This window comes from Esox lucius, chromosome 10 (assembly GCF_011004845.1).
Source record: "Esox lucius isolate fEsoLuc1 chromosome 10, fEsoLuc1.pri, whole genome shotgun sequence".
In the NCBI taxonomy this organism is placed as follows: Eukaryota; Metazoa; Chordata; class Actinopteri; order Esociformes; family Esocidae; genus Esox; species Esox lucius.
In genome coordinates this window covers 12,531,047-12,674,325 of record NC_047578.1, presented here as the reverse complement: position 1 = coordinate 12,674,325, position 143,279 = coordinate 12,531,047, and the positions used below count along the sequence as shown (strand labels likewise).

Genomic DNA, 143,279 nt, shown 5'->3' with positions numbered 1-143,279 from the left:
TATAACAGTTAATCACTTTGTCCAGGCATTCTGCAGTGCCTTGTGCCTAATATCAGCTCTTAGCACTGGTATATTGGTATATTGACCATATACCGCACAGTAAAACTAAAGGAACTTAAAGTAGGTATTCCGAGTAGATGAGGTAACGTTTTGTTCTGAATTAATAGTTGTCATTCTATGTTTGACTTGGGTTGATGAGCGTCAAATTACACACTTTCGGAGGCTTAAAGCTATTTAAATGGGATTAGTCTGTTTATTAGATGAGTGTTTTTCTCTGCAAGAGATGCAGAACTGCAAAAAACAAGCTGCTGATTGTGTCTTTCAGCCTGCAGTTCTTAATATTTAACTACTGTGTCGATACTGTCAAAGTTCTCAAATAAAACATTACTGGATTTTGCCTCCCTTGAATGCAGTTCTTTAATGTTCAACCGAGATGTCTAATTGTAAAGAAGTGTGCATAAATCCCGGTCCTCAAGGCCAGCATACCCTCTCAGCCCAAATAACAAGAAGAAAGAAGATTTTTGTAAATGGTGAGAAACCTTAGTTGGGCAATATCATTGTTTCACCACGAGGGAGGGACATTTTGTAATAAGTTCACCTTAAGTCAACCTGGGTATGTTTAATGCAATAATGTGCATCGAAGTGGAGAGCATTTGTCCAGGCCTGGAAAAGCATGGAAAAAGTTTTTACATTGCAGACAGTCATCAGGTACTTTCTAAAGCCTTTTTCTTATGGTGGCAGCAATACTGAGAACCTACTGCTATTGAGTAACCAGAAAGCAAGAGAGTACATGTTAATCATCCTAAAAAAAAGATCCTTCTAAACAAAGAATGAGTTGCTAAACATTTTACATTTGGATAGAAATTTCACAGTTGTCCTTACAGGTGTAAATAAAAACATGTTTTGTGTCTAGAGAAGGGTTTTAACTTTCGGGCACCTTTCATGTTGAGGAAGGAAAGAAACATTTGGTGAACGTGTGTGCTCATGATCCTCAACGTGTGAATGTTAGAACGAACCAGTGTCATGTCTGGTAGGGAACACCGGAAAGAAATTGTATTATGTCTTTTTTGTCAGCACCTTTCTGGTTCACTCACCTTTTATCTTCCCTTTCTTCTTAAGACAGTGTACCTGAAGAATGTGTAGTATTCTGGACAGAGCCACCTTGCGGGGACACGCCTGAGTAGGAATCAGGAGTAGCCCTGGGTAGAGGTACAGATGCAAAGGTTAGGCAGGGGTCATCGCAGAAGCACAAATTAATCACATTTTCTTGGAGGTGATTCCAAATGTGAGGTGCAACAATAGTAAGAGCTGATTCACCTAAACTGGTGGAGATTGGAGGGATCCCTGGTGTGGTGGTAGTTTAGTTCAAAAATAAAGCACCCAATGCATTCTTCTTGGAGACTTCAAATACGACCGGCCTACTCACTGATACAGAGTGCAGTCAAGTGTGCTGAAACGTAATGCAATGTAATGTGCTATAAAAAACTGTGTCCAGTGAAGCCACCCTTCACAAACATGGATGTGATTAAATTAAATTAAAGGTAAATCACCGCTAGACACTACTTGGGATGTTTTTAGAGTGTGAGTGATTGGAGGTGTTTCAGACATAATGTTGCTCCACAGCAGAAATTTTGCGCCTGGTGAGTTCAGTGACATCATTGGTTGATTTAGTCTGCTGTCTGATCAGACTCATGAGTCATGTGTGGTAGCAATTATTGTGAACTTTGAGTTTCACTGATTGCTCAATCACACTACTGTTGGATAGATATGGTTGTTCTTGTTCAGTAGAGTCATTGCACTTGTCTCAACAATTTTCCTATTTGCCATCACATTAGAGGGTAGTTAAGTTTACTAACTTAGCTTACAACCAGGAAACGTCAATGCTTTTTTCTGCCAGTGAAATTCAGAAATGTACATATTTGCATCCTGTGTGGAAATGTAACATTTTGATGGAACATATGTTAATAAAATATGAATGGACAGTACTGGATAATCTTAATTGATAGTGTACACGGGTAAAAAGAGTACCAGTGAAACATCCCTTTAAGAATAATCTTCAGTTCAGTATTTATTACAGATTTAAAATGCCTACTAGACAAGACAGTTTTGAAGTGTAATCATCTAAGTGAAGCAGGAGTATATGGGCTGCCTTTTTGTCCCTGGGCATGGTGCCATAAACAAACTGAACGTAAAAAATGTGTTAAAGTTTTCACAACCCTTGTAAAACAATATCCTCTAGGATTCCAATTCCAGTTTTCTATCATGTTTGGGAACTATCTATGTGATGCTGTGTGTAGGTAGACCCAAGAGCAGAACTAAGGCAGAGTCCCTTCTCAAATTAAGAAACTATTTTCTAGAAGACAAACAAAATGACATACAAGGGGCATGAAAGCTCAAGACTGAGCACAGATCTGCCATCTTTAACCAACTTAAATAGTAAGGCACCCAATGAGGAACAGATGAAATCAATAACCTAAATAAGCAATGAGACACAGGTGAATGCAAAAACCGAATTAAAAACAACCACAGAGGGAAAGTTAATGGTTGTGCTAACATTCAGTTAGTGACCTCCACTAATGGTGGTAATGGAAATCCTCCTTTAAATTCTTGTGGATATTCTTTTGACTTTTCTCATTGGGCTTTTCTAATAGTTTATTTTTTTTATAGAATTTTTATGGAAACCTCTGCTTTAAAACTCTGTCGTCATTGTTAAGCTTTGTATAGATCACTGTCCTGACTTGTCTGGAGTCCATCCCAAATATCAGAAAGGCACAATCTGCAGTTAAACATACTATTCACAGTACATTAGTATTTGCGAGCAATCAAAACACTACTGGTAGCTTCTTTTCTGATTCAATCTACTGGCACAATGAAATCATCATTAAGCAATGTTGCATTCATTCATTTTGTGAAAGCTGATCTGAAAAAACACAATTCTGAAATAATTATTAAGAGCTGGCATATTTGTGAAATGTTTCCCTTATCCAGGAATTGTTAAGACTCCGTGTTTTATCTGTAAACGGAATGCAGATTACTGTTCAATACACCAAACACACTTCTGCTGACCAATCCAACAGTAATGAGTGAATATTGTAACTCCAACATGTGCACTTGGTATGAACAATACAAAGGCTTTTCCAGGCATCATGTCTTATTTTGTTTTATGCTGAGTTTTACACTCAAAAAAGTACCTTCTAGGCATAGTAGCATAATATATTGATGGTTGCTCAGCGAAGGAGGAAAACTGTCATGTTGTAGTCTCTCTCTTAATAAGGTAACCTTCATTTAACTTTGCTTGCTGACTAGGTTTTGTAGCTGACATTAGCTAACCAGCAAAAGTGGATTTTCTTCCCAACAACCATCGCTGCTTTTACCAAGTAAGATGTTGAATGTTTTGAAGTTGCATTACGATATTTGTGGCCACTGGTTGTCAAAGTGGTGCCGTTGAGCCAGAATGGGGCCCATAAGAACTGTATACTGTGTCACATGCTATTATGTGGCCCACGTCATCCAAACCACGCGCTTTTAAACTTGGATTTTGCTGGCTAACTTAGATATATTAGTAATTCTACTTCTAGATTATTAACCTAGTTTACAAACAACCGATCCATCCATCCAGCCTAAAATGTAAGACATGTTGAAACTAGTTTGTCATCCGCAGAAGTCCCAGGCTACATCTTTAAGGTCTGCCAGACAGAAGGAGAGGGGTCGGCCGGGGACACAGATACACACAGATGACTAGTGGAGCGGTTCGACATCTACAGTGACAGTGGCGCCTGTCATGTGACTGATCTATAACTACGTAGCATTATTTGAGTTTCAGTCATGAAAGATATAACCATCATACAGCACTGGTTTGATCCTATATTCTCAAAACATAGCCAAATGCTAATGCAATTTTTTCCCCCGTTAAAACAGAACAACATTTTTTTTTACACAAATATATTTTAGTTATTTAGTTAAAAGATTTTAGTTATAATTTTTTTAAGTTTAATTTCATGAAATATTTAAGGAGGAACTCTTTTCAGCTACCACTGCTGCTCAAGGAATTTAGGATGTGCAACGACTTAAGAGTTAGATTAATTAATCCCTCAACCCAACGTTTTCAAATGCCAAACGTCTTGAAATGTATCCATAGGAAGAATAACGAGTGCTGTCACTGAATTTTGATGAAGCAGGGATCAATGATATTGACAGGGACAGCCTTTTAAGGATTCGTCATGGGTGGAAATCAGTCACGGTCCCCCTGACTCCACTGGGTTAGTCTTTATGCATCAGTAGTTACGTATTCCAGACACTGGTGTCCACTGCAGCAAAATTTGTGGGAGGGGGAGCACTGTGTGGGCGTTGGACAATAGTTCAGTCAGGGTGGAAAGTGAGGCTTTTGACCTTTAGCTGACCTTTGACCTTTCCAAATAGGTCTTCCCATGGCAGGTAGATTTCTTGGGTCCTTGGTGGCAAATATGTAATATTAGCTCATCGCTATAATGTGTAGAATACTTTGTATTGTACCTAATACTACAACAGGATAGTTAAATTATAGTAGGAAAGTAATCATATTCCACACTATGAGTTTCCTGCAGAATACTACAGAACTGTGTAGTAACCATAGCTAACAGCCAGTGCTGTATGGAATATTAATCATCCCCTTAATGCCTTTTCTTTGTATTGTGGTTTTTTTTTAGGCAACAATTAAAATAACTAACATCAACTTTTTCTCAGTGACTAATCAAAGCCCTGTGGTACATCTCAATTAAACACGCCTCCAGGAAGCTTCTATTTGTCCTTGCTAGTCTCTATGGAGATCTGATATGGAACATGAAGCTGGATGTTCCACAGGCATCCAAATATGTTCAGCTCCAGCCTGCCAGCTTTCCACACAGCGACAATTCTGCTACTATGACACCGCTGGCCAGAAAACAAGGAATGTAGTGTACCGAACATAACAACTCCAGCTGCTCCATGTTGGGGGGAGAATACACTCCCTAGACTGACCAGGCCTAGGGAGTGTATATACAATACATTTCTATTAATCGATGTATATGTATTGTATGTACACATGGGTATATGTATGTATGTATGTATGTGTTGTGTGCCTATATGCATTTTGGGGAGAAATATCCTGTAGGGCAGAGATCCTCTACTTGCCTCAGCTGACCAGGAACACAACTCTACAGAATAGTGTGTTGGTGGGTCAACAACATATTGGGAGAGAGAGAAACAAAGGAAAAAACGAGAACGGCAGACAGAGTCGGAGTTTAGTGGTTCCAGATGGAGTTTAGTGATTCCAGTTGGAGTTTAGTGGTTCCAGTTGGAGTTTAGTGGTTCCAGTTGGATTTTAGTGGTTCCAGTTGGAGTTTAGTGGTTCCAGTTGGAGTTTAGCGGTTCCAGTTGGAGTTTAGTGGTTCCAGTTGGAGTTTAGTGGTTCCAGTTGGAGTTTAATGGTTCCAGTTGGAGTTTAGTGGTTCCAGTTGGAGTTTAGTGGTTCCAGTTGGAGTTTAGCTGTTCCAGTCAGACTTTACAACAGACCAGCCTCTGAGATGCTGCTGTTTCTGATGCCCCCCTTTGTTTCACCACTTGCCCCTCTTAACGTCTTAATAGAGCAAAAGACTGTATCCCAAATGGCACTATCTGCCTCCAGGGAGGATAGAGGGGAGGATGGGTGGATGAGTAGATGAAAGGTATTGAACCAGGGTGTGACAGACTGCCAGGAATGGGTCAGTGCCCATGGGGATGGAGAAGGGAGTGGTGAGGGAGGGATGGCCAGGCTGGTGTGAGCCACTCGAGATCACCTCTCTCAACATTCATACAAAGACGAAAGGATGACATCATCAGTGCCCATTATGGATGAGGCTTGTGTGTGTGTGTGTGTTTGTATTTGTGTGTGTGTGTGTGGGTGGGGTGGGGGCATGACTGTCTCCTGCTCTGTAGACACACTGAATCACCAACTTCCTAAGCATCTAGTCTTTCCTGTTTGGTCATCATAAGAGCTTATTCTCCTGCTTTATAAAAACATAATTTCTATCCCCAAAGGGGACCAGCTATATGTGATTATCTGAATTTATGCAGTGCTTTTCAAAACTACTCTATACATTACTATGGTCATACCACACAGTATCAATACTCATTGAGGTTGTTGTGACTGATTCTGGTTCTGATGTAATTTCAACATGACTAAAGCCCAGGCAGTATGAAGTGCAATCCTCAAACAGCATCAATCCAACATTAAAACACATGCTCTCCCACACGCCTTCGTACACCCACGTGAGAAACTAGCAGAATTTGAGAGCTGCGATCAAGTGTAAAGGAAATCCCAACAAAGCAGCACGTCTCAACAAGTCCGGTTTCCCTGGGCCGATGACGCTGTTGTGCGGCCCTAACAAAAATATAGGGGTAAAAACACAGGTAACACAAAGACTGGAAATCAACGGCACCTATTTGTTAACTAAAATTAGTGGACTGTAGTATTCGTAGTGTAAAGACAAAAATCTTCTACGGTTCTTTGGTCATATTCTACCTTTGACAGTTGTTTGAGGCCCAACCTTCCCGACACTGTCACCCTGGTTGAAGCCTTTTTCGCTTCTCAGAATGTTGATAGTGTAGACCAAAAATAGAGCTTTTTGGTCTAAACTCCACTCGCCTTGTTTGGAGGAAGAAGATTAGTACAACCCCAAGAACACTATCCCAACTGTGAAGCATGGAGGTGGAAACATCATTCTTTGGGGATGCTTTTCTGCAAAGGGGACAGGACGACTGCACCGTATTGAGGGGAGGATGGATGGGGCCAAGTATCGCGAGATCTTGGCCAACAACCTCCTTCCCTCAGTAAGAGCATTGAAGATGGGTCGTAGCTGGGTCTTCCAGCATGACAACGACCCGAAACACACAGCCAGGGCAACTAAGGAGTGGCCCCGTAAAGAAGCATCTTAAAGTCCTGGAGGGGCCTAGCCAGTCTCCAGACCTGAACCCAACAGAAAATCTTTGGAGGGAGCTGAAAGTCCGTATTGCCCAGCGACAGCCCCGAAACCTGAAGGATCTGGAGAAGGTCTGTATGGAAGAGTGGGCCAAAATCCCTGCTGCAGTGTGTGCAAACCTGGTCAAGAACTACAGAAAACGTATGATCTCTGTAATTGCAAACAAAGGTTTCTGTACCAAATATTAAGTTCTGCTTTTCTGACATATGAAATACTTATGTCATGCAATAAAATGCTAATTAATTACTTAAAAATCAAACAAAAAAATTGTTGGAGATTCCGTCACTCACAGTTGAAGAGTACCTATGATAGAAATGACAGACTTCTACATGCTTTGTAAGTGGTCAAACCTGCAAAATCGGCCGTGTATCAAATACTTGTTCTCCCCACTGTCTGTTCACTGAGGCGTGAGTTACTCCCTGCAGAACAAACACGCTGGAGGGAGGTGACAGAGGGAGTTGTTGGTGGAGCACAGCCGGTGGCAATCCCCAGTCTATGCGTGTGTGTGCATGTATGTATTTTTATGTGTTTGTGTGTGCGTGTGTGAGTTTGTGTATACGTGCTTCTGTGTGTCTGTGTGTATGTACAGTATCTCACATATTACACCCCCTCACATATTTGTAAATATTTGAGTATATCTTTTCATGTGACAACACTGAAGAAATGACACTTTGCTACAATGTAAAGTGGTGAGTGTACAGCTTGTAACAGTGTGAATTTTCTGTCCCCTCAAAATAACACAACAGCCATTAGTGTCTAAACCGCTGGCCACAAAAGTGAGTACACCAAGTGAAAATGTCCAAATTTGCCCCAAAGTGTCAATATTTTGTGTGGCCACCATCATTTTCCAGAACTGCCTTAACCCTCTTGGGCATGGAGTTAACCAGAGCTTCACAGGTTGCCACTGGAGTCCTCTTCCACTCCTCCATGATGACATCACAAAGGATGTTAGAGACCTTGCGCTCCTCCACCTTCCATTTGAGGATACCCCACAGACGCTGAATAGGATTTAGTTCTAGAGACATGCTTGGCCAGCCCATCACCTTTACCCTCAACTTCTTCAACGCTCTGTCTTTGTACTCCTCACCTGGTTGCAGCCATTCACGCTTGACACCATCAGAACCAAATAAGTTTATCTTGGTCTAATCAGACCACAGGACATGGTTCCAGTAATCCTTTAGTAATGTCTTTAGTTTGTTTGTCTTCAGCAAACTGTTTACAGGCTTTCTTGTGCATCATCTTTAGGAGAGACTTCCTTCTGGGACGACAGCCATGCAGACCAATTTGATGCAGTGTGCAGCGTATGGTCTGAGCACTGACAGGCAGACCCCCTCATCCCTTCAACCTCTGCAGCAATGCTGGCAGCACTCATACATCCATTTCCCAAAGACAACCTCTAGATATGAAGCTGAGCATGTGCACTCAACTTCTTTAGTCGACCATGGCAAGGCCAGTTCTGAGTGGAACCTGTCCTGTTAAACCACTGTATGGTCTTGGCCACTGTACTGCAGCTCAGTTTCAGGGTCTTGGCAATTTTCTTATAGCCTAGGCCATATGTAGAGCAACAATCTCATTCACAGTTCATCTGAAGGTCCATGAAACATTTGTCCGGACACTGTTACTTTGAATCATGTGCTGTAGATATAAAGAAACCACTGCAGAATATTTCACTTCAGCAATGCGATGGATATATAATATAATATATGGATATAAGGCCCTCCCCCGTCCGGCAAATCAGACCGCGCGTCGACACTGCTGCTCCCTGCTTACAGGCAGAGGCTAAAACAAGAGAAGCCAGTGACGAGGTCCATTCAACGATGGACGGACGAATCGGATGCTGATTTATGTGACTTTTTCCTCACCACAGACTGAGAAATGTTCTGGAGGCGATATCAGTGAATACACAGAGTTAGTGACCGGTTTTATTAGAAAATGTATTGACTATGTTGTACCAAATACAACTACAAAATAATTTCCTAATCAAAAACGTGTGTCAACAGTGGTATCCGTGCCATGCTGAAGAAATCCTGGTATGATCTCAGGAAGGCAGTAAAAACTGCTAAAAGTCAATACAGAGTCAAAGTAGAATCTCTCTACCAGGGCTCCAATACCAGGAACATGTCTGAGAACCATCACCGACTATAAAGGCAATACAGGTAGTGTGGGGAAAGTGTCTGCTTCTCTCCAAGAGGAACTGAACTCTTTCTATGCTCGCTTTGAGAACATCATCCCTGGCATGGATACTCAAATGGACCAGGATGGCTGCCCTTTCCAAATGACCAGGCCAGACATCTGTAAAGCCCTAAACAGGCTGTGTTCTCAAGGTCTGTGCTGACCAACTGGCTGATGTCTTTACTGATATCTTCAACCTATCGCTACGTCTGTCAGTGGTCCCCACTCGCTTCAAAAAGTCCATAATTGTTCCTGGGCCAAAAAAACAAAAATCCTCTGCATGAATGACTACCGCCCTGTAGCACTCACACCAATCATCATGAAGTGCTTTGAGCGGATAGTTAAAACACACATCACAGACTCCATGCCTGCAACACTTGACCCGCTAAAGTTTGCCTACAGACAAAACAAATCCACAGAGGACGCCATCGCTCTGACCATCCACTCTGCACTCTCTCATCTGGACAAAAGGAACACATATGAGAATGCTGATCATTGACTATAGCTCAGCCTTCAACACCATTGTGCCCCACAAGCTGGCATTTAAGCTCAGGGATCTGGGTCTCGACCCCACTATGTGCAGATGGATCATGACCCCAGGTGGTGCGGATGGGCAATGCCACCTCCTCCTCACTGACTCTCAGTACTGGTTCCCCCTAGGGAAGTGTGTTGAGCCTGCTCTTCTATCCTCTCTTCACCCATGACTACCTGGCAACTCACGTCTCCAACACCATTGTTAGGTTTCTTGACGACACCACCATCATAGGCCTGATCTCTGACAACGACGAGTCAGCCTACAGAGACGAAGTAAGGTCACTGACTTCGTGGTGTCAGGATAACAACCTCCAGCTCAATATCAGCAAAACGAAGGAGATGATTGTTGATCACAGGAAGCAGCGATGGGGAGACCACACCCCCATACACATCAATGGGTCTGCAGTAGAGAGAGTTCACAACATCCGGTTCCTCTTGGTCAACATCAGTGATGACTTGACCTGGTCTCATCACTCTAACGTTGTGGTGAAGGAGGCCAGGAAACGACGATTAAGGAGATTTGGCATGGATTCCAGGATACTCACCAACTTCTACAGATGCAGTATCGAGAGTATCCTGACAGGCTGTGTCACTGCCTGGTATGGCAGCTGCACCGCCCTCAACTGCAAAGCATTTCAGAGGGTGATTAAAACAGCAGAGAGCATCACAAGGTCTGACCTGCCATCCCTGCAAGATCTCTACACAAGTAGGTGTAGGAGGAGGAGCAAACAGATTATTACAGATCCCAGCCACCCATGCCATGAACTGTTTACCAAGCTGTTGTCAGGCAGAAGGTACAGGAGTATTCAGTCCAAAACAAACAGGCTACGGGACAGCTTCTTTCCACAGGCTGTAAGGCTGCTCAACTCGAGAACCTATCTTCCCTTCCATCATAGCCCATGCACACCTGTCACTTCATATCATACAATCTGCCACTTTTATCAAGCACTTTTACATTGCACTACGGTTGTATAGTTGTATAGTTATTATTATTGATGTGTGTTTTTGTATAGTGTTATTACTGATCGATTGTGTTATCTTGTTTTAAATTATAATTACTGTTACCTTTAACTTTTAACTGCACTGCCAGGAGTAGGAAAACCAGGCATTTCATTGCCATAACTTGTTTTTGCAAATGACAAATAAACCTTTTGAAATTTTTACTTGAAGGGATGATTCACAGTCACCCTCTTCTGCCACCCTTCTCTGTGGTTCTTGGATCAAAGTGAATAATGTGCCAGACATATGAGAAGTGAAATAGGCCAAGGTGACAGACAGACTCCTCAGAGGATGGTTTAACAAGTGCTCTTTTGTTTCCTGGATATTTTGTGATCTCTTTAGACAATACTTCCACCTCAAATCGGACCAAAAATAGGATTTCCTGATTTCAGAAGGGTAGTGGGAGTGTATGTTTGAGTAATAGGGCAATTTGTGCAACCCCTTAAGTTAAATTAAGTTGAAGTTAGTTTAGTTTCATATGATGCAGGATATCTTAATAAACATTACAAATGAAAGGTGGGAGAGGTCTCCAGTCACCTCCTGCAACGTGAAATATTTAAATTGCCCCATCAAGAGAGGAAAAGTCATGGAAAATAACTCTCTTCTGATAATATATTATCACACATGTTAGAAATTGGCAGTTTCGTATAGTGGTCAAATAATGTAGAACTCGTATCAAATCAAGGGAGAAGTTCACTCAAGTTTATTGGAAAATTGCAGCACAGATGTAATTTGGTGAACGTTCCATTATCTTCTCACTGTAATGTTGGTTACCAGCTAGCCTATACATTAAGGGCTTTTCTACATAGCAAAGATCAGGTTTCCCCCATGCCAAATGGTCAATGTGAACATTCCTGTGGTCATTAGAGCACAACCTACAGAGAGATAATAAAAACAGAGATGTTTCTGTTGTTCTCATTATCTAGGCACATTCACTTCCAATGAAACATTCATATTGTAATTGGTACTGCTCAGATTCCACACACAGAACTGAAGAATGAACCCCCACTAGACTTTTCAGGTTTAGAAAGATAGGTTAGGCATGTTACTTAGCTAAGAAGAGTGGTACGGAAAATAAGTACATAAAGAAGGATGCAAAAATATCTAGGCTAATGGTGAAAGCCAAACGGGGAAACTGTTTCAGGCTTCTATGGTTCTCAGTAATTGAGAAAGAAACTCTTATTATGCCTCGTTTCCACTGGTACCAAACACTGTGTTTTACCCTAAAGTCCAGACTTTTTTTGTTTCTATTGACACGGGCCAGGGCCAATAGGCCACGGCGGAGTAGCCCAGCTCTCACTTGGTGCCAAGCCTCGGACTTTAGGACTTAGGCCAGGGTTTGCGGAATGACGCATTAGGTATGTTGAAAACGCGGCATGTTGTTCTATTCGAATAGCTTCGTGTATCGTTTGTTTAGGCTTCTTGCAGTGGTTTTCGTCCAATCTTACAAACAGATCCCCGATAAAATTAAGAAAAAGAGAAGCAACAGCACAGGGAAGCAAAGTCTCGGAAAGAGTTGGAACCACCGAAGGTGAAAACAGAGCGCCCAGACTGAAACGTAGCCTGCAGAACCTATAACAACACAAAATTACCTCAGAATTCTCCCAAATCCTTCTATTAAATGTAGATAGTTTTGACAAAATACTTATTAAACTGATTTAGTTGCAGTGTCACTAGTGTATTTGGAAAAGGAGCCGGTTGCAGGAGTTTGAGGAAGACATTTGTTTTATTATGTTCAAACGCCATAAACGAACTGAGCATGGGGTTATTGTTTGTTTTACTACCAGAAATACATCGCCTTTCATTTTTCGCAACCGGAAAACCAAATCGCATTGATAATTTACTCATGCCTCCCCACGTGAGCCCCTCCTTAAGTCCTTGGTACCAAATGTGTAGTGGAAACAACTATTGACTGGAACCAGCATTAGCATAAATCACCGGTGTAGCCCTGGTACCAGTGGAAACGCGGCAGAGCAGTTGATCTGCAAGCCTCTGTCACTCCTATGAAACCAATGCTAGTAAGTCAAAGTAGTAACATTCAAGGTAACGCTGATAGAAAATAATTCCTTGTGGTAACTTTTTAGAAAACTGCTAGCGAATACTTTGATATAAAATCCCCCGAATAACCGAAGCTTGTAAAGGAAGTATTGTATTTTGTTTCAGACACTGTCAACAACATTGCATTGTTTTTGTGTCATTTGTTTTCCTCTCCAAGGTAAGGTGTTCCTAAATGCAAAACTATCCTTGTTTCTTGTCTAGCTGCCAATACAGAACACAAACAGCCTTAAACAAAAACCCATTGGATTTCTCATCATCATTAATGTGGGGGAGATTTTCTTCTGGAAACACACCTGCTAATTCCCCTGAACATTTTCACAGAAACATCTCGAAATGCATCCCATTGCTATCTGTGCGCTCGGTTTTGGCCCACTTCCTGTTGTTTACCATCTACTGTCCTCCATGTTCCTGGCATTAGGTACTTGTGTCTACTCACTGCCTTGGGATGGGAGCAGAACATGCCTGGAAACTGACGCACAAGATTCTCTTGCTGTGTTTTTTATGTCAGCGTTGAGTTCTGGTGTGATTACTGTGGTTGACCCTCACTACGAACTGGCAGAAAAAGAAAGATGATGACTGTTCCTTCTTCAGGAGTGTGTGCGTTGTGTTGTTTTCAGACACACAAGAGCACGCCGACTCACGTTGACCTAGATCTCCCAGCTCGATCCAAATGACGCTATCCGATTAACAATGGATCACTGTCTCTCTGTGCATCTGTCCTGCTTCCACAATACTACAAGAGTTGTGACTGGGAAACCAGAATAGCCTCGTTCAGCCGGCCCGCAATCGAAAGTGATAAACGTTGTTACCCTCACTGGATTCAAACCCGGGTCTCCCACCTGAGTGGTTGTGTCTTTCACCGCCACACCACAGTTCTATACATTTATACAGTGTCGGTGTAGCATCTTGACATTAGATCATTTTGTCACGTGTTAACATCACGTCAAGTTTGAATATTTCATTTCTTATTAGGTTTACCCCCACCACAAATAGCATTTATGAAATGTATGGCCGTTGCCACTGGCCGTTTTAACAGTTTATTAGCCAGTAATAGGCTTACTAGTATCTGACATACTACTTGAACTTAATACAGCCAAAGCTTTTTCAAGCGCAAAAGCGTTAGTTTTTCTTTAATTCGTGAATTACATTGATGAAGTAACTATCAGTATAGGTGACGATAACTTACTTTTTCGTCAAGTGAAAAGACGAGAGAATCGTGGAAGCCCATGCTCTTTTACTGCCCAAGGGCTTTTGATCTAGCTTATATTAGGCTACCCCAAATAGAATGCACGGATGTGTACTTCGAAAATCCACCAGAAATTGTCGCAACATAACCGCAAACATTCGTATTTAAGGCTTACTATAACGTAGCTACTGACGGTTGTAGCAAGCAAAGTTTTTGTCTATCCTGACCCAAACCGCATGCACGGATGACTACTTCGAAAATCCTCCAGAAATAGTTGCAACAGAACCACAAACAGTCTTATTTAAGGCTTACTTTAACAGAGATACTGAAGGTTGTAGCCAAGTTTTTATCTATACCGAACAAATCATAATGCATAACTTGCTTTGACTGTGAGGGGAGGCCAACACAGGACCTGTTGTTCATATCTCTAACCACTATGCTAATTAACAAGGGTCCACCGGTCAGGTTTCTTGGCTGGTCTCACTGATGCAGTTTGTCAAAAAGTAATGGGGACATTTCACTGGTGTGCATTGGGAAAGCATCTATTTCGGTAATAGTAGTTAGGTTTACGGTCAATTTTACAATTGGTTTTAGGGATTAAGTATGGTGTTAAGGTTAGGGTTAAATTGAGGGAAAATAATGTTTTCTTGTTTTTTGCTGCCCTCACATGAGTGAGGATGTGCGTGTGTGCATGTGCGTGTATGTGAGTGTATATGTATGTATGTATGTGAGAGCTGTGTGTGCATGTGCCAAGTGTGTATGTGTAGACCCTATTGTTTGCATGTGCATTGCCCCTCCTTTCCCCCCAAAGTTAAAGCCTATTTTCAGGAACTGACCTCACAAGTAGAGGCCATGGCTCATCTGTGTATTTTTCCCGTTAATGAGGAGAATGGACAGTGTAATGTTCAGCATCTGGATGGTCTTGCTCAGTCTTGAATGAAACATGCCCGGTCCAGCCTTCCTCCCACACACACACACACACAAACCAACCCCTTTGTATTTCTATTCATGAGGGGACCAGAAATAATAGTTCCGTAGTATCCCTATAACTCCTAAACCTTAGCCCAAAGCTAGAAATGTACTTTTTCCTTATTACGACGGGCTAAAGAACCTAGTGGGGTCCTTAGTCAGGTTTCATTTTCCTTATGGGGACTCCTGGTCCCTACATGTACTGTATAGCAGTGGCGTTGTTAGGCCTGGTCGTCTGGCCTGGATCTTTTATGAATAGCCCCGGATCTCAAATTGACCAAAAAATGAATGAATAAAAAAATAGCATTTATAACTCAGATTGCGCATTATGACAATGTTTGCATATAGGCTGCTAGCATGCACTTTAAAATTTTCGGGGGAGGGGGCAGCTGAACCCCGATTGTATTGTGATCCTAGCAACGCCTCTGCTACACACAGACATTCAGAGACCCACACAATCACACAAAGGAAAGTCTTGTGAAACATATAGCTTCCTCTTGCATCACTGTTCTTATACTCATTTGATGATTCATATATGGTGCCTCCGGTGATTCATATGTCATGAATAACACAGATGATCAGCCTCTGGTTCAGGCTAAGGAGGTTATCGGAAATACCACCTGCGGCACACCCGACAATCTCTCTTTCTCTTTCATACGGTGTGTGAAAGAGAAAGTTTAAATAATTTTAAGTTTAAATCATTTTATTGGGGACTTCAAGGTTAACCATCCTTAAAATAAATCAGACTTTCGCTAATCCTAATTAACATTAAACTTTAACCTGACTAACCTAACCCCACCCAACCCTAACCTTAACCTCAGCTACCTAACATTCATGCCTAAACTTTATCCACCCTTAATGCCTAAACCTAACCAATAATTGTAACCTCAATTCCAAACCTCTGTTTAATGTCAGATCTCCCACTTTCCTTTTAACAAAAGGTTCAGAAAATAAATCTCTAGACCCTCCATGTGCCTGTGCAACCAGGTCACCATTCGGGGTTCAGACTGTAGATCTCTTACCTTACCCTAAACCTAACCCTGAACCTAACCCTGAACCTAACCCTAAACCTAACCCTGAACCTAACCCTGAACCTAAACCTAACCCTGAACCTAACCCTAAACCTAACCCTGAACCTAACCCTGAACCTAAACCTAACCCTGAACCTAACCCTAAACCTAACCCTGAACCTAACCCTGAACCTAACCCTGAACCTAACCTTGAACCTAACCCTGAACCTAACCCTGAACCTAAACCTAACCCTGAACCTAACCCTGAACCTAACCCTAAACCTAACCCTAAACCTAACCCTGAACCTAACCCTGAAGCTAAACCTAACCAGTAACGCCTGACCCCGGTTAAAGTGATGAAGCCCCTACTGTTCCATCCTTCAGTGATGACCAGTGGTGTCATTTATGAATAGCCCCGGATCTCAAATGGACCAAAAATAATAATAATAAAAAAATAGCCCCTGCTCTATTCATCTGTAATTCCGATCGAGCATTATGACAATGTAGACGTGTAAGCCGCTAGCGTGTACATCGAAATGTTACGCAGGTACATTCAAAACCCTGCACTTTCTGTCCCGGGTAGGGTGGGAGTGTGGGCTGAGCCCCGAATGTGATCCTAGCGACACCTCTGGTGATGACTAACTGTGCCCCAGATGATAGTAACATATATGATTAACATATGAATGGGTCTGAATCAGAGATCACCGGGAACTAGACAACTAATGATACAGGAATCGTTCACAAGACCCCTGATAATGACAGACCCCTGAGGATGACTAACCCCTGAGGATGACAGACCCCTGAGGATGACTAACCCCTGATAATGACAGACCCCTGAGGATGACTAACCCATTGAACAGAAGAAAAATGTGACATTTGATTGAACAATGGACTTCCAAGAAAACAGATTTGTCATTTATTAACATGAAGTGTGTGTGGTGTGTGTCAAATGTATGGAACATGTACAGCATGTGTTGTGTTTGTAATAATGTAATTTAGTATTGTTTTGTTTATTTAGATGAGTGAGTTTGGAAGTGTTTCAACACAAAAGATTAATCTCTCATAAGTTCACCTTCCTGCATGTAATTTTCACTGCACTTCACTCAAGGGCTCTTTGAGTGATTTCAGGGATAATCATCTACCCCTGCTTTTTGTTTCTCCCCCTGCTCCTTTCCCTCCCATTCCTGTCTCCCCCCTAGCACCTCCTCCCTCCCCCTGCACCTGTTTCTCCTCTGTCTCCCGGCTGTGTTTGGTATTGATTGGTCACAGTAGGGGACCATTAAGGCACATCTGTGAATCAGGAAAAGATGTCCCTCTCTCACTCTTTGGCTGACCCTCTGACATCTTCAAAACATTGTTTTCACTGACAGAACACTGATGACACATTTAGGCGGAGTGACGTTTTCTGAGGACATTGCAGTCCACTACTATAGAAACCAAAACTTGTTGGACAGACACTTACTCTAACTTGTTACTGAATGTTTTCCTCAGTGTTGATCAATGAATAATGCCATAGTAAAAATGTGTTTACTGTAGGGGCCATCTCTATTGAGATTGATTTTTCATCTGTGAAAACAGCCCTAGTAGGAGTCCGAAGTGCAATTCGTGTAGTTATTCTAGTGACCACTAGAGGGAAGCAAGGAGGTCACTCTAGAATGAAACAAGTGCAAGGCCTTGTGATGATATCACAAGCTAACAAATCAAATTCACTGAGGCAGAATTAAAAGAAAAGGCTCTGGGGAAGTTGCATTTTAAATAACAGTTTTATTTTAAAAGATTAACTGGTTTAGATTTAGTCAATCCTGTGGTATATCCGGTAAAGCGACGGTGTCAAAGAACTTCAACATCCCCAGATCTGAGAGGAGAAACAGGCACTTAAGGCAGGTAGAAGTATAAACCTAAAGCAGACACATGTAAGAAAGAAATAAAAACAGTGTGTGGGAGAGAGAAAATGGGAGAGAGTTCATTATTAGGGGACGGGAACAGGCAGAGTGAGAGAGTGAAAGAGAGCGAGAGAGGGAGAGAGTGTAAATGGGGTGGGGAGGAGGGGTTTGTCCTTATGCTGTATATAGAGAACCCAATGACTTAGACCCACAGTGCCTGAGTGAAAGAGAAGAGAAAGAGAGTGAAGGAGAAAGAGGGACAGACTTTCTCTACCTGTGTGAATCAGTAACTGGGAGCTATAGCAAAGAACTACAACATATCAGCTTTCACTGGACTGTGTTTTTCCATTGGATTACAAACAACAGGTTATTTCACTGAACACTCAACTAGGTAAGAAAACCTTGCATTGTACATTTCTCCCTAATCCCTGTTACGCACCTCTTTCCTAACCCACTTTGATCCTCTTTCTAGCAACACAGGTGCAGGTTTCAGGTCATAATCTATTGTGCTGTTTGGGCAGATTTGCGAAAGACATGTATGAAAGTCATTTCAAAAGTTGACAACTGAATGGATGTATGTTGTAGTATGTAGTTCCGTGGCTATGCTAGCTAGTGTGTCCGTAAAACCATGTTCAGTTAAGTACAGGTTTCCTAAATAGATTAGAAAGTTTGTTTTCTGGGTGGCAATTGGTCAGACATACATAAAAACTATGTATTTTTCTTATGAAACAAACCACTGAGACTTGATAAGTGCCATAACAGTTTCTGTAGGTGTAGTGTGTGCCTTGTGAACTTTGTTTCTGGACAGTTTCCTGTGTTATACCAGGGAAGGTTTGCGTTACACCTGTGAAATTAATGGTTGTTTTATTTAGTGTAGTAATGATTTGTGAATAAAGGTCAACAGAACTCAAGGACTCCATGAGAGATTCTTTAAAGTAGAAGAACCTTCTAGAAGAAAAAAGTTTAGACTGAAACTGACAGTGAGCGCTTTAATGATCTTGTGAAGCTGTGTTTCAAAGTTCAGCGTGCTCATTCTTTATGTTCAGAGTACTGTCAGAGGGAAAAAGACAGGTGTGTGGGTGTGTGTCAGAGGGCCAGGGTAGTGTATATGTTTGTCTGGCTGTCTCAGGTGAAAGATGAGATCAAACCAGGGTGTGTTGGGTTTGTTCCATGTTCTGCCCTCATGACTCAGGTAATTCTGAGGCAGCCAGCACCTGGACTCTTCAGGTTGTTGCACAGCTGCAGGGCTCTGACTCTGTGCCTCTTTTTCATTTTTAAAAAGACCTGTAGTCATTATGGGTTATAGTAACTGTTTATAAGGTGTGTGGTGTGTGGGCGTGTGTCTGTGTGTGTGAGCATGCATGCTTGGACCAGCAGAAAGGCTCCAGCTATCTAACATATTGCAGAGCTAGACCAACCACACTGGGCCAATCAGATTGGTCCAATGAGGTTGGTCCAGTCTGCTGGACCCTATCAGATAGGGCCCAGCCAACTAGACCAACCACATTGGACCAATCAGATAGGGCCCAGCCGACTAGACCAACCACTCTGGACCAATCAGATAGGGTCCAGCAGACTGGACCAACCACATTGGACCAATCAGATAGGGCCCAGCAGACTGGACCAACCACATTGGACCAATCAGATAGGGCCCAGCAGACTGGACCAAACATATTGGACCAATCAGATAGGGCCCAGCAGACTGGACCAACCACATTGGACCAATCAGATAGGGCACAGCAGACTGGACCAACCACACGGGACCAATCAGATAGGGCCCAGCAGACTGGACCAACCACATGGGACCAATCAGATAGGGCCCAGCAGACTGGACCCACCAAAGGGGACCAATCAGATTGGGCCCAGCAGACTGGACCAACCACACTGGACCAATCAGATAGGGTCCAGCCGACTGGACCAACCACAGTTGACCAATCAGATAGGGTTCAGCAGGCTGGACCAACCACACTGGACCAAGCAGACTGGGATAAGATGCACAGGAAAAATGTTGACATCAAATAAATGTTTTATTTAACATGTAACAACATTAAGAAATTGTCCTATTTACAAGGTCATTTCTGCAACTTGTGTTAATTAGTGTGGATTTTAGTTTTGAATAGCCTAATCTGCTCAATTATCATTTAATATGTTTGAATTTTTATTTCTATTTTTTTATAGGCCTCTTGCTCCAGGCCAGAAAGTAAGCCACAAAAAACACCAGAGAGCATAAAAGAAACCTGCCAAACTATTGTGTGTGTGTGTGTGTGTGTGTGTGTGCACGCATGTGTGCTTGTGACATATACACCAGTGTGTGTGTGAACCAGCTAAAGGCACAGTCATGCAGAAAACTGAATGGCAAAGGCCTTTTCCGGAGGTTGTCTTAATTTGCAGAAAGCCCATTGTATTCCGCGGGCTGATTGGATAATTAATCAGGCTATTTATAAAACCTTTGGCCAGCCCCTCTCTTTTCCAGCCCCTCTCTTTGACCAGCCACTCCTAGGCTCACTCCTTCAGTAACCTTAGACCGTAAGATGCTGTAAAAATCATACAAACACACTCACTCATTACCCACCCACACACACACACCCGTGTGACGGTTGGCCCTCCTGAGAGTTAGAGGTGAGAGTTCTCACAGCACTGGACTTCTGCCAGAGAATAGGGGCTACTCAGGGATAAAAACATACATCCTCACTTTAACTACTACAACAACTCTGAGTAATTAAAGAGTGGTAAAGATTAAATCTGTGTTCTCCTCACCATGTGGTCCAGGATCCACTTATGGTTTGAAGAGCCAGACTCGCTATCTGGAGTGTGTGTGTGTGTGTCTCTCTATCTCTACTGTGTATTTTGATGCACGTTATCTTCCATAGTCATACATTCGTACATGTAGTCTCTGCAATGTTCATTTCTGACAAACTACAGGGCTACGCACCTTAACGTGTCTGCGCCTGAACACACTTCGCAATCCCCTCTTCATGACCAGTAATGTAATCACGGCTCTGCCCTCCCTGAGGACGGCTGGCCAACGCACCAACATAGTGCAAGGCCAGCGGAGTGTCATACCTCATTCCCTCCTTCAGGATCAGTCATTACAGTCGTAACTGTTCAGGAGCTTTCAGTACGAAATTCGGTACGAACCGCGATCAAGGCTCATGCTGGCCTAACAGACACTGAACGGGGCAGTCCAGAGCCATCTACCCAAGGGAAACTAAGGCCCACAGTCCTCTGGGGTGATGCTGAATATTCATGCTACCTATTCACAGCAGACCTTTCTATTTATCAAACTTGGTGTAAGAATGCATTTGTGTTTTTTCAAGCTGCGCTATGAGATCCTTGAAGAATAATGTCATTTTGAATGGCTTTGTGAAGAGAATTTCTATTTTTGGCACATTCAAGGCGATGTTTCAAACATTTTGTTTAATGAAATATGTGGGGGGGTTTTACTGTGTAAATGGTTACAAATGTAAGATTATGTAAAAAAGTTCTCAGTATTGTTATTAATAAATAAAACCCACCCACCTTTTTTCACAATAAAAAAAAAATGTTTAACACGAGCCAGCCCATTGTCTTGAGACCTCACTTGAACTTTTTAAACAATAAAAGAAGTTAAAAGAAATCCAGTTCATAATCAAGTGTTATCACAGTAAGTTAATGCTTTTGATGCTCTTTCTGGTGCTGTTAAATGTTGTGAGGAGATTGTTTATTAAAGGAACCAGATGAATGTGTGTTATCATGTGGTTGATATTTTAGTCTTACTGCCAGATTGTTTCTAAGAGTTTAATGTGACCAGTTGAAGGCAAACGTAGCCTAGTGGGTGTACAGCTCATGCCTGCTTTGTCTTGCTCCACATCCTATTGCTCCCCTTTGTCCTTCTCCATCTCATCATGCTTCTCTCAATCCTGCTCCACCTACTCCTCTATAATATACAGAGAGAACTGGGGGATGCAGCATTTTCTATCATCAGATAGAAGTTTTTTTTTACTTTATATTTGGACGAAATGAGGAGAGAACACGAGTTTCAAGTTTTTAGCAGCCGCCCCAAATACTAGGTGTCCATCAAGAAATCATTTCTACAAGGGTTTACTTGGCAGTCAAGGATAAGGATGCCCTGTTGAGAAAAAATAAAACAAATGTGGTTTGCACTTTAGACTGAATGTAGGTAATATGGGTATTGAATGAGAGTGAACCATCAAGCCAAATACCAAGATAAAGTATTTGTAAGTGCTGACATATTCAATCTCAGCCCAATTCATGGGGCAATTATGCTCAGTGGACAGGCAGGTTGAGCTCCATTTATAGAGCATACATTTAGTTTTTTGGAGTAGATGGAGGTCAAATAATTGTATTCAAGCTAAGGAGGACAGCATAGTTTTCAATAAGGGCCCAATTGTACTTAGGATCATGTCTTTGAGGTTGATAAGGGATTTACCTGTTGCAAGTGCAACATCCTGAATATACACAGAAAATAGGGTTGGTCAAAAGATCAAACGTTGAGAAACAACTATAAACATTGCCAAATGTGGCCCTCGGACAAAATATACGTTTGTTGATGAGCATGTTTGTCCAAAACAAATCAATGTCTAAAGCAAATACTATAATATTTTGAGATACACCCATGGCCCTGTGGAACCTCTACAGTGTTCTAGGACATTTTAGGTTCAGAGCCACTAGTGGCAGATTGATGTTTGTAAAAACCTGCCTTCGCTTTCTTGATTACCTGTGCACATTAACAAAGTTGATTCTGGGCTAGTGAACATCTGCCAGTTCATGTTCAAAGGCCTTCTCATTAAAGTGCTTGAACTAATGTTTGAAAAATGTAAATGGCACCATTGTTCAAAGATGCCATAGCAAAAAACAATAAAAAGGCACACTCCAAAGGAAGGCATTTATCAGAGTGCCATAATGGACACAAGATATGCTTTAGTGATTGCTAATGTCTTGACAGAAGACATCTGTAACTTGGTAGGCATATTAGTGATAATGATATCTAAGAGATAAATGACTCACTGGGGGTGAATTCTGGGGTAACCCAACATAACCAAACTACTCAGGCTTACAGATCTACTTGGTTAAACCCACAGATCTACTATACTGGGTTTGGTCTACAGTCCCATTTTCAGATCTATAGGACTAATGGCCTTTGATTAGGTTTAACACCGTATCAGTGTCTACAGAACAACCTCTGACCTCTTCACAGCATCCTAACAGATGTTCTTCTTTGTCCCTTCTCTCAGGGCAAAAATGAAGCTTCTATTGGCCATAGCAGTGGTGCTCCTCCTTGTGGTGATGGAAGGTATGGCAGCCAGAGGCACTTCTAGGAGGACCAAGAGGGAGCTGATGAGCCCACTGCACATGGGGGGCATCAGAGACCCGTTTGGGTCCTACTGCGAGCGGCGGGGGGGCTGCTGTCCGGGCCGGGACGACCAGTGTACCGTGCCTTATCTGGACACCATCTGTTACTGCGACCTGTTCTGTAACCGGACCGTCTCTGACTGTTGCCCCGATTTCTGGGGTCACTGTCTGGGCATCTCACCCCCTTTCATTGGTAAGTGGATGAGTGTGTAGAGAGGAGGGTGTGCGCGTGTGTGTGTGCCTGTCACATAGGAATAACACAGAATGACCCAGTACAGGGGCAGACAGGTACAGTAGCCGAAGGCATAACGTCCTACAGACAGACCCACACTGACTGAACTACTGACAGACCCACACTGACTGAACTACTGACAGACCCACACTGACTGAACTACTGACAGCCCCACACTGACAGGGACTACTGACATACCCACATTGACAGGGACTACTGATAGACCCACACTAACAGGGACTACTCACAGACCCACACTGACAGGGACTACTGACAGACCCACACTAACAGGGACTACTGACAGACCCACATTGACAGGGACTACTGACAGACCCACACTAACAGGGACTACTGACAGACCCACACTGACAGGGACTACTGACAGAACCACACTGACAGGGACTACTGACAGACCCACACTAACAGGGACTACTGACAGACCCACACTGACAGGGACTACTGACAGACCCACACTGACAGGGACTAATGAAAGACCCACACTAACAGGGACTACTGATAGACCCACACTAACAGGGACTACTGACAGACCCACACTGACAGGGACTACTGACAGACCCACACTGACAGGGACTACTGACAGACACACACTGGCAGGGACTAATGAAAGACCCACACTAACAGGGACTACTGACAGACCCACACTAACAGGGACTACTGACAGACCCACACTAACAGGGACTACTGACAGACCCACACTAACAGGGACTACTGACAGACCCACACTAACAGGGACTACTGACAGACCCACACTAACAGGGACTACTGAAAGGCAACTACCAACTACTGCTCATTTTCCACACACATAGCAAGGCAAAGATATCCTTTTAGTCTCCACAGTAGAGCTACAATTGGATAACTCTCTAAGTGGGACGTCACAGTAGACTGTGAAATCATTAATACCAGTTCCTTTTCTGCTTTCACAGTGTAACTCTGTCCCATTATGCTCCACATTCAGTCCATCTCCTCTAGTCATTGTGGAGGTGCGAACCGGGCCGGTGGCGGCTGGGCCCTACCTGACATTAGACCCAGGGAACAGTGGTCTTCTTATTAGTACGAGACAGGGAGAGGAGGGGGCCGGGGTGGGGTGGTGTGGGGAGGGTGAGAGGGAGGGATGGATGAATGGAGGTCAGAAGAAAGAATGCATGCTATGCAGAGGGAGCGGAAGACAGGCTACAGGAACGGAGATAGGAGGCAGGGAGACTTTGAGGCAGGTTTGTGCATGCACACAGACACACGTAAGCTTTTGGGAGGAGGAGGAGTGACACCTTTTCCCATTGGCTCTCTCAGCTCGGACATACTGTCCAAAACCAATTCAATTCAAATGAAGACACGTCACGATTTCGAAATTGTAAATTCACCAATTACTCCAAACGGTTGCGGCCATGCCAGACCACACAGAGGTTCGTGGTCAGGTTCCTCCTCCTGGTCCCCACTACACGTAACGGAGAAGTGATTGAGATACTCTTCAGAAAGATGAAGAGAAGGTGAGCTGCTGTGGTGTTGCTGGGATACTACCATAAATCACTCCACAGTCTCTTGCTGTAGCCTGACGACTCTCAATTGTTGAGATTAATACTGGAGGTACTCAGATCTAGACTCATTACAGAGAACAACTTAGAATTAGATTGAGAAAGTCTGTGGGTGTGGCCCAGTGTTAGGGTGGAGCAAGGAGTTTGGGTAACCAGGCAACTCCTTCAGTGCACAGCACAGTGGAACCTTCTTATCCTCTTATTCCTCCTTCTCTTCCTCCTTTAATGAAGTCACCACAGATGATGTGAATGATGACGTTGGATGTTTGTCCCTGTCAGTCCAGGACCTGGAGCGTGAAAGTCTTTGAAAATAACAATAAAAACACTGTAAAAGTGCGTAGAATACACAGTTAAAACTAAGATTCATTTGAAGCAAATGTGATTAAGAGCTCCATGGAATGACCAAACCTGTCCTGATGAGGTGTATGTGGAATTCCACCTCTGAAGGACACATGGGTGACTGTAGTTCTGTCTCTGCCCTGTAAGGGGTTTGTAATTAAGTCTGTGTGGGTGTAATTAAGCCTGTTAAGGCATGATAAGGCCTCAGTAGCCCTGGGAAATGAGAACATTCCACCACCGGATTACTTCAGCTCTGGGTTCCCCAGACCTCACACACTACTTATCATGTTTATAGCCAGGGTAGAGCTGTTAACTCTCTCCCTACTGTGTGTGTGTGTGTGTGTAAACAGCTTTCACTAAATAAATGTCCCAAACTGCATTTTAACCAGGACAATTTGATTATTGGGGACGTTGCTGTTGATTTTAACCAGGACTGTTTGATTATTGGGGACGTTGCTGTTGATTTATCTGAAATGCATGTAGTTATTTTAATGTTGCCGGGTCTTTCAGGAAGGTGAACTCTGTGTTAAAAACGTTATGTGTTTCTCCACTCTGAGGGTTAAGCCACAGACACCTGGGAAACCCAAGATTTTTTTAAATAAATATCAGTTGCTCGTCATTCCGTTATCAGTGACCCTTCTGAGGAAGAGGAAGAGATGGGCTGTGGTTGAGTATCTCAGATAGAACAAACATCTATTTTAGGACCTGGCAACGCTGACACACATTGATATTAACGCCATGCACACCAAACTCCTTGTCTAGTTTGTGTAAGGGTTAAGCATTCATGGTTAGATTTAGGGGTTCCAGGTGTTTTTTACGGTCATGGTTAAGGTTAGGTTAGAGCAATTTTAGGTTTAGCATTAAGATTAGGTTTCTGGGGCTTCAGTTATGGTTAAGATTAGAGTTATCTTAAGGTTAAGGATGTCCCCAATGATAAAGATAAGTTAGGTGTGTGTGTGTGTGTGTGTGTGTGTGTATTGTGGTGTGAGAAGATCTGTGTGAATGATTCTCTTCCATCACACCAGGATCAAAGCACCCATCGAAATGATCGTATCGTTTACCACAACTTTCCCGCTTTGTTTTCTTCCAGGGACGTGTGAAAGAAATGGCCACAAATTCCTCTCTGGACAAACATACAAAGACAACTGTAACTTATGGTACGTGTCTCACCTCTCTCTCTCTTTTCTTTCCATCTGCTCTCCCTGTGTTCTACTTCACACTCTTTGCTCTGATGATGTGACCCCTTGGGGATTGTTTTTGGGGCTCCTCTCATGATGTTTATAACTCTTTTCCAACGCTGGTCAACAGCGGGCCCTTTGGGGCTCCAGATGGGGGATGAATGGCCACCCCTACCATGGCCGGAGGAGAACACATTCTTTTAATCCCCCGTGTCCAACAGATCTCCTCTCCTCCTCTCCTCCCTTCCTCCATCTGTTCCTCCTCTCTTCACAACTCTGTGTTACAGTATTGGGGGGACGGCAGGGCAAAGACCAGGAGCCACAGGGCCCAAGTTAATACATCCCACTGCCCATGCAAGTTATGAAACAGTTAATCTGTACAATTCCCAATTGTACCTACGAACATCAACTCCCAAAGGGTTAAGGAGAGTTTGAGATCCAAGCCATTCTGCACGTCCAAAGCAGGCCCACTGGACTGGCAACCTCAATAACCTTCACAAGAGCCCCCGGCCCAGCCTGAGGGAATCACTAAAGCTAGACATGACAAGTAAATCCCTGCTAGCAATGCCACCACTCGTCCCGGTCAATGTTTGGTCAACATTCTTCGAGGTCCCAGCAGAGCTGGTTATGAGATAATGTACAGGGTTTTCTGTTTCCAGAAAACATTAGCCAGAGCAGAAGAGGTCTAGTTTAACTGGACTCAGTATTACTTTGTTATAGGAGTTTTTATAATGATGCCTGCGCGTGTATGTGTATGTTTGTGTCTAGGTCTCTTTATGTGTGTCTGGGTGTGTGTGTGTGTGTCTGTTAGTGTTCACTTCACTCCAACAGTGTCTTCATACCTCTTACTGAGTAATACACTGAAATTAAACATAATTGGCCAGACATTCCTGTAACTGTCCAAGTATGCAGGAACCTTGATGAACTGAACAATGTCCAGTACACAAACACACCTGGAAAACCGCTGATACACAAACATAATGATAGCTCTGATAGCTCACAAACATTAATTTGACTTAATATAATTGAGATCTTCTCACATGCATTTCAGCATTTTAACTGAACTCAATTGCAGCGAGTAGCTCTAATCTAGGATGGACTATTTTTGGCCAAATCACTTTAACATGAGTGTTGAGGAGGGTTTTCCTGTCACGAACACTAGGGCAGGGGTGAAGACAGTTTCCACGACGATGGTAGGTAGAATTCTGAACCTTTAAAAGGGTTTCTCACATCCCCGCACCCCTTTCACAGGGTGTGTGCGTGCGTTAGTTCAGTGTGTATGCGCGTGTGTCGGCATGCTGAATCCAAACATGAAGTAAGATTGTGTGTCCGTGCGTGTATGTGTTTTGTTTTTGCAAGCGCTTGTCACTGCTGCAGTGGTGAAGGCAAGTGTCTGCTAGACATCGACTCCCATTCACGTATCTATATAATACTCGTTTTCATACTAATGTAATGTTTCACCGGACCAGTCCAACACCCGCCATCTTAATACTGACATCTCTGATCTCCTGACTCTCACCAGGCTACATAGTAGACCAATCAATGAATTAATCACATTTATTTATTAAAGCCCTTTTTGCATCAGCAGTTGTCATAAAGTGCTTTTACAAAACACCCGGCCTGAAACCCCAAGGAGCAAACAACAGAGAGTGGCAGCTGAAATCGTCTGGTATCGTCTTGATCTGCAACACAACCAGGAGGACTTTGGACAGGGACAACAACGGGTCTTTCAAGCCTGGTACTCCGGAGGTGTGGGCCAAGACCTCATGTCCTCCTTAGTTCAAAACGGGAGACTGGGAAAATTCTGAAAATGTATTCCTTAGATCTACAAGGATTTCTAGTGGAGAAGGAGAACTGACCCTACTCCTGGGTTTAAATACTATTCAAATCATTTCAGATGCTGTAGTTTAGGTGTAGTGTTCAGTCCAGCCAGAGGGCCAAATGCAGTCTATCATTTTGAGACCTTTCCTTGGGTCTTCTGAACCAGGCTGCCATAACCACGCTCAGAGTACATATCTGAAATGATGTTAAATAATTCTTGAGCAGCCGTGTGGCTTCATTAGCAGTATTCATGTCCAAATGGCAATGCTCTCTTGTCAGAAAAGGAGTCTTTTAGTGGAGACCTAGGGGTCAGAGATATTAAACGGCAGCCTATCAAACATCCTAACCTAGATAAATGGACCCAGTGTGTTTCACTTTTCTCTGCTCTGAAGAACGTGAGTGGAGGTTAAACAAACAGGGCCTCCCTGGTAAAAATAGAACTTGTTCCAGTACAGCATTTAGCTCTTCATTGTTAAATTCAAACTAATAAACCCATGCAAGAAACACTCCTAAGCACTTATAATTTCACAGTCAAACAAACACACACACACACACACACAGAGTGAAACATACCCCTTCCTTTATTTCCCATGCATTTGTCCCAACATTCCTACTCCCTCACAGGCCATTCCATCTTTCAGCACTCAAGGTTTTGTGTTTTACTGCCATTCCTAAATGACAAAGCAACCTCCCGGTTTTTCTCCCTTAGTTGGCTCTTCTCTCCCCCTTGGCTCGGGTCAGCCCCCCAGTCTTTTACTGGCCATTATAATCTCTTTACAACAGGTGTCTAACATACTACAGCTGTTTCAGAATTTCTGAGGCTTTGTCCATGAATGTGCTACAGAGGCTTTGAGTCATGGAGCTGCAGTCCAGGATATTTCTTTGATGTCACTTTAATTTGGACAGTGCCGACCCTAGCCTTTTGGGGGCCCTAACCACCCTAGTGGTCCAGGGCTCACTAGCCGTCCGGGCCACCTGGCGTTCGGCCGGCCCTGACACCAGGCATACAATACAATGCTTAAGGAAGGGGTAACTGGAGCAGATCTCCCAGTATACGATATGGGCAGCGACATGTGTGAGGTGCAAACTCACTCACACTCGCAGCTCCACGCTGATGTCCCCTTTTGCTCTCGTTCTCTTCGCTTTTTGCTTTGAGTGAACGAGAGCAAGACATCACAAAGTGTACTGTGTGCGTCCTTACTGAACAACAATGCAGTGATGACAGATTTAAGAGTGAGACAAATATTCCCCTTTACTCTTCAATTGTAGTCTTTTTGCCTAAAGTCTGACGAAAAGAGTATTCAGTTGGATTTAAATCTGTAGACTGACTTGGCCTGTCAAGACCTTTCTACTTTTGTCCAACGGGTTATGGAGCATTTACTTGTACTTTAGCAGACAAAATTATATTTTTTAACAAACAATAACCTGATTAACTTTGAGGCTAACTCGCTGTTTGATCCTTGCAGTGTCACCTCGGTAGAGGAGGAGGATCTGATGGTTCACAGTGTTGTATATGCAGGGGAAAGATGTAGGAGGAGGAGAACAGAGGAGAGTCCACTTGTACAAGTTGAAGAGCCTCTGTGACACAGAGGAGAGTGAACTCAGCTGAGGGGCCTGTCTTGAAGCCTGATCAGTTAAGACTGAGGAAATCACTCTTAAAAAGATAACAGGAGAGTTGCTCAGAGGCAACTATGCCTGTCCCCCTAGTCCCCCCTAATCCCCCTAGTCTCCCCTATCCCTCTAGTCTCTCCTTGTCTCTCTCCTATCCCTCTAGTCTCTCCTAGTCTCCCCTATCCCCCTATTCTCTCCTTGTCTCACCTATCCCTCTAGTCTCTCATAGTCTCCCCTATCCCTCTAGTCTCTCCTTGTCTCTCCCCTATCCCTCTAGTCTCTCCTTGTCTCTCCCCTATCCCTCTAGTCTCTCATAGTCTCCCCTATCCCCCTAGTCTCTCCTTGTCTCATCTATCCCTCTAGTCTCTCATAGTCTCACCTATTCCTCTAGTCTCTCCTAGTCTCCCATATCCCCCTAGTCTCTCCTTGTCTCCCCTAGCCCCCTAGTCTCTCCTTGTCTCCCCTAGCTCCCTAGTCTCTCCTAGTCTCCCCTATCCCCCTAGTCTCTCCTTGTCTCACCTATCCCTCTAGTCTCTCATAGTCTCACCTATCCCTCTAGTCTCTCATAGTCTCCCCTATCCCCCTAGTCTCTCCTTGTCTCATCTATCCCTCTAGTCTCTCATAGTCTCCCCTATCCCCCTAGTCTCTCCTTGTCTCCCCTAGCCCCCTAGTCTTTCCTTGTCTCCCCTAGCTCCCTAGTCTTTCCTTGTCTCCCCTATCCCTCTAGTCTCTCCTAGTCTCCCCTATCACCCTAGTCTTGGTTCTAATGTGGAATCTGAACTATGGCCTCCCATTTCTTTACCCTCAGTCTACCCTCAGACCTGTGTGGCGAGTGTTTCCCCACATTAAGAGTGAGCATTTGTCTGCTTCGGCCCACTGGGTCAGGGCTCTTCGTGCGTGTGCATATGTGTGTGTGCCATTGTACAAGTGTCTTTGGGTGTGTGTGAGTGTGGATGTGAGCTTGACTGAACATTAAGCTCTTGCATGGCTAAAGGAGAATCGGTCCGTCTGATCATGTGAATGTTCTGTTCATTCTGACTAGGTCACGTGACAGGAAGTCCATAAAACATAATCGCAGCTGGAGTAGCTTTATATTGTGTGTGCATTATCTCGTAAGTAGAGCTGTGAGGGAGGGACCAGTGATGTCATAGGTACAGCTGTGAGGGAGGGACCAGTGATGTCAGAGGTAGAGCTGTGAGGGAGGGACCAGTGATGTCATAGGTACAGTTGTAAGACAGAGGGATCAGTGATGTTATATATTATATTAACCACCTGTGTGCATAAATGTTCACATCAGGTCTTGTATTGGACTGTGGATGTCAGGCCCCAAACATATTCTAGCCTGCTGGACGAGACTTTACCATGGCAATTTACTGTGTCTACGTCACACATTCTTCCTCAGATCATGTTGCTCAGGAGACCTGTCAAGCTGTGCTTGTGTCCAAAATGGCACCCACTACACCCTGATGAAAAGTAGAGCACTGACTAGGATTAATGGTGCCTTTTAAGGCTAAGCCTACTGTATTACAGTCCTGCAATTCATCTTAGTGTCTCTGGAGACTAGTTCCTTCCGGGACCCAGGCACATAGATCTTCAGTGACTCATCCTAGTGTAGACATCAGGAATGCTAGATCCTGATGTCAACATTGTTTTAATATGACTTGTTGCCTCCATCACAAGAGTTGGTATTCTCACTGCCGGTTCTTCAGGTCTAAAAATGGATATTTTTGCTGTGCTCTGAAGCCTTAAAAGGTCCCTTGTTCCTCCCCATCATTCACTGGTCTCTCTCCATTCACTGTCTTTTTGCCCCTGTTCAGCCTCTGTCCAAAAATGTTTGTTTCTATTTACTTTTGACCTCCTGGTTTCTTCCGCTAATTCAGCTTTATTACTTGAGAGTCAGTAACTTGACAGTCAGTTATGTAAAAAAAAACACACCATACAGTAAAACTATTTAAATTACTGTAAGTTAACCCTTAAAATGCCATTTTAACCAGTGTGCTGAGTGCTGACTGCCCAGTCTAACTTACCCAACATGTATCTCCCCTTCTGTCTTCTATTTCTGCCCCTCTTTCTGTCAATACCTTTCTGTGCTCTCTACCTGTCTGATCTCTCCCCCTTTCCTCTCCCTCCCCTCACTCCCCTCATCTCTCTCCTCACATTTTTCCATCTCACCCCTCTCTCTCGTCTTTGTCCGTCTTAGTACATGTGGAACAACCGGCCGTTGGGAATGTGAGCAACAGGCGTGTCTGATAGAGAGGGACCTGATACAGGGTGTCAACAGAGGAAACTATGGGTATGGCAACATAAACACACATTCCCTGACCACTTTTCCACAAACACTCTTCTTCCACACTCACTGACCGGACTATATTCTCTTCTGCCTGGTACTAGCTGGCGTGCAGCCAACTACAGTCAGTTCTATGGCATGTCTCTGGACGAGGGCCTGAGGTACCGCCTGGGGACACAGAGGCCATCCAGGACCATCATGAACATGAACGAGATGCAGGTGAGAGGACATGTTTGCTGGGACCTGTTAGGAGACCTGTCACCTGGTTGTGTTTAAGTTTTAATTTTTTTGCTTGCTTTTGTGTTTTAGGCTGGGTCTCCGAAAACTGGGCTTTGTAAAATGCATTGTATTGATTGATTTGATGTATAGTACACTGCTTTGGACCAGGGAAGCCTCCGCTCGACTCGGGGCTGTCTTTAGCTTTGTTCACATTCAAACCAGGCAGGTTATGTGAGGCACAATCAAATCGTCAGACTGGGGTTTGGGCATGCAGTGGTGAAAGAGACATGGGATCTCGCCTTCAGACAACACAACCGAGATGGCCCTCCTCTTTCCGTTCTACCCTTCCCAACCCCACCCCTCCCCTTTCTTCACCCGCACACCTAACCCCCCCATCCCGCGCCACTTCAACTCCACTATATCCACTCACCCCTCATCCCTTCCCCCCGCCCAGCTGTCCCCCTCTTTGCAACATGCCCCTACCTGTTATAGGAGTTAGATCTAAGCAGGAGCTTATTCGTAAATCTGTCTGTCTGCTTGTCTCCCAGCTCAGTCCCCACACGTCTGACAGTTCTAATAATGACTTCATGGGGATTCTCTCCCATTACTCACTTCCCTTCTCCATAAACTGTCAGTCCCTCTCACCTTCAAGCTTGGTCAAGCGTCGCTCCGGGGCACGAACTATCACCCGTGCGTGCACACATTCCTGTGTTTCACGTCAGGTGATTTTCAGAGAGAGTAGTTGATTATTAACGTTGTGGAATGTGAGGAGGCCATACCGGCAGCTGTGCTCTGTCTGAAGAGAACTGACACGTGAACCTGATGCGTAATGCCATATAACTGGTGAATCACGCTCCACCTCCAGACCTAGCACGCATGACAACTTGCACCCCAGTTCCCCATAACGCTCTAGTGAAGACAAATGTATGGATTAGAGTGCCATTTAGGATGCCATCCTATATTGGTTAGACTCATTTCTGATAATACACTGCATAGTGGAGAAAACTATTATTTTAATATTCATCTTTTCCCAGCTAATTTGAATGAGAACACATTCTCATTTGCATCAATGACCTGGGAGAAATTAGGGTTTACCTTCCTGCTCAGGGACAGAACGACAGATTTTTCTCTTTCCCGGCTCAGGGATTTGATCCAGCCACCATTTAGTCAGATGCTCCGACCACTAGTCACTTGGCCAGATCATTGATAAGCACTATGATAAGCATGCTTTCACAGGTATTAATCTTAATTCACAAATCATTGTGATTTGCTTGTAGAGCTGGGTGGAGTGTTCTCCAGTGAGTTCATGTTAGATGTTTAAAGCTGTATCATTTTTAAAATCTAAAAATCTGTTTAGATTGATGGGAAAGATATATTTTTCCTTCCCATCATTTTGTGCCAGGTTATCTCAGTGTGTAGCCTTTCTAGTTCAGTTTAGACAGTTCTATCTTCTGGAGACGGATCAGAGGTTCCATTTTCAAGAGTGACATTAGGCCAAATGCTCCTAATTGTCTTTTAATAAGTCCTCTCTTCTGGAATAGACTGAAGTCTTTTACCAGTGATCTGAATGTGTTACATAAGGTCAGCCAGTCCACACACAATCTACTATAACATTCAGGGAAGTTATTTTGTAAATAAATAATCCCAATGCGCTGAGTGGACATTACCAGGAGGTTGTTGTTGGTTCATCATTCTCTCGTTTGCTGTCTGGCTTTAGAAACACTTTGCCCCTGGAGGTCTTTTACAGTAATAATTCACTGCAATATTTCTTCACTGTCAAATAAATGACTAAAGGCTAGAACCGCACTGTTCAGGGTTAGAACCGCACAGTAGCTCATTTCTTTGTTACAGTCTTGCCTCTCTCCTTCCACCTGTTTAGATGAATATGGATTCTCAGAACGACCATATACCTCAGTACTTCAATGCAGCAGAGAAGTGGCCCGGAAAGATCCACGAACCCCTCGACCAAGGCAACTGTGCAGCCTCCTGGGCATTCTCTACTGCAGGTGAGACCCAACACAGAACATTCTGGCATGACAGCTGTATTCTGGTAAAACACCAAATGTGGGTTACCTTTACCAGCATATACTCGTATAAAATATTTTAGGACATCTTTGGACAGTTCCCAGAACATTCTTTCTCTCCATCTCTCAGCGGTGGCGTCAGATCGAATCTCTATCCAATCTATGGGTCACATGACCCCACAGCTGTCGCCCCAGAATCTAATTTCCTGTGACACACGCAACCAAGGGGGCTGTGCAGGAGGACGTATCGATGGAGCCTGGTGGTATCTGAGACGTAGAGGGTAAGACACTGAGACAACAGGAAACATTTAAAACATGTTTTTAAACCAGAATAGAATCATTTGACGTGAAATCAGTTTTGTTTACTCTATATTTGTCTCTCTCAATTTTTGTCTATCTATCTCATATCTATCTCTATCCATTTCTGTCTATCCCTGTCTCCATCTCTGTCCATCTTTATCTCTCTCTGTCTATCTCTGTATCTCTGTCTATCTGTCCGTCTCTCTCAGTGTTGTGACAGAGGAGTGCTACCCATTCTCTGCCCCCCAGCAGACGCCAGCAGAGGTTGGCCGCTGTATGATGCAGAGTCGCTCTGTGGGACGAGGGAAGAGACAGGCTACAGCACGCTGCCCAAGCACACATACGTACCACAACGACATCTACCAATCAACACCTCCTTACAGGCTATCATCAAATGTAAATACGCACACGCACAACATTTGCACCATCATACCTATGACATCCACTTAACGCCAGCTTGCAAAACATACTTTGTGATCTTCCACAGACATGCCGCAGTGTGTTACATGAGCTCTCAAAAACAGTGTGTCGGAATTCCTCAGCTCTAAAAAAACATGTGTTGGAGTTCCTCAGCTCTGAAAGAAAGAGTGTGTCGGAATTCCTCAGTTCTGAAAGACAGAGTGTGTCGGAATTCCTCAGTTCTGAAAGACAGAGTGTGTCGGAATTCCTCAGCTACGAAAAATGTTTTGTCAGGAAAGTTTACCGACTCACATGTATTCCGTGCAGAGATCAGGGATGCAGTCTGTTGAATTCCCAAGAAAACAGATGGATTGAGAGTAGTGAAGTAGAAATTACTCTGGGCCCCAGAAATAGTAATAAGTTGGATTACTTCTGGGCACCATGTCGCTTATCAAAATCAGTCACCTGTCTGTCCCTGTTTCCAGTTGAACATCCATGTTGCTTAATTGAGTTAATTGAGGATCTCAGAGGATGTTCCAGTAGGAGTATGCAACAGTATATCATCCATAAAGTAGCCTTAACGTTAATCTCTCTGCACCCCTTTTCTTACAAAGCACACCAAGTACACTTCATTGTACACAAAATAATCTTGACTTTACACAAATTCATTGTACCCTTTATTGTATAAAAAGTACACTTTGTTTGCGCTGAGCCCTAGTATCAATCCCTAAAGGCCCTGGTTGAAAGTGCACAATGTGAATAATTGGATGCCCTTTGGGAGGCAGACCAAACTGTTTCCAGAGGTCAGGGACCATCAGATATCCCTCATGCCCCCTCTTGTTAGTTAATGATAATGAAATGAGCCCCACTGACCTGCAGCCTGTCATCTGTCAGGGATTACTTCTTACCGTCAATCATTCTAAATGATGCCTGACGATGGAACTCTCTACAATGTGTTTCAGGCCAGTAAGCATTTAAAGGTATGGTGCTGTATAACAGGCTATGGTGGACGGAGGTGTTATCCCTGTTAAGCACTCAGTCCCATTCATTTCATCTAACCACGTTTCTGTCCCTCTCCTGTTTCATCCAAGGAGAAGGAGATCATGAAGGAGATTATGAATAACGGCCCAGTGCAAGGTAGGATGATTTATATATGACTTTGTGTGTGGGTCTGAAAGTGTGTGTGTGTGTGTTTGTGTGTGTGTGTGGGTGGGTGTGGCTTTGCAGTAGTATTCAGAGCAATCTCCTGGTTTGTTTTTTGGGTGGAGAAGGGCAACACATCCTTGGCTCCTAAAGGAGGAGTGGATCTAATCTTATTAATTTATGGAGCTCATGGATAAAATATCAAAACACACATAAACATTATAGATGCAGTGCTGCAAGTGAATTTATTCAATATTAATGACTTACAGTACATGACCTGGTATAAGGTATACAATAACATGTGGAGTCTGTCAATTGGTGATTCCAACCTCAGCGTCAATGATACACCTTCATAAGTACATTTATTACCTTTGACCATATTATTTTAGTAATAATGTTGACAATGTCCCAACGTTGGAATGTTCCAACATTAGAATGTCCCAATGTTACAATGTCCCAACGTGACATTTGTATGCAGATACTAGTTGTAGCCTCTCCCTTTGCAAAATGAAGCAAATCTGAATTAGTTCCCCTTTTGCATACTGCAAAGAAATTCTTTACATGTCTCATAAGGGTGGAAATTTTGCAAAGGTGATAAGGTGAGGCTTCAGGTTGAGTATTTGACCTTTTGACAGACGTTTGATGTTGACCAATGTCTGTCACTTGGGGTCTCAGCGTGTTGTCCAGGCAGGAGGAAACAATGTACCTGGAGTTACTCATAATGTTTTCTTGTCACTGGAAAATTCCTCCGAAAATAGAACAGAAATAGTAGAGGACAATGTAATCGAAACTGGGACAGAAATAAAGTCACAGTGGAGAGTACAGCTATTGGTTTGATTGGCTGTGAAAAGTCTTTCTGTGTATCCAATCCATCTATAGTGTGTTTTTCTTCCTATTGTTCTGCAGCCATTCTGGAGGTTCATGAGGACTTCTTCGTCTACAAGAGTGGGATCTACAAGCACACAGACGTCAGCTCCACCAAACCACCACACCACCGCAAACACAACACACACTCCGTCAGGATCATAGGGTAAGGCTGCCAACACATCTCCCATCATTTATTGCTTAATGTTTTCCTCTCTCAATTGTGTGGTTTGTAATGTTAGCTTTTTTAGGTAAACATCATCAAAGTCTAGTATGTGTTTGCCTTTACTAAATGATCCAATTAAGGAAGGGCATGTCACCTCAGGTGTGTTTGGCTCAGTCACGAAAAGCGTTTCCTTTCCTCCCGTCTGTCTGTCTGAGGCAAACCTTGGCTCCAGACCTCTCTTCACACTGTGTCCCAGAAATGCCCCTAGTTACCACAGAGACCACAAAAATGCAGTCAGACAGTACACACCTGGATCACCCCCCGTCCCGTCCCCCGTCCTGCCCTGTTGCCTCATCCCCGCCCCCAACCCCTAGAGGTTTCCTGGACACTGAACTACGGTCTGTTGAGATGTTGACAGGTCAGTGGATGAGGTTGGGGGATTAAAAACTGATCTCGGATCTGTACCTCACCAGCACCCCCCCCCCCCCAACTCTGTTTATTGTTATGGCCAGGTATTATTTCAGCATTGTCTGCCTAGGTGGTGTATTCTGGGTAGGATGACCATTATGACTGGGATGAGGGGAGATAATGCACAAAGGACGTGCTGGGTTTTAAGTGCCAGGGGTGCAGATACGGTCTAACCCACATGCTCCCCTTTGCTTTTTATAGAAGATGATTACCTTCTGACTCTATGTGAATGCTTGTGTATGTGTTTGTGTGGGACGGTATGTGGGTGGGTGTGTGTATGGGTATGTGGATGGGTGTGTGTGTGTGTTTGTGTGGGTGGGTAAGTGGGTGGGTGTGTGGATGGGTATGTGGATGGGTGTGTGTGTGTATGTGTTTGAGTGGGTGGGTGTGTTCCTGGGTTGCGCTACACTAAAAGCACTGAATAAAAACTTCACTGCTTGAACAATGCTGCCCGTTGAGTAGAACAAACTCAATGCAGGGCCACTGCATGTTATCTGATTGGCCATTGAACAAGAGAAACAGAGCATGAGGGATTCATTTCCTGCCCTGTCCCGATGAAACATTTTGAGTTCAACGCCATATTGTGTCATTTGACTATTTATTTATTTTAATATTTAATTAATGTCTTAATATATATTAATTACTTATTTGTATTAATTATGTCAGAGGCAACAAAACATGTCAGATTAGGTTTATTGAGGTAGCTAAATTCACATCATAGGCTTGTACATTATTAGTACATGCATATCTCAAATTACCATTATAAAATTATGAAAGTCTATTCCTTAACAGCTGATCCTTGCAAAGCTTATCATTGAATTGAATATCTTATGCCTAATCTTAATCTCAGGAATGCGGTTGTCTATATTTTAAATAAATCTATATATTACGGTTAAGCAATACATTTTTACGATTAGTTTACATACACAGAGAACAGCAGCGGTGCCTTTTACACACATTACATTTCCTTTTCAAACAAACCAACACAGGCAATACTATCAGCTGCCCCACTGGGTCACATTTCCATGATGTCATCTTGGCCAAACGATTAGTCGAAAATACAGGACAACACACACATTCATGACTGCATCAACCTAATATCAGGAGGAAACATTTGGTCACATAAACTTGTAGATCGGTCTTGCCAGCCGGGCCAACCTTTCTCAGTGTTCCTTTAAGGGTCCAGAACCCGTAGAGAACATTGAAGCACAGTGGAATACCCATCCTTTTATGGGAAACAGAGACAGTACGGTAACCACGGTTTGCCACACTACCCCTTAACGCCATTACATTCCAGTTTAATCAGACTTCACAACACTAAGGACGCCAAGTGGACATTCTTTTCATCTGGAGGTTGTCCCGGCCAGGTGTGTCCTGACCCTGGGGAAGTAAATGTTCCTGAATCGTGATAAACATCACATAGGGGGACTGTCTACCACCAGAAAAGTCTTCATCTCTCTACAGCTGTACAACTGTATCTAACAGGGCTGACTGTATTCCAGATCAGCGAATGGTCTCTCAGGCTATCCAAGCCAATTAGGATGTTTCCCAAGTGTCACCCTATTCCCATTGTGGTGGCTCATATACTGTGGCGAACGGAGTGAAAGGAGCCTTTGGGGAGTCACCCAGAATGCAGTGTGTCTGCGGTTGTCCGAACCATGCAGCACGCTCCACCGATGATGATGACCACCCCCACCACGCTGACATTGCGGTTCTTTCACCAGTTTGGGCCTAACGCGGAGCGCTCCGAGGGTATGGATTTGCCGAATGGGGCGGCGGTGGAGGGGGGGGGGGGGGGGGGGGGGGGTGCGTGGAGTCTAGCCATCACAGGCATCAATGTTTTTACAGCCCAAATCCTGCCACGGTACATTCTATTAAGCCAAGGCCCTGGGAAAGTTTGTGTTGGATGCATTGAGGTCCACTGTGATGAAAAGGCCATTGTCTGGCGCATTGATCCCAACTGTACTGGACAGAGAGGGGATCAGGTCCGCAGAGAAGGTCAGGGAGGGGTGACGGGGTCTGGTATGTCCACCATTGTCGAGGACGTAGCAACGCCAACCGGGGGAGATAACTTTTCCGTAGTGGTCTGATTCTGTCTGGCCATGCCAGTACACACACACAAACACGCATGGATGGAGGGAATGCCTCGTGGATGGATGGCTTTGGTCTCCCAAACAAACGTCTTTGCCCCTCCAACCTCCTAGGCCATTTCAGATTTGACTGTTATGTTTGGACAGGTGTTTATGTTCGCCTGTTCTGAGCAAGAAGACCCCCAAAACTCTACTCTCTACGAATCAGTCTTCTTAGGAAGAAACATGAGGACTGAATGTTGTTGTTACATGTCAACGTTTTGGTGGTTAATCAGATGGCATCAACCTGGAGACTCATAGACCCACTGGGGCCTGATGCTAACTTACTGGATGAGAATGGAATTGGAATGAGGGAGGGGTGTAACTTCTTAAAAGGACCGAAAGCTAAAGGATGATGAGAATTCATGGGCATTGGCCAGGATGTCCTGAAACCTAAATGTGCTGTTTAGGAAGGACAGGAATTCAGAGAGATGTTTCCTGTGCTGTGAGAATACATGGTGGAGAGGGAAATCCCAGTTTATAGAAACCTTTTTTTCTTATATTATTTAAGTTTTCCGTTTTTTTAAATGTTCCTGCTTTGGGCTAAAATGAAAATTGAACGGGGCAACCAATGTAACGTTGCCTGTTCAAAATATATGATACATTCGATTTTCCAAATGGGAAAGCCATGGTGTATTGATGTATGTCTCCGTATGTTCTCCTGAAAGAAATTTGCCAAAACGAGCATATTAAATAAATTGTTTAGTTCTATGTGAAACCAAACAATTTTAGTAAAGGATGCACTACCTGACAACATCTGTAAACTTCCGCAGTTGAGCTAACAGTGCTGTTCGTGGGAGTGGCACTGTTTCAAAAACAGCTCATCTACATTGCTGACCTCACGTTGAAGTTCACTAGCTAACAACAAGCACAATTTAGGGACGTTTATCACAATGGTTCAAGAATGTGCATTTAATATAATGAAATCTAGCAAACTGTCTAAAAGACAGGCTGTCATTCCGGAATGTACTGTACATATAGTGAGGTAAAATAACTGACATGGCCGTTCCAAACAGGACAAAAACGTGCAAATGCTTGGTCTTTGTAATAATTGCATTACCTCCCCATGTTATTGCCACATGACAGGGTTTATGAGAGTATTATCAAAATGGCTATTACATGCCTACTTGAGAGTTTTCTGTTAGGTCCCTCCGGCCTCGTGGATGGATGGCTTTGTTCTCCCAAACATACATCTTTGCCCCTCCAACCTCTTAGTCCATTTCAGATTTGACTGTCATGTTTGGACAGGTGTTTATGTTTGCCTGTTCTGAGCAAGAAGACCCCCAAAACTCTACTCTCTATGAATCAGAGTCTTCTTAGGAAGAAACATGAGGACTGAATGTTGTTGTTACATGTCAACGTTTTGGTGGTTAATCAGATGGCATCAACCTGGAGACTCATAGACCCACTGGGGCCTGATGCTAACTTACTGGATGAGAATGGAATTGGAATGAGGGAGGGGTGTAACTTCTTAAAAGGACCGAAAGCTAAAGGATGATGAGAATTCATGGGCATTGGCCAGGATGTCCTGAAATCTAATTGTGCTGTTTAGGAAGGACAGGAATTCAGAGAGATGTTTCCTGTGCTGTGAGAATACATGGTGGAGAGGGAAATTCCAAGTTCATCTGAGAAATCTGAATGATTCAGATGCAGGGGAGAGTGCGTTGGTGTGTATGTATTTGTGTGTGAGAGAGAGCATGTGTAGATAGTATAATTGCTCTCATTTTTCTTAGCCATGGGCATAAAAAATGCCTTGTTTTCAGGATGCTGTTCAGGAAATGAAAGATGTTTTGATGTTTTGTGAGCTTGACATCATGACAGGATCTTTACTTCTACTTTTAGCATTTCCTCTGGTGTGGGAAACACTTTAGATGCTATTTAGTAAAACATCATGCCGAACCTCAAACATTATATTCTTGTCCTTTTGTGTGTGTTCTCACATCTTCATGGTGCAATTAGTCTTCCAGTGAAGAACTGAAGAAACCTCTGAAGTTCATTGCTATGTGTATGAATCCTCAGATGTTCAAAACACTGTTCAGGTGAACAGCCCCTTAGTTGAAGAAGTCATTAATCACTTTTTGTGTCTTCTGTTTCAGATGGGGAGAGGAGAGGAACTATGATGGGACAATGAAGAAGTACTGGGTAAAGCTTCCTGTCACATCTTTCTCTCACTGTTTCTTATTTGTGTAAATATCAGAGTATGTAACTACTGTATGCGACTCTTGTCACAATTTTTCCAGATTGCTGCCAACTCATGGGGGAAGAACTGGGGAGAGAACGGCTACTTCCGAATTGCCCGCGGGGAGAATGAGTGTGAGATTGAGGCGTTTGTGATCGGCGTGTGGGGCCGGGTCACTATGGAAGACATGCAGAACCATCACCACCATAACCGACGCAAGTAGAGACAGACTCTAAGAACCCAGCATCCATGGAGACCCCGCCCTCTTACCCTCCCTAGCCTGGGAGAATGACACAACCATCCCCAAAACACCCACCCTCTTACCCTCCCTAGCCTGGGAGAACGACACAACCATCCCCAAAACACCCACCCTCTTACCCTCCCTAGCCTGGGAGAAGGACACAACCATCCCCAAAACACCCACCCTCTTACCCTCCCTAGCCTGGGAGAAGGACACAACCATCCCAAAAACACCCACCCTCTTACACTCCCTAGCCTGGGAGAATGACACAACCATCCCCAACACACCCACCCTCTTACACTCCCTAGCCTAGGAGAACGACACAAATATTCTCAAAACCTCTTACCCCTGAATTAAACTTTGGGGTTGCAATACAACTAGATCCCTGAGTCCCCACTCTGATGCTTAGGGAAATCAGCAGCAACTAAACCAAGAACTCCTTCTCTTGTGCCCTAACAACCCTTACACCTGTATTGACTCACCTGCCCCGAGGGGGGTCGCAAACCTCACAGTCCCCTGACCAAACCTAAAGGTTATGGCACCAAAAAAAAGCTCCAGACCTATAGACTGAAAGGGTCTCCTCCTTTAGCCTCGCATGGCTTCAAGACAGAGCAATAAACACCTCAGGACTCACAAGACCACACTTCCCAGACTCCTCAGCTTCGGCGTGGCGTGTATTGACTACTTCCTGCTTCTGTTCGGAGGTCTGCACTTCCGCTGCTGTCATGATGAATGGACTGGCTTGATATTAATTTCTACTCGCTCTTCGCTCTCGTGGTATAGCTCTTTGTTTAGCTGCCATGACAAATGTATGCCTGTTTTTTTTTAATAGTGGGTAGTTCAGTTAATCATTGCAATTATCTCTGGTTAACCTTGGTTCCTTAGCTCTCTCTCTGTTTCTCTGTAATGGTCTTTTAGAAGCCAACCCCTCAGGACAGATTGGGAAAGAGAGAGGTGTTATTTCCCACTGAATGGGGCAATTCCCACTGAAAGAGACATGACAGGGAAACTAACAATCCACTTGTGTAACAGTGTGGTTCAGTGTTATCATTGAGGACCTAACTTAATTAAACTAGCAACCTATCTGTTTAGTTTATTCCTATTCCTGTCTGCAGATCTAGTGCTGGGGCAGTTGCCACACATATTTCCACACATTCCACAAAGGCAGAATTATACACTGAAAATAGGGTGGGTAAGGCTTGAAAGTAGTTGGGGCTGAAAGTTTGCTGTATTGTCCCATTGACCAAAAGTTGATTTCCCTTTTTTTTTAAGAATTGAAAGTGGAGATGAAGCATCGAAAATATGTGCAGATGTTATTTTATCAAGTGAGGAGCTTAAAGTTAGCTATTTTGGAAATTAGGCCTATTTACAGGTTAGCTAGCATGATCCCAGTTTATAGAAACCTTTTTTTTTCTTATATTATTTAAGTTTTACGTTTTTTTTAAATGTTCCTGCTTTGGGCTAAAATGAAAATTGAACGGGGCAACCAATGTAACGTTGCCCATTCAAAATATATGATACATTCGATTTTCCAAATGGGAAAGCCATGGTGTATTGATGTATGTCTCCGTATGTTCTCCTGAAAGAAATTTGCCAAAACGAGCATATTAAATAAATTGTTTAGTTCTATGTGAAACCAAACAATTTTTGTAAAGGATGCACTACCTGATAACATCTGTAAACTTCCGCAGTTGAGCTAACAGTGCTGTTAGCTCAACTGTTTCAAAAACAGCTCATCTACATTGCTGACCTCACGTTGAAGTTCACTAGCTAACAACAAGCATACTTTAGGGACGTTTATCACAATGGTTCAAGAATGAGCAGTTAATATAATGAAATCTAGCAAACTGTCTAAAAGACAGGCTGTCATTCCGGAATGTACTGTACATATAGTGAAGTAAAACTGACATGGCCGTTCCAAACAGGACAAAAACTTGCAAATGCTTGGTCTTTGTAATAATTGCATTACCTCCCCATGTTATTGCCACATGACAGGGTTTATGAGAGTATTATCAAATGGCTATTACATGCCTACTTGAGAGTTTTCTGTATGGTCCCTCCGGCCTCTTCTTCCAAGTTTATTTTCGGGATGTGAAAGGTTTCCAAAACTGCCAAATTTAAAAGAGCCAGAAAGTCACTGCCATCTGTTGCGCATGCAGGAGCCAATTCAGACTCATCCACATCTAGGTTCTCGATGGTATTAGGTAGCAATAAATCCCACTCCATACAGTACAAGCTCTCCTCCTCGCAGGGCATTTGCTTGCACCTCTGGTAAGAACACCAAAACTCACCCGAACTAAGTTCTTGGCCTGGTCTCGGCCGCGACGATGGCTTGCACGTATCTTCTCTAGCTCCCCTCTCATTCATTACTTGTAATTCCTTGTCTGTATACTCTGGCTAAAACCTGTAGGCAATGCCGTCAAAATAATTGCCATCTTCTGGCATGCAATCTTCATAGTGTTTCATCGATCCTCAAACCAAAATGCAGACAAGTTGTACTAGCTGCTGGTTGACAGATGCAAATAGACTATAGCTAACGTGAGCTACAGTTTTGTAAACAGAGCCAGTTATCTGATAAAGCCTCCTTGCAGACTGATTCATCTGTGCGGCCGTAGCTAATACATTTGCCAGAAAGAATAAACAGTGATAACTACTGATACAATGCTCATTTTGGCACATTTTTTTTCAGGAGAACGTACAGAAACCTATATCAATACACCGTGGCCTGCCTGTTATGGAAAACCGAATGTATCATACATCTTCGAACGCTTGGTTGCAGCATTCACTTCCATTTTAGCCCAGAGAGAGACTGCAGGAAAAATCGAAAAAAACTAAAATAATTTACAAAAATAATTCTCTATAAACTAGTATCATGCTAGATAATCTGTAAACAGGCCCCAGGTAAAAAAAAATAGCGATCCTTTAAATTACTGCCTTTGAAAAACATTCATTTTATCTAATCAGCTGATTGATAAATACACACACACACACACACACACACACACACACACACATATTTATATATATATATATATATATATATATATATATATATATATATATATATATATATATATATATATATAAAGGAGTGGTTGATGGAAACAATTACAATATACTGTAATTTCTCTAAAGCTGATAAAATGTTCGCCACCATCTCATTTTTAAGATTATGCTTCAATATCACAACCTTCAAACGCATAAATCTTACAAGTTTTAGTGTCTCCGGTAGAAAGGATGTAAAATGTTTCTGTATTATTGTCTTAAATCTATTTCATTGTGTTTACACTGTGTTACAGTTTTTGTGAAAATATTCTTACTGTTGTTGATGCTGTTGTTTAACTCTTAGGGCATGATTTCATCCGTGGTGTGGAAGATGTGAGTTATGGCCAGGAAACTTGAAGTGTACAGGACATTTCTGATTGAGACAAAAATATGCAGTGTTAATGGTCAATCCAATTTTGCATAGAGTTAAACAGCCGATCCTCTGCGCTGCTGATTGAACAGAATCTTAATTTTCCCCCTTGGGTTGAAAATGGTAGTTTCACTCCCAAATGCTCCCTCTCTCCTGACACGTGCCTTTGAAGGGTGCTTGGGAGGTGCAAATACTTCCTCTGTAAATACAATCAAATTCAACAGTCCCTGTACTATGGAGAGGAGGTGGTTGGACTCGGGCACCAAAGTCTGTTCAGTGCTGTTTCACTCTCCTATTTCTGTCTGATGATCTAAGCCTTGTACACCACAGATGCACCATGCCACTAACATTCCAGTAGTGTAGAAATAGGCACATGCAAGTCTACAGCAGTGAGGTTCATTGTGCCATTTTAAAGTTTGTACCTCTAGAAAGACCGAACAGCAGGGAGCTCAAGCTTCAGCTCAAGCCAATGATCGCACAGGTATTAAAATATCCTGGTATTCTGTTCTAACAATATAACTGTCTCATGTCATGTTGCCCTAGGGGCTTCATACTCTCCCTATATTTTGACATTTAGTTCCAATTTAAGGCATGTTTATTTTCTGATTATGTATCCTTCTCCAAGAGTCACAACTGTCCTTTCAGACGGTGGTCACTCTGCAGTCGAATCTCACAATGGAAACAATAGTATTTTCAGTTGGGACAACGTTCCACTATGGCCTCCAGTTGTCACTGTTACTCAGCAAGGCTTCGAAGTGTAATTTCATACTTTTGTAGGTCAAAATGTTACACTTCACTTCACCATCACTGCATGAGAGGAATACTCAAAGAGATAGTCATGTCCAAATGGACAAGAAATTATTATGTGTAGGATTGGTATGCTATAGGGGACTGGACATAGCCCTGTGTTAGCCAAAGGTGTACAAACTCTTCGCATTCATTTCAAAAACAGTAAGAAAGGATTAGTACAATTTAAGAAAGGAGGATGTGGTCAGGGTCAGAGTGAGGTGCATCATGGGTTCTCAGGGCATGACAGTGCTGAAAGAAACTACAACCAAAGGGCGTTGGAGATGGGGTTTTGGGTGAGGATCTGGATCTGGTGAGGAACAGAGCTTTTTGGGGGTTTTTTACTGAAGGAGAAAGCTGAAACAATGACATTATGTTGTTGTTATTTCATTGTTGGGGATGTAGGAAGAGTATGCACCAAAACAAACACTGTTTAGTTGTGTTCTCCACTGGGCCTCCATAGGTTCCATTGTCACATAATGAGCACATGCTTGCCAGACATTAGCCACAGTTATCAAAAAGAAAACTCATCCGCATCTTACTTTAGTATTAGTAGATACTTCATCATAGTGTCAGCGGATTAATATATTTATTGTATTTTTCATATTTTGGCGTTATGGAAACAATCAGTAATGTTAGAATTGTACCAAGAAATATGCTAATGCTTTGCTAGGAAATGAAGACTACAGGCCATTGTGTCATTATTTTTCTTTAGATTTCTACACACTTTACGAAATATTAACAAGTTGAGTTGGGAGGCGTCCTTTATTATTAATTTATTCTAGATTTCACATTACCGTTATAAGCTATGCTAAGCTATATGACTATAATTTTATAAATACCAAGTTTATTAGTGAAGGCCAAATCTGTTTTATCGTTAAAAACTATGCAATACTATACCATTTATCTGATTAAATTAAGCTATTTTACAGTTGAACACAGGGTCCAATCGATATAGTCAAGATGTAGCCCCTAGCAAACCACTAGGGCTCCACATGCCTAGCCAGTTTGTAGTACACTACTTCTGAGTCGAGGCCTGGGCCTTGGTCGTAGGTAAGGCATCAGGCTTGCCCTATAACAGCTAACATGGCGTCATGTGGGGAAGTAGCAGAGGCCCGGTGAAGGAGGTTGTTGTCTCTTGGCTAACCAGACAGAGCAGGTTTCCCAGGCAGTCATCCAGACGTTTGTATCCTTATAGGGACAAACTGGTGATAGGCAGATAAGACCGTCTGGATCAATGGGACGAGAGGAGATACGATTGGATCCAAGTCATGCAAGAGAAAGGGGTGGAATTTGGCCGATGCTTACTCCAAGTCGGACCGTTTGAGTGAATCCTCATTGCGACCCACTGGGTTCAGTGTTTAGTCTGCCCCTTCAAGATGCCAGGATCCGTAGTCTAGGATCCTAACGGGCTGGTAATGCACCTGAAGATGTTTGAAGATAAGGGCCACAACCTTCTCCATAGACAAACAATAAGATAATGAGAAATTCAGCACAAGATCTTTGTCTGTCGGCCATGAAAAAACATTCAGGATTACGCTCAGATGGTTAGCTCAGACTTACTCAAAAAAGCACCTAATGATTTATAACATACAGCAGTGACTTAAAACTCAAACTATTCGCTGAACCTTAGTTATATTATGAATTCAAAGAACCAACACATATTCAGTGACTTATTTATGAGAAGTTGTGTAAATGATATTCTATTTTTCTTTCCTTCTCGGTACAATGTTTATTATTATCATTATCATCATAGTTTCTTTGTATCTTGTATTGTGTGCACTGTATGAAAAACCACCATAGTTTTCACCTGTGTGACACAATAAACTCTTCTAAAACAGTCAGGCTTGTATGACTTATTTCCAATGGAAAACAACGCCCAACCCATTACAAAGGTAACCAGCAAATGAGAAAAAAAAAATCTAGTTTTATTAACATTTGTATTTTAAAGGGCATTTAGTGTTGGGAGCTATTGGCTAGGCTCTGTTGGGCCTGACTGGGTTGTAGTGTGGGAACAAACGGAGGCCCATGGGATGAGCCAGGGGTGAGTATGGAATGAGAACAGTTTGTATAGGTCAGTGCTATGTCAGCTTTCTACACTACCACTGAGTCAAAACTCTCAGACTTACATAACATAGATTTGTATATAAATATACAAACAGGCAAGGTTATGGAAGAGGATTTTGATCAGTAGACTAGGAAACATTGTGTATACCATAATCTCAGACAAGAATGCAATCACACTGACAATTCAATATGAAATACTGGTTGTAGGTACTGTCTAAAACCCTACAACTATTACCAGACCTGTCTTGGGTACTGTAAAAAACCCACAACTACTTCCAGACTGGTCTAAAATCTACAACTAGAAGCAGACTGGTCCTAGATACTGTGTAAAATATCTACTGGGATGAACCCCCTCACAGGGATCCTGTCACCAGTTGTGGGTGCAGGATATATATATTGTAATAAAGAAGCTAAGTGAACATTATTATGGCAGGCTTGAATGAATCTCAGACCAAGTAGTGTAAGAATACCAAAGGCACCAAGTAAGGACATTTGGACAGAGGCGCTTGGCCATCATGTATTTACATTTCTGTCATCGTTTCTGGTTCAGTAATAGGCCAAGCACCCATTACCTCAATACCTATTGTTTCTTTACTTTCCAGCTGATGATCATTTCCAAATATTTCAGTATAAGAGGAAGCTGTGATTGTGGACAAATATATTGGCACTCCACCCTGGTTATCCAGGAATTATCCCTCACGTTCTGTTCTTCCTCAAATTCTGTCCTGTTCTTCTCTTATTGTCTGTGGAGTGTTCTAGACTCCACCCTGTTTTCCAAAAGGATTCAGAAAGATGTCAACAAAATACTTAAAACAACATTGGTTGTTTCCACAGGACAATTGCTTGGCATCGGCAAAGCCCAAACAAACAATTTTGCTGTTGCAATAAAGGTAACCTTGTGTGTGAGAGATTTTTATCTGTCGCTGTTGACACCAGGCCAGTTCATTTAGCTTCAGGGATACCCTGATGAACCGATTAGCTTTGCTTTGACACACAATGTTCTGCTAGGTTGCGCAACATATTTGTTAGAGTATACACAGAACACAATGTAAAACATATTCCATGTTTCAGCCCGCTCATTAGCTCTGCACCTCTGGGACAGTAAATATGTTATTGTTAGAGAGAAAACAGGGACAATTCCCACAGTACCAGTTCACCGAAAAGTGTGAGGAGATTGTGTGATGAATCTTTACCTGTTGCAGGGCGTGGCCCTCCTCCACCATCATGGTTATGTAGCTTTCCCTAATGGAATTCCCAGTAACCGTCTCCTTTAGTGACGTTTGCCAAGCCCAGCTTAGTGGTTTGCTGTTGCCATCTCCTGGTGAAACATATGACTGAAACCACTTTTCATAAAGGGATGTTGGTCTTTCACCAATAAACAAATAAGCAAAAAAAAATATATATATATGATAAGCTGGACATTGGTGCAAGGATTAACATAGAGGCAATAACACTTTTAGAGAAGAACTTTATTGGAAAATATGAAAACTTGTCAAGTCAGCACGGCTCCACCTGCCTGTTTTTCCTAATGAAAACTATATTTGCATGTACAAAATGCATGTTGTTATAACACATGCATGCTTTTGAAAAGGGCTCTGAGGAGATTTCATAACCATTGTAGTAAGACATTTTAAACATATTTTCCTGTCCTATACATAGATAATAAAGTTAGTGTAAATTAAGTTTTATACATTTTCCTTTTCATGTAAATGGCAAAACAAAAACTATTGTTTGTATTAATGCAATCAAACCGTTGTTTATCCAGGAAATCCATTGGAAGCACCAGGGGGATGAATACTCATTTGGTCACAGGGGTTTAGTTTCACGTTAGCCTCTCTGGATAAACATGGTCTTGAATTCAGTGTAAAATTGTCCTTTTTGTAAAACCAGTTTGCATAGCTTTCTGTGTCTTACTCTCTAGCGACCAGGGCCTCCACCTCGCCTGCATTCATGCATTCTATAGGCACACATGTAAAATATCCCTGGAACACACAGGATGCATACAGATTAATAACAGACCATAGACATAAACATCCATGTTTAACTAACTCCTCAAGTCTCCCTTCAGACAAGACTCTTTGTTCAGTTCTGCTGAAGGATCCAGATGCTGTATATTTCAAAAGGAGGCACGGTGCTGAGTCACATTACATTAACCTTCCATTTAGCAGACGCCATCATAAGAAAAGTATGTCAATTAGTGCATACATTTCCACACTTCTTTTCACTTTCCACATATTGATGGATGTCTCTGCCATGACGGATTAGAAGGCTAGAGAAATCCCTTCCCATATCCCTTTAACCAGTCGGGCCCCTTCAGATTGCCAAACACTGGGAGACAGGCTTGTTCAGTGTATTGTGATTAGTTGAGTTCTTACCTGCAAAAAAGGTCATGAGCAGTGCCACCCATCCCAGTATGTAGGACCAGGAGAACCGCCAATCACCGAAGCGCTTGCCAAGGAAGTTGACCGTCACACCGGTGTAGATGGCCATCGCCAGCAGAACGAATAACGCTGGGAGAAGGAAACGGACATAAGAGGCCTATAAACTGTTCATAATCTGTGTGTGTGTGTGTGTGTTTGTGTCTGCGCGTGTGGTTTAGTGATACTGTTTGTGCTCGTTGTGTGTTGTTGTGTGCATGTGTTTATTTGTGTATGTGTGTGTGTGTGTGAGAGAGAGAGAGAGAGAGAGTGAGAAAGACTCACTGGAGATGAAAAACATGATCCCTGCAGCAAAGGAGCGGTTGAACTTCTCAAAGGCAGAAAAGTGGGCAAAGGAAAGAATGCCCGCGATGATGCCTGCGAAGCACGACATCCCAGACAGGATCATAAAGGCCCGTGTGGCATTCCAATATGCTAGAGGGACAGTTCAACAGATTACAAATCAAACAGAGGCCTTGGTGAACTGCATCCCTTACAGCCAAGGATGAAAATGAAGTCTTGTAGTGCAGTGCTCAAACAGTAGGTGGCTCCCTTTTACAGCTCATTTATTAAAAAGCCAACTTTTTCAGCAACAGGTCTCTTAAGAGGTAATTTAACCATGTATAAATGTTTTGGCCATTGGATGCATGCACTTTGCGACTGTTAATATGATTTGCTATAATATCCAGTGTTGGTTTCTGTCCCTCAATGTATATTCTGTCAACCCTCCGGCCTCCTGCAGGGCATGCTCTCACCGATGCTGTCTGTCTGCATGTAGCACTTCCCGGACATGCAGTATCTCCACAGACCCTGATGGGCAAAGCTGCCCGACAGGCGGTACTGCATCCAGTAGTCTGTAGCGGTGGAGACCACCAGGAGGATGTTCCCCACGATGGCACAGAACAGGCCCCCTCCCATGAAGCTATACATCCTCAGAGATGTTGCCGTGGTTACCGTGTACCTGATACTGCACAGGAAGTGGGAGTAGGATGAGCATGCATCACGTGTGGCATTAAATGACCCTTAAAATGCGTCATCAATCCTGATACCAGGGAGGGGTTGATGATGCATTCGGGACACCCACACATCTGTCTGCTAAGTTTGACACACACACAGGCAGTCTTTGCTATATAGTTTTGAGAGTCACTTTTGATAGTTACTTCTCAATGTGCAGGCAGCAATTAAAACAGGAACACATTCAGGACGATCCTTGGCAATTTGAATAAGGCTTATGCAGTGACAGTGAACAAGAATTTGACAAATACAAAGTACAAAGTTGTCAAAGTTGTCCATTCACAGTTTACAGTTTGGGATCAAAACGGATTAAGAAATTACACAATACATGTGGAGCAACAAAAGCCTGTTTGAATCATGTACAGTATTTACTTTTTGACTCATGCTCAAGGAATATCACTTCCTCTGAACAAAATTAGTAAACGCATCCATTAAATCACACCAGTTAACATATATGAACATTCACTCCATACTAATACATTATGCCATTTTCACATTGTGACATAATACATATACAACTGGTAACAAGCAAGTTCTGCAAAGCCCTTAATTGAGTATCACCAATATATGTTCAACCACAAGCTGAACTATTGTGTTTGGCACTACACACCTTTCATCAGGGTAACACCGTGTAGATGTATTCAGGATGCCCCCTTACCTTGTATCTTCAGTAAATTCACCCTTGTAACCCTTCTGGATAGAAAGGAACAGAGGGATGGAGGGAAAGAGAGAGAGAAAAAAAAGACGTTGCTAGCCTAGGAGGACAGATAGGAGAGTGAACCAGAATTCCACTGGGCTGAATTCCAAAAAGTTATCCCCTCTGTTTTTTCTGTTGACGGAAGCAGAATCCGAAAACAATTTGTCCCTATGTAATGGATGCACTTGAACGACCCGTTGCGGGTGGCACGGCGTCACGTGGGGTCGGGAGGAGAGGAGGGCTTCGTATCCTTTTTGTTTATTTGTATTTGGTATGTTCTAGAATTGTGGATGTGCGTAGGTATGCAGTACTGCAGGAGTCAATGCAACATGCTGAAGCCAACACTTTTCTTTCAAGGGATGTTGGGCCATGAAGAGACGTTCATGCGGGCAGGGATGTCCACCTGGGTGGGAATGTGTACCCACCTCACGCAGCTCACCAGCATCTTCAAATTACTGGTTTTAAAATATACTCCGATTTATGATCGTAGTTCCTAGATCATAGTGAAACGCGCACGTGTGCATTTACTGCCATGCACGCACTCAAGTGCACGCACACATACACACACACACACACACACACACACACACACACACATAAGTACACGTAGGCAAACATACACACACATACTGCCATTCTCAGGACAGCCACATGGATAGGTCATCTTGCACTGATAGAAATGTCATACCCTTCATCAAAAGCCACAACCGCGGTGTAATTTAACATAATCATTGGATCAAAAGAAGCAATTATTGTTAGCATTTACAGTAATAATGCCAGGTCCCCAAAGGATGCTGACGCCACAGAAACTGATGAGGATCTGTCTTACGGAGATAAAAGTGATGGATAGATAATTTCAGGACGTTTGAGGATTTGAAACTGCGGCTTTGCATTTACGCTGAAGCTATCAAATTAGGTGGTATTTGTCACATGCATCACTTACAACATGTGAAACCATGAGTGCTGATGAACAGGCCCTAACAAAATGCAAATAGAAGTAAATTCAACATTTTAAAACAGTAACACAAGGAGTAGAATACAATAATTGCTAGACTCACGTCACACTACCAGAGCAAATTGTTGTCTTAAATATAGAGATGTGGGAAAAGAAAAATTATCAACTTAATTGGCTCGATTATGTTTTTGGAAACTAAAAATATTTTCATACATTACAAAGAAAAAGTCCCCCCCACCCCAAATGTTCTACAGGGAAGTCTACAGGTAAGATGGGTACAGCCACCTTGTGGAGTAGGATGGCTATTGCATTTGTGCCTTTTCATCTGGCAGGATTTGTTTCAGGTTTTGACAGACAGACATCAATGAATTATTCCACGGTATGGAGAATTATTATAAGTTGCTCTGGATATGACCCTCTACTAAAATAACCAAAATGTTAATAGCAAATTCTGTTGTACTGACATTGCTTGTCAATGTTACTGCAGAACGTGGCTGCTGATTATCAGGAAGGGAGCAGGCTGTTGCTGAGTGAGCTTTGTTGAGGGAAAGGGTGGCCAGAGGAGTGTTTGTGTGTATCTGTCTCTGTTGAGAGGCCCCATTGAAAGAATCAATGTACTCGTCACAAGGTGGAAAATGCAACCAGTTATTAGGTCTGGGTTGAGTAGTCAGAGTGAAGTATTGACCATGACACAAAAGACCAGTACAGCATTTTAATAGGTAAGGGCACAGTTTTTCCACAGTCTTGCAAACATTAATGTAATGTAAAGTATTTTAAATAGTTCAATCCATCATATTCAATCTGTTATTTAAATATATGCATAAAAACTTAAAAATCCTTACACTAAACACACTAACAAACCAAAAGGGGCACAGGAAATAACTGAGCCCAGGAGGCAGGCATCAAACAGCCTTCACATGTGTCACATGTGACAGATTTAACACCCATTTGTTAGTAAATGTTTTTGCATGGGATACATTTTTGTTAAGGGACTACTTGGACATTTTTAAATAAAAAATTACTGGAATTAATAAACGCAACTGCGAATAGACATTTTTAGTTGGGCCTTCAGTTGGAAAGGGCAGGACTAAAGAATGACAATCTGTGTAAAACCACCGAAGGCCCAGTGAGTTTTACTTTTTAATGTTGCTTATACTGTGTCTGTCTGTAGTAGACTCCATACTGGACACAAAATGTTCTTCATTCCACATCTGCCTGGGACCCGTAGTGCAACTTGTGTCAATATAAATGTTAGGCATTTTAGGCAGGTCTTAAGTGTTCATCTGGATGGTTCAATTGCCAGCCGTGTTTAATCTTTAACGTTTATATTTCACTAACCTACAATACACTGGAATGACTAAAACAACAGCTTGATTTTAGCTGTGTAGATCAACTGTAGATGTCTCTTCATGAAACATCGTGCCTACTTGAAAGTAGGAGTGTTTGTAATCAATTGACATCTTCTCTACCAGGGAATAAAGGAATAAAGGAAGGAATGACCTATGACCCCGGAAGTAGACGCCAAATCCGAGTGATTCCATCGGAGGAGTAAAGATGGCGGACAACGGCGGCGCAGATCCTGTTAATAACAACAATATTACAACTGTCGCTTCGGAAGGAAACATTATAAAGGTCACAGTCAAAACTCCGAAAGATAAGGAGGAAATCGCCATTTCAGAAGATGCCTCTGTCACTCAGGTTCGTTCATTCTGTCAATCCGTAGTGTTAGCTGGCTATCGAGCGGCAACTACTATGCTACATCATCATGCCCCTGCCCAGTTGCCTTGGTTAGCCTGTGTGTGTGTAAGCATGTTGCGGGCTAGCTAGCATACGTTAGCTGGTGAGTTAGCAAACTGACACTTCAAAATTGGCTGACTGTGTTATAGCTGTATTCTTAGCTATAGTATACTTTAGACATTCGCTAATGGTTATTTACCTTGGCTCACAACTACTACTAGTCCTCCATATTTGGATGGAAATCTGTTTATGTTGCTATCTAACCGGCTTGCTAACTAAATAAATGAGTCAGTTGTAACTGGTTCCATGATTACACAGGGCAGTGTGTTGCATAACTTTAGTATGTTAGTCACGAGAACACATTTTGTCATCGTTGTGTAGATAATTGCTGGTTTCTAAATGTTTTAGTTAATACTGTTTAACTAAATGTGTTAGCAAAGAGTGCTAGCTAGTTTCTTAGCAATTCTCCAGAACATTCTTTGTGCTAGCCTAGCTAGTCTAGAACGGTCTCATCTTCAGAATGTAACTGCTTCTCGTTGTTCTTGGGTAACAGTTACTGGACAGACTAATTGTTGTTCATGTGAATTTCTTATCCCAGTGGATGGTAGACAGGCTCCATGTTAAACTTTGTTGATGAATGAATCTGTCAGTCAACTAATGCCTTTTTTCTTCCCTTCCTGTTTACCATGCATAGTAAAAGGGCCTAAATGTGATTTATGTTGAATGTGGATCTTTTGCATGGTATTCTTAGTCTGACTTTGTCTGCTTTTACACAGGCAGCCCAATTCAGATTATTCTCTCTCAATAGCATTTTTTTTAATTCTGTCTCCATAACTATCAACATCAGATCGGTTTCAGAGCGGATCTGATTGGTCGAGAGACTGAAGCCAGGGGTTGAATCATAGTCTTGTCATGTATTTAGAAGAACGCAACCAAGCCTTTTTTATTTGGAACCAGAAATATTTTGATAAAAACTTCATACATTGTGTAACACACAACATCAAGAGGGATACTGTCTTTTTAATCTAGTGGTATGATTCCTATAAAAGGGTAAACAATGAGGATTTACTTAGGAACAGGGCTTTACATTTAGCTTATTGAGTGCATATTAGTTAATTTTTGTTTCATTCCTGAATTCCTACCTTTCTTCAGCCACTACAGAGCTTGCAATTTACTTTACTTGTTTGAACAGATGTTTCTGTTGTAGTACCAAAAAGCTGGCAGAACTGACATACCCTTTGACCTCTTATTGTGTTTTTGTTAGGTTGAGGTCAGTGGGGAGTTTTCCTGTTGCTTGATCAGATTTAGACACTTGTAGTTTTTTTATTGAGTAACTTTAGCTGTCTCCCACTCCAACTGAATTTGTTTAGCAAATTTTCCTTGCCTGACACTTTTATTATTTTTATATTTTTTTTAAAATCAAGGACACGTGTTAATATTGAGGACTTCCCTCTCTCTTGCTCCTCTACCCTCTTTGTTTCCCTCTTGCTGTCCATTTTACTACTGTTTGCCATGCTCTCTTGCTTTTCTTAGTTCAAGGAGGAGATATCGCGGAGGTTCAAAGCTAAGCAGGATCAGTTGGTTCTGATCTTTGCAGGAAAGATACTGAAGGACGGCGACTCGCTCAACCAGCACGGCATCCGAGACGGCCTGACAGTTCACCTGGTCATAAAGACCGCGCACAAGTAAGAAGCAACTTCTGAGCAGATCGGTCATGAGGTTTTTCAGTTGGAGAGGTCTGGCCGAACAGTAAAATGGTCTTGATCCTATTCTAAAGAGGAGCTAAGGTTATATTCAATGGTGTTGGATTGACTTCTGCCATACAGGATTTCTGACTCCACAGCTTTGAATGTCTCCACTTGCACCACTGAGTTGTCACCTTCAGTATGTTTTCAAGCATGTTTGTGAAGCTGCAAATCACTGCTTGGAGCTCTGACACAAAAGGGCACTGTAAAAGGGTTTTATTCATTGTTGTTTTGTTTCAAAGTGATTAAATCACTAAAGTCAATAAAGAATGCCCTAATTTTCCATGACTACTGTAACATTAGCTGACTCCATGTGTGTTTGTGTGAACCAATGTTGATCCAACTTAAATTTGATTATGTTAACATAACTTTCATAGTACCATTATAACCCGCACCTGGTTTAAATCAGGCCATTCATTTCATAGCTTTGTGTGTACACAAACCAGAGTACAAACGGCACCCATAAAGAACCCAGAGATTTTTTTTATTTTTTTTGAAAGTTCAGTAATAAATATATTTGTCCCTCCAGGGCAGCAGATGGCGCTGGTTCCTCCACCTCTTCCTCCTCCACCTCGGGCCCCACCCAGGAGGGCAGCGGTAATGGCAGTTCCTCAGGCTCCAGTTCTGCAACCAACCCCCCCACAGTAGGGTCCGCTGGCGGCCCGGCCTCTGCACCCCCACAGACCCCCAACATCCTGTGTGAGTTTACCAGGCTAAATGCCCCCATACACACACACCCACCCACACACCTAACAGCTTTATAAGAGAACCAGACAACCTAAGATGATGAGTGCCCCCCCCCCCCTCCAGCTGGGTTTGGAGACCTGGCCAGCCTGGGGAACATGGGCATGGGCTCGGCTAACTTCATGGAGCTGCAGCAGCAGATGCAGAGGCAGCTGATGTCCAACCCAGAAATGCTGTCCCAGATCATGGAGAACCCGCTGGTGCAGAACATGATGTCCAACCCAGACCTGATGAGGCAGATGATCGTGGCCAACCCCCAGATGCAGCAGCTGATGGAGCGCAACCCAGAGATCTCCCACATGCTGAACAACCCAGAGCTAATGAGACAGGTCAGTGGCTTTAGGGGGGTTGGCTAGGTAGTTTGTGCACTGGTTGGGATTGGCTAGGTGGCTAATAATAGTTTGGGTTGGTTAACATCTAGAGGGATGTAGCAGGTGCTGTTTTGGATACTATTTTTCAAATTATATAAGGAAGTAAATTCTTAGTGCTAAAAACTAAGCTCAAAGTAGAATTCTCATTAAAAATCCTTTTTAGTATCGGATTAGTTTTTATGTAGTTTGTCGTAAATAATGTCTGAACTACAGTCTAACAGATTGTCCTGTTTCCGATTACCAATACTTAACCCCTTCCTGATCTGTTTTCTTCAGACCATGGAGCTGGCCAGAAACCCTGCCATGATGCAGGAAATGATGCGTAACCAGGACAGAGCGCTTAGTAACCTGGAGAGCATCCCGGGAGGCTACAACGCCCTGCGCAGGATGTACACCGACATCCAGGAACCCATGTTCAGTGCTGCACGAGAACAGGTCCCTACTGATGACAGAGATATTTAATTCGCGTCTGATCTTTTTTGAATTTTCCAGAGCTGATCTGATTTGTCAGAAGACCAGTTATTAACAAATAAACATAACGCTGTCTTTCTAGTGTTTTTATGTCGGTGGACATTATCAGGAGTCGTTTCTAACTTCATTTAAATTTGAACCTTAGTTTCATGCAAGGTGCTGGGATGTTGATCTTGTATTAGACGGGTTGATAACCCCTTATTTCTTCTATCCCAGTTTGGAAACAACCCTTTCTCAGCCCTTGGGGGCAATTCTGACGGGGGGGTGCAGCCGTCGAGGACGGAGAACCGGGAGCCCCTGCCCAACCCCTGGGGTCCCGCCAGCGCCACCAACCCCGCCGAGGGTGGAGGCGGCACGAGCACCACGGGCTCCTCCACCGGCGGCACCACCCCCAGTGTGTCGAACCCCCTGGGCATCAATGCTGCCGGCCTGGGCAATGGTAGGGAACGTGTAGTCTGACCTGTTTATGTAACCGCATTCAGGAGGTGTGTGAGAGCCTCACGCGCTGGAAGTAACGTCCTAAATGTCTTTGTGTGTCCCAGGCATGTTCAGTAGCCCGGGCATGCAGAGTTTGATGCAGCAGATCTCCGAGAACCCCCAGCTGATGCAGAACATGCTGTCCGCTCCCTACATGCGCAGTATGATGCAGTCCCTGGCCCAGAACCCAGACGTGGCCTCCCAGGTCTGTAGCCCGGGTCGTCGTCACCCTTTATAACCTGATGAGTCTCGTGACGACCCGTTCATGGCCTGTTCAAAGTGCACAGCACTAAGTTAAATGATCAATGTGACAGCCTTGGGATGTTCTTAAATGTATGGTTTCAATGATTCCTCACATAATTAAGATATTGCTTTTTCAACATTGCTAAAATGTGACGTGAACATATTATAGACATCATGTTGCTTGCACTTGGCTGCACAGCCTTTTTATGATAAAAAAAAAAAACTGCTGAGAAATATTCCTAAGCCTTCTACTGGCATACTGGCCCACTTCTCAGCACCAAGCTGCTTTGTCCTCAGTGACTAATACCATGTTAGTGTCAGTGTATCGATACATTATGATGAAATAGATTTTTAATACTATACTTTATCTATTTATTTCCAAACCCTTAAAAAAGGAGCTTTTATCATTCTCATGCTAAGTAGTACTCCACTCAGGTAAAAATGAGGTAAAACCAAGTGTATTTAATAGAAGGGGGGGAAAAGGGCATAGTGCAATTATTTTGGACTATAGATAACATGAAATAGGGAGGTCTGTAGTCCTTCTCTGAGACACTTCATGAATGGGCTCCAATCCAAGATGGACTCTGGCAGTTTCCAGATCCAGCTGGCAGTGGTTCCCCTCTCTGTATCTCTAAATAGATAGGCAGATGTCTGTGAGAGTGAACAGCCTCTCCCCTGGAAACTGGACCGATCCACAGGCTCCATCTGGTGGAGGACAACCCTGACCGTCCCCTTTCTCCCCCACGGTCTTCCTCATTCATTCGTCTCTTCATGGCTGCTCTGTGTTCTGCCCCCCCCCCCCCCCCCATCAGGTGTTGATGAACAACCCCCTGTTTGCCGGAAACCCTCAGCTACAGGAACAGTTTAGGAGCCAGCTACCTGTATTCCTGCAGCAGGTACGCCCCCTCAGTCACATTATGGTCCAAACAGGGAGAGGACCTGTCGCATGGTTCCTGCTCGGGGCGATCTGGTTTCGGTGATGGTTTGCCCGGGGCTCATCGGTTCGTCATCAGTTTGACTTTGCCACTCTTGTCGACATTTAGATGCAGAACCCAGAGGCTCTGTCGGTGATGACTAACCCCCGGGCCATGCAGGCTCTGCTCCAGATACAACAGGGACTGCAGACCCTGCAGACGGAGGCACCGGGACTCATGCCCAGGTACTTACGCTGACACTGCTGTGGAGTGCCTCCTCCTCGCTGCCCAGGGGCCCCTAACCCCCTACCTCTCTTCCAGTTTGGCACCAGGCGGGCTACCCGGACTTCCCGGAGGTCTACCAGGCGGGCTAGCGGCCGGACTACCGGGCGCGATACCCACGACTCCCCTGTCCACGGGAGGGGGTGTGGCTCCAGAGAATCCCGCCTCTTCACAGAGCCCTGGGGTAAACCCTGCCCAGCAGCAGATGATGCAGCAGATGCTCCAGATGTTGGCTGGAGGGAACGTGTCGGTAAGTAACGCCCAACATGGGGAATAGATCCATGTTCTCTTCTGTCTTTTGACAGACACATTGGACTTGTTCTCCTCAGGCTGATATGATGTACTTCTTTGACTCATTGGCAGCATGCTGACCAGGCTCTGAGGCAGCAAAACTGCCAAAACCTAATTCCCCACGTGGCCATACTTTACAGCTGAAAGGCAGTGTTTTGTTTTTGCCAAACATTACTTCTGGCATTGCAGAAAGCGATAACTCCGACTTCAACTCATCCGTCTCACGTACATTGTTCCAGAAGTCTCGTCGTTAACCCAGGTGTCGTCTGACAAGCTTCAGGCTTTGTCCTTCCTGACATCCAGCTTAGGCCAAGTTTCTGTGAACTCTGTTGACCCGCACTCACGTTACACTACAAAACATTTGCTGAAAGGAAATCGCGTAAATAGCCGCTTTGGTGGATTGTCTTGACTAACTGCCAGGTCTCCCCTCACAGAGCCAGAGCCCAGAAGTACAGTTCCAACAGCAGCTGGAACAGCTGAGCGCCATGGGCTTCATCAACCGTGAGGCCAACCTGCAGGCCCTCATCGCCACAGGGGGCGATGTCAACGCTGCCATCGAGAGACTGCTGGGCTCTCAGCCCTCATAGACACTCATCCGCTCCTTCATCCGTACATAAGCGCGCAGACACACACACATACATACACACACTCACCAGGCAGCAACGGGAAACCACACACATTTACGCATATATACGTTGTCTACAGATAACCATGAATGAAATGACATGAACCATCCCGAACCGACGTAGACGAGACCCAGGTGGGACACCTACAACGCTAAACATCCGCCGCAGCCTCCTTGTCAGACCGTGTTCCTAACCACAGCCATCGCCCGTTTGTAGCGTTATCCACAGGGCTCTGCCCAGCTGACCCAGACCGACCTGGCCAGACCATCTCCTCGGACAGGGGGGGCGGCGGTGCTGTCGTGTGCTCCCACTGATCCAAACAGAAATGCTTCACCACATTCACTCGTCCATATTCCTCTTTAGTAAAGCTGAGGGGCTTATTCAGCGCGGTGGAGCGCTCGGATTGAGCAGATAGAAATGTATCGCATAGAGCTATTGTGACTAAGCACACGCCAGGGATTCATATATATATATATATATATATATATATATATATATATATATATATATATATATATATATATATATATATATATATATATATATAATTTTTGGTCAGTGTTTCATTTCTGTCTGCAGTGGTGTTTGCGAACGCTCCACCCTTTGGTCCGAGACGCTGATCTACAAGGGTAAGAGGTATGAAGAAGGGGGAAGAACCTCGCTGAAGAGCTTGTTCAGTCCCCCAGGACAACAGGTCCCGAGACCTTTTTTCTTTCTCCTGCGTTTAGTTGAGCCTGTCCCAAACCCATCCTATTTATTGCTAAACAGAAAACATCCCCCACACTTCCCTAAAATTGCAAAATATTCATTCCAAATACAATATCTCTATCTCGGTCATGATCCTAGTGCTCATGAGTTGTTCCCTCAAGGCATGATTGCGGTGCCTTTTCGTCTACAACAGCCCCTTTAACACCAACCGCTCACCAAATGGAAAGGTTTAATGAAAAACCTGGCTTGTCAAGTGATAGGTCTGCCGTTGGTGGTCAAGCGTGGATTGACCTGACACCCGGACGTGTTACAAAAACAAGACCATTGATAACATTGAGAAATTTCATGATAATCGTGAATAAAGATGTGTGGTTTTGAGGAAGACAGACGGAATTCCTTTTCATTTTAATCTGATTCATATGTATTTTAATTTGAGGTGCAAGTAGTACCTAGATATAATCTGTTTTGTCTCCTTATAAAAAAAAATCTTCATGAAACATTATGAATAAAATACAATGAAAAAAGGCTTTACATTTTTGGTATGGTGTCATGCCATATGTCGTTGTACATTAAGTTCTAGCTTTCTGCTTTTTTTTTTTTTTGTTGATCTCAGCATTGTAGTTGTGGTAACCTTGGCAATGGCTTCCATAGCTGTGCTTTGTCTGTTGACCTCAGCTGAAAATCCATCACCCAATTCAACATGAACTAACTTTTAACAGTACTGTACTAAAAAAATAAAACAATATGGTGAATAAGAACCCTCTAATTGTGTCCGTTCTCCTGCAAGTTCCATTCAGCAGCCCACCCAATGTTTTGTCTGCGTTGCAGCAGAGTTTGTTGTCATAATGTAATTGTGTCAATGCCGTAGAATCAAGACTGCGATCGTCGTTCGGTTCCATTTGAATATGTGGCTACTTTGTTGGTCACTCAAGCCGGGAAGTGGTGGTTCCCATTTAACACATCTACCTGGTATCCTCCATGTACTGACATTACCTGTAGTTCTACCCTTTGTAAATGTGCTGCAGACCAGCAAAATATTTTAAGGGAGGATTTGCATCAGCAACAAACCTAAAACGGACTATTCACTGTATCGCACATACTGTATGCCCCAGAATGAGTTGGGGAGTATTATGAAAAGTATTAACATCCTATCTGTGGCATGTATACAAATGCTGAGCAGACCTAGTTGAGCTTGATTTTGGATCAAGATGTCAAGAGGCGCGGATGTCATTAGTGGCTTTGAAAGAGGATTCGTTATTGGGTCTCTTCCAGTATGACAATAGCCCCATCCACAGGGATATATCCTATTAACTGTAACACCGCTACAGACTGAAGATATCTCAATTCCCTGTGTCATCGCCACATACTGAAGATATCTCTATTCCCTGTAGCACAGTCACATGCTGAAGATATCTCTATTTCCTGTAGTATCGCCACATACTGAAGATATCTCTATTCACTGTGGTACTTCCCACATACTGAAGATATCTCTATTCACTGGCACTGCCCACATACTGAAAATATCTCTATTCACTGTGGTACTTCCCACATGCTGAAGATATCTCTATTCACCGTAGCACCCCCACATACTGAAGATATCTATTCATTGTAGCATCGCCACATACTGAAGATATCTCTTCTTTCCTCTAGCATCGCCACATACTGAATATATCTCTATTCACTGTGGCACTGCCCACATACTGAAGATATCTCTATTCATTGTAGCATCGCCACATGCTGAAGATATCTATTCACTGTAGCATCCCCACATACTGAAGATATCTCTATTCACTGTGGAACTGCCCACATACTGAAGATATCTCTATTCACTGTGGAACTGCCCACATACTGAAGATATCTCTATTCACTGTAGCACCGCCACATGCTGAAGATTTCTCTATTCACTGTAGCACCAACCCATGCTAAAGATTTATCTATTCACTGTAGCACCACCACATGCTAAAGATTTCTCTATTCACTATAGCACCGCCACATACTGAAGATTTCTCTATTCACTGTAGCACCACCACATGCACCTGTCAGACCAGTAGACAGATTGGATGAAAAGAGGGCGGGACAAGTCTCTTCTCCTGGGATGACTGTAGTGGTTCTACCTGTTACACCTGCTCTGACCTCACCCGTCTTCCCTCCCCCTCTGCCTCACCCATGCGTCAGCTGAGCCGCGGAGGGAACGGCACTAGCAGGGATCATCTGTCTGCCTGCCCCAATCCACAGATAAACCAAGTGTTAGTGTTAGCCTATCCCTGACCTGTCTTCTCTTTCATCTTGACTGTAGTGACACATTCTCACTGTCTCTCCACCCCTTGGGAGCGGGGAGACAAGACTGTCTTTGCTTGTTCTGCTGTTGTGTACGTCCCCCGGGATCTAATGCAGTGACAGCACTTAGACGGCAGAGCGGAACCTGTCACGGCTCCACACAGCCACAGCATGAGTGACGAAAGCTACAACTTTGTTTTCAAAGGTGAGTCGTTTGTTTGACAAAGCTGATATAAGAAAACACCCCCCTCCCCCGTCTCAGGTTTGGGCTTAGCTTAGGGGTGCAAAGGTTTTGTCGTCGGGGCTGTTTATCTCTATTGAAAGATGGCAGGAAAAGCAGGAAGTAGCTTACTGTGCATGGCAAAAAAATAGTATTGCCGTTGACTTAATTGGCTTGCAGGCAAGGGGATAGGAGTTTGACATTTGGTGGGACACACTTAACATTTTTCATAATGTGAACTTATTTTTGGAGGGAACCTACTTACCTGCTTCTAATATTGTGGGGGACTTGTCCCCTGTGCCCCACCCCTCTGCTCCTACACCCTTGTTTGCAGGGACTCCTGTAGTCACTTTGCCAACAGAGAGCATACTGGTTTCACCAGGCTAACTTCATCTGAGGTCATTACTGTGTTTGATCACTGATTTCATGGAAGTGTCAGCTATGGGCTAGACAAATCAGATAAGGACAGAATGATGCAAAACAGGGGGAAGGGAGCTGAGATCACACAGAGTTCCTTGTTCTACCATGTGAGGCAGAAAACCATGACAGCTCTGTGTAGTATGAAACCGTAAATCAAACGTTGCTCTCTCGTCACGGAGCTTATCAACTTTTGAGAAAAGCAATGATAATATATTACACTAGATGTCTCTGTCGTCCTTTAGTGGTTCTAATTGGTGAGTCCGGTGTTGGGAAGAGCAACCTACTGTCTCGATATACCAAGAATGAGTTTACCCACGACAGTCGCACCACCATCGGGGTGGAGTTCAGCACACGTACCGTACAGCTGGACGCTATCACCATCAAGGCTCAGATCTGGGACACGGCTGGATTGGAAAGATACAGAGCCATCACCTCCGCGTGAGTACACACACACACACACACCAGGACCAGACTACTAGGAATGAATGTTACCCAGTCCTAAACTTAATCCCCACATTACCCTTACCTCAATAACCTAACCTTTATGCCTAATCACATCCTATCCCCAACCGATAATGCCTGAACCTAACCCCGGCTGTAAGTTTCACCCTAAACCTAAACCCCTAAACTGGAAATAACCCTTTTCCTAGTAGGGACTGATTTGTCAGGTTTTGTTATCTTTATGATTACTTTGGGTCCCAACAGATATTTTTGAAGGTGGATATCACACACACACACACACACACACACACAACCACTGGAAAACACTAATCGGTGCACGTATGGAAACAAACGCGTTAAATGAACGAAGGCTGCAGGGCTGACTTGGCTGTGTCTGTCCAGGTACTACAGAGGGGCGGTAGGAGCTCTCCTGGTGTATGACATCACCAAGCACCTGACCTATGAGAGTGTGGAGCGCTGGCTGAAGGAGCTGTATGACCACGCTGACCCCCACATCGTGGTCATGCTGGTGGGCAACAAGGGCGACCTGGGGTCAGTGAGGACCGTGCCCACCGAGGAGGCCAAGGACTTTGCGGGTGATCAACATTAGTTCATTACCAGTTGTTAGTTGCCTACCGGCCGCTGTTACCTGTTCATTCGCTAGTTACTTAGCGTTTACCAAGTACTCAACATTCACCCGTACTTACCAGTAGTCGTTGGCACCAACGGAAAGGTAATTCCAGGGTTGGTCATGATGTTGGTGTTCTGTCTCGTGCAGAAAAGAAGGGCTTGCTGTTCATAGAGACATCAGCTCTGGATTCTACCAACGTTGAAGATGCTTTCCAGGAAGTTCTCACAGGTTAACATTACGTTGCCCCTCTATATTCATCACTTTATTGGAACATCTGACAACACTACATGCGCATCAGTGCTGTTGTTCTTTGTGCTCCTCTCGGCACCCACTTGCGGTAGAAAGTGTGTGTGCGTGACAAGGGTCCATGTCTAACAGAACTGTCCTTTACCGGCAGCTATCCACAAGAAGGTGGCCAGTCGAGAGGTCACCCGTGGGTCCATCAGTGCTGTGACCCTGCCCAATACCATCGGACCGGCCAGCGAAGCGCAGAAGGAACCCAGGACCTGCTGCAAGAACCTCTGACCGGGTCTGACCGATCTGGATCTGGTTTCACCCGCTCTCAGTGGTTAATCCCAGTTTGAGCTCTGTCGACATTCAGGGCAAATGGTGTCTGTGTTGATGACTCCCGTGTAAGGGCTAATCAAACCAAGGACCACGCAAGACAGGTTTACTGTGTCTTTCATGTCTAGACATATTCCTAAATGTTGATATTGATATATTGATAATGTATTCATTTGCGTTTTCACTGGTTGCCAAAAGGGTTGCTACTGAACATCATTGTGTGGAATGTTGTTTATTTTTTTATTTGGTTGCGTTCATCTGCCAAATAACTTTTTCTATTTGAAAGGAGGAAGGAAACATCATTATATTTTTAGCAAGTTCAAAAACACTATATAGAAATGTTTATGTATCGTTGAGTTGTTTTTCTGACGAAATGGAACACTTGTATAGGTTTCAAGTTAGTGAAGAGGTATTTTGGCTCTGAGGTTGAAACCCAAGTAGAAAACTAGAATATTTTTTATCAGTTTGAAACATTAGTTTGATATTGCAATAACTGTACACTCTAATCTTTTGTGATAACCATGTTTTTACGAATGTGTGTAATACGTCTTTATTTTATTGAATCTTTCTTTGAGATTGCTGATTAGGCCACCTCTGTCATTTACCTTCACTACCATATTATCCTCCAGAGGGCAGTGCTGTTTCATATCTATGGTGACGTGAGGACTGAACAAAAACGTGTCTTCCTAGATCTACACTTGATATTTAAATCCTTATCACACACATTTAGTATTTCATGAATAAATAAACATGTTATACATAATAAATCTTCAGTATCTCTTTTTCGTGGGATTTTGCCAATAAATTGATGACTCAACATTTGTGTTGAGTCAGTATGTGTGTAGTCATGTTATTCTCTCAGGACACACCCACACAGAGTGCGCTGTCAAACAAACCTTTGCAGTGCTATCTGCTACAAGTAAATAGCAGTGCAGCCACTCTCCTGCGTCGATGACTGAGATGTTAGTGCTGTGCAGCAGTGCCCCTAAGAAGTGTACATACTGTACTTTTAATTTTAGCAAGCCAAAGATGTGTAAAAAAAATTATAATAAAATGAAACAGTGACATGTACTCGGAAGAATCTAGAATCATAAATCCCTCGTTGTATAAATCCCCAAGCTGTGTTGTGCAAGTAGGTTTCTTCTATAGCTCAGCCAAGGGAGTATCAATCACTGGGTGGTTAGTGATGTTCATGACAGATGCAGCTCTGTCTCACAGATGTGGATAGTGGACCTTTAAAGGGCACGTGTTTGTGTCACTCTGTAGACCTACTATTGAATTAAATAAGTGAGTCTATGAACTGAGTCCAAATGTACACCTCAGTGATTTTTGTAATTGTACAAACCTTTCAAACATACATAAACTCTTAAACACCCGCGAAAATATAATTATAGGGATTTTATTAAGTTTCAGGTTATTATTATGACTTCAGGAAAACAAAGGCACTAAATGTTTAATGTGCCTATATATATGGATGCCTCCAGTTCACTACTTTGATAAGCATCAGTGGACATAATGCCCACAGGAAAGATGAAAAGCCTCCACCACACCACTGGAGCTGTCAAATGTCCGATGACCTGCCCTGCTTGGGTGTGCGCACCTGGGGCGTCTTCAGCCAATATTACCATGACAACCCCAGCGCTACGCAAATGGTGTGATTCCATCTCTCACTCATTGGACTTCACAAACCTGTTTATGAATTGAGAATTTAGAGTGCGTGTGTGTTTTTGTATGCATATGTGTATATATGTTGGTCTGTAGCTCATCTGTAGACCATGGTTTTAATTTGGCTTTTGTATTGCTCAGCTAAGGGACTATAAATCACACATTTTTTGCTCCATCTCTGTCTCGCAGATGTGCTCAGAGGACCTATGTCTTCCCGTTTACCAGTAGCTTTTGCCAAACCAGCAGCTACTGGTCCACACAAAACCCAAAATACGGAGAGGAAAGAACAGTCAGATAAATATACCACGAAACAAAGTGTGTGTGCTTTTTGCAAGCTGATGTGAGAAGTGCAGTGTGTTACTATTTATGGTGTTTGTGTTTGATTGTGATAATGATTTGTTTTCTGGGGTACCAAATACTCCTGATATTGTAGTGGGAGGAGGCCAGAAATTGGTGGTGATTCCGTTGACCACTACACAAAAGCAGAACAGTACACGGAGCAGACCGCAACAGATTCATTATTCCACGGATTCTTCGAGCGAATCCCAGATTTCCTTTTCCACTACGTTTTGACCCCTTGCAGTCGGGGTTACTTTTGAGTGTGGCCTGAGCGAGCGTGAGACAGTGGGCATTTAGGACATCCATGTGGTGGTCATTAAGCAGAAGCTCCTTGACATGTGTTGGCCGTAAAATGACGTGTAAACCTCAGAACACTCATGACTCGGGGGGTTTGAGATCCGTGGACCCTCTGAATCCTGAAGACAGGTCGTATATCTCCCACCTTTTTGTACCGTAGCTGTCATCCATCCCTTCACCTCCGTCCTGAATAACACCTGATGCCCACATGGATAAATGTTGTAGCACACCTGTGTTTTACTATGACCCCGATGGTCCCATCTGACCTTATCTGATCCTTGATCACAGACAACGCAAAGTCGCCCTGACCCTGGCAGTAAATTGAAGGAAATCCACCAATGGCCTGTGAAGTGATTGATTAGTAAAGTGATGAATCGCTCTCCCAGTCCTCACCGTGCTGTACTGATAGGTACAAGATGTGATCTGGTGGGGGGACCTCTCTGCTCTCCGTCTGCCCCCAGGTGGAATGCAGCCATTGCTTTGGCCCTGCTCCCACAGTGTATATTATATTGTTAGCTGTGGAGTGACGCATGCAAAACTGTAGCTGGGTTTATGATTGATCTGCAAGGGTTCAGCTCAAACATTAACCTGCCTGCCACCTGAGGTTTGGTTCTGATAGATATATGCCTCTGAAACACAACTCTGGACACTGAAGCCAGTTCCACTCTCCGCAAATCTCATACTTAATTTCAACCCCCTAATCTGGGACTTATTTGGACCTGGGACACCTGGTGCAGTTAAGGGTGAGGTGGAACAAAGAACCAACAGGCTCCAGACACAGATGAGGAAGAATTGAATGGCCAGAAAATTGCCTAGACAACGGAAACCAATTTTGGACTGATTCATGTTGGTCTGTGTGGATTGCGGTGTGTGTTACTGGCTAACGTGTATGTCGGTCGGTCAAGTGTCCAACTAGCTTGAACGTTTTGTCAGTTAAAATGCATTGAAATTGTAAGGATTCAAACACTTCCACTGGCCATCCCCACACGGCTCCCGTTCTGAAAGCATTGGAAATCAGATACGGATCAAATCAACCACCTACTTTTTGACACACACCAAGGTATAACAAGAAAGGAAGAAGTTTAAGAAGAACGCTAAGCGGGGGCCGCCCAGCGGGGGCCGCCTCAAGCACAGTCCCCCACAGAGGGACGGGATCGGGGGCAAATGGAAACCAGAAGTTCTTTCATTGTTTTAAATGTTGTCAGGCATTTGACTTTACAAGTTGGCTGACCCCTCTTAACTCGGCACCTAAGGCCAAGGAGACTGCATACCTAAGTTACCTTCGGGTTATCACTGTGTCGGACTGTGTCTTTTCCATTGTACATTACACATGCCTGTGTATTCTATGTGCTACACTGCCAACAGGTTTGTGTGTATGTGAGTATGTTTGTACCATGGGAACCATTGGAAAATATCTCTGATGTCCGTATTTGTTGGAAAACATATCCCACATTCGATCAAATAATCCAATCTCAAACACAAAGCTAGTAGTCTGCAGATCACCATGGTGACGTTGTTATGGTGACCAGTCAGGTGGGCTGAATGATTGTTGACATTGCATTCCAGTCCTACTGCCTGTGAGATGTATGTTCATTTGGACTACTGCATTTAGTATTCATGGGAGACAGTGAAGAATCAAGGAAAGTACATAAAAGTACTTGACTTAAAGAGGTGCTACTGTGTTGAGCCCCAGTTTGCAGTGCGTAAGAACATGATACGGTATGTTCCTGTTTTACTAACCTGATAAACTAAGGATAGCATCCAGCTGTAGACGTTTTCAGGACATTAAATGAACATATTTTGTTTTCGAAAGGGGGTCAGTGAGACCTCCTGAAACTGCCTCTAACCATCATTATAGGCCTTCTTCAACTTCTTCCGAGTTACTGAAGAACAGTCATTTCACTCGTGTTGAACAGTTCATAGCATGCAATTTCCAGTGAGGCAGGCTCCTGGCAGCATCGTGATGTTGTTGAAAAGACATTTGCCTATGATGTGAGGGTACCACACAGGCTTCATCACGGGGTCCAAGGCCGCGTTCAAGTACCACTTACAAAAAACGATTCGCCACTGGCAGGTCTGCATGTGTGTCTGTATGTGTGTGGTTGTGGTCAATGTGTGCAGGTGTGTGTGCAAGCGTCCGTCCGTGTGTGCGCGTGCAGACACAGTAATAACCCCTATAACGAAGCACATAAAAAGCCATTAACTTGAATGGAGCTGTCTGTGGCTTCCCGTATTCACACGGCGTCAGCACACCTCTCCCTGTCTAGTTGTCAGAACCAGGCCAGTCACAGCCCCAACCTGTTTTCCCTTCCACTCATATTAGTGGTTTGTCTCTGTGTTGGTGATGCTCAGGTGGAAAGTGATGGGTCAAGGTGTATGGAGGTGATCAAAAGTAGATTCAGTGCTTCAGTATGGTGAAAGAGGCTTTTAACGGCTGGGTGCTTTGGCCTGGGGTTGTCATTAGCATGACTGCCAGCCTTACTAACCTGGCACTAAACTCTGCAGGAAACCCGGAGCTGTGGGTTGGCTTGAAGCATGGCCAGAACGTAGCCTTCAAATTTTCACACCAGCCTCAGAGTTCTTTTTTTTTTTTTTTTACTTTGGCGGTAGAGTTGGGTGGATTACTACTGAATTCCGACTTATACTGCCTGTTCCTGGATCAGTATGCATTTTAGACTCATTAAATGGGACCCATGGCATCCCAGCAAACCTGGGATGTCCTTTGTGCGTCCAAGGGACCGTGACAAAACAACATGTTTGTTTTCAGGGATCAGGGACCAGCTGTAGACTACATTTAGACGGGTCCCTCAAACATCCCCAACCCGGGTCTGAAAGAAAACTTAGTCCCAGCGTGGGAATTGGGAAAACATTTAACTTAACACTTGAGGGAGATAATCAGGAGTAATACCACTAAGCCATACAGTGTTCTGTTCTTTCTCAGAGAACTCAAAGTGTCTGCTCTGGCATTACAGAAAGTGACAAAAGAGCTTTGAATTGAGTTTATGAGCAGATATTTCCATCCGTCTACTTTTCTCCTCTCGCCGTCGTTGTTCCATGGAGCTGGACAGAGACTCACTAAATTGGGTCAGTGGGAGATACTCTGGGAGGACGCTGGATGTTGTGCTGTTATAGTAACTAAGGGCTACTGTACTAGATATGTGCTGTGGTTTGTATACAGTTTGTATCTATATTAGGCCTATGACTGTACAGGGATTTCTTACTGCAGTTGCCTTCTTGGCCAAAATACAGTTAAAAAAAACGACCTGTTTTTTTGGGGAGAAGTCCCTGCTGTCAAATGTTTTGGGGCTAGATTTAATCTGTAGTGCAGAATTTCCATGAAATAGCGCATTTTAAAAAGTCATTTGTGATTGAACTTATGTATGTGGCATTTGCTGTTGATGTAGTCCACACAAATATAGGTACATGCCTTTAAATTTAAATTGCAGTAAAACACATCTTCTACACTTAGATCTGAATATAAACTTTGATAACTACTGGTTGAGTTGTATTACTGTTATGAATCTCAATATAATGTAATATATCAAAGTAATGTCTCAATTCAATACATTGTTATTACAATTATTACACTGAACAAAATTATAAACGCAACACTTTTGTTTTTGCCGCCATTTATCATGAGCTGAACTCAAAGATCTATGTACACAAAAGGCCTATTTCTCAAAGATATTGTACACAAATCTGTCTAAATCTGTGTTAGTGAGCACTTCTCCTTTGCTGAGATAATCCATCCACCTCACAGGTGTGGCATATCAAGATGCGGATTAGACAGCATGATTATTGCACAGGTGTGCCTTAGGCTGGCCACAATAAAAGACCACTCTAAAATGTGCAGTTCCATCACACAACACAATGCCACAGATGTCGCAAGTTTTGAGGGAGTGTGCAGTTGGCATGCTGACTGCAGCAATGTCCACCAGAGCTCTTGCCCCTGAATTGAATGTTTATTTCTCTACCATAAGTCTCCAAAGGTGTTTCATAGAATTTGGCAGTACATCCAACCGGCCTCACAACCACAGACCACGTGTAACCACACCAGCCCAGGACCTTCACATCCAGCATCTTCACCTCCAAGATAGCATCTTCACCCGGACAGCTGCTGCAGCAATCGGTTTGCATAACCAAAGACTTTCTGCATAAACTGTCAGAAACCGTCTCAATAAATAAGTTAATCTGCATGCTCGTCGTCCTCATCGGGGTCTTGACCTGACTGCAGTTCTTCTTCTCAACCGACTTGAGTGGGCAAATGCTCACATTCGATGTCGTCTGGCACTTTGGAGAGGTGTTCGCTTCATGGACAAATCCCGGTTTTCACTGTACAGGGCAGATGGCAGACAGCGTATGGCATCGTGTGGGTGAGCGTTTTGCTGATGTCAACGTTGTGGATCGAGTGGCCCATGGTGGTGGTGGGGTTATGGTATTGGCAGGCGTGTGTTATGGACAACGAACACAGGTGCATTTTATTGATAGCATTTTGAATGAGATGTGTTGCACTGTGTGAGGCAAATGGTGGTCACACCAGATACTGACGGGTTTTCGGACCCCCCCGGACCCCCTGAATACAGTGAATCTGCACATTTTTGAGTAGCATTTTATTGTGGCTAGCCTAAGGCACACCCATGCAATAATCGTGCTGTCTAATCCGTATCTTGATATGCCACACCTGTAAGGTGGATGGATTATCTCGGCAAAGGAGACGTGCTCACTAACAGAGATTTAGACAGATTTGTGAACAATATTTGATAGAAATAGGCCTTTTGTGTACATAGAGAAAGTCTTAGATCTTTGAGTTCAGCTCATGATAAATAGGGGCAAAAACAAAAGTGTTGCTTTTATAATTTTGTTCCATGTAATTATAACAATAAATATTAAAATGTATAAGGTTTGTATCCCAATATTACAATATACATTTATTTCAATAGATAATATAGTAATGTGTCAGTACACTATCAACCTCATCAACATTCTAAATAATCGTAAATAAATTTTTCTTTCTGTGTGTGTTTTGCTATGATAGTGATCTGTGATTTTGTTGATTGCAATGGGTCACCATGGGTACAAAATTATCTTAATTTATATGTAAAGACAAACACTTTCTGGAAAATTATGTTAAAAAATGCATCACCTAGAGACAAGACCACATTTGTAGCAGGTCTGTCAATTGGACAGTAGCACAGGTCAGTGAAAAACAAATGACAAAATACTTAAAAGTATTTAAAATACTTGAAGCAGAAATACTAGTCCTGGATAAAGACAGGCAGTTCGTTAAATAGCTTTGATATCCTGGGGGTAGAAGCTGTTTTTCACTCGCTCTGTCCTGGTTATGATGCTCTTTAGCTGCCTCTGCGGGATGTTGGCAATGCGCTGTGCTGGCCGAGGCCCATGGGGATCTTTGGAGCCTTTCTGCGGCACAGTGTACAGTGTCCCTCAGCACCACGCAGTGATGCAGGCTGGATGGATGTTACTGATTGTGCATTTGTAGAAGTAATCGTTTGCCTGTCAGGAAGTGGACTTTCCAGTAATGCAGGGCTAAATCCAGCCCCATAGACTCCTGAAAAGATTGAAAGCACTAATGTGTAGAAAGTTTAGCTGCAGTCAATTAACAACAATGTCACGTAAGTGTTTAGGGTTTAAGGCAGAAATTATAATTATCTCAGATCTCAGTACCGGTAAATGTTAGCATTTTGTGATTATTAATGTATTCTAGTGTTGTATTACCCAAGGGGTGTTTCAAAAACCCCTGTCACATAATTACCCAGAACCCACTGTGCAGACAGTTGGCAATGTTTGGGTAAAAGAACCAATGGCCATTAATACGATGTCAGTGACTGCAATTCAATTTAAATCTCCTCAAAGTTATCTACACTCAGCAGTCAGCACATGACACAGTAAATATCTTTTTAGACTTAATGATATGTAGCCATTGATTCTGAAGAAAAACATACATGCCTCATTATCTTAGTGTAAGTGTCACACCACATCAGAAGTCTGTACTACGAACCTGGTTTAAAGACTTAACGAGGTATGCAATATCCAGCCTAGTAGTATGCTTGAAACCTGATCTGGAACGCACGCTTATACAAAAAAGACAGGGCAGAAGTCAAAACCCAAAATACTAGCTTGTTTAAAAAGGCTGTTTTATGCCTGTGTTTTCAAATGAAGTAAATGTGAAAAGCACTGTGAAGGCTAAAAACTATGATTAAAATAAAATCATTGATGGTCAGTTAGTCCTTGCATCCCAAGCTCTGTCTAGGAATTGGAGAGTAATTTCATTTATCCAGCTTTATCCCTCCGATTTTTACTGGGCCATTAATGAATTAAAAGAATGTTTCAACCTAAACACTGCATTGTAGTATTTGGAGAGTGGCAGACCCAAGACAACAATCCATTTAAATGTCATTCATCCTGATGCAGTCCCAGTTGCCACAGACTGTGAGAAAACACATGTTGTTGTCCTTCTCCCAAAAACTGGAGCAGAGGCTGGAGCAGAGAGAGGACAGGGAAGTTAACTAAGTTCACATACTTCTAAAATCCATTTATAGTCTCTATGAGTTTAAAGGGGCTGTATGCAGAATTCATTCTCCATGTGAAAGCTAGGTGAATTGCAGCAACAATAATAAGCATTCAAACCAATTATCCTCAATCCAGCCAAGTAAATGGCAATTTGAAGAGATTTGGACAGCTCTAGGGATTCCCTACACTATTGCATTGCTTGTTTTCTTGTGGTTTCTCTATTTTGCCATTGTTCGATGATGGGCTCGAGGAAAAGATGATGTTTCTTAGTGACACGGACCGAGAAGAGGGAGGGTACCTCTTTTCCATTTGACAAAAGAAGCCAGTGCCCGACTTCTGTTGACCAGAAACAAAACTAGAAATCTTGCATAATGCGCATTTGTATGCACCCGAAACAAATCCCCGTGAATAACGCTATCATTTCACCACTACTGCAGATCCAGCGTGGACACTCTCGCGTAATGATGATGACTCCAGCACACGTTCACCCTTGTGTGGTGTTATGTGTTTTGGACATGCCTGTCTGCCGTGTGTGATCTCACCCTGACACGGTGAATGGTCTCTAAAAATACCAGCCTCATAAAAAGCCAACTTAAACAACTGTTTAGTCAGAGTTACAGTGAGCTGAGTTGACTTCAAATGGTCAAAATAGTCAGCTCACGAAACATAGTGTGGCCTTCCAAAGGACACTAAGCTAAGAATACATTTGTAATTTTACTCGACAAGCTCTGTTCAAAGTGAGCTGAATTTCAAAAAGCTTTTTAATTAAAATGAAAAATGTATGTTTGCCTTTGGAAGGGAACATGGTATTTGGTTATAAGCCCGAAAGCAGACTAACAATCTATTGCAGCTGGTGTCTGACCGCCGAATGCTGAATTAGGAAACCAAACTCAAATGAGATTAATTTGTGAAAGAATTATCAACTGTAATCTTTGTTCAAAAACACTAAAAAAATACCGCCCGTCATAATATTTCCCATCATGCTCAATTGCAAGTTGATTTTCAGAAGGTTTTCTCTGAATACCTCTGCTGGTTACTCATTGATAAATCTTAAACTACACAAACATTAATAACATAGATCTTTTTATTCTAATCCAATCTTTTACCAGTTGGATGGTTTCCTGCAGTTACCATGATGGATGTCGATATTTGTATAACCTTTCCCCCAGGATATACAAAGAGGCAATAGAGCCTGGTTACAGTGTATAACTGGAACATAGAGTGGTCTGGACTTAGGAGTGTGGATTTGAGGTGTGGCACTAAAGCAAAGCAGGAGAGGCAATACACTTGTGACAGTTGTATTAGATGGGACTTCAGATCTCTCAAAGTCACTTGTTTAGATCACGAGCACTGCTCTAAAGTCCATCATGTCAGAAGGTGGTTCAGTCCAGTCTTAAAGAGCTTAAGGCCAGTAAATTAAAGTTTGTAATTCAACAGCTGACAAGGTAAAAAAAAAGTGCACCCCTTGAGCCAGATAGTTAACTCTAATTGCTCATGTCGCTCCGGATGAGTGTCTGCTGAACAACTGAAATGGGAAATGATTAACTGGGACCAAATAAATAAAACCACAGGTTGTTTTGTCCAGTACTGCCATAGGCTTCAATTTAACTTCCATTCTGAATCCAGATGGGCAACATTGCAGCTTATATGATTTTGTTAGTCTCAATAATCCATCTTCCCTGGCAATTATTCTCAAAGCAGGTTGCAGGTGATTAAACTTTGAGTTAGTTAGAAATCCTCAGTATGGCTGGATTCCAATAGGAATAAAAAAAATCACTTTCCAAAGCCAGCATAATGTGACTTGCATGCTTAATGTGACCTGTAAATACGCAGTTTCTGAACCAGCTTGTTAGACTGTAACTAGGCCCTCAAAGAAAGAAGTGTAGGGGAATCCAGCCTCCTGTGAGCATCAAATGCATCAGCATGGTTGAATATGACTTACTGCTCTTACAGCAAGAACATCATCCTCTATGTTTCACCACTTTCTTGAAGAAAAAAAAACTATGAATACATTCTTAAGTTAAATTGTTTGTTTACTCAAGCTAAAATTAAAAGATAATGAGAGAATGGTTCAGCTGTGTATGTTGAGCAAATTATCCTACAGCTACTGGTTGCCGAGCTGTATATCTAATTATCTTTTACACTAATTTGCCAGGCAAACTTGAAATCCAATTGCAGCTGGTTGCCTTACAATTTTGTAGGTTGACACAGTGTGATGGAATGGATTGAAGTTGTTGGACGATTTACACGCACATGAAAACACAGGCTCGTCCAAATACAACAGCCTAGACCATGGTGGGAATGAATCACTCTGAGGAACTCATGGGATGAGGAAGGGGAGGGCTGGATGATGTATTCTATATGCCCTAACAGAGCACCTCAGCGCTCCCTCTTCTCTATGCCTCTACGCTATCTCTTTCTCTTCCGCTCTCTCTCCCTCGCTTTCCCCTGTGTGGACAGTGGGTGTGTGCCTGTGTGTGTGCGCGCACGCATGCCGTGTGTGTCTATAGATTAACAAGAGCGTCTGGCTGAGTCATGACAAACCTCTTCCCAAGGTTACAGAACAAAGTGTTCAAATCCATATGATGCGTTCAAATACTACTGAGTATCTGGGAGCTCCTAGTTCCAATTGACTGAATCAAGTCTGAATCAAAAGTCGTTTTTGAATTTGATGTTTCACCACAAAATGTTCACGGTTTAAACCAAAAGATGACGACAGCCTGTTTTGACAATTACAAACATATCAGTATGGACAACGTAGCCGATGTCAATGTTAAACAAGCTAGCTAACTTTTACAGTGTTAGTAAACTTATCAAGCTAGCTAATTGACTGACCTCCCCCCAAACATGGACAGTGCTGGACAAACGCTGTGTATGTACCTCAAGGTGCACTCAGGTTTCATGACTGAAATTGTCCCACAAAAAAACCATGGTTCTCACCATATCTACAAGTCTCCTCACCCTCCCTCAGAGATATCACCACCAATCACAATTCCCAACCAAAGAAGGTAAGGCAGGTTTTTGGGGAGAGGGAGGCAGTGCTCTGTCAGAGGTATTTTCTCTCCCATTTTGTCTTCTAAAACTAACACTTGGTTTGAAAGGTGGCCTTTTCAGATGGAATTAGGTTTCAGATGGATGGTCATATAACTAAAATGGCACTTCATGTACATGTTTATGTATACTTTATGTTTATGAATACTTTCAGACAATAGTTTTGAACATAGTGCTTATGAACCCAGTTATGAGTATGTGTGAATGTACTTGGCAAATAAAGGTTATTCTGATCCTGATTGTAATTGTTTTCTGTTTTTTAAGTCATCAAACTGTGTACCACATAACACATGTTGGTATGATATGTTTAAGCAATAAGGCAGGATGGGGTTGGATGTAGTGGTAATATACCACATTGCAATTGTAAACCATAATGTAATGTCATACCTGTGATGCCCTCATCTACCTAGGCTTTCAGACAATCAGCATTCAGTGTTCGAACCACTGGGTTTCTAATATTCTATTATTATTTTGACCTTTTCACCTCTGATTTGTGGGGGGGGGGGGGGGGGGTGATCAAAATTGGGCTGCCTGTGAAAGCGCTGCCGCGGTCTCTCACCAGCTCCACAGACGTACCTTAATGTACACCGGATAGGCTACACAAACGGAAAACGCGATCGTACAACAGGTGGTGGCAAATAATTGATAACGCAACACAGAAGTTTCATTTTCCACACGCATCGGACAGAGATATACACATACAGATACACAGAGAGCGAAGTAAGTAGGGTGCGTGAAGGGGCAGGCACACAGAGAAGGGAGAAGAGCACGAGAATATACTACCTCAGAAGTAAGCGGTATTGTGGGGCATAGGAATCATTTCGAAACCATCGCTACAGTCGTTCTGTCTACGGATAGACGACTTCAGCCTATCGGCGAGCACTGAATTTACAACACGGAATATTGATTGATACTACATTCCGACATCATGTATTTTGGTAAGTGGATACTGCTTCTACTTCAAGTACAAATTACACGAATGCATTTAGGTAGCCTTACAAAAATGCAAATATTGGTTTGGAGAACAATAACGTACGCTAATTCATATAATTTTAAAAGCTCACTTGATGCTGTTAGTTTCTAAATTTAAACGTGTGATGTACCCGATGTAGCCATATGCACTATAATTACACATAAAAAGAACCCAAGAATAGTCTTTGTTGGTTGCTGACCATTATGGCGAGTTGTTTTTGACTATATATTCCAAACGCATGATTTATAGCAGAATTGGCAGTCAAAACAGTAACAAACATTTTCCAACCCCCTGTTTCGATAAAAAATATGAAAGATGTGTCAGGAGAAATCTGAATCTTTGGAATTCATAACGAAAATTATGGTAGAGTGTTTGTTTACATGTGTTTTGTTTACAAAAATGTGAGTAAACTGACACTAGGTAGGGCTGTGATTGGGCACAGCAGCTCATTAAGGTATTTAAGTTATATTCTACAAGAATCCATGGATAGTTAAAATCCCCCTAAATTGTCCTAAATCTTTTTTAAAGATCCCCCTTACATGTTGCATAAAAGAGCTTACAGAATGTATTGTGTAATAGACAATATAGCCTAGTCAAGTGTCTTTGTTTAGAAATAGCTCTGGGTTGGCATTCATGTTCCTGAAGGACCGCTGGCCCGTTTTATAATTTGTTCCCTTTTTAACAAGAGAATAATAATGTGCTGAAAATTTCGACAGGCTCAACCTTTCGACAGGCTCAGCAACATTCATAGCCTATCACCCTGCATCCTACTGCTGGCTGGACTCTGAAGATAAGCAGGGTTGGTCCTGGTTTGTCCCAAAATGGAAAACCAGATGCTGAAAGTTGTGATGGAGAGGCTGCCCAGGGTAGGGGTGGCGATGTTGCCCTTTGTGAAGGGGTGCCGCCTCACAGAGGGCAAGTTTAATGGGTGTCCTGAGTCTCCGGTTATTAAAAGGCACATGACACATACCATAAAGGTGGTAGGGGGTTTGACCCAATTGTTATGGCCATATTCCTAAAACTAATAGCCCCATTGCCGGCATGTGGACCTTATTTATCCCCCTCGTTCCTAACTGGTGCCCATTACTGTGCTGTGCTACCCAAGTGGAAGCTCCACACTGTGGTGGATTCCGTGGCTGTCCACGCTTTGAGTGTTTTGAAAAGCGTTATATAAATCAGTCAATTACTAATTAATCATATCAATCACACTTATTCTGACACTGCATTTTATTTTCTGATCTCTGCTTTAAATAATGGTAGAATGAGACTTTTACAGATATAACACTGCATTGGACCAAAGCCCTATGTTCTAGGATCAGTGAGATTCTGTGTGTCACAGTAGGTGTGTCGGTTTGGAAATCATTCTATAGCTGTATATACAGAGTCACACTTCGTGCCTAGCCCCACCACGTCTGCACGTCCCTGGTAAACTGACGGACAGACCAACGGTGTTCTTGGGGTGCTGCGCTCCTCCGTTCTCTGATTTAGTTTAGTTATGATTTTTTATTTACTATTCCGCTCGTCCCTCTCTCTTTTTCCCTCTCTCACTCACTCACTCACTCACTCACACACACACACACACACACACACACACAGAGAGAGAGGCGTAGGCACTGGCTTACCAGAGACCCCCGTGGCTCTCGCATAGCGACGTGCACCACAAGGTGTTAGGCGGCCCGTGTACTGTTCAGCAGGTCAATAAGACGCATGTCCCGTGAACGGACCAGCGTACGTAATCTTTCCGTCCAAGTCAAGATTTTGCAGGGGCCCCGTTGATATATGCAGACTAGGCTCTTTAGGTATTTACAGACAACACCCTGCATGCTAGGCTCCTTTGATATCTGCAGAAAGGTTTCTGCAGGGCTGTTGTCCACCAGTCTGCATATTGTTCACATTGTGTGTTGTGTGCCCATTGCTCTGTAAACTCAGGGTCTGAAGTATGTTGTGACTAGGGTGCGCATTAAAACCTATTGTGCAGAGGCCTATCATGATGGAGATACGACACTTGTTGACACACACTCGGACACACACAGTTGTTTTACTCTACCTTTACTTTACTCTAAGGACTTTTTGGGGACAAACGTGTATTCCCATTTAAAAGCCAGTGTTCCCTAACCTTAGAAAAATTCCCTAAACCTAACCATTACCCTATTTCTAACCCTTACCTTAATGACAAGCTTCAAATAGAAAAAGGATTTTACTTCACTCGATTTTTCATGGGTTACTATAGTAACACACATTTATACAGACATACACAAACACACATTCTTAAGAGGGAGAAAGATTTCTCCATGTACAGTCAGCCTTTAACACAGCTTCAGAACAAAGCCAAATCACAACCTACTTTAAGACAGCAGTACTTAACCACAAGTAATAAAAATCCAACAAACTGTCTGCAATAAAGGAATGCTATAAATGGATGGAAGAAATTGTAAAAATTGTATTTCTGACCTGTCGTCAGAGAGATATCTGGTTTGATCGGAGAGTGACCATCCCTGTCAACAGAGTCTCCTCACCTCTCACCTCAGTTTCAAAAGTATCGCAATAAACCTGACCCACCCATCTAAAAATTAACCTGATATGAAAGTCATGTTTTGGTGGGTTTCTTATTAGATTAAGATATCAGAGAACAGACATTTACAATGAACTTGGACCTTGTGCCTCTTCGTGGTTTTACACCCTGCGGTCTAATGGACCTCCTGAGGGCATTGGGTCGAAATGACAGAGTGCCCCCCGAATATATGCCCGCAGCAGAATGGACAGTCCCCTTCTGTGACGCGCATCACGCAGACAGGTGACGCCCGCCCATCTGAGTGAATGACGCCAGGGGCACTGGTCAAAGGCGCAGGGGCTCGTGCACGTGCACCTGCCTGAAACCCAGTGTATTCCATGAGGTAAAAGAAAGCCTCACTCTTGCAGTTTTAGGGAGTCTTGCAATAGCAAGTTTCCTATCAAAGGTTTGTGGATGCTTTTAACATAACAAAGAGCCCCTCCATTACGAGCAGTGTTTCCCAACCCGCCTTTGTCGAACAGCAGCCAACTCCCAGATGGCAAGAACACCCAACCACAAAAGGGTGAGAAAATCAGTACAAACATGTCTGGAGTAGAATACCGTCATACATCCCAATCAGGGTCAAGAATTTCAATGGCTAGATTTATGAATAAAACACCAAAAATATATCGGTTTTTCCGCAAAGTGTCAAAGCAAAGGCCAGAATTGATGTGTTTCATTATTATTACTAAGTCTAAAACATCTGGTTTGTCCTGGCAAAAATAGATTTCTGTGATAGTTGCCCACATGGTAATCAGGCCTAATAGTTCTGTGTGCGTGTGCTTGGGATACTGATTGTTATGATTATGCTGGTTCTGAATCAATTTGTAATCAGCCTCAGTAGAAATGCAAAAACAAACTCACCCTCGCAAAAAGGACACACTGATGACCCGATCGAACCAAAAGCCTGTATGTATGCAAATGCGTGGGCATGAGTGCCTTTGGTGAATGCTATACATCCATGTTTGTCAATGCTGGTAAACCTGTGATTAAATCCCTCTTCGTCACCCTCTCTTTTTATATAGCGTAAATATATTTGTTCTGGCTGTCTTTAAGGTAACTTCTGTCAGACTGCCACCATGCCCTCATTGGCCTGCGGGCCACCTGTGGGAGGAGTCCATTCATCCACGAGCCTGAAACCCCTCCACCCTTTCAGCCTTTTCCCTGGCTTCAGAGAAGTGAGTAGTGTCAAACACAACCATCACCATGGTTATGAGGATGTCGCTCACCATGTTGTCAGCACCAAAGTTTCCATTGCCACCCAAGTGTGGTTTTGAAATCACAGCTATGAGATTAAAGTTGATTTTCTCCAATTTGTGGTGCGGGGGTTTGAGTACAAATTGGTTTTCCTGTTTAGAAATGACAACACTTTTTATACATTCTCCTATTTCGGGGGAACCAAAAGCATTGCAGATACTGATTCTAATATGTCTATACGTTTTGATACAATGGTCACCAAATAAAAAGAAAGAATGTGTTTGTCTTGAAGCTCTATACTCTTAAAGTGCCCTGAAATATGTATAACAAGTTTTGCAGTTCACAAGTTGTGAATCCAGTATATATAAAAATACCTTCAAATAAAAGATACAAATCTATAACCTTATAGTCGTGATTTCAAATCCACAAAATTTTTTAGTATCAAACCAAAGGAAAAACACATTATTTTATTGTCCCAATAAGCTAGGACACTGTATGTACATGTAAACACAATGGTTCTGTTGCCACCTAGAAACGTGTGTAGGTCTGAATGGGTTGGAGAAGCACCAACCCGGTAGTGATGATACCTGTGCCAGGTGAAATATCGCCCTAAGGGTTGAGCCTGTCAAAATAACCCATCTTGAGTCTCCGGTGACCTAGATTGACTCAGCCAAACCTATTGACACATGAAGGCGGGACTGTGCAGGACAAGACTTGTCTCATGGGTTTGATCAACATATCAGCCTGCTGAGACTGAAATCGTGCCAGACACGGCAGTTGAGCAAACCCACTTATTACAGTGTGTCAGTGAACCGTCTCTGTGAAGAGGCAGCGTGGATACATAATACAGTCTAAGTCAGTGAACCGTCTCCACAATGAGTTGACGTGGATACACGTATGGAGATAGAATATTGCCACAATGTTTGTATTCACAGCGTACAACTCACAAATGTGAGCCATGATTCGTAAATACACAGCTTGCAATCCACACATGTGAACCGTTATCCATAAATTCACAGCAACAAATCCATGATTGTAAATCCTGATTCATATATACACAGAATTAAGCTGGGAAATGTGTAGTTGGAAATGTACAAAAAGGCAAAACTCTAAGTCACTATCCACAAACACTACATTACGAGATGTCAACTAGTGGTCTCACTCACATTTGTGGATCGTTGACATGTGATCTGAACTATAACTGCCATAATTCTCTGCACAAATTTAAGTTGATCCACACACACAATTTGATCCACAAAAGCAAACACTCGACAATTCTAACACGAAAGTGTTGACTGACAAATCTGGTTGCATTTATACAAATTCTATTTTAGAAATATGAGTCAGGTGGTGTTTTTTTGTGGATTGTGACTTACTGTGATTTTCTTTTTTTAGGTTTCCAACTATGCATTTGTGAGTTTAATTCTGTGTATATACGAATCATGGTTTACAATCATGGATTCAATGCTGTGTCTTTATTGAGTTGTATGCTATGAAAACAAAAATTTCGGCAGTATTAATTCTCCATATACACGATACCGTGCTTGTCAGTAAACCATCTCTGTAAAGAATCGACGTGGATACACAATACAGTGCGTGTCATTGAACTATCTCCATTAAGAGTCTACGTGGTTACACGTTACAGTCCAAGTTAGTGAACCATCTCCGTAAAGAGTTGACATGGATTCACGATACAGAATGGTTCACACTGTCCATATGCACAGAAGTTTCTGCTTTGCACCGAAATGACATGTTGCTGACAATACAGTGAGGCATTGGTCATTAATTAAGACAAAACAGACAGCATGTTGTTGTTTTTGTTGCAATATTTGCTAGCTGGTTGCTGTGCTTGGTCATTTCTTCACACAACTTTCAGGCAAGCTTTATTGTGGAAAGGGGGTGAGTTGACCCTGGGTTGAGAACAACAATCTGAACATACTTAATCCTCCTGGCTCCAGAGGGTCCTCATTGTGGAAAATTACATTTCCACACAGATGTCTATGACAGTTCCTCATCTAGCAAATAGGTAGGGATGGACCGGATTTTCAGCAATTTGAAAATACAAATATTCATATGTAAATGTAAAACAAATCAATGCCTTTTTTGTCTGTAGATACAGTCAGAATGAGGCCCCTGCTTTCGTTTTTGCCGGACTGCATAAGCGGAGCCGGCAAAAAGAGTGAATGTCTCTTACTGAGTGACTGACTGACTAACTGACTGCCCCTTGTTAAATAGCGTGGTGGTTAGAGACGCGGGCTTGCAACCAATAGGTCCCATATTCTAACCTCATCACAGTCAAAGCAAATTATGCATTAAGATTTGTTTTCTGGATAGCCAAAAACTATGCTGGCTACAAACTTCAGTAGCTGTGTTATAGTAAGCCTACAATACAACTGTTCACAATACGACTGTTTCTGATGGATTTTCAAAGTACGCATCCGTGCATGATTTTTGGGATAATATAGGCAAGATCAAAACCCCTTGGGCAGTGAAAGTGTAGTGGTTTTCACGATTTTGTTTGTCTTTTCACTTGAAGAAAAAGTCAGTTATCATCGCCTATATTGATAGTTATTGTGTCAATGTCATTTACGAATGAAAGAAATTTAAAATGTTTGTGCCATGAAATAGCTTTGGCAGTATAAAGATTGTGTTCAGTCTCGCTAGAAATTGCTCAATTCGTATGACTATTCCAAGAAGAAAGTTAGATACTAGTAAGCCTATTACTGGCTAATAAGCTGTTAACATGGCCAGTGGCAAAATTCATACATTTATAGCTATTTGTGGTGGAGGTATACTTTATAAGAAACGTTTAACACAATGCTTAATGGTGTCTAGTGTAATATTCAAACTTGGCGTGATGTTAATGAGTGACAAAATGATCTTATGTTGAGACGCTATGCCGACACTGCACAAAGATATAGCACCTTGCTGTAGTAGTTAAAGACACAGCCACTCATATAGGAGACCCGGGTTCGGATCCAGTGAGGGCAACAACACTGATCTCTTTTATTTGTAGGCCGACTGAACTAGGCTTGCCTGGTTCCTTTTAAGGGTTTTTTATTCATAGGAAAGCTTTTTACCATCTCAGGATTTCATTCTTCATTTGTCCCATGTCTCTTAGAGAAGTAAAGCAGTCAGCACTCACTCTTGATCTTGTACAACGACACACTCCCATCTAACGTACTCAGGAGGGAAATGGACCATTTCCACTTCATTTTCATTCCATTTCATACTCTTTTCACCCTCGTTGTTGGTGATTTGGACGTACTCTTACTGTTGTGTGCACTCGGCCATCTGATGGAAGTCTAAACACAGGTTGGTCAGGGTGTTGCTCCACCTCCACTTCCCTTAAATCCTCTCTACAAACTTCTTCCACATCTGCCTCCCTCTTTTCTCTCCTCAATACCTCTCACTTCCTCCAGGCCCCCTCTCACTTTCTCCATGCCCCCTCTCACTTTCTCCATGCCCCCTCTCACTTTCTCCATGCCCCCTCTCGCTTCCTCCAGGCCCCCTCTCACTTTCTCCATGCCCCCTCTCACTTCCTCCCAGGCCCTCTCATTTCCGCCAGGCCCCCACTCACTTCATAACCCCCCCCCCCCCCCCCCCCCCGCTCTCCTTCATTTGTTGGTTTACCAATGTTGTGATTGCAGCTGTTAGGTTATGCCAGAATGTTAATGAGACCTGGCTGGAGTCATTGAAATCAACCTCCTCTTTCAAAATCGGCGCCGATGATTTGACCCCGAGGGTGTTTCATTTGTGCAACCATGTGAAGTCAAGCTGTTATCTGGCTGTGTGCTCTTCCCTTCGCTGCGTGTGGGTCTGTTACTGTGTTTTCTATTACTGTAACCCTCCAGTGGGTTGCTGAGCACACACAAGTGGGTTGTCTTGGTAACGGGAATGTGTGTCTCATGTGCCAGGCAGCCCACCTGATGGGATTGAGGGGTTGTTTGGCATGTAGTGTTGTGCCATAGACTGACTACCAACCTCAGTGTGAGATGAGGGTTGAACAGAGGGATTATAGGTCCCCATTTGATACTGACATCTAACAAAAGTCAAGTCAAGTATTCAAGAGATTTCATCTGAAATCAAGAACAAGCACATTACAAACCAACGGTCAGCTGACTGAATATGTTCAGATCCGACTGGAGCGTTTCTCACATCTCTCTCCAGTTTCCCGCAGTCATACACAGACGTAACTCACACTAATAACGGTAATGATCACTGTAATGCGTAACCCATAACTAGGACTGTCACCTCCCTCTCAGGAAGGCCATGGCGTGTGAGTTTCGGAGCAGCCAGCTGGCGTCCAGTATTTACACCGTGTATGATGTGTTCCATCTACTGGTACACGTCCCATGTGTTGATTTGGAGCATGCCAATAGTTATCTGGGTATTTGGCTAGAACGCTCCAGAACCATGCTGGCCGCCTCCAGTCTAAAATTAAATGTGGCATTAGTTTCCCTTTTCACAGCAAAGCCCCTTTCACCCATGCTGAGAAACCAGTCCTAGACTTTGATGATGTAATTAGCAGGGCTGTCGCTGTCCGTCACTTCAAGGAATTCCACGTCAGCTTTGTCACCTGTGAACCCTTAAACGCTCACTGCTACGATGTGTGAACGCTGCAAATACCACGTCTGATTGGCTGGTACCAACTAACCTAAGAGTCCCTCGTAGGCAAATCTCCGCTCTACCTCAGCTCGCTCCACAAAATCTCTCTAACCAATCAAAACCTCTGTACCAACAGATCCATTGCGTTTTTTATTCCTAATGCCTCCTTCGGCTGACATTCTTTTCAGTTCGCTACAGGCAGTGACAGTAATCAAGCTGCTCTCTGGTCACTGTACCTGCCAAGCACCTTATCTAATCTATATATAGATGTGTATGATTACCTCATATATACCTACGCGCCCTCTTCTGTATGTATATAGGTGTAATTTATTTGTCTGTATAGGTTTCACCACATATGGTATATTTTATTGGTGTAATTTATTGATCTGACCTCTTTGCTTTCCACCCTTTGTATATCATTTCCTTTGCATGCTTTACGTGAAACTCTGCTGTCTTGCACTGTCATTCCTTTGGCCAGCCCGCTATAGCAATGGAGGCTTGGTTCTCAATCTGCCTAACTGGTGAAATAAAGATGAAATAAAAATCTCTCTCTCTCTCTCCTACAGAACAAGAGTTAGATACTGGGATTATAGGAAAGATGGGGAGAATGAGTTGCGTTTCACACGTGTTAAAAGAGGAAAATACAAGCAAAGAGGTAGATGGACCAGGAGAGTGAGAGCAACAGAGAAAAAGAGGGAACATTTTTGAAGGAGAAATAGAAATGCAGTCACAATCGAGAAAATCTGTGCAAAGGTGCAAAGGTGAAAGAGAGGTAGTTTAAAAGAGATTATGACATTGGATCAAGGTGAGAGTGGGTGTGATGGGTGAGACAGCAGCTCCTTGGGGAGTCCTGAAGGTGAAATGGAGGGGGAGGGTAAAAGATTGGAGTGTTTGTAGAAGAACAGATGGGTTGGGGTGAGCGTACAGGGGGTTGGAATTTGGAGACCCTTGTCTTGAAGATCATAGGGTGATAGGGTCGGAGTCAGAGAGCCTTGACACAGAGTGAATTATTAGCGTTGCAAAGAGAGTTTACTAGTCAACGATCAGGACTTCAGTAATCTTTAAGCATTTTATGTCATTTATAACAACACTAAACACTCAGTAGATTGTGTAAACTCAGTACATATTAGACGTCTTTCAAGGTGGCTAAAAAAGCTATATAAGGATGGTCATCGTGGGGCCATGGTGCTGTTGTATTTGAGCGGGAACCCCACGTGAAATCATGAGGTGAGCTGTAAGAACATTCATCGATTTTGTTTTTGCTAAAATTACAGAACATTCCAGTAAATTACTGGCAGCTCACGTTCTCTCTCTCTCTCTCTCTTTCCCTTTCTCTCTCTCTCTCACATACACATGCAAACACACACTCTTGATTATACAAAAATAACATTTGTCTTAGGTTGTCACTGCATTGACCTTAAAGCCCTCTTTATCTCCCCATACACATTTCCCCTCTAGATGGAATGAATGGAATTCCCTTTTAGATAACACAAAACATTGGAAAAAGGATTTTCCCATCATGGGCATGTAGGAAAACTCTCATCTGTCAACACTTTCTGGTTAGATTGACCACCTCATAATCTTCAGTATGTGCTGTTATATGAGCAGTAATTTGTTATGCATTTTAAGTTGTACTGGGCTCTCTATCAAGGACACTTCTCCACGTCCCCACACTCTACTGTACGCCAGAATAAGTCAGGTGTCTTTGATCATATGACTTATTCTGACTAGTAGGGTTATTTTATGTGTTTTTCCACTACACTGCAGATAACTGTATGATTTTGCGTCAGAAAGACCATTTCTCTTTTAGTGTCGTGTGCCTATTCAACCGGCTGTAGTGGATAAACACACACACACACACAGTGATAATGGGTGAAGCCCACGGCGCTGTGAGATAATGATCCCTCACACCATGCCCAGGCCTGTTGGTCATTAAGAGACACTGTGACAGTATGCTGGAGGTGAGAGGTCACGGATTTCATGTCTTCTTGACTTATGTCAAGTTCCTTTTAAACTTGTTGAGGTGAATCCACGGACGCTGACCATAGAGTCTTTTCAAAGGCGGTCCCTCTCAAGTATGGAGACCTTCACCCTCCAGGGAGTGAGGACTGGCCGTCCTGACTTTTACGTTTGGAGTGTTTCTGGGTATTTATGATCCAATGGGTACCATTTATCCTGGAGTCAGTAGTCACAGGTTTCTCGCTCTCTAAAACGTATCTCTTGAACTCTAGAGTTACGCTTAGTCTCTGGCTGCAACCCAAGCAGCCCTTTACTCAATATAGTACACTGTATGGGGTAGTATGCCATTTGGAACACAGCCTCGACTCAGCTAGTCTAGGAGAGGTAGCATTTCAGGGATTCTTGCTAAACATTAACCTCACACTTTCACATATCAATCCTATTGGGTTTGGGAAGGGATGCATTTAAAATGCGATTTTATATGTAAAGAGTTTGAGGGGCACAAACCATTTCAAAATATAGGATACATACCAGTAAAGCTACAAACTCTTCTTGCAACTGATGTGTTTATTTAACACATCAACAAACAGTGTGGCTCCACAAAACACTTTTAACGACAGAGTGGCTTGCTTCTACCAGGTGTTGTAGTACACATACTGGAGAGAGAGAGAGAGACCTTCTTGTGTAATTGCTCTCCTCTCTCACACACATGTAAAATTACCACTTTCACATTTACAAACCTGAATTAGGAATGCAACGAAGCTCAGAACCAATGTGCCTACAGGGTCATACGTAAACAGAAATTACCTCAACACCACTGAAGGCCACAACGAAGCAGAAAGACAACTTTTTAGGGATACAGATCCAACCTTAATAGATAAGCATGGACACACTGTCACTCGTCACCATCTATTTCAATCGATCCAGCACAAAAATATGCATGGAATAATGCACGGAACAGCACCACAAAGGCAGGATGATAAAATATGCTTTCACTCACCAAGGCTGAGGGCTCACATGAAGAGAAAAGTGGCACGGCGGTTCTTCCTCTGGGCAAACTTTTCGATTACTTTGGGAATTAAGTCATGTAGCTGCTGAATCAGCTGGCTTTCGATGGACAACATGGCCAATGCGTTGAGTCGCGTCTGTCCCATGGTATTGCAGGTGAAGGTTTTTACCCTCTTCAAGGTGGAAAAGGTCCTCTCTGATGTTGTCATAGGTGTTTTGATAATTTTCAGCAGAGTGACTGTCTCAGCAAAAGCCTCCTCTGGGTTGTTCTCATGGATGGATCTTAACAGAGACAGGGCCGTCTTACCAGATTGAAGCTCAGTGTGGCGGTACAGAGTGGTAAGCTCAGACCTCAACTTTTCCTCATTTTCTAGAGGCCATAGTTTCACCGCACAGTCAAGCTCAGCTGTAGGGAATGACAGGACAAATTGTGGGAACAGCGAGCTGTCAGCCAGCTTGGCTGCGATCAGGTGGTCACTTTGTGAAAACCTCTGCACCTCCTGGGAGATGACTGTGTCGCATGCCTACTTCATCACCAGCGCTGTGTTTGTTACTCGTCGGCCTGGCTCGTCTGTTCCATCGTGAACGGTGGCAGCCCATTCATCAGTTTGCTTCCGCATATTCTGGACATTCAGAAAGGCTCTGTCCCAGACTTTTTTGGACAGGCTGTATGCCTCACTTATGGTGGCCTCATCCCATCCTGGTTGTGTGTGTATGTCCTCCATACACAGGAGCCGGGGCGTGGTTTTCCCAAACTGCATTGACAGTTCTACTTTTCAAGTTCCATTGTATAGCGTGTGGCCTTGGAATGCGTCTCTGTGTTGTCTCAGCAAGTGCAGCACCACGTTTAGGATGCTCATCCTTGCTGAACAAAGTTGCCGCAAGGTCTGGTTCAGCTGGTGAGCATAGCAGTGAACAAACTGGGCATGTGGGTATGTCTCTTTCATTAGCGTCTGTACCCCTTGGATGTTTCCACTCATTCCAGCTGCACCATCATAAGTCTGAGCGATCAGCTTTTCTCCCAGCTTCAGTGGTTCCAGCACACCCTTGATGCTATTAGAGAGGCAGAGTCAAGTTTTATCTTTGACTTCCACAAACTCCAAAAACCTCTCTGTCACTGTATTGTCAGGCAACATGTATCGCAACACAACCACCATTTGTGATTTACAGGAGACATCAGTTGTCTCATCTGCCTGTATGGCAACAAATTATGTCTCATCCACTTGCTTGGCTATCTCCTCCCTGTACACTTCATACATACAGTCTAACAGTTTGTTTTGTACAGTGCTCGATGTCCCTTTGAAGATGGGCTGAGCGTCCTCTGAAGTCTCGAATTGCCCTCACACATAGTCTTGAAAATGTATCTGAATATTCCAGGATTCAGGGAGTCCACCGACTCGTCGTTCCCCTGCAGAGCGGTTTCACATTTTCCACCCAGTTTAATACATGTTATGATCCGACTGAGCATTGTCCAGAATGATTCCCGCTGCTCTCATGTTTTGCAATCCTCTCAGAAAGATGTTTCACATTTTTGAACTCGACCAAGTACCATCTTCACCAAATAGCAGACATGGAAAACAGAAGAGTGCATTCTTTTGTATACTAACCGTTAGCCACTTTTTGTTCAAAAACCACTCCACATTAAACCCGCGGTTACTTTTACCAGCAGTTTGAGTGATGACAATATCCTGTGGCTGATGGGCACCAAGTCGCTATATTTAAAGTTTCTCCTCCAAATTAAGGGTTTCAAACCATGCTCGAGTATGAAATCCACATTATTCATTTTCTCAAGTTACCTGGTGTTTGTGAAGCTAACAAGCTAGCTAAGACAATCTACCCTACCTGGGTATGTATTTTTCCAAAAACAATAACATTTCTCAGATTCAACATTTGATATGTTGTCTCTTTATTATTTTTAATTAAATACCGTTAAGTAATTGTTATTGTTATTTGCATTTTACGCAGTGCCCCGACTTTTTTGGAAAAGGGGTTACTTAATTTTCTGTCATTAACTGCAGCAAAATCTAAGTTTTCTCATGGTGAGCTATTAATTCACACTTAATGTTTGCCTATTTTTACCTCTCATTGTCATTTTAGTTGTTTACATTATTTTATTTTTGTGTTCATGCAACGGGATTAATCACAATTTAAAAAATTGCATTCTGGGATTTTAGGCCACAGGTTATAAAAGTGACAATGTCAAGCAAAAAGCAGGTTCCCAAAAAGTGTGTACTATGCCATGTATGTGCCGAATTAAATCAAAACCAATTGCTTTCAAACGTGGAATTCCTACTAATTACTTTTTATTTGCTAAAGTTCCACACTTCATTTTTAACTAATCACGTCTGACAACCATAGTAATAATGTAAAATCTCTGTGTTGACCCTGTAGCTCTGACAGGATGATTTGAGCGCATACCACGTCGTGAGCATTGGAGTGGTTCTATCTTGTGTGACTGGTTCTGGTTCTATTGTCGTTGTCTCTCTGTGTAGAGCCAGGCCTCATTCCATTACTTTGGTACCAAACAAACCAAGAGGCTCAAAGACCCGGACCCACCCGACTGCCAGACCAGAGCCTATGACCCAAACACCAAGGAGAGCCTGACCAACAGTGTCTCACCCTGCCTTGCCCAGCCATACTCAGAACCAAGTTTCACAGGTGCGTTTGTGTGTGTGTGTGTGTTTAAATCCATGCATGACTGCACGCATTTCAATGTGTGTGCATGTGCACGTACATGCGCATTTACGTGCGTACGCCTGTGTATTCATAGGTGTACGTGTACTTAGATCAAACAGAAGGGATCATTGAGAAGCTTTGATCATCCTGGGAAGCTTCTCCTGTCACAACTCTGAGACTCTTTGATGTGTAGAAGCTTCCAGTCTGTCTGTCAAGCAGAGCAGATGGACTAACGTGCTAAAAGGCAATAAACGCTCCTCTATCGAGTCTGCATGACCCGTTTTAGCCTACATTCCTAAGCTCGGGTGTTTGGGTTCTGAATGCTCAGTGGATGAAAGCCGCTGTATATCAGACTATGTCTACATTGTGTCGGGCCTAAGAACAACCCTTAGCCGTCATGCTTTGGCAAAATGCTGTATCCTTGCCTTTTTGCTTAGTAAAACAAGTTTTCTTTAGAGGCTCCATTACAGCAGATTGTGTGTTTGCAACCTAATGTAGCAGACCTTCAAAGAAGCGCCTGAAACAAGGTCCTTCACACACTGTAATTGGGGAGGTTCTCTACATTGTTAAGCCAACTCAGTCTTGTTTATGTCCGAATGCAGAAAACACATTTCAGGCTCTGTTTCCCCCGAAGAAATGTAAGTTCCGCTTGTCGGGGACAGCACAAAGGGTGGTGTTTTTGTATACATGTGTCCAAAGGTGTGTAGGAGTTTGCATTGTTACCTAATGTATATATGCCCTGCGGTAACAGTCTGCAGTATACATAGGGATATGGTGTTGGCGGGCATGAGTATTTTATAGCGTAGGAGAAAATTCGGTAATGGTCGATAGAGAGTGGTAGTCCATTTATTTAATTTCATGCTGTAGCGATAAGTGAGTTTTTCAGCGTGTGGAGGAAACAGTGGAGCTTTGTGATGATTACTTTGGCAAACAGCCTTACGGCAATTTTAGAGAGACAAAAATTATAAGAAATGAACACTCACAGAGCTAATCACCATTAACAATACATGTTCCCAAATTCTCTTTTCCAGGGTTTCCAGGTGGTGTGATGTGAGGGTAGTGTGAGTGAATTGGGGTGTGAGGGCGGGGTGGTGATGTGTGGGGTCGTGTGAGTGTATTGGGGTGTGAGGGCGGGGTGGTGTGATGTGTGGGCGTTGTTGTGTGGGGTGGTGTCAGGGTGATGTTATGTGGGGTGGTGTGATGTCAGGGTGGTGTGAGTGCATTGGGGTGTGAGGGTGGGGTGATGTCAGGGTGGTGTTATGTGTGGGTGGTGTGATGTCAGGGTGGTGCTATGTCAGTGCTGTATTGTGTGGGGTGGTGTGAGCATATTGGGGTGTGAGGTTGGGGTGCTGTTGTGTGAGGGTGGTGTGATGTCAGGGTGGTGTTTATGTGTGGGTAGTGTGATGTCAGGGTGGTGTTTATGTGTGGGTGGTGTGATGTCAGGGTGGTGTTATGTGGGGTGGTGGATTGTGGATTGTGGTGTGAGGGCGGGATGAAGGTGGGGTGCTGTTGAGTGGATGGATGGTTGATTGATCACAGTGTCTTTTGATGACTGTTCACACTTCCCAATTCCTGTTCCATGTGGGAGGAGAATTCAAGAAGGATGCTGGACACAGCTTTGTAATGGTGATGACGCCTATAGAATCTGTTAGTTGGATGTATGAGAGATGAAAACAAAGGGGTTTTGACACTTTGGGTATGCGCTCATACCATGTACACACCCAGCACACTCTACTATCACACCTGTCATAACCAAGGAGTGCTCAGGCCTGCCAGATGCCTTGCCTTCCAGGTGACATAATTACAGCTTGGCCCTCGTTCTCTGAGCCTCAGTGTGTTGTTGCTTGTTTTCCTCCTTCAAGGAGGAAAACAATTTGAAATATTCTGAATATTTCCATTTTCACCCAGCTCTGCTCTACTCCTACACCTAGATGTCACCACTGGAGTCTCGTTTTCACCTTCTCCTGCCGCCGGTGGGCCACCTTTGCCCTGCAGCCCAGCTGTATCCGTGGATTCTCCCGGTGACCCCGCTCCATCCTCCGGTTCAATGGTGGAGAAGGAAAAAGAGACGACGGACGCAGCGGAGGAGGTTGGAGAGTCGGAGGAAGAGAAGGCTAAGAGACTGCTCTACTGTTCTCTCTGCAAGGTGGCAGTCAACTCTGCTTCCCAACTACAGGCTCACAACAGCGGTGAGAATGAATCAGCACTGACTTGGGTGTGTGTGTGCGTGTATGTGTGTGTCTCATAGTTTTTGCTTCAATAATGGCATCTTCTAAATGATTTGGTGAGATCTGCAGAGCTCATCTCTGTTAGTCCTTCTACAACACACCAGTCGTTCACTCGCTCCTTAACCCTGAAGCTGACACTATACAGACATCTTGGTGCGGCAAGAAGAATGCGTTTTGCAAGGGCAGTCGAGTGAGGACACAGCCTTTATCTCATCATCTCTGTTTACATTGAGGAAGAAGCCTGTTCCAAGGTAATTTATCCTTCCTTGATGTCCCGGCTTCTGGTTTTTGACCCATCTTGGCCTTCCATTTGTCAGGCACAAAACACAAGACAATGCTGGAAGCCAGGAGCGGCGATGGAGTCATCAAGTCATTCCCGAGGTCAGGGGTCAAAGCTAAGCTGGCCCCTCCCACCGATGTGTCGACTGGGCTCCAGAACAAAACGTTCCACTGTGAGATCTGTGACGTCCACGTCAACTCAGAGACGCAACTGAAACAGGTTAGTTATAATCATTAACTCAGAGACGCAACTGAAACAGGTTAGTTATAATCATTAACTCAGAGACGCAACTGAAACAGGTTAGTTATAATCATTAACTCAGGAACACAGCTCAAACAGGTTAGTTATAATCATTAACTCAGAGACGCAACTGAAACAGGTTAGTTATAATCATTAACTCAGGAACACAGCTCAAACAGGTTAGTTATAATCATTAACTCAGGGACACAGCTCAAACAGGTTAGTTATAATCATTAACTCAGGGACACAGCTCAAACAGGTTAGTTATAATCATTAACTCAGGGACACAGCTCAAACAGGTTAGTTATAATCATTAACTCAGGAACACAGCTCAAACAGGTTAGTTATAATCATTAACTCAGAGACGCAACTGAAACAGGTTAGTTATAATCATTAACTCAGGAACACAGCTCAAACAGGTTAGTTATAATCATTAACTCAGGGACACAGCTCAAACAGGTTAGTTATAATCATTAACTCAGGGACACAGCTCAAACAGGTTAGTTATAATCATTAACTCAGGGACACAGCTCAAACAGGTTAGTTATAATCATTAACTCAGGAACACAGCTCAAACAGGTTAGTTATAATCATTAACTCAGGAACACAGCTCAAACAGGTTAGTTATAATCATTAACTCAGGGACACAGCTCAAACAGGTTAGTTATAATCATTAACTCAGGGACACAGCTCAAACAGGTTAGTTATAATCATTAACTCAGGAACACAGCTCAAACAGGTTAGTTATAATCATTAACTCAGGGACACAGCTCAAACAGGTTAGTTATAATCATTAACTCAGGGACACAGCTCAAACAGGTTAGTTATAATCATTAACTCAGGGACACAGCTCAAACAGGTTAGTTATAATCATTAACTCAGAGACGCAACTGAAACAGGTTAGTTATAATCATTAACTCAGGGACACAGCTCAAACAGGTTAGTTATAATCATTAACTCAGGGACACAGCTCAAACAGGTTAGTTATAATCATTAACTCAGGGACACAGCTCAAACAGGTTAGTTATAATCATTAACTCAGAGACGCAACTGAAACAGGTTAGTTATAATCATTAACTCAGAGACGCAACTGAAACAGGTTAGTTATAATCATTAACTCAGGAACACAGCTCAAACAGGTTAGTTATAATCATTAACTCAGGGACACAGCTCAAAAAGGTTAGTTATAATCATTAACTCAGGGACACAGCTCAAACAGGTTAGTTATAATCATTAACTCAGGGACACAGCTCAAACAGGTTAGTTATAATCATTAACTCAGGGACACAGCTCAAACAGGTTAGTTATAATCATTAACTCAGGGACACAACTGAAACAGGTTAGTTATAATCATTAACTCAGGAACACAGCTCAAACAGGTTATTTATAATCATTAACTCAGAGACGCAACTGAAACAGGTTAGTTATAATCATTAACTCAGAGACGCAACTGAAACAGGTTAGTTATAATCATTAACTCAGAGACGCAACTGAAACAGGTTAGTTATAATCATTAACTCAGAGACGCAACTGAAACAGGTTAGTTATAATCATTAACTCAGAGACGCAACTGAAACAGGTTAGTTATAATCATTAACTCAGAGACGCAACTGAAACAGGTTAGTTATAATCATTAACTCAGAGACGCAACTGAAACAGGTTAGTTATAATCATTAACTCAGAGACGCAACTGAAACAGGTTAGTTATAATCATTAACTCAGAGACGCAACTGAAACAGGTTAGTTATAATCATTAACTCAGGGACACAGCTCAAACAGGTTAGTTATAATCATTAACTCAGGGACACAGCTCAAACAGGTTAGTTATAATCATTAACTCAGGGACACAGCTCAAACAGGTTAGTTATAATCATTAACTCAGAGACGCAACTGAAACAGGTTAGTTATAATCATTAACTCAGGGACACAGCTCAAACAGGTTAGTTATAATCATTAACTCAGGGACACAGCTCAAACAGGTTAGTTATAATCATTAACTCAGAGACGCAACTGAAACAGGTTTGTTATAATCATTAACTCAGAGACGCAACTGAAACAGGTTAGTTATAATCATTAACTCAGGAACACAGCTCAAACAGGTTAGTTATAATCATTAACTCAGGGACACAGCTCAAACAGGTTAGTTATAATCATTAACTCAGGGACACAGCTCAAACAGGTTAGTTATAATCATTAACTCAGAGACGCAACTGAAACAGGTTAGTTATAATCATTAACTCAGGGACACAGCTCAAACAGGTTAGTTATAATCATTAACTCAGGGACACAGCTCAAACAGGTTAGTTATAATCATTAACTCAGGGACACAGCTCAAACAGGTTAGTTATAATCATTAACTCAGGAACACAGCTCAAACAGGTTAGTTATAATCATTACCTCAGGAACACAGCTCAAACAGGTTAGTTATAATCATTAACTCAGGGACACAGCTCAAACAGGTTAGTTATAATCATTAACTCAGGGACACAGCTCAAACAGGTTAGTTATAATCATTAACTCAGGGACACAGCTCAAACAGGTTAGTTATAATCATTAACTCAGGAACACAGCTCAAACAGGTTAGTTATAATCATTAACTCAGGAACACAGCTCAAACAGGTTAGTTATAATCATTAACTCAGGGACACAGCTCAAACAGGTTAGTTATAATCATTAACTCAGGAACACAGCTCAAACAGGTTAGTTATAATCATTAACTCAGGAACACAGCTCAAACAGGTTAGTTATAATCATTAACTCAGGAACACAGCTCAAACAGGTTAGTTATAATCATTAACTCAGGGACACAGCTCAAACAGGTTAGTTATAATCATTAACTCAGGAACACAGCTCAAACAGGTTAGTTATAATCATTAACTCAGGAACACAGATCAAACAGGTTAGTTATAATCATTAACTCAGAGACGCAACTGAAACAGGTTAGTTATAATCATTAACTCAGGAACACAGCTCAAACAGGTTAGTTATAATCATTAACTCAGGGACACAGCTCAAACAGGTTAGTTATAATCATTAACTCAGGGACACAGATCAAACAGGTTAGTTATAATCATTAACTCAGGAACACAGCTCAAACAGGTTAGTTATAATCTTTAACCCAGGGACACAGCTCAAACAGGTTAGTTATAATCTTTAACTCAGGGACACAGCTCAAACAGGTTAGTTATAATCATTAACTCAGGGACACAGCTCAAACAGGTTAGTTATAATCATTAACTCAGAGACGCAACTGAAACAGGTTAGTTATAATCATTAACTCAGGGACACAGCTCAAACAGGTTAGTTATAATCATTAACTCAGGGACACAGCTCAAACAGGTTAGTTATAATCATTAACTCAGGGACACAGCTCAAACAGGTTAGTTATAATCATTAACTCAGGAACACAGCTCAAACAGGTCAGTTATAAACATTAACTCAGGAACACAGCTCAAACAGGTTAGTTATAATCATTAACTCAGGAACACAGCTCAAACAGGTTAGTTATAATCATTAACTCAGGAACACAGCTCAAACAGGTTAGTTATAATCATTAACTCAGGAACACAGCTCAAACAGGTCAGTTATAAACATTAACTCAGGAACACAGCTCAAACAGGTTAGTTATAATCATTAACTCAGGAACACAGCTCAAACAGGTTAGTTATAATCATTAACTCAGGAACACAGCTCAAACAGGTTAGTTATAATCATTAACTCAGGGACACAGCTCAAACAGGTTAGTTATAATCATTAACTCAGGGACACAGCTCAAACAGGTTAGTTATAATCTTTAACTCAGGGACACAGCTCAAACAGGTTAGTTATAATCATTAACTCAGGGACACAGCTCAAACAGGTTAGTTATAATCATTAACTCAGGAACACAGCTCAAAAAGGTTAGTTATAATCATTAACTCAGGGACAAAGTTCAAACAGGTTAGTTATAATCATTAACTCAGGAACACAGATCAAACAGGTTAGTTATAATCTTTAACTCAGGAACACAGCTCAAACAGGTTAGTTATAATCTTTAACTCAGGGACACAGCTCAAACAGGTTAGTTATAATCATTAACTCAGGGACACAGCTCAAACAGGTCAGTTATAAACATTAACTCAGGAACACAGATCAAACAGGTTCATTATAATCATTAACTCAGGGACACAGCTCAAACAGGTTAGTTATAATCATTAACTCAGGGACACAGCTCAAACAGTTTAGTTATAATCATTAACTCAGGGACACAGCTCAAACAGGTTAGTTATAATCTTTAACTCAGGGACACAGCTCAAACAGGTTCATTATAATCATTAACTCAGGGACACAGCTCAAACTGGTTAGTTATAATCAATAACTCAGGGACACAGCTCAAACAGATTAGTTATAATGATTAACTCCAAAGCTCAAACAGGTTCATTATAATCATTAACTCAGGGACACAGCTCAAACAGGTTCATTATAATCATTAACTCAGGGACACAGCTCATACAGGTTCATTATAATCATTAACTCAGGGACACAGCTCAAAGAGGTTCATTATATTCATTAACTCAGGGACACAGCTCAAACAGGTTCATTATACTGAATGTATGTCAATTCCGATACACAACTCAAACTTGGTGAATATACTGGCCATATAACGCTGTTGAGTAAAATGAAGAAGAACGTAGCAGCATGATGAAAACATCAACGTACTGCACATGAAGGTAATCATCAGGTTGTGCATTGATATTATTGTGCTGTGTTGTGTTGTTTTGCTGTTAGTTGGAACATTTGGATTTTATCTGTAAGCCAGGTGCTTATGAATATTCATTAGTACATGAGACATTGTTTGGCCTGATTGGTAATAGCCATCTGTTTGTGTATGCCAGTCAAAATCAAATCTGCCCTTTATGAATATTTGTACATTTAGAAGGCCAATAACAAATATGGGTTCCAGAGATCAGAGTAACAAGGAACTTTGATTTAGGTGTAGTGTTTAATTTTATTTCTGACGAACTGATTAATCTATGAGCCTGACATTAAGGTTCTGAATCCGTGTGTAATATATGTCAAAAGGTGACCACAGTTCTTTAAACCTTCCTGGGGGAAGTGTAGTCTCCTATCCCTTTATGAAGTGGACATCCTGAAAGCGTTAAAGGGTGACATGACACCTGACATGGACGGTTCACCCCAGTTAAGTGTGTTGGTAGTTCTCTAACCTTTCTTACCCTGCTGGCATAAAATGTTACCTCAACTTAACGATTTGGGGGCCCTGCCACCTACTGTGGAAGAGATTATTATTTCAGTTATTCATAAAAAACTGAGACACCTCAAAGTGATTTTGATGTGTGGTCTGACATCTCCCCTCAGCACAGCTGAAAAGATATTAGCGAAGACTTTGGCCAACAGGCTAAGTGGAACAACTATTCAACTTTGATCAGACTGGCTGTACTCCTAACAGGAATTTGTTTTGCAATGTCAGATGTGTCTTTCAAATAATGTGCACTCCAAGATGACCTAATGTGGACTGATCTGCTAAATCTCTTAATTCTTATCTACAAAGCCACCTCAGACATATCTCTCCATCGCCTCTATATGACTTTCTTACTTTCTTCCTCTCTCATCTCTCTGACTCCATCTCTATATCTGTCTTCGTCTGTTTGTGTGTATGTGTGTGTGTGTGTGTGTGGGTGTGTGTGTCATTCTCTCTCTCCTCAGCACATTAGCAGTAGAAGACATAAAGACAGAGCAGCAGGGAAGCCAGCCAAGCCAAAATTCAGCACCTACAGTCTCACGCCTAATTGCAACCAGAATCTACAGACAGTGAGTAATACGAGTTTGTCTTTTGGTGATTCTGTTTTGTCTACTTTGATTCAATTTCGTTGTGGATTGGTTCCGATTGTAGTCGTTTTGCAAAGGTTTTTAGACTGGTCGTGATATCTACATGTCTGCAATGCTGCAGTACGAAGACTGGCTTCTTGTGATGGCGCTATATTATTGTTGAACAGCCGCAACTATGTCATTTTAATCCCAGGAAGAGTAGCCGTTTCTTGGGCCGCGGAAAATGGGGATCCTAACAAAAACGACATACAATCAAATGCACAATACATGTAGGGTGGTTGTGATCACAATGTGTGTGTGGTCCACAGGTGGGGATTCCTCTGAGGAAGGAGCAGGAGCTGGGGAAGCCTCTTGGTTCGTGCCTCTTCCAGCGCCATTTATCCCTCGCCGCTGCCACTGCCATGGCTTGCATGACGCCGTTCCACATGCGCCCTTCCCCTACAACTGGCCCCGCCCTCTTTCAGACTCAGCCACTACCCCAGATCATGTTGCATCCCGCCCCAGGTCCTCTTCGTACTGCGCACACGTCTGTTCTGTTCTCGCCATACTAACTCAAGTCTGAACCAGACTTGACCAGTATGTGACCCAGGCCCATATCGCACCATGAGGCAACAACTCAAAAGTTTCGGTCCATCAGCCAGGGCAGGCAAACAACATTCTAGACATTTGGAGACAGAACTGGGATTACAGTCAGAGTATTTTTCTCTATTGATCCTCTTGTGTGTCTGTTTTTTTCATGAGATACGAGTGTTGTTTTTCAATAAAGTATATGTTGCTGGCCTTGATGTCGTGTAGGTAAGAACATTTAAGAAATGGTTTGAAGTACAGTCTATTCCAAAAGTATTTGGACAGTAACAAATGTTTTGGTCTGTGTATTCCAGGGCCTTAGATATTCATTGATACAATGACTATGGGCATAAAATGGTAACTGTGAGCGTTAATTAAATGGTAGTAACCATTTCAAAATTACAACACGTTTTTAGGGTAACAAAAGTCTTTGGACAACTGGCTTCAGATCTGCTCCTTATTACAACAAAAAAATAGTCGATTTGGTACTATTATCAATATTATGTTGTGGTTTTTCAGAACTCTTAGTACACAACTCCAAACTGATCGCACATGTAAGCCATTAAATCATCCATTCGAAACAACTAATTTCACTTTCATTTGGTTTGTAAACCTTTTCACCACAAGCTCCTTAATTCACATTGTAGGTAAAACAATGTAAAGTAAAACATATATATTCACCAAATGGTTGAGTGGTGATCCATTAGGAATAACGAGCATAGTGATAGTAAGAGGAACTTTAACGATAGAGAAGAAAATCCTATCAAACGTTTTGCATGTACTTTGTATGAACATAATGTATTTAACATAATGTATGTATGTGAAACATGTCTTTCTAGATGACACACTGATATTTGAGCTTGTTTGTTGTACTCAAAGTCAATGTTAGATGTGCTTTGAGTTTTGAAAAACGTTCTCTTTTGATGCTCTGTTGTGTTTAATGTACTAAGAGTGGTGAAATAATACCACATCCTTGTGTGAATAGTACCAAAGTGACTGCAAAAACTGTAAACAGGTGTGTTTGTTTTTCGTCTTTAGGGCAAACACCGGGGAGAAAAGCAAGTTTTCAATGTCTAACCTTGATTCCAGGCATTGCATTTACATTTGGACTTTGTTGCTGGTGGCTAACAACATGAGGACCAAAGAAGTGTCAGTGCAAATCAATATACCTATTTTGAGGCAAGAGATCGGTGTAGGCATAGAAGTTTCAGCCGCTACCAATCCGCAGAAGACGAAACCCACTATCACCGCCAATCTCAGCAGACTTGGGACAGTCAATTTCAAGATGATGTGTATTCTGATGCACTTCTGATGACGGTCTTGTCCGTATCATGCAGCTCACTCGACCAATAAGTCTAGACCAGAATATGTGGGAGCTGGAAGGAATTCACTCTCTGTCCGTCTACCTCAATAGAGATCACAGGAGCTCAAGCCACAACAATGAGTCATCAGAGCGTGACAAGTCAAGATTACCAGCCCACCCCCCCCCCCCCCCCCCCCCCAACCTGAACAATACCGATCCACTTAGCCTACTTCTCAGTGAGCACTGTGTGCAGGATAGTCTGTCTCAAATCCCTTTATGGGTTTCATTCAAGAATTCCTGAAATTAAATAGAAGATGCAGATCCTTCATTTGACAATGACCTTTTGGTAATTATTTATGACTTAGAGGACAGATAATCCTACTCTTCTTCCTCCCAGCTTGAGATAAATCACTGCAGGAATGTACACTGTGACTTCTTCATCTGTGAGTTTCTGTTGTGCAGGAGAACCCCAGGCCTGGTTCTGTAGGAGAACCCCAGCCCTGTTTCTGTAGGAGAACTCCAGACCTGGTTCTGTAGGAAAAACCCAGGCCTGGTTGCAACATTTAAGTGTTGGTTCAATTAATATTTTGGGGGGAGCTTGTCTTTGGGAAAATAGTCAACCCCCTATCAAATAGTCAACCCACTAAGACAAATCTATTTGATTGTGACATCTTTACAGATATATAAACAATACAAAGCTTACCATACAGTGCAGTCTGCATTTAACAGGACAGTGAAGATTTGTTGATTCTTTTGGGATCTACACCCACAAAAGTTTGCCTTGAAAATCAAACAATTACTTTTGTTTGAGGGTGTTTGTGTGTACATGTTGGTTCTGCCATTTACAAATGAAGCCTTTTGGCAACGCAGGTGTTTGTGTTTAGTCAAGTGCGTTCCATCGCATCATCTGTGCAGTCATAAGAACTTTGGAGCATAATTATACACGGGTGGTCTGAGACAATCGCAAACCTCCTGGTAGGAAGAACTCCCCTGTGGCTGACCGAAGAACGCTCCTCATAGTGAGGATGAAGACCTGTCCAACAGGAACACTCCAGGAGGTAGGTGCAGACGAGTCAGTCATCGCCATCTGCGGAAGACATCACGAGCAGAACTTCAGGAGACACATAGCAAGGGTTCGCCTAGAAAACACCATGGGCGAAAAAGTACCTAAAAAGAGTCTGGGGAGATGTGGACGGGTAAGACGAAGATGTACGGTATGCCAGACTGATGGCAAGAGTAGTGTGGTGAAAGACATCCCACCTCAACTGTGAAGTATTACGTTTTATGTCTGTATGGGGTTTTATTTTAATGTACCAAGAAGGTGGAGGAGTGGGCATGAACATTGTACACAACTAGGGACTGAAAGAAGAATTTTTTGAACTGGTTTACAAACCACTAATTCAAACTATTATATACAATCCTTGCCACGGAAAGAATGCTGAGAGATTTAAGAGAATCGATTCACAACCTCTGTTGTTACTGCCCACCCATGGCTCATATTTGAGTCAGATCCAGGAATGGCATTTATGTCATAATATACTGGTTTGTTTGGACTTGGCAATATCTACTATTAGGGAATTTGAAGGATGAAGGTCGGTCAATATGAAATATCATTGTGCTCTTTAGCAACATAAAAATTTTATAAGGCAATTTCACCTGGAATGTTATTGCTGAGAGGTTTCAAGTCCTCTGTGTGATGCCACAGTAGAATGGAGAAATGCATTGCAAAAGAAAATAGTGGATGGAAGTGTACTGGGAAAGATGGGTGGACACTGACGGGTTGGAACGAAGATTAGTTTGAATGGTTAATTCACTTGGACATATATGTGGGGGTAGAGAAAGGAAAGGAAAGGAAAGGAAAGAGAAAAATGACAAGAAAAGTAAAATACGTTTCACAAAGGAAAGGAAAAAAATCTGTGATGCTCTGCTGTTTCCTATCTCCTGGCCTGGCTTCATCAGCTGATCTCCATCCACTTTTCCGAACTGCCTATCTATCTTCTGAATCTGGGGAAGAGACTTGCCCAAGAACTGTCAGATACCAACATTTGGTTTTATTTAATTTCATATAGTTATAGATTTTGAGATATTGCTTGTAATGAAAAATATATAAAATACATTTTGTTTGTATGTACCTGTAAAACAAAGGTTTTTTGGGGGGGCATGAAGAAAAGTTCACAAGATGTTATATTCTTTGACTATTACATCCTCAGAGAACAAGTCACTGTACTGCAAATAAAAAATATACATACAGCATATGTTAATGTCGACTTCAGGATATAAATAATGTTCATATCTAAGGAACCTTTTAATATGAATACTTTTTTTATATTCAGCTGACATTTTTTTGGCCATGTTTATAAATTACTCAGTTTTAGAGGGTAAAAACATTATGTTACCTCTGAACAAACTGTTACCCATGGACTGGTAATGTAAGTCTTCCAGAGATAAATCAGATTCTTGCCACATTAACACAATTTGTGCCGTATTGAAATCTGTCTTCGATGTCTGCCTGTGGTGTTCATATTGGTCCAATATTCATCCTCAGTTTCTCCAGGACTAATAACTCAACTGGCCAGGCTAGGAAATCACCTCTCACTCGATCACAGCAACAGCAGCATCGCTCTCATCTTCTCTCTCAACATGGCTGGAATATTGCTCGCATTAATTCTCCAGAGCCAGGATTGTGAACATCTGTGTGTGGGATATTCAGGGTAATATTTAAAGTTCCAGAGCTTGTCAGACACCAGACTCCCTTCTTGCTCTCTGACCAAGACAGGCAGCTTCTCACCTCATTTTATCTTCCTCTCCTACTATATTTCTTCCCGTTATCCTTTTTTTTTACACCTTTATACACTCATGTTATTTGCACTGCACACATCCTTAACACCACTCAACAAACTACAGTATTGTATGTATGTGTATATACAGCGCCGGAAAAAATGACAGACCGCTGCACCGTTTTCTTTCCTTTCCAAAAATGTTGAAAAGGAAAGTTTTGAGTGAGGAACAGAAGCGTTCAATTTGCAGTGGTCTCTTAATTTTTACCATTCTGTTCCTAACTCAAAACCGTCCTTTTAAAAAAAAATTGCAAAGGAAAGAAAAAGGTGCATTGGTCTCTTAATATATATATATATATATATATATATATATTCCCGGGAAGGCGTTCAGGAGGCATCCGGAACAGATGCCCAAGCCACCTCAGCTGACCCTTCTCGATGTGGAGGAGCAGCAGCTCTACTCTGAGCTCCTCCTGGGTGACCGAGCTTCTCACCCTATCTCTAAGGGATCGCCCAGCCACCCTGCGGAGAAAGCTCATTTCGGCCGCCTGTATCCAGGATCTTGTCCTTTCGGTCATGACCCAAAGCGCATGACCATAGGTGAGAGTAGGAACTTAGATTGACCGGTAAATCTTCACCACGACAGACCAATACATCGACCGCATTACTGCAGAAACTGCACCGATCCGTCTGTCAATCTCCCGTTCCATCCTTTCCTCACTCGTGAACAAGAACCCTAGATACTTAAACTCCTCCACTTGAGGCAAGAACTCTCCAACAACCTGAAGTGGGCAAGCCACCCTTTTTCCGACTGAGGACCATGGCCTCGGATTTTGGAGGTACTGATTTTCATCCCAACCGCTTCACACTCGGCTGCAAACCGTCCCAGTGCATGCTGAAGGTCCTGGTTAGAAGGGGCCAACACGACAACATCATCCGCAAAGAGCAGAGACGAAATCGTGTGGTCCCGAAACGTGTGGTCCTCCACTGTAAACAGCATTGGTAGGGCACTGTTTCCCTCTCCTGAGGCGCCGGACGATTTGCCAGAATCTCGTCGAGGCCAGCCGATAGTCCTTCTCCATGGCCTCACCGAACTCCTCCCAGGCCCAAGTTTTTGCCTCCACAACCACCCGGGCTGCAGCCCGCTTGGCCTGTCGGTACCCGTCAGCTGCGTCAGGAGTCCCACAAACCAACCAGGCCTGATAGGACTCGTTCTTTAGCTTGACGGCATCCCTTACTTCCGGTGTCCACCACTGGGTTCGGGGATTGCCGCCTCGACAGGCACCGGAGACCTTACGGCCACAGCTCCGAGCGGCCGCTTCGACAATGGCGGTGGAGAACATGGTCCACTCTGACTCAATATCTCCAGCCTCCCTCGGGATCCAGTCGAAGCTCTGGAGGTGGGAGTTAAAGATCTCTCTGACAGGAGACTCGGCCAGACGTTCCCAGCAGACCCTTACAGTACGCTTGGGTCTGCCGAGTCTGTCCAGCTTCCTCCCCCGCCATCGGATCCAACTCACCACCAGGTGGTGATCAGTTGACAGCTCCGCCCCTCTCTTTACCCGAGTGTCCAAGACATACGGCCGCAGGTCAGATGAAACAACAACAAAGTCGATCATCGACCTACGGCCTAGGGTGTCCTGGTGCCACGTGCACTGATGGACACCCTCATGCTTGAACATGGTGTTCGTTATGGACAAACTGTGACTAGCACAGAAGTCCAATAACTGAACACCGCTCGGGTTCAGATCAGGGGGGCCGTTCCTCCCAATCACGGCCCTCCAGGTGTCACTGTCGTTGCCCATGTGGGCGTTGAAGTCCCCCAGTAGAACGATGGAGCCCGTAGGCACAAACAACAGTGAGAGACCTATCCCCGACCCGTAGGCGCAGGGAAACGACCCTCTTATTCACCGGGGTAAACTCCAACACATTGAGGCAGAGCTGGGGGGCTATAAGCAAACCCACACCAGCCCGCCGCCTCTCACCATGGGCAACTCCAGAGTGGTGAAGAGTCCATCCTCTCTCAAGGAGTGTGGTTCCAGAGCCCAAGCCGTGCGTAGAGGTGATGCCGACTATCTCTAGTCGGAACCTCTCAACCTCACGCACGATCTCAGACTCCTTCCCCGCCAGCAATGTGACGTTCCACGTCCCTAGAACTAGTGTCCAGGGATCGGGTTGTCCTCTACGCACCGACCCCTTATGGTCCCTCCTGCAGGTGGTGAGCCCACGGGAAGGCGGCCCCACGTCGCTCCTTCGGGCTGAGCCCGGCCGGACCCCGTGGGGAAAGGCCCGGCCACCAGGCGCTCGCATACAAGCCCCAACCCCGGGCCTGGTTCCAGGGTGGGCCCCCGGCTGCGCCAATGTTTGCCTTGGGAGACCCTACCAGGGGCATATAGCCCCAGACAACATAGCTCCTAGGGTCACTCAGGTACTCAAACCCCTCCACCACGTTAAGGTGGCAGTTCAAGGAGGAGACCAGGAAAATGAATGCAGTTAATTGAAATTGGACTGGTTTGGATTTCAACCTGACCAGAATGGCTGCGTTTCTGTCCAATTCTGGGTCATTCTGCATCATAACATTACCCTTTTAATACTTTAGTAGGATGTATATGCTTTACATAAAACTCCAAAATTATGTGGCAGCCATGATAGCTTGTGACAACGAATATCTTCATTTTTCAAGCACTGCAGGAAAATTATTTTGACATGGTGAATCCCAACCTGTCATTGTTCACCAGTGATGTCAGTGATGGATAGGGTGCAATTTGGAACATGGCCACTGTTTTGTCTGCTGATTACCACCCTGATATCCCCTTGCTGATAATTAATGGGCACCTGATGTGTCATGATGTCTCACAGGCAGACATGAGCAGTGCGGTGGCGAATGTTGTGTCCTGCTGTGACAGCCAGAGTGACAGCATAACATTTACATAGCCTTTCAGGGAAATGACAGGGCACGGACCACGTCTCCCCTGCTGTGAATCAACGGGCAATGGGATGGGTAGCGTGGGTTGTGTTGTCAGTTGGTTGTGCAAACGCCGGTTAAGTAATATTGCCAAGATAATGTATGCGATGTCTGGAGAGATTAAGTTGCTGTGTTGTTGTGAAAGTAGTTAGATTACGTGGGATCCCTGTTGCCCAATGTGGTCAACATTAACCCTTCACGTCCATTAACTATTCACATCCATTAACCATTCACATCCATTAACCATTCACATCCATTAACCATTCACATCCATGTTCACAAATGGTTGTCTCCTCTCTCCCTAGTGCTGCAATACATCCTATATGTAGCATCATTTAAAACTGTTAGCCAGGCGTCTGACTTGTAGCTTACTATGGCACACTGTGTGGGTGCCCCAAAGCTTTGTGAGCACTGGTGAGGTAATGTACTGTATGGTAACACTGCTGGCAGGGAAATGTATCCCTTACAACACAGTTATTCCTAACCCACCCTGGGCTTAATTAAACCACTCTCTTGTCAGTCCTTTCAATGTCTTGGACATAAAAACAGGCTTGATTGATGCAAGGCTCCTTCTGAGTCATCATGAAGCCTGGGCCCTGCCATGCAGAGGGAGAGGTCCTCTGTGTCAAGATACAATTGCTCCATTTGACTCATGCAGAGGAGGAAAGTTGGCCTGCGATAGAAAAAATGACAAATTGGTTTCCTTGCTGTATAAGAAGTCTATGACAGCAATCCTTTATTTCTCTGGCATTGTCTTTGGCACTTTTTTACAAATCCCATTAAAGTCGTGGAACGAAGATTAACCAAAATTAAAAATGTTTGAACATTATGTCCAAGTTATCGGAAAGTAGTAGTTTGAACATGATGCACAGAAACCTTAATATCCGTCCCAGAACTTAATGGGATTGTAGTACACGCTAAATGGGATTAGTGCCACAAATGTACAACTGTACAGTGGTGCCGTGAACTGAATTTATAGGGATTGGCAATACCACTGATTTTCTTTTCAATCCAGTACCAAGTAATGCCAAGTCTAATATCCAGATGCCAATACTGATATTGATACCTTCAGACGGACCCTGGTAACCATCACCGCGTTTTGACTTCATGTTTCTCAGTGTGCCTGTGAAGAGCCGTGAGGAGCTATGAGATGACCAGGAGCAGGGGGAGAGGGTGGAAGGAGAAATTGTTCCTATCCTTGATAGATGTTTTCTACATTTTCCAAAGATTTTTCACTTTCGGCATCTGATTCAAATTCTGTTTCATTAAAAAAAGCCTAAATATTGAACGCACCCTGTATTGATACTTTTATTTGAGGATCGATTCGCAAAAAGAAAAATCAGGATGGGATGTATCGACACTTTGGTAGGCTATCGATGCGCCCAACCCTATGAATGTGGCAGTGTGGCTCAGCTTGGTGCAGGATTCTCAATTGAGTAGGGGTGAATATCACACAGAGGGGTGTTACACCTACTTCTTAGCCTTAAGTGTCCATACCATTAAGCAGAGACTCTGAATCAGAGCTACATGCTGGATACAGTTTTCATTATATTATTCATCAGCCAGCTTTAGAGTGGTTCACTGCTTGAGAAAAGGATGGTCACCTGATCTGTGATTTTGGTGCAGATTGGTGCAGAAGACCACTGATTCAAGGCTTGTGTGGGGTAGCCAGACAATAGAAATGGGATACTCCCTGAAGCAGTGATATCCTTAACACTTACAGAAACGAATTTGCTATTTTGGAATTTGGTTGAACTATACCTGAATTGGATTATTTCTGGAAGGTTTGTTGAGCGAATACTGAGACAATGGGAACAACTATCTACAGTGTCGGGAGCAGACAAAACAGAATGATTGAACAAGGAAGGAGAGATGAAGAAAGCAGAATGAGAGAGAGTGAAAACAAAGAGGGAGAAAGGAGAGAAATGGGGTGGAACAGAGAGTGAAAAAGAGAAGTGACGTGATGTCAAAAGATATATTGTGCATCCATTGGCCTGGTTAGAGATTAGGTTCAGTCTAGAGGCTTGAAAGCAGAAGTCAGAATATTCAGCCAAAACCTTCATGCATATATAAATATGTAAACAACTTAAGGATGCCTTCCAGCATAGAGCACAGCAGGTTTGTAACAAATTGTCCAAATAGGATCCTTACGATACAAATTGGATCCCTACAATATTATATGATTTCGTTTTTTTTCCTAATACAATTCTTTCATTTTTAAAGCAGATGTTAACGTATCATGCAAATGTGATAAAGTAGTAAACAATTTGATGACTTAGTACACAAGACACAGGGACCTTTATATCTTGGGTGCACTACATTCAAAGATAGCTGCCGCTATTCAAACATTCTTAATGTTTCTACAACAGCCAGTGATCTATGTTGAATTTCAAAGCAAATTATGTTCTCTGAAACTGGGCCTGTATTAACAGTATTATCCTGTTATTAGTTTTGTGTACCAATATCGTGTGCACACGCTGAAGAGAGAATGAGACAGAAGAGACAAATGGCTCTAATGCCACCTACTGGGAAAGTAAAGTATTGCATTTCCGGTAAGAGGAAATGACGTAAAAACCGACTTGTTTTCTCACCAATCAGCAACCGCTACCCAGAATTCGAAAGTTAACAGTAGCTTAATGCAGTTGTGACTTTATGATAATTATTTGGGAAATATAGATGTTTTAATACTTTTTTAGTCAACGGGGTTGAACGGTGGAGGTAAGTCAACAGTTAAAACGTCAGTATATGTTGCAATACCGCTTCTACATAGTCTAAACGGCTAACGTTAACTAACTTAACCTAGCTTCTACTGACCGTAGGGGTAAATCGGATCAAAAACAACTTTCAGTAACGTCGATTTTCAATGATTTTCATCCCATAACGATGCTTTCCCCCGTCCAATACTTTTAGCCATGGCGAGGGAACGAGGGCAGAAGAAGTCTTTCCGGCAAAGTCTTGATGACATAAAGGAGAAGATGATTGAGAAGAGAAACAAGCGCCTGAACAACACGTCTGCGACTAACAGAGGACGGTCCAGAAGGATCAGCACAACCAGTGGTTAGTGCTGATTGTGTGTTCAATCTTAACCCTGGCTATGCTATGATTTTCAGTGTGTCTGTGTAATTGTATCGTGGGTTACTAGGGTATGCGAAAGAGTAGTAACTTGAAACACCATTGGCTCTGCATGTTTTACATTTCGTTGCAAAATCTAACGTTCAGAGTAGCAAATATTTATGTAAGGTTTCGTTCAAATCAGTTGTCAAAAGGTGATTTAATTTAAATGGAATAAGCCAGTGTCATGTTGAAGCTGGTAATGTAAACATACACATCATAAATGGCTGACCACCTTAATTATGTCTGGGTCTCATAAATGGCTGACCACCTTAATTATGTCTGGGCGATATAATACTGCTGAAACATCAGTCTTTCAAGTTTCTTAACTCTCTTCCTTTTCCCCTTGTCCCTACAGCAGGCAGCGTACAGCCGATGGTCCTCAAGAACGTACAGGTCAATAACAAGGCCCTTGCGCTGGCCCTGCAGGCGGAGAAGGAGAAGGTGAGGCAGGCCAATGGTGTCATCCTGCAGATGAAGAGGGAGCAGCAGGCCCTTTTTCTCCACCTCCTCCTGCTCAAGAGGATGCTCAAAGACCAGGAGGCGCAGGCTAGGAACTTGCAGGTATGAGGCTGCCTGAATATTTATTCCCAGGTGAGTTGTTCCTGCTATACCCTTGTTTATTGTATTTACCTGTGTGTTTAGACTAGACCTGCACAACTTCTCACCGAACCACCAAAGCCAGCTGACTCTTCATGGTGAGTTATATTGTATCGGTTATCAACTTAGTTTTATTTTCAAGCGTAGTTTATTTTCTTACCTTTAAAGAATCCCTGTTATGCATCAAGTGTGATTCACTCCACTCACAGGTAACCTTGTAAATCTCATGAGTTCCTACCCATTTTTACTTGTGAACAGGATAATTCACAGTGGTTCTGCTTTGGAAGACGCTAGGATGGTAGATGAAGTGCCAGTCTCACCAATCCGCTCAGGTATAGGAAAATGACATTTACCAGAAACATGTTTACAGCACTATGCTAGGCCTTTTACCCAATATATTTCCTAGTTATTACTTGAGATACTGACAGAAGAGATGTGTTACGTCTAGTGAAATATCCATGTTGTTGCAAGTTTTGACAATGTTTGTACATCTCCCAGACCCTCAGTTTCCTGAAGGGGCAGGACAAGGCAAGAGTGGGGCGCAGGTGGGGTTGCCACGGACTGTGAGCGTGAGATGTCGCAGGAGGGAGGGCAGTAGGAGGCTATCTGAGCATGTGCAGGTAGGGAACCGTTCCTCATTTTGTGAGCCGAACCCCTGCGCACCTCCAGGGCTCCTACAGGAAGAGTCTGAGGTCCTTGCAGAGCAGTCGGTTCTGAACAACAAGATTGACCTGAACCACAAACAGGAAGTGAAGGCAGAGAGAGACAATCCATTTGGCTCAGAGGACTTAAAGCAGCGATCCGCACCGGGGCCCCTGGTAAAACCAGCCGGTCAACAGCAGCGACCCCGGACCAAACTAAAACAGGCCCAACCACAGCGCCCCGAACCGGCTGCACGCAAGGCAGAGAGGGGCCGCAAGCCAGACCGCCCCCCTTTGAAAAAGCCCTGGGAGAACTCTAAACCCAGAGCCCGGTCCAAGAGTCGAGACCGCTCGGCTACACGGTCCAGAGTTAAGGTGGGACCCACTGCCCCCCTCAACACATCCCTCAACACATCTCAGGGATTCAACGACACCTTTGATTTTGACTGTGAGGACGGAGTGCACCTAACACCATTCAAGGGTGGTGGCACCAAGGAAGTCCCCCAGGCCGCGCCCACATGTGAGGAGGAAGTGGAGAAGGGAGAGACCACGGAGTCTAGTTCGTCTTCTGAGTCGGAAGTCAGCCCGTACGTTCCTCAGAAAAGAAAGCGATTGAGCTCCCGGGAACAGGCCCAGCCTGCCGTCACTCGCGGGGGCCGAGGGAAGATCTCCAAAGCAGCTATAGACAAGGAGAACAACCCCCCACCCAAATCCGGGTCATCGTGTGGTAAGCTTTTAAATTCCACCCCAACTGTCCTTTGGTGTTTCTTTAGTGCAATGTTAATACGGTCGCAGCGTGTTTGAAATGATGTCGCTCAGGTGTGTTGTTCATCTCTCGTGTTTATGTAGGAACCAAAATGGAGGTCAGTCGAGCCCTGCCAGTCCCGGAGAAACCACTCAAAGACCGTCAACCACAAAAAGGACGGAGGCCGAGCTCAGTGCGGAAACAGTCGTTGTCTTTAGTTTCCACGGAGGCCAGCTTTGCTGCGTCAGAAGGTAGCCCTTATGTTGTACAAAGCTGTGACTTGCGACGGACACACACCCCCCCAGAGCAGGCCAAGCCTGCCCTCACCTGTAAGGGACAGCTTTCTGAATCAGCCGAGAGCAGCACCCCACCAAAACCCCAGTTGTCATTGGGTAAGCTATGAACAACTTACAAATGTATATTTCTGTTATAGGAAAAAAGTTATTTCTGAACAAACTGAGCGATGCTGTTGTGTTACAAATAAAGACACACAAATAATTATATTTGGAGGCACTTCGTGAAGCTCCTGATCGATGGACTAATGATCCAGAAGACGTGGAAACTGCAGTTAGGGCCAATATTCTATTGACATAACTTAGCATCCCAGATAACCGCGTATACATGACTTCTGGCCAGGAACTATGGAAGATTAGAGAACGTGATGTTGTTCTACATCAATAAAATGGATTTATAAAGCCTTTTTTACGACAGCACTTGTCACAAAGTGCTTTTACAGAAACACCCGGCCTTAAACCCCAAGGAGCAAACAACAGTAGTGTTGAAAACATCTGTGTAAATGTGTTCCCGAATATGGTGTTTTTGTCTTCCAGATCAGGTCAGCGATGAAGAGGAGCCTCCAGTCACTCCGGGAATGGAAGTGGAGATGATGAGGATCGACAACGTCCTGTCTGGTTTCAGGGACTCTCCCTATGAGACACCTGGGTTACCAACCAGTAGTACGCCCCAGAAATTGATCCCCAAAGCAGGCAAGAGGACCGGTATGGCCCAGTTAGCTTTTGAAGCCCTGTTCATGATCGATACTGAAATAATCTTACGGTGTCTTATGCATCCCATTCGCATGCTCTGCTTCTTCTCTGAACACCTGCTACCGGACGCGTTGTAGTGCTCGAGTCATGGCTTTCGTGACTTTTGACTCAGAGAGGCTATTTCACACTGCGCTTGCCACCAGCAGCCCTGGTGAGGATATGGAGTGTGGACAAGCAGGCTTCAACCCCTTATCAAAGATTGAAACCGGTCAGCATCATTTTCCAGTGACTTACACTGGCACACTAGGACCAGGGCTCAAGCACTTTGACCACCGAGACTTGCAACTGGAAGAGTTGGTGTCAAAGACTAGGATCGGACTTGAGCCGTAGGGACTCATGGCTTGCCTCGGACGCAAGCGCAGGGGGACTTTAGTCTCAACTTGTACAAAAGTCTTAGTAACTTGAATAACACTGGATAACACTATATAGAAATCTTTCACTCCTCTGGTATTTCTGTATGTGTATCTAACATTAACAATTTCTTCACACCAACTTTGCTGAACCTTAAACACACTTTCTGTTCTGACCACAGGTGGGCTTGGTGTCAGGGCTGGGCGGGGCTTCAGTCTGACTGATGTGACCAATCTTACCCCTGCAGCCTATCGAACGTTCTCTTCTAAGAGCTCCCGAATTTCAGACCGATGCTCCAATCCAGTCGCGACCCGGAAGAGGCGGTCCACGACGGCGGTGGACTACAAAGAACCATCGCTTCACGCGTGAGTACTAAATATGCTTTAAGATTGAGTACCTAGACTACACCAGAGCAAGTGGGGAAACACTCTGTTGTTCTTATTGATCTGGCAAGTTATTCTAGAAAATAATATTGTTCTTTCTCTCCAAACCTGTTGTTTCCTTTCTCCCAGGAAACTGAGGCGTGGAGACAAGTTCACAGATACCAAGTTCCTCTCTTCGCCCATTTTTAAGCAGAAACCCAGGAAGTCCATGAAGAGAGCACTGTCTTTGGAGAAATATAACGAGTCTTTTGTCGGATGTCACTAACTTGTCTTACATCTCCAAGCATGTAACACAATTTTTACCCTTTCAGAGTTTGACTGTTTTTGTTTGTTTGTCCTACCCGTTTTATCCAATTAGAGGGCAGCTTTTTGTGTTTTTTTTTAACTGTTCTTCCTATGAACCTTTACTGACTTTAGCCATATCAGAAGGGGTTTTGAAGATATTTAATTGTATCTCCCAAAAAAGGTGTATATGCCTCTCATGATGGATTGTTGGCCAGGTATGTGTATATAAACCAAAAGTGGATGTAACATGTGAGAAGAGATTAACCCTCACCTGAACCTTCCATATGATGGTGTTGTATACTATTGTGCTTATGAAAACGACCCTGTATTTAAATGTGTACTGTATTTGAATAAACATTCTGTCCATTCTGTTTAGACACCTACACTTGTTTTAATTGTCACGTACTTTAAGCTGTCCAGTCAGAGCTCTTGTGCATATTTTTCAAGTAGGATTTGAGTAGGAATTTCTGTCAGTTGCTGGTGTTGCAGGAAAATAATGACTCCCAATCCATTAGTTTCACCTCTATTTTAATCAGTCTATAAAATAGGCTACATAGTACAAAGGCCATGTAATAACTCTTCCAGACATTACAAAATCCAGATTTTTTTTTTCTCCTAAAGTTTGAAAATTATCTTTATACAAAACAGCAAAACTACATAGTATTGCACAATCTTTTTTATCTCCAAACTACAAAGGTATCAATGTCCATTTGCTAGACAGAAAAAATAATAAATTAAGACCTTTTAAGTATTATTACTTTAACTTACAGCACATAAATAAGGATAAACTCTACATAAATTAGCTATTAGTTTATAGCGTGCATTTCCATGGAGGAAACCAATGCTCTTATTTACCAAGTGCAGTTGAATACTTGCATTAAAAATAAATAAGTGCATTTCCATGGTCACTTGGCCCTATGGGAATTTCCACATGGACCAGCAAGGTTAACTTCAAGAAAAGAGTCTTACCATCCTTTCAGTTTAAAAAGAACAAAAAAATATACATAGAAAATATACATTAATTCAAGAAGTTTTAAGAGTTAAGATTCATACATACAGATTTAAAATATAGGTTTTGTTTTGGCAGGATGAACTCTAATAGTACACATACAAACTTTGACCTCATAAATTCAGGGACAGAACTCACATGACGTCATGCTGTACGTATGTGTTGGGGAACCCAAATTACAACCACTCAGATTACTATGGTTTCCCCTGGGTACAGATCTAGGATTTACCCAATACCAACCTTAAGGGAGGGAAACCGGCAAAACTGACCTGAGATCAGCATCACGGGCAACTTCACTGTGAACCATTATGACCTAGTAACATCAATCAGGAGACGCTGAATGGTTGATTGATGGACAGACCATCCTTTCTCAAATCAGATGGTCCATTATTTTGTGAAAATGGAATATAGTATGAATCTACATGTGGGCAAGGTGTACAGGTGGAGTTTCTACGCACAACGTCTGCTTTCCTGAGTAAACAGAGAAAAGGCGGAGCGAGGGAGAAGCATAGAGGGATTAAAGGCAGCGGGAGGCAGAATGGCAAGGATGAAGAGTAGATAAAAGACCGGAGAGAGTATACTGACAGACCTAAATGCATCCTTCCTTTCTAGATATATATCGAAATGTTTTTCTGGCTAAATGCAAGTACAAAAATAAGGAATAAGAAAATAAAAACCTTTTAAAATCATTACATCTAAGCAACTTCCCACTCTTCCACTGAAGCCCCCTCCTTTTCAATTGATTTTCTCGATGAGGCCCGTTTCCTTAATCTTGGTGTAGAAGAACTTCTCCAGCAGATTGGCACACTTGTAGTACTCGCTCTCGGGGGGGTTGTACTCGCGACAGTTGGTGAAGATGCGCTGCATGTCAGCCATGAAGAGCTTCCGAGTGGTGTAGTACCTGCTCTTCAGGCGCTCGGACATCGTCTTCAGGTCTGGGTTAAATAACACATCAGCATGACTACGGGTAAACCTCTGGTCCACGTGTGGGATTTAGAAGGAAAGGCATGCTGAGCTTACAGTGATCAACTGTGACACAACATCCCTAAGTGTTTGTCCCTGACAACAACCAATTCAACGGTCTGTATTAGTTGTCTGCGGTGTCCTACTTACCCATGGGGAAGCGTATGACTTGATAGTACCCAGGGGCTTCTGTCTTCTTCACTGGCTCCATGAAAGGCCAGGCATTCTGATGACTCTATAATGCATAACACACACACACACACACACACACACACACACAGCAGTATAAAACGGTCTGCGCGCGCGTCTGTGTGCATGACATGACGGCGTGTGCGTTTCCACCCACCTTAACGTGTTGTAGGATGGTTTTTAGGGTGGAGTACAGCTGATCTGGGTCCTTAAGTTCCTTCCTGGGATCACAACAGGAAACAGGAAGTAGTCATTATCTCACTCCCCGTCTGCGACAGTGATCATAAAAGCCATCGCTTACCATCCATGCATTCCAAAAAAAAATAAAAATTGTGAACTGGGATGGCCAACAGAGGAACTGAAAATGATTTACCCTTTCCCCACAGGTTTCCATCCAGTTTCTCCTGGTGAAAAAAAGTGTCAAGTTAAATTTGTGACAAGGTTCACCTCACCTCTGACCTACGACACTTCACAGCCACATTGCTGCCAATTGCTGAGAGTAGCTCTAGTGAAAATATATTGATATGGGTAAGAAACTCACGTATTCCAGGAATGCTCTCGATGGGAATCTGGCGAACTCCTTCCTTAAAACAGGAAAGTCCTGGGTAAACCTTTCTGATCTGAGCCTGCTTCCTCTCAATCAGCTTCTTTATTATCTGAAAGACAAAGGGAGAGAGTAACTACATTTGATCATTTATTACTGGCCCATTGTTTTAATCTATAGTATTGAAAACAGTTTATCATTCCATCTCAGTTAGCGAGTTGATGTCATTAGGCAAAAGTGCTAATACCCTATGGCGGTTTCAGGAGTGTTTGTGATCTCTGGCTATTTTGACTGAAGTGGATAAAGTGCATAAAGACTTCCCACATATTTCATTCTGGGTCAATAGTCAAATTTTTAAGCCAATAAAGAAGTATTGCATTCGACTACAATGAATCAAGCCTTTGCCTACACAAGTCTGAAGGACATTTCTGAAGTCACTGTTAGATCTTGAAAAATGCAAAAAGCGAAATAAATAATATTTTCTAGTTTTCAGACTTAAATCTTGAATGAACTACCCTTGACACAAATAGTACATGTTTTTTTCCTATGTATCTTGGTATTTGCCTTGATTAAAACATTACAAAGGTCAACTGAGTTACTGAATCAGTTAAAAAACTGAAACTATTGTGTTGTGCTACAGAAATAGAGCATGTCTGTAATGGTGATGTCAATTCCAGAAGGCCTTGTTAGAAGGCTTTTAATCCTAGTTCTTCTATCTTATCCTACAAACAAACAAAAGCAGTCAAATCAGAAAATGATACATTTACAATTTAAAAATTGTAAAAAAAAAATCTTTACAAATGTATTGAACAAAGAATACAACATAATTTCAATGTATGTCCTGAATGTACTACTTTGAATTGACCCTAACCCTAATTATTTCACTTAAACACACACAGACATCTTAGATTTAAACTTTTTTGTATGGTCCCAAAAAGGATTCCCATTCCAAATCTTATTTTCCTTAAGCCTAAATCCAACCCTAACCTGAACAAAACTCCAACCCAATGTTACCAAATCCATTGGGTTGTTGTTTTTAAACAGAAATATGCATACATGTATAAAATCTTTTGTCAGACCTAGAATGTGGACTTTAAGTCATAAATGAATAAGTTTCTCTACACGGAGGATGAATCCACAGATAAATAGGGACTCTTTGTTCACAGCTTGACAAAACCAATGATATAATGTAGTTCTATTTTAAACCCTGGTAATGCAGACATTTGATGATGCGTGTGAGCAGTTTAGATAAAATGACTCAGTTGACCTTTGTAATGTCTAGCATAAACCTAACGTCCAAATGGAAATTAGCCTTTCTCTTCATTACGACTAGCAACACCTTCCCACAAGGTCAAACTTTCCTTCTTTAACTATTTCCCTTCTCTAACTATGGGTATTTTTATGTCCTCATAGGCATTTTAAAACACGGACAACCACACAACCACATGCAGTACCTACCTCTTTCTGCTTCTTGATGATGACAGAGAATTCTGTGTAAGGAATGCTGGGGTTTAGCTCACAGCCCATCAGCGTGGCTCCCTCATAATCTTTGATGTAGCCTACATACTTTGCCTTGGGAACCTTGATGTCTTTAGAGAACCCCTGAGAGAGGAAGACGGAAAGAAGAGAGATAATATTTGTAATTATTTTACCTTTATACACCCAAGTCTCGTTTACAGCTCAGCCCGGTATTACGAGAAAAAAAAACACTTACGGAATGTGAATTTTAAATACACACATTAAGAAATCAATCACAATTGACAATAAAACTTCTCTCATCAGATCAATTTTCTTTTAGGAACTCTAATGTTCATCTTAAGGTCAGATTGGGGCAGAGTGTTTAAAAGCAGTTATACCCAGTTCTGAATAGGCCCGCATAATCTCCATGACTATATGCAAGCCTTTTGGTGCCTGTTTGGTAAATGGTCATTGTTTTTTAAATCCTTCAGATGACAACCCACAGAGAGCGACTTCTCCTGATTTTTCATAAAGCAAAGGGGCTACTGACCTGTTTTTTGAAGTAGCCAATGGCATACTCGTCTGCATAGGTAAGGAAGTTAAGAATGTCATGCTTGATGTGGTACTCCTTCAGATGGTTCATCAGATGAGTGCCGTATCCCTGAACACCAAACACAAGGGGTCAATGAGCAAAAGCCATTTAATAGGGCCATGATTAATATCACATTATTAACAACCTTCTTGACAACGTAGAACGAGTGCTACAATAAAATAACAGTTTGGTCTAATTTGCCATATCAGCACTTGGACATACATAGACAATGCTAAAGTTGGTAAATATTTTGTAGGAAACTACTTCACCATCATCATCAAATTCATTTCAGATAACAAGGTAATCATTAGCTAATGAGAGCATTTTAAGTTCAATTCAGAAGTTAGTCGATATTTGCTAGCAATTCTTGCTTATATTACCTATTCATAAGTTGTTCAGGGTATGGTTAAACAAAGTAAGGTCTGATAATGAGTGTGGTTTTATGTAAACCACAGGCAAAGTTAGAGTAGAGTGCATGGTGAAGACATTTGGCACAGCTATGTGACCTTTCCCCAGATTGGGTGTTTTGATAGCTATGATGCAACTGTATACACGCTGGATTGAGCAAGAGAATGGGAATATCTAATGTCATAAATGACCATAAGAAAGAAATCAGAGCTCAGGCTAGAAAAGCTCCCCTGTCCCTTCGTACCTTGACCTGCTCGTTGGAGGTGACAGCACAGAACACAATCTCTGTGAATCCCTGCGAGGGGAACATCCGGAAACAGATCCCTCCAATCACACGGCCATCTTTGATCAACGACAGAGTCTTGTGCTTCCTGTTTGAAGAGGAATGAAATAGTTCCCTTAAACAATGTAATAAACTGCTAATACTATTCAAGTGAACACAACTTCTGCGTCAGGGCGGAAGTCACCATTGTAATGTATTATTTAGTAACCATTGTTATGTATATTTAATATTTTCCGTGATTATTTTTGCTTTATGTTTTTCTTAATTACTAAGTAGATATCACGTGCCATGTCACAATAATTCCATTGTTCACAGTGAACCACGTTATCCGATGCATTCGACAAATAAAAGACTTTGACTTTGACTTGACTTTGAAGACCAGATGCAGCTAGATTCGAAGTACAGCTGTGGCCACTATTGACATAACACAGCGGGGACAAAAACAAATGGTGTAAGGTCACCTAAATCAGCGTTCAAGGTAATAAACTGGACGGGCTAACACAGTGGCCATTGTTTTGTTCTCTCTGGGGACCAGTCCAACAGCGTCCAACTCACGGGTCGAACACAAGCCGTGTGATGTACTCTTTGGGCATGCGAGGCAGCTGGTGGGAGAAGACGTTCTGGAGGCCCACCAGCCACATCAGGATCCTCTTGTTGGGCTTCTGGTTGAGGGAGTTCCCAATGACGTGGAACTCTATCACCCCTCTCCTCTCCTCCAGGCGGGCCGCTTCATCGCGGGCTGAGTGAGCAGACAGTAGGTTGGTCTGGGGGAAGGGGGGAGACCACATAAGCCTAACTCATCATCTTCGGGTCCTGTTACGGCCTGTACAGCGTCCTCACATCCTCTCCATCCTCCTCATTCTCTTTATTAACTTAATAATTCCCAAAACGTCAGTTTAGTGGCGCAAATCAATTACACTGGAATGAAGACAGTTCATCGATGGAAGTACTGATGACTAATGCGACTGGCTAATTGCGTGGACTGTTACCTCTGGTCCCAGCATGGAGGCGGGATCTGTGATGGTTGCCATGACTTCGTTTATGAGTTCCATGGGGATGTCACCGACAATCCTGGGCTTCTTAGTCTCCTCATGAGCGAGGGGCTCCGGTGGCCTTCGTTTCTCCCCACCTGCACAGACAGACGATGTTAACGGACAGATGTCTAATGTTTACAGGTATTATTTCAGAAGTCCAAGCTGACAGCGGACATGGGCCTCAGGCCTGTTGTGTTCACCTGGGCTAGGTTCCAGAGCCGATACAGCCTTCCTGGCAGGACTGACACTGCCACAGCTGGACAGGTCCACAGACACTGGGCTGGTGCTGTGGTAAAGAGGCCTGGCAACCGGAGCCGCACTGATCACTGTCATAATACACAGGGGAGATCATTAGACCAGGGGTTCCCAACCACTTTCCACCAACATTGGATGCATTTTGATATTAACAGATTAGTTGGTTGGCTTGCCAGCAACATTTAACTGACAGTAACGTCTGGTGGTGTTTTTAGGACAGCTATGGCGTCCCAGTCAGATCAAAATGTGTGTATTTTAATAAAAGGGGCATTTTGTCAAGAAAGAACATTGGTCAACCAAAAGTGAAAGTGAATATAGAAAGTGTGCTATAAAGGGAGATTTGGTTTGAACTGGTGCAACTGTAATTCAGTTAACTTCCACAAGGTGGGAGCAAATCAGGGATATCTGATTGTGAGGTTTTTATAACAGGGTCTATTGTAACAATAAGATTAAAATAAAACAAATTAATTACTCATGACACCCCTTCAAAATAATTATACTACAGGTAATATTATCAATCATTTCACAACATTTCTTCACTTTGAGAGGCATGGTAAAACGCTGAGGGGCAACTTTGTTCAACAAGTTGGCTACAGGTCAAAGGTCATGTGTGTTTACCTGTATGGATGGGGATCTGTCCAACTGAGGATCCAGCCAGGAAGTCTTCGCTCCAGATGGGTGAGCTTTGACTGTACACTTCCTCCTCTAACATGGACAGGAATCTACAACACAGAGACAATATAATCATGCCAATGGAAGACTGAATTCTCCTCTACTTGTGAGTGATCCTGGTTTTAATATATATAAAATCTGACAATTAAGTTAAGCCATAAAGGTTAGGTTATTATGTTTACGGTCAGGGCAAAATCATGTTTAGGCATTAAGTGTTAAGTTTAGTGTTAGGTTTAGTATAGGATTAAGATTAAGGGCAAACAACTTTGGTGTCCCTAGGTTAGATGTGTGTGTGTGTGTGTGTGTGTGTGTGTAAGTGTGTGTTTGTGTGCACATTTTTGCATGCACAACGCACCTGTGTATGATACAGTGTGTGTCTTACTTGGGGAAGTGTGTGAGGATGAGAGTGCGTTTCTCTGGGGGTAGCTTGTCTTTCTCCTGCCTGGCCTGTTCCAGCAGCTGTTTCCTCATCACGGTGAAGACAGAGCGCAGCAGGGTCCGCCCGAAGATCTGGGTCGTCTCGTACCGCGGTAAACTGTCGCAGAACTGGGGCACGTTGCAGTAGCACAGCCATCTGTTAAAAAACACACAGAAATAGGGGTTTAATAATGGGTTGTAAAACTGTCCGGACATATGTGTGTCACCGGTTGGTATTAAGAGGAAATTCAACAACTTTAATAGACCACATGTATGTATTGGTGCCAACATGTATGTTATAGGAGGTACTGGACAGTATTTGAGACATGAAGATAAGCACTTGGCACCTCCCAAAGTGTCAAAAACATGAATCCAGCCCATAATGTGCTCAGTGACTTAGATTTGAACATGTCACAAACTGTTACTGGAATCACATCATCCAAAGGCGCTTGTACCTGGTGTAGTTGATTTTGTACCCGGCGGCATCATCAGCAGGCGCCCGCTGTCGTCTCTGTGAGGGGGTCTCAAGCTGCCAGTAATTGATTTGGTTAAGAAACATCTTAGCCAGCTCCACAATGGTCTGTCGCTCCTTAGAGGGAAGATGGCTGAATTTGTACTGAACAAAGTTATTCACCCCCTGTTGAAGGAACCAAGTGGTAATGTAATTAAAATATGGTGTACACATCTTTTACAATATGAATTTGCATGTGTGTGTGTGTGTGTGTGTATACTTGCCTGGTCAATGCTGGGTTTCTCAAAAGGGGGACTCTCCTGTGCCTCCACCACAGGTTTGCCCATTTGTAGGATACATTTCCTCAACAGCTGAAGGAAACAAGGGGGCATTTTAAAATGATGCACTAAAAGCAATGTGTTGCTGACTTGTGGAGATTTCACCTACCTTGAAAAGGGAGAAGTAAACCTGTTTGGTGTCGGCATCCTCCTCTTTGTGGACACATGTGTACAGGTACTCCACATCTAGCACTATACCCAGAAGCCTGTTCATCTCCTCCTCTGATACATTCTCCAGATGTGTCACGTGATCACCTGAGAGTGTTCGACAGAAACAAACATAGAGAGCGGAAGGGACAGACAAACAACAGACTTGAGTTACGATTACCAGAAAAACCCCAATGCTTAATTCCTGACTGTTCTGGAACATTCCATCTGCCAGTAGCACGCCTTCATCTCATTCCGGTGCCGGGCTGCTGGCCTTCAGGGCCCACCCAGTGCTCTCCACTCCTCTTAGACGTACCTAGTGTGTGGGAGCAGCTTCGGCAGCGCTCCTGCAGATTGACAGTGTTGGGTTGCTGGTCCATGCGGGGTGGTGTGGGGGGTGGGTTCTGGCTCTTCCAGCCATTACACTTACAGGCCCCCTCAGCCTACAGCACAGAGTGACAAGGATTAGAAATACATGAGCAAACACATATATCACATAAATGAAGATTTTTCATATTTCCATTAGCTTTTCTTCCTGGGGTCCATAATAAAAAATGCAAAACATGAAAGCAACAAAACACTTTAAAATACACAAGCAAAATATCAACAATACAACTAAATAAATGTAACAATAAAACCACTACAAAACTATAAGGAATACTTTGCAGAGTGTAGACTGTGTGTGCCTGCCTTGAGTAAATGAAATGGATGAAAGTTTGTTTCAGTGCATTTGCCTGATATTGTTCAGTATGATGAGTTTTTATATTTGGTGTTTGTCATCCATTTTGACTGTTAACTCCTTGTTTAGTGTTAGTGAGTCACAAGCTTTGGGTGCTTCCTGTGGAATTATCCGCACGCATTGTCATTTACGTTTATTATAAACATGTAATAGAATAGGAAACACAAAGCTTAACAAATCAGCTATCAACATTTGCTTACAAGTTCTAGGCAGCTTGGCAACAAACTGAAATAGTTAGGCCTGCCTAGTGGGACATCCCTTTCACTACAACTCTGTTATTATTTTTCCGCTGTAGCTGCGCACAGAAACGTGCGCAAGGAACAACAACAAACTCCGCCCCCCCAGCAGCTGTTACCCTGTCAAAACAAAGACGCTGTCTCTCATGTAGAGGGTACATACAAGCAAATACTTGTCTATTTTACCACAGTGCTTTGACAGACCGCAGAAGTACACATACTCTATTCCACTGGGACGAATTACGCCCCCCACACTCCGCTTTCTTGAGCAAGTACGCACCATGCAGCCTCTCGCCAACCAGAATTCGTCAAAGCGCGAAGACAGTGTTTACATGTACACTCCCACTTCGACAGAAACATTTCAATAATGATAATAGAAATGGCAGCACCAGGTTGAAAATGATGTTTTTTTTTTCTGGTGTTATTTTCCATTAGATCCATCAGGTATAACTAGAGCATTAGGGATATGAAGAAAAAAAATCAAGCGCGGTTGCGGCAATGGCTTCCTTTGCTGCGCTTGCATTTTGGTAAGCTTCATTGCAAACCAAGAGGCATTTGAAACAAAACCACTTGCAAAATATTGCAAACATAATGTAATAATGGATACTTCAACCTACCTTGCAAGACGAATACACTCCGAGCTTTTCCAGTTTCTTCGGGCGCGGGGAGGAGCGGAGCTGCGCCTTCTTCACGGCGATTCGTGCAGATCCTACCGTGGCAGCCGAACCCTCCGTTCCCCCGGCTCCCGGAGCCGCAGGAGCCGATCCCGCTGCACCGATGGCCGGGGAGCCCTGCTGAATCCCTGCGCTCTCGGACATCGCTAACACCGAGACCGAACGGGATCCCCGACCCTGGAATTAAAACGTTTCTGTCCCGTTGTCTATTCCACTACCGGAGAACCAGACATGGCGCTCATCCCTGTTTTTAATTTGTCATTGTAGGTTCATTTTTCCTCCACTAGGGGAGACAAAATGGGTATTCCAGTCGATTCCAGTAGGCTGATTCAGGGGAGAGGTTACAAAAAATGTAACCATTTATAGCGATATTTTCAAGGTCAAATGTAAATAGTTAGTGTAAGAAAGTGTGCCATAGGCCTAGGCCTGCACTGCAGACGTAGAAAATGTTTCCAATATCTGCCTTACAATAATGAAATTGCCTTATAAAATGTATAACGTATTTTTCGATTGTTGGACCATTATTACATTTTAAAATGTATAAATATATTCCGTTATTCTAACTGCCTCATTTGGCAAAGTTGAGGTCAAAGAAACTGACCGTGATGAGACAGTATCATTACCCCCGGAAAAGTACAGTAAAACAAAAATCCACCAAGTATATCTTATAAAATAGGTTGTTTGAATCCTGGAGGCAGGTTAGTTGATAACAGTTATTCATGCTATTCAACTGATTAAATATTTTCAACAGTTCTATTTGAATTATCAATGTCCCTCAGCCCATGCGATTAAACTAAGCAAGAGATCCTACTCCACACACACACAGTACAGCCTCCATACAATATAAAATGATCCATTTTATTTCTGTATTCATGAGGTCATTAATTAACAGTACTGTAAAATGCTTGCATTTGTGTATTTTCCCCCATGCTGCAACGAAGTGTCCACAGGAAAATAAAGTATGCAATGTACATCCCTATGTGTTAATCCATTTATTCAACATCATTGTCATCATGATCCACCAGCTAGTACCCCAACAGTAGAACTGACCAGTCTTCTTGTTTCTTCTACAAAGGTTGTTACATTGTTCCTACAACGTTGTTACATTGTTTACTGAGACGTTAAAAAAAACAGGCAGGCGGTTAGTTGTCAATCAGATCTGCATCCTGCTTTGCTCCAACAGGGATTTTACACCAGACAGTGTATTGTGAGGAAGGTCTGTTCCAGTGGGTTGCTGATTACTGGACAGGGCTTCCCTGGCTTTAGATCACCAACAAAATCATTTGTGAAACACAAGAGAATGTTAAAAAAATATAAACAAAAAAAAAAACATTTTGTATTTTTTTTTGTTGAGAAAAAAAAATAAACATACACAACATACCACTAAAGAAATGCAAGTTCTTTTTTTGTTGTTAATAACACTACATACATTTATAAAGACCAACATCGATTATAATTTAACCATTTTTTGTGAGAAAAACAAACAGACAAAAAAACATAACTCCAAACCCAGACCGAATCTATTTCCTGGTAACTGTACATTTTTTTATGATTACCTAGACAACTCCCTAGCAAGCATGAGTCCTGTCAATTGTAAATCGAAAAAGTAGACTACATTGCAACACCCTATTTACAGTATATTATGTATATATATATATATATATATATATATTTTTATTTATATCACACTGGCTGTAATCATGACAAGATATATTCATGAGCGTCATTAGTGCAAGGCATGAGTAAAACAGACCTGGAAAAAGTTAATGACCAGAATAAGGGGGGTTAACTGTGAATGACCGCTCCAGGGTTTAAAACAACACAAAAGTGTGTGTGAGCATGCAGCGTTTGAGCATTTGTGTGTGTGTGTGTGTGTGTTTTATTACAGTATTTATGCCCGGGAGGGATTCAAAGAACAACACTGTCTAACTGTGTTTGTGTACGTGTGTTGTCTTTATTTGGATATTTTAATCGCCCGCCAGCCAAGCCCCTGTGTGAATACAAGCTTGCACATACATGTACTCTCTGAAACACTTCCTACAGCAGGGGGGAAGGGGTCACAAATCTGATCTCAGAGAAATCCTCTGGGAATGGGGCGGCATCTAGAGGTCTCATCATCAGTCACCATCAGTCTCGCCAGATGGAAAACCGCTTTGTTCCAACCAGCACCCGTTCAAACACCTGGAGGGACCCCACACAATCCAGGTCACCACCAGATATGATAACAGTCTTGGGTAGATAAACGGCCGGGGGCTTGGCGGAGGGCGTAGGGAAGGGTCACTAGTAAATCAGTCTCGTAGGGCCGGAGGCCATGCTGTGCCAATAACCGGGCAGGGCTGTGGGTTGTGTTGCTTCTGCGGTGTGAAGTTCCTTGCAGACACTGAAGTCAGGGACACAACACTGTGAACCACTACACCACCACTGTGTCACTCACACCCAAAACCAGAAGTGGCCTCCAGCCGTCTAGCCGACTGGCACTTGGATCGAAGAGGACCGAATCGGTGCAACCATTATGGTGACGCTAGGAGAGATATTCAGCCTGTAGATGACACCTCATATGAGGGCTGCAAAATGAATCCCACAGCAAAAACACATTTCTATGTGCAATATCAAGATTTCAAGGGACTGAAACCATTTTTGTTTTGGCACGGAAAACCTCTGTTTTCATCCTCTGCTCTGACGGTCCGACCTCTCCTTCGACTCGTGCGGCTGCTCAAATGCAGTCAACAGGTTGTTCCAGAAAGGAACAAGTCCGCTTTTAATTTTACTTCTCAATGTAAATTACTTCATTTCTATGATTAAAAACACCCGTGTTTTGATGTTCTGTATATTCCAAGTCAAACTGGGTTGGGGGAAAAAAACATTTGTTTTGCCCATATCGTGCAAACCTACCTCAAAACCTCATTAAGTGCTTAAGAGTGTAAGGCTAGGGTTTGATTTGGGATTGAGTGCTAGAAGCAGGCGAGGCCCCAGGACAGGGCAAAGAGAGGGAAGAATGCAGCGCTACACCAGTGCTTCTAAAGGTTAAGGGGAGGCTGGCAGGAGAGCACGTTACTCCAAACACAGATGAGACAAGACAGATGAAGCTAAAGAAAGTTGTAGGACCAACATCTACCAACAAATGGTATATTTTTTAGCCTTAATAATTGAACCCTGGTCAGCCTTTGGAAACTTTTCTTATCACTCTAGCCGTTCCTTCTTTGTTTTTGGAGTCACTCTGCTCACTAAGATTTGCTTTGTGCCACTGAAAAAATTTACAACATAGATGTGTCCTAATTTTAGGCCTTGTAGTGATACATGCATCCATTATTCCAACAAACAATTAAAAATAAAACATAGAAACACAAAAAGGAACAAATAATAAAAGGACATAAAAGGAGAGTTTTACAAAAAGAGTGAATAGAGTTTGTAGCCATCCAAAGAGAGATCAGCTGCCCTGCCCCTTAGTCTCGCTGCTACCCAATAGGCAGGAAGAATTGAGTAGGAGGGCGGGCATTAATTTCAGAAAAGAAGAAAAGTGAGAGGGGTCTCAATTAGTAACAGCAGAACCAGTGCAGGACAGGAAGGGGCAAGTATCATTGACAGAAATATTGGTGAGGGCGTTGCCTTTCATTAGTTACTGCAGAATGGTGGAAAAGGGGAAGAGGCCATCCACTTCTGTTGCTGCAGATCAGAGTCTTTGAGGGTGGGACATCGCATTAGTTTACTGCAGTGGCAGTTGGGCCATTGGTCGCATTAGTTACTTCAGTGTGGGGGGGTGGCAGGGATTTGCATTAATTTCTGCAGTGTTGAAGGGGGGCGGGTTTCGCATTAGTTACTGCAGCACGGAGCCTTGGTTGGCTGGGCGGCTTCCGTTAGATCAACACCCCTGTTCCGCCCACTGTTGGCTCCGGGGGCCGCAGGCTCGTTCTTGGGCAATCTTTTAGCTAGAGGGTGTATGGAAACAACAACAACAAAGTAAAAGATTACAACTACTGCTGGCGATCGCAGAATCGAGATGCTTGTCCATTGTGTGGGCCAGGCCCAATTCAATTAAAGTGGTCAGGTCACAGGGTCAGAGGTACCTACCAATAGCCATGAATATTTCGTTCACATTCATAGAGGTCTTGGCTGACGTCTCCATGAAGAGCAAGCTGTTGTCATCTGCGTATGACTGGGCATCCTGGGAAAACAACCATGTCAGAGGCGGTTACTTTGGGCTCTCTGTGAGCTGGTGTCAAATGCATGCTTGTTGGCAAATTTGACCATTTAAAGCCAGCACTCGGCTATTACCAAACTGTGGTGTGAGTATTGGCCATACATTGATCTTATACCAGCTTTCTGACACTCGGGACCGAGTGGAATAATTTGTCTGTCCTCAGAAACACGTTCAAAGTACTAATTTCAGGTAGGACTGGTATATATTTGAAGTCAGCAGAAACACTGTTGATTACGGTATCAATGCGGACAGCAGCAACATTAAGCTATGTGTGTAAACTGATATGTGTCCCCATCTTATTTAATTTAATTAGAAACCAAGCATAGCCTCTCATACACCGAAAGGAAGCTATTTCTCAATACATTGGCCACGCCTACAACTTGTTTTACGCCAACAGCAGCACGGCTCCCTTCATTGTCGATTAGGGAAATAGCACACATATTACAGCCACACCCATTGACATGCAGCACCACCGTATTTGCCACTGCATGTTGCCTGTTAAAACAAAGCCCAGTCTTTCAAACCGCCAGCCAGGCAGGCTGACCACACAGGTGTGTTAAAATGACACCAGACAAGTAAGACTGACTGGAGGGCTCACCTGAAAGTCCACAGCTCTCTTACTGGCTAGGTCAGCCTTGTTGCCTGACAGAGCAATTACAATGTTGGGGCTGGCTTGTCTCTGCAGCTCCTTCACCCAGTTTTTGGCCCGAGCAAATGACTCCTAGATGCGAGAGACATGATAAGTAACATTTCTAGAAATGCTGATGTTAAATACTTTTTTTGTTATTTTTCGTGTTGAATAGGGAAATCCTGAACGCACGCACGCACGCACACACACACAAACAGTCTGTTAGAAGCATGTACAGTGAAATCTGATCACGGCAAATGCCACACACACGTGCACAAAAGCGCAACAAAGTCTTGTCTGAAGAGGTTTTCCTTTTTTCCCCCAAGTAGTAGGTCTGATTTGTGAGACCCTCTATTCGTGACCTCATCTAGAGAACAGCGAGTAATCACGACGTCACGCAGCCACTTGCCTCGTTTGTGATGTCATAGACCACGATCGCGGCCTGTGCTCCTCTGTAGTACATGGGTGCCAGGCTGTGGTAGCGCTCCTGTCCTGCAGTGTCCCAGATCTCGAACTTCACCGTGGTGTCATCTAGACACACCGTCTGGGTCAGGAAGGCAGCTGGGAGAAGAGCACAGAGATGTAAAACGGACACCGCGTGGAAAGGCCTTCGGTTGGAACGCCAACAGAGTAACGCCAGGTTCCGCACAGGTACAAAACATTTGCTAGTCCTGCTGTTGTAGACCACATGATGACAAATCACCAGGCCTGGGGTTCTTTGAATATGATTGAATGGGCTGCCTCGTTCGTCCATGCTTATGAATAAAAGGAATGGGGGTAGGCACCTCCTATTGTGCTTTCCTGGAACTCGTGGAACTGGCCCTTGACGAAGCGAAGCACCAGGCTGGACTTGCCCACGGCCGACTCCCCCAGTAGCACCAGTTTGAACTGGCAGATCTTGTTCCCAGCGTTGGGGCCGTTGGGTCTCGTAGCTCCTCCCCTATTGGCCATGGCCTAATCAGATCCCCGGTCAGTGACTGTCCCGCACGTCCCACTGCACTGTCAGGGCTTCAGCTGCAGAAGGGAACAGAAAAAGAAAGAACACCAAAAACAATGATTATAACCATGACTCAGATTATATTTTCAGACAGGCTTATGTCAGGTGAGGAAGAGATAAGAATGTTTTCATTAGGTTGTTTTTAGACAACTTGGAGAAGCTGACGTACACTGCCTTCGGGATGTATTCAGACCCATTCACTTTCTACAAATGTTGTGTTATTGACCACAATATCAAAACCACATTTTCAGAAATGGGTGCCAATTTACTGAAAATAAAAAACAGAAGTCTTACATATGTAAGTATTCAGACCCTTTATTCAGCACCACTTATAAAGCTCCTTTTCCCGCCATCAACGCTTTGAGTATTCTCAGGTATGCCTCTACCAGGTTTGCACACCTGGAATTGGACAGTTTCTCCCATTCGTCTTAGTAGACCCTTTCAAGCTCTGTCAGATCGGATCGGCGGGGTCTCTGAAATGCAATCTTCCCATCTCCCCACAGATGTAGATGCGGTTCAAGTCCAGACTTTGGATGGACCACTTAAGAACATTCATACACTTGTCCAAAGCCACTTCATTGTCGTCTTGGCCCTCAGTCTGAAGGTTCTGTGCATTCATGATCAGGTTTTCTTAAAGGACCTCTTGACATTTCTGCTCAATTCATTCTTCCCTCAAACCTGACTGGTTTTCCAGTCAGTGTAACTGAGAAGCATACCCATAATATGATGCTCCCACCACCACGCTTCACCATAGGGACTGTCTTAGCCAGGTGATGAGCGGTTAAACTTGTTTTGACCAGACAAAACTCTTGGCATTCAGGCCATATAGTTTGATTTTGGTCTCATCAGACCACAAAATCAGACCTCATTTTCTCAGAGTCCATCAGGCAACATGTATTTTCCCCAAGAGTCTCTTCAGGAGTAGCTACCAAAAAGGCCTGATTGATGGAGTGACGCAGAGATGGTTGTCCTTCTGGCACATTCTCCCATGTCTGCAGACAAACTCTAAGCTCTGTTAGAGTGGCCATTGAGTTCTTAGTCACCTCCCTGACCAAGCACCTTCTAGCCTCGTTACTTAGTATACAGTTGCTCTCAGAGGTCTACGGAGAGCTCCTGGGACTTCACGGGTTGCTTTTTGCTCTGACATACACTGAAGAGTGGGCCCTAACACAGACAGCTGTGTGCCTTTCTAAATCATATGCAGTCAATTGGATTTGCAACAGATGGACTCCAATCAGGTTTGAGAGATATCTCAAGGTTGCTCAGAGGAAACAGGATGCTTATAAGTGATCATGGCAACGGGTCTGAATAGTTATGAATATGAAATACCAGTTACTCTATTTTCAATTGCACATTTCTAAAAACATGTTTTCTCTTTATCATTATGAGGTATTGTGTGTAGATTGATAAAATGTATAATAAACATTTTATCAATTGAATACATTTAAGTAACAAATCAAAAATCACAAACTGTATAGAAAGTGAAGGGGTATGACTACTTTCTGAAAGCATTGTACATCCTCCACCAACCTGACAGCCGCAACAGTTTTGATGTGGTAATGCTTGTTGAAAGAAGTGGGGTTAAAAAACACCTTGACATCAGTCTAAACTCTCCTGATGAAGAGATTAGTTTAGTCCAAAACTATATGGCGGTATCTTGGCTGGAATGAATGATCAACTACACAATTAAACTAACCGGCTCTTCCTAAAGTAGGTACCCTTGACAATAGAGACACCATCTGCTGAAGACGGTTGGGAGAGCAACAAGCAGCAGTGTTTTCAAGGCAGCCATCAGAGTCCCAGGCTGCCATGAAAACCAGTTGTCAAAATAAACATGGCTTTTGCACATCAGGTCTGGATGAACAAATCCTAGCAGAACATTACTTAATAGACCAAACCACATCCCATCCCAGAAATAAATCGGTGATATCACTAAAATCGTTTTTCTGTTCAAATAGTCACATACATTGCAACTGCCAGAGAGCTTCATGTAGCAAATAGGTGGTTTGAATAAAATTACACTGATCAAACCATGCTGCATGTTCACATCCTCTATAGGTCCTGAGATTGTACCTAAAGTAAAAAGTGGGTTAGATCAAGCTTTACAAATGACTAACACACAAGAGCCTACTAACACGAGAGTATAAATAATAATCAGCCATGAGACTGGCTAATGTTTACTATTGCATACACGCCTAAACAGACCACGCATTGCAGTGCGGTTTCAAAAACGCCTTCCAATGTAATCGTTGGCCTCGTTACATGTAATAGAAGGTAAACATGCCTACTAGGTGGACAGCAAAGAGCTATATAATCTTGCCAGTGGAAGTAGCCTTCGAGATGGGAACTAAACAAGCAATCTTATGACGAGACGAAATAGAAAGGATTGTTCAAACTTGTAATATACAAACTTATTACATACCACCTAGTCAACGAGAGATACCTTTGCCTCTATTTTCGTTAAAAACAAAACAAAAAAAAACAGCTGGAATATTGAGGACGCCATTTCCCAGTTTGAAGCCAAATGCTATCTTAAGTCAACGTTACCTAACCTCGTACATATTATTCGCTAACTACCTAGATTGATTGTTAAGCTAACAAGCTAACTAACTAAATAACTATACAAAGAAATGTGACGGTAACTAAAGTTAAATGTTTCGTGTGGGGATTGCTAGCTGTCTTGCAAAACAGTTAGCAACTGTAGTTAGCTGACTGGGTGGCAAGCTAGAAAAACAAGTCCGATTCCAAATGTGAATGATGATGGAGCTGGCAGGCCAGCTACAGTATGTAATGTAGTTATATGTCAAGGCAAAAACTGTCTAGCTAGAAATAACAAGCGTGAGCCGCATTACATATCCACTCATCAACAGAAGAGGATAAACAACCAATCATTAACATCGCGACCAAGGTTTGGGTCTGAACGATGAACTGACATAACCTACGTACTACGGGCTCTTCCCAAGTCTGGGCCAAGGCCTATTTTCTGCGTTTCTCATAATCAATGTTAGCATATTAGCAAGAACGCTAGGTAGCGCATTGACAGTAACAAGCTGAAATCCACCACTTGTCACATCATTTAGCTTTACTATACCTGAGAGCCAGGCGATGTTTATCAACACAGACCACCACACCAAGAGCATACACACAAAATACAGAGGGCAGAGCAGACACGTAATGTTGAACGTACTAATAATTTCAACAGCCCCGATCGCGTCTCCTCCTTTTCCTTTCTTCTCGCAACTTCGCCTTTAGAACCAAAACACAAACAGCCCCTTCCGCCCCTTTTGCCACGTCACACAGCACGTCTCCACAGCGGAGGATGTAACGTAAGAAAAAAAAAACGTCTGATTATTTACACAGGTAACTTGATTTTTGACTTCTACGATAAAAAAAAAATACGAACTTGATTTTAAATTATTAGTGTGAGTTAGTGTGCAATAGGTAGTTAAACGAATTTGCCATGTAAAATTTAGAAAAACAGGGCTTAAGTATAAACGTGAGTATAACGAAGAATAAGAAGCTTTCTCATAAATGTAAATACAAAATATATATAAAAAAACAACTGAGGATAGGCTGTCAAATTCTAACATTATCGGCTTAGTTTATCTTACCCGACGTTGACTGCTGTATGTATGTTTGCCTCTTTGTTTCAATTCTCATCCTTTACTTTCACTACACTTGTGTGTCTGGGACGCCAAACTACGGCTTTTCCTTGTAGCCTACTTTAATAAAAAGGATTAACTCATAGATAGTAAATCATCCAAAGCACCAGCCGGCAATATCCCACAAACACAGCGCACAGTACTGGCTTACAGACTGAAGGATGAGAAACACTCACGTAAGAGGAAGATGCTGCTGTAATTACTGGAACCAGCAGATGGAGCTCAAGACTTATAATGATTCCATGCCTTTCTACTTGCATAAAATAGTCTGTTGGTGAGGTCTAGACTAGAAGCGTGGGATGGTGATTATTGTGGCGTCTGTCTCACAGCTGAAAATTAAGTATAGGCTTACCATTCTGTCAATTCCCACATTCTGTTAGGCAGTTATTCATTAGAAGAAAGAGTCTTGATTATTTCATTTAGCAAGAGTGAGCCTGTCAATATCCCATGGTTATCTCCTCCTGGTTCTGTTGATCAAACCAACTGGTAATTAATTAACCAAAATCAAATCAATATCAATAGCTGGTAGTCTTTATAAAGATGCAATCAAGTTTCATCCAAAGTAAAGCCATCTTCAACCTGAGGGTAGTGGCAGTGAGTGAGAAACTTTAGGAAGCATGTATAGTAGAACCTCAGCGACATACTGTACAGCTTCAGATACTGGTGCTTTTTTTGTAGGGTACAGTGGACTTAGCTCAGTCGAGTATGACACAAGGGTCGTATATAACCACCATTCATGGAGTCGCTAGACAGTATGTACATTTTGTCTGGTCCCTCAGGGCCCAAGTCAAGGAGCTTGTCTTGGATGCCTGGACAGACAACACAATGGTTATTATTCTGCCCTTGCCCACTTATATAACTAACCTTGATTTATTGTAATGGAAAGGAGCATCTGTTCATATAAAGTAAGGTCAGTGCATATGCAGCGTTTGGGCGGCCAGCCATTCTTTTATGCTTAATATCACACTGGAAAGAAAATATATATTTGACTTGCGGCAGTATGGCAATAAATGGGACTATTCAACTTCCTCATATTGCTATTGACTAAGAAGAGGAAAGAGGAATGGAAAACACGTAAAGTCACACTACAGGAATTAATAAGCCACATAGGACATCTTTATTCAATGGAATGACAGTTTCCATGTGCTCCAAGAACGAGAAGGATTCAGAAGGAATTGTTCTGATTCTTGGAAAGGGATGTTTCAGCTGGCAGATCCCAAACAACAAGGATATTATGTAGCCTGTCAATGTGTGTGTTTGTGCATTTACTGTGCATTTGTGTGTGTTTGTGTTGTTTGGTTTGATTATGAAAGGGAATTGGCCAAAGAAGCAAGTTACACCTGGAAGGCATAGAGGGCACAGACATCTATACACCAGATAATTGGATCTGGGTGTCAGTGGAAAAGGCATTAAATCACATTACGTCCCTTGGTGACCCAAGAGTGGACCATGATACTGTGAAACCCAGCATCACTTTAACATGTTCAAATAATTAAACCAGGTCTCAAGGTTAGTTGGCCTCACATATGCACCTATCCACCACCAAACAACAACAACAACCCACACACAACAACACAACTGCACAACACCCAGACACACACACCAACCACTCACACACAAACAACAACCACTGACACACAACAACCCATCCACACACAAAAAACAACCACCCAACCACACAAATCAACCACCCACCCATACACACACACACAAACAACAACCACCGATACACAACCACCCACACAAGCCACAACCCATCCACACACAAACAACCACCCACACACAACAAGAACCTACACACAACACCTAACCAAATACACACACACAAACACACAGCAATCTGCCTACACACAACACCGAACACCAAACCAAACACATCAACCACACACATAACAACCCAAACACAACAACCCACCTACACAGAAAACTCAACCACACACACACAAATTGAAAAAAAATTGTTGTTAGCATAATACTTGTTAGAATTACGATTAAAATAATAAATGTGTAACCCCGGTCCTCTACCTGGCCAATCCTCTAGCATGTGTATGTTCGCCCTCTCCAAGCTAAGAGGAGAGAGAACAACTTGTTCTGTATCTCCCTCTTCAGAGCTTTGTTTATATCTGCCATAACATGTATCCTTCATCCTGTATTTTAAAAATCAGATGACAAAATCAGAATAAAGTGCTATTTTCTTTTTAGTTTTTCCAATTGCTAAGACACTAAAACTGGTTTATATACACAATGTTAGATTGCTATTTTCCATTGGGAAGGCCATTAACCCTAACCCATAAGGTTTATTCACCTGTTTTCAAACAAATCTCTGTTCCATTCAATGTTTGTTTTTTTTTGCAAAACTTTACCAAAACCCTTGATGCCATGTTGTCATGTATAAAACACTATCATTCAACAACCAAACTCAAATCATCACAATTCTAATTCTAACACACAGCTGTCAAGCTTTAAACTCTAAGTATATAGGGCATTCAGAAAGTATACAGTCTCCTTCACATTTTCCATTTGCCTTATTCTAAAATGTATTAATTTAATATTGTCTGTCTCTAATCGGCATACAATAACCTATAATAAACAAGCAAAAACAGATTTTTAGACATTTTTGAAAATTTATAAAAATACACGATTATCACATTTACATAAGAATGCACTTGAGTCTTCATCGATATTTTAAGAAATTGTAGAAAAAGGATGTAACGTGAAAACATTTGGGGAACGGGTCTGACTCTGAATGCATTCAGAATGCACTGTAATTAGTCAAAAAGCAATCAGGATGTTGGCATGAATTTAAAGGATCACTGGTAAGTTCACCTGTGTTTTGTAATAATCGATGACAACCTAAGAGAAAGAAAAAGAGAGGACGAGTAAGAAAGAGAGGAGCTGGACGAGTAAGAGGAAGAAGAACAATGTGTGACACGGTAAGTGGGAAGTGGGCTAAAAGTAAAGCCAAACCTCAGCCATTAAATCAGTTGTCTGGACTTAAGGTAGTATCTGACTACTGTGCTGACCACCCTGGTTTCTGTATTCTGTTGCATTAGCACATGCGGGACAGTACACAAATATTACATAAACTTTCATTTTCTATTAAATTCACTTTTTCTTCTTGTAGAACCGAGAGACACAAGTTGATGATGGGAGACTATGCATGATTTCTGAGGCCCAATAACTACCCACTGTGAACAAAGTTGTCAAAAACCACCATATAGGTTTAGAGAAATCTGGTCAAGGAGAATAATTCAAGAAAATGGCATTTTTCTACACATACAGACTGCCTGAAAATAGTCTGAGAAGAATGTAAAAATATGTGGCCTAGGTTAGATAAAGGATGCTGAGGAATTTTTATTTCTACCTCCATATGTCTGTTTCAAAGCACTTACCTTTCCCCTCCAGTCATATTGGGTAGATTTCAGGTGTTGGTAAATTACAACTCAAAACCCTCCACAGTTATGAAACAATTAGGCTGTTTGTGTGTTTTCTGCACACTCCCCAGACATAATGTACAGTGTATAAAACCATGCAAACCATGTCCAAAATTCATAGTGGGACTTCTAGAACACATGAAGGTTGTTAATTAACACCTTTTGATAATAGTGTTATACAGTTTTTCTTTTTCTTTTTTTGTCTTAACATTCTCTAAACTGTAAGTGTGATCATCACAACTCTCTCATGGGACATCACAACTCTACTGCATGTCTGCAAAATGTAGTAACTCACCCAAAACATTAAATTCAGGCTTCAAAACCTAGTTACTGTCGTAGTAAAGTTTCAGTAAGTTATTTTGTCATCATGTGAGCCATGCTGGTCAAAATGTTTAGATGTTTTTCACCATGGCAGTAAACCCCGGAAATGTTTGTTATATATACATTTCAGTTTTGTTCTACATTTTGTTGACACTGACTGCTCACTGAACGACACAAGAATGTCCCTATTGTCTCGCTGAATGGTATTGTGTATCACACTGAGTTTTTAGATACCACTTTCATCAGAAGGTAAAAGTTAACTGGGAAAAGTCAATACTGTACACAGTGAAAAAATCTACAGCAGTTCTGTAAAAACCTCCTCACGGTACATAACACTACAAGTTCCCATCTTGTGCCTCGTTTCCACTGGTGCCAAACACTTGTGTTTTACACTGAAGACCAGACATTTTTCTGTTTCACTTGACACGGCCCAGCGCCATTCATTCATTCTAGGATGTGAAGACACCGCATTTGGTTCTATTAGAATAGCGATGTGTATCGTTTGTTTAGGCTTCTCGTAATGGTTTCCATCCAATCTAACAAACAGATCCCTGATGAAATAAAGAAAATAAAGCAACTACTGCAAAGAACGGAAAGAGTTGGAACCACCGAAGGTGAAAAACGGAGCGCTGAGACTGAGACGCTACCCGCAGAACGTATAACAACACAAAATTACCTCAGAATTCTCCCAAATCCTTCTATTAAAGGTAGATAGTTTTGACAAAATACTTATTAAACTGTTTTAGTTGCAGTGTCACGAGTGTAGGTGGAGAAGGAGCCGGTCGCAGGAGTTTGAGGAATAAATTATTCTTATTACTTAAGTTCAAACACCATATTGTAAACACAGCATGGCATTATTGTTTAATTTACTACCAGAAAAATATTGCCTTTTATTTTTCGTAACCGGAAAACAAAATCGCGTTGATAGTTAACTCCTCCCTCTCCACGCGAGCCCCTAAGTCCTTGGTACCAAATGTATAGTGGAAACAGGAAAGTCTGGAGCCAACATTAGCATGAATCACCGGTGTAGCCCAGGTACCGAGGTAAAGCACCAGTGGAAATGTGGCACTAGTGGACATTCTGTCGTTCTTGTTGGTCTGGCAAGAGATTTTTGTCAACATCACATCTGATGATTTCCCTTGTGATGCACCGGGGGACAAATCTTGCGATTCCTATTTCATTACTATATCACCTGGCCGGTCATTTATCAGATTTGATCAGTAAGCCATGTGCATGTAGGTATTGTGCCTATTGTAGATAATTGTACTTTTCTTTTTTGCACACGTGCCTATTCACGTGCAATTTGCTTAAATCAATAAGAAATATTAATCTGGTGTGAGCAAGAAACTAATTGTTCAGAGATTTGAACTAATTGTTTTGAAAAAATAAAATCTCATTCAAGAATTGAGCCAAAGCAATTGAGAAGAACTAAATTCTTCTCACCTATATGCAATGGATATTCAGTAGTGTAGAGAGACCTGAGTCTTATGGTGTCAATATGGTGTGAATTATGATGTGTTTATAGTTGTGAGAAAATGTAGTGAATATTTAGGAAATGTCTGTTAGCAGCTGTAATAAGTCCTTCTAAAAATGTGGAAACAATCAGAAAGTGAATAAGATTAAGACATAAGGTGCATTTTACAGAATCCAAAGAATTGACCCATATAGGTTCAAGACTATTGCATCTGTGTTGGGTTCTGTCTGAAACATATTCTCCCAATTTCTTCCCTTCCTGTCTGCATACACCTGTTGTTTCGGGTAGAGGATGTCTGTATCTATGAGCCATGGTAATAGACAATTTATAAAAACATTCTAGACATAGGTTAGGTTATTCAGAGGGTATTCTGTGGATAAGTAGCCTCTTTGAACAATCCTGATCTTGCAAACTCAAATTCTGTTTCTGTGTAGCCTAGTGAATGAGAGCACCTTTCCAAGAGTCAGGTGGTTTTCCATGAATTAGTTTGGCATTGAAGATATGCATGAGGGCATGGGAAGACTGGGGCCTTGTGGCCTTTAAAGTGACACCATCTGATCCACTTGCCGTGTTATTAGGCAGGGAAGTCAGGACACTTTCTATCTCTTCAAGGGTGAAATTACATGTCTCAGAGAAATAGTCTGGTTGCACCTTTTCTGTGGTTTCAGACCAAGTGGAGGTGTTCAGCGTTACACTGCAGGTAGAGGCCTGAGAGTGTAATACTTTAAATTCAGATCGCCGGTAAGAATGTTGAATACAACTTCATGTCAAAACTTTACAATATTAGTAAAGACTGGGATGTAGTCGAGGGTAAACACTTTATACACGTTTCTATTTGTGAAATAAAGTTTACTCACTTTGTCACTTTGGTAATTATTATTTAGCCTAAGCAACATATCGCACCTAAAGGTCAATATCTAGCTACTTTAGTGAAAGCTAGTGGCTAGCTAGCTATAGCCAACCAGTTAATTAGTTCACTGCAATAGCCCTGGCTACATTGTTAGGTAGGCCTACTTAGCTGATGCAAAGGTAACTTTATAACTAGTAAATTGGATAGACTAGATAGATTGAAATTATGTGACAGATGCATGAGAGGCTTTGCATTTCGAAATGAAATAAACATATGTTTTGGTGCTATATCTTTATGCTTATC

At 42.8% G+C, this 143,279-nt stretch overlaps 8 protein-coding genes across 16 annotated transcripts; 5 read left to right on the top strand and 3 right to left on the bottom strand.

Annotated features, from left to right (window-relative positions):
* The first annotated feature begins 17,976 nt into the window (after positions 1–17,976).
* Positions 17,977–42,434, top strand: tinagl1 (tubulointerstitial nephritis antigen-like 1). Its single transcript, XM_013135518.4, has 12 exons — positions 17,977–18,176; positions 23,020–23,330; positions 26,349–26,415; positions 32,069–32,161; positions 32,260–32,374; positions 34,254–34,380; positions 34,529–34,679; positions 34,908–35,094; positions 36,189–36,234; positions 37,147–37,270; positions 41,964–42,009; positions 42,108–42,434. Exons 2-12 carry the CDS (start codon positions 23,027–23,029, stop codon positions 42,267–42,269), a joined length of 1,422 nt encoding a protein of 473 aa, XP_012990972.2. The 5' UTR covers positions 17,977–18,176; positions 23,020–23,026; the 3' UTR covers positions 42,270–42,434.
* Positions 42,435–50,005: 7,571 nt separating this feature from the next.
* On the bottom strand, positions 50,006–53,078 carry LOC105012603 (lens fiber membrane intrinsic protein). Of its 2 annotated transcripts, none has more exons than XM_010873562.4 (5): positions 52,597–53,078; positions 51,728–51,939; positions 51,258–51,407; positions 50,931–51,065; positions 50,006–50,537 (listed from the first exon to the last, which is right to left on the bottom strand). In XM_010873562.4, exons 2-5 carry the CDS (start codon positions 51,900–51,902, stop codon positions 50,473–50,475), a joined length of 525 nt encoding a protein of 174 aa, XP_010871864.1. In that variant the 5' UTR covers positions 51,903–51,939; positions 52,597–53,078; the 3' UTR covers positions 50,006–50,472. The 2 variants fall into 2 exon arrangements, with proteins under 2 accessions (XP_010871864.1, XP_010871863.1); XM_010873561.5 differs by having other exon boundaries at positions 52,645–53,077.
* A 2,074-nt stretch (positions 53,079–55,152) lies between these two features.
* Positions 55,153–61,660, top strand: LOC105012604 (ubiquilin-4). The gene is made up of 11 exons (XM_029122802.2): positions 55,153–55,336; positions 56,909–57,060; positions 57,650–57,819; positions 57,931–58,193; positions 58,512–58,670; positions 58,923–59,145; positions 59,249–59,388; positions 60,239–60,322; positions 60,470–60,585; positions 60,662–60,872; positions 61,348–61,660. Exons 1-11 carry the CDS (start codon positions 55,193–55,195, stop codon positions 61,498–61,500), a joined length of 1,815 nt encoding a protein of 604 aa, XP_028978635.1. The 5' UTR covers positions 55,153–55,192; the 3' UTR covers positions 61,501–61,660.
* Positions 61,661–64,336: 2,676 nt separating this feature from the next.
* LOC105012605 (ras-related protein Rab-25) lies at positions 64,337–67,069 on the top strand. Of its 3 annotated transcripts, none has more exons than XM_013135532.4 (5): positions 64,337–64,729; positions 65,407–65,602; positions 66,008–66,201; positions 66,384–66,464; positions 66,648–67,069. In XM_013135532.4, exons 1-5 carry the CDS (start codon positions 64,696–64,698, stop codon positions 66,818–66,820), a joined length of 678 nt encoding a protein of 225 aa, XP_012990986.2. In that variant the 5' UTR covers positions 64,337–64,695; the 3' UTR covers positions 66,821–67,069. The 3 variants fall into 3 exon arrangements, with proteins under 3 accessions (XP_012990986.2, XP_012990985.2, XP_012990987.4); XM_013135531.4 differs by having other exon boundaries at positions 66,645–67,069; XM_013135533.4 differs by having other exon boundaries at positions 64,342–64,729; positions 66,634–67,069.
* Positions 67,070–79,206: 12,137 nt separating this feature from the next.
* LOC105012606 (zinc finger protein 385D) lies at positions 79,207–103,191 on the top strand. The gene is made up of 7 exons (XM_034294603.1): positions 79,207–79,621; positions 83,264–83,385; positions 93,472–93,637; positions 95,587–95,844; positions 96,201–96,382; positions 102,107–102,211; positions 102,538–103,191. The coding sequence occupies exons 1-7, from the start codon at positions 79,612–79,614 to the stop codon at positions 102,778–102,780; spliced, it is 1,086 nt and encodes a 361-aa protein (XP_034150494.1). The 5' UTR covers positions 79,207–79,611; the 3' UTR covers positions 102,781–103,191.
* A 9,222-nt stretch (positions 103,192–112,413) lies between these two features.
* sgo1 (shugoshin 1) lies at positions 112,414–117,048 on the top strand. Of its 4 annotated transcripts, none has more exons than XM_020050303.2 (10): positions 112,414–112,559; positions 112,752–112,898; positions 113,311–113,516; positions 113,598–113,650; positions 113,811–113,884; positions 114,051–114,920; positions 115,043–115,330; positions 115,769–115,924; positions 116,583–116,700; positions 116,848–117,048. In XM_020050303.2, exons 2-10 carry the CDS (start codon positions 112,754–112,756, stop codon positions 116,981–116,983), a joined length of 2,046 nt encoding a protein of 681 aa, XP_019905862.2. In that variant the 5' UTR covers positions 112,414–112,559; positions 112,752–112,753; the 3' UTR covers positions 116,984–117,048. The 4 variants fall into 4 exon arrangements, with proteins under 4 accessions (XP_019905862.2, XP_010871872.2, XP_010871873.2 ...); XM_010873570.4 differs by having other exon boundaries at positions 116,517–116,700; XM_010873571.4 differs by having other exon boundaries at positions 115,769–115,936.
* Positions 117,049–117,514: 466 nt separating this feature from the next.
* Positions 117,515–127,820, bottom strand: kat2b (K(lysine) acetyltransferase 2B). Of its 2 annotated transcripts, none has more exons than XM_010873568.5 (18): positions 127,356–127,820; positions 126,080–126,206; positions 125,726–125,871; positions 125,563–125,649; positions 125,283–125,464; positions 124,793–124,984; positions 124,357–124,460; positions 123,684–123,809; positions 123,439–123,578; positions 123,005–123,213; positions 122,411–122,537; positions 121,717–121,827; positions 121,167–121,310; positions 119,706–119,820; positions 119,538–119,565; positions 119,322–119,385; positions 119,126–119,210; positions 117,515–118,947 (listed from the first exon to the last, which is right to left on the bottom strand). In XM_010873568.5, the coding sequence occupies exons 1-18, from the start codon at positions 127,554–127,556 to the stop codon at positions 118,748–118,750; spliced, it is 2,388 nt and encodes a 795-aa protein (XP_010871870.2). In that variant the 5' UTR covers positions 127,557–127,820; the 3' UTR covers positions 117,515–118,747. The 2 variants fall into 2 exon arrangements, with proteins under 2 accessions (XP_010871870.2, XP_010871869.2); XM_010873567.5 differs by having other exon boundaries at positions 119,538–119,568; positions 127,356–127,818.
* Positions 127,821–128,389: 569 nt separating this feature from the next.
* Positions 128,390–136,537, bottom strand: rab5aa (RAB5A, member RAS oncogene family, a). 2 transcript variants are annotated; one of them, XM_010873573.5, is made up of 6 exons: positions 136,423–136,537; positions 133,024–133,252; positions 132,648–132,799; positions 132,209–132,331; positions 131,481–131,574; positions 128,390–131,338 (listed from the first exon to the last, which is right to left on the bottom strand). In XM_010873573.5, exons 2-6 carry the CDS (start codon positions 133,187–133,189, stop codon positions 131,223–131,225), a joined length of 651 nt encoding a protein of 216 aa, XP_010871875.1. In that variant the 5' UTR covers positions 133,190–133,252; positions 136,423–136,537; the 3' UTR covers positions 128,390–131,222. The 2 variants fall into 2 exon arrangements, with proteins under 2 accessions (XP_010871875.1, XP_010871876.1); XM_010873574.5 differs by having other exon boundaries at positions 136,327–136,494.
* Between the last annotated feature and the right edge of the window lie 6,742 nt (positions 136,538–143,279).

Excerpts from the sequence above, each read along its gene's own strand:
- LOC105012606 (XM_034294603.1), top strand. Across the intron at positions 83,386-93,471 it reads TTTTCCCTGGCTTCAGAGAA|AGCCAGGCCTCATTCCATTA; the intron begins GTGAGTAGTGTC and ends CTCTCTGTGTAG. Across the intron at positions 102,212-102,537 it reads GCAACCAGAATCTACAGACA|GTGGGGATTCCTCTGAGGAA; the intron begins GTGAGTAATACG and ends TGTGGTCCACAG.
- kat2b (XM_010873567.5), bottom strand. The coding sequence starts at position 127,556 with ATGTCCGAGAGCGCAGGGATTCAGCAGGGCTCCCCGGCCATCGGTGCA. Across the intron at positions 125,465-125,562 it reads AGAAACCCAGCATTGACCAG|GGGGTGAATAACTTTGTTCA; the intron begins GCAAGTATACAC and ends TTCCTTCAACAG. Across the intron at positions 119,386-119,537 it reads TGGAAACCTGTGGGGAAAGG|GAAGGAACTTAAGGACCCAG; the intron begins GTAAATCATTTT and ends TTGTGATCCCAG.
- sgo1 (XM_010873569.4), top strand. The coding sequence starts at position 112,754 with ATGGCGAGGGAACGAGGGCAGAAGAAGTCTTTCCGGCAAAGTCTTGAT. Across the intron at positions 113,885-114,050 it reads AGTCTCACCAATCCGCTCAG|ACCCTCAGTTTCCTGAAGGG; the intron begins GTATAGGAAAAT and ends TACATCTCCCAG. Across the intron at positions 116,701-116,847 it reads AAAGAACCATCGCTTCACGC|GAAACTGAGGCGTGGAGACA; the intron begins GTGAGTACTAAA and ends CCTTTCTCCCAG.
- LOC105012604 (XM_029122802.2), top strand. The coding sequence starts at position 55,193 with ATGGCGGACAACGGCGGCGCAGATCCTGTTAATAACAACAATATTACA. Across the intron at positions 57,061-57,649 it reads GTCATAAAGACCGCGCACAA|GGCAGCAGATGGCGCTGGTT; the intron begins GTAAGAAGCAAC and ends TTGTCCCTCCAG. Across the intron at positions 57,820-57,930 it reads ACAGACCCCCAACATCCTGT|CTGGGTTTGGAGACCTGGCC; the intron begins GTGAGTTTACCA and ends CCCCCCCTCCAG.
- tinagl1 (XM_013135518.4), top strand. The coding sequence starts at position 23,027 with ATGAAGCTTCTATTGGCCATAGCAGTGGTGCTCCTCCTTGTGGTGATG. Across the intron at positions 32,375-34,253 it reads TGAACATGAACGAGATGCAG|ATGAATATGGATTCTCAGAA; the intron begins GTGAGAGGACAT and ends CCACCTGTTTAG. Across the intron at positions 34,680-34,907 it reads TGGTATCTGAGACGTAGAGG|TGTTGTGACAGAGGAGTGCT; the intron begins GTAAGACACTGA and ends CGTCTCTCTCAG.
- LOC105012605 (XM_013135531.4), top strand. The coding sequence starts at position 64,696 with ATGAGTGACGAAAGCTACAACTTTGTTTTCAAAG. Across the intron at positions 64,730-65,406 it reads CTACAACTTTGTTTTCAAAG|TGGTTCTAATTGGTGAGTCC; the intron begins GTGAGTCGTTTG and ends GTCGTCCTTTAG. Across the intron at positions 66,465-66,644 it reads TTTCCAGGAAGTTCTCACAG|AAGGTGGCCAGTCGAGAGGT; the intron begins GTTAACATTACG and ends GCTATCCACAAG.
- rab5aa (XM_010873573.5), bottom strand. The coding sequence starts at position 133,189 with ATGGCCAATAGGGGAGGAGCTACGAGACCCAACGGCCCCAACGCTGGG. Across the intron at positions 132,332-132,647 it reads TCTATGACATCACAAACGAG|GAGTCATTTGCTCGGGCCAA; the intron begins GCAAGTGGCTGC and ends TCTCGCATCTAG. Across the intron at positions 131,575-132,208 it reads AGAGAGCTGTGGACTTTCAG|GATGCCCAGTCATACGCAGA; the intron begins GTGAGCCCTCCA and ends TTGTTTTCCCAG.
- LOC105012603 (XM_010873562.4), bottom strand. The coding sequence starts at position 51,902 with ATGTATAGCTTCATGGGAGGGGGCCTGTTCTGTGCCATCGTGGGGAAC. Across the intron at positions 51,066-51,257 it reads GATCATGTTTTTCATCTCCA|CGTTATTCGTTCTGCTGGCG; the intron begins GTGAGTCTTTCT and ends TCCTTCTCCCAG. Across the intron at positions 50,538-50,930 it reads GCTCATGACCTTTTTTGCAG|GGATATTTTACATGTGTGCC; the intron begins GTAAGAACTCAA and ends TGTGTGTTCCAG.